The 144,179-nt window shown below is 41.0% G+C and overlaps 3 protein-coding genes across 13 annotated transcripts; all 3 read left to right on the top strand.

Moving 5' to 3' along the window:
- Positions 1 to 14,665: 14,665 nt before the first annotated feature.
- sgip1a (SH3GL interacting endocytic adaptor 1a) lies at positions 14,666 to 69,686 on the top strand. Of its 10 annotated transcripts, XM_063501177.1 has the most exons (27): positions 14,678 to 14,828; positions 15,051 to 15,094; positions 15,799 to 15,843; positions 45,717 to 45,780; positions 46,434 to 46,455; positions 46,596 to 46,616; positions 47,141 to 47,197; positions 47,518 to 47,581; positions 48,094 to 48,269; positions 51,048 to 51,059; positions 52,337 to 52,358; positions 52,460 to 52,550; positions 53,521 to 53,606; positions 54,460 to 54,540; positions 55,081 to 55,155; positions 55,341 to 56,132; positions 57,063 to 57,184; positions 57,468 to 57,621; positions 58,769 to 58,828; positions 60,962 to 61,021; positions 61,980 to 62,091; positions 62,916 to 63,071; positions 64,218 to 64,353; positions 64,510 to 64,712; positions 64,956 to 65,020; positions 65,586 to 65,750; positions 66,179 to 69,686. In XM_063501177.1, exons 3-27 carry the CDS (start codon positions 15,834 to 15,836, stop codon positions 66,199 to 66,201), a joined length of 2,829 nt encoding a protein of 942 aa, XP_063357247.1. In that variant the 5' UTR covers positions 14,678 to 14,828; positions 15,051 to 15,094; positions 15,799 to 15,833; the 3' UTR covers positions 66,202 to 69,686. The 10 variants fall into 10 exon arrangements, with proteins under 10 accessions (XP_063357246.1, XP_063357247.1, XP_063357249.1 ...); XM_063501176.1 differs by lacking the exon at positions 15,051 to 15,094 and having other exon boundaries at positions 14,666 to 14,828; XM_063501178.1 differs by lacking the exons at positions 14,678 to 14,828; positions 15,051 to 15,094 and having other exon boundaries at positions 15,365 to 15,843; positions 52,466 to 52,550.
- An 11,348-nt stretch (positions 69,687 to 81,034) lies between these two features.
- On the top strand, positions 81,035 to 84,517 carry pars2 (prolyl-tRNA synthetase 2, mitochondrial). Of its 2 annotated transcripts, none has more exons than XM_063501187.1 (4): positions 81,035 to 81,164; positions 81,863 to 82,205; positions 82,797 to 83,042; positions 83,150 to 84,517. In XM_063501187.1, exons 2-4 carry the CDS (start codon positions 81,882 to 81,884, stop codon positions 84,029 to 84,031), a joined length of 1,452 nt encoding a protein of 483 aa, XP_063357257.1. In that variant the 5' UTR covers positions 81,035 to 81,164; positions 81,863 to 81,881; the 3' UTR covers positions 84,032 to 84,517. The 2 variants fall into 2 exon arrangements, with proteins under 2 accessions (XP_063357257.1, XP_063357258.1); XM_063501188.1 differs by having other exon boundaries at positions 81,866 to 82,205.
- Positions 84,518 to 85,029: 512 nt separating this feature from the next.
- On the top strand, positions 85,030 to 88,568 carry ttc4 (tetratricopeptide repeat domain 4). Its single transcript, XM_063501186.1, has 10 exons — positions 85,030 to 85,254; positions 85,706 to 85,823; positions 85,925 to 86,086; positions 86,181 to 86,258; positions 86,411 to 86,535; positions 86,640 to 86,726; positions 87,138 to 87,379; positions 87,718 to 87,799; positions 88,015 to 88,097; positions 88,384 to 88,568. Exons 1-10 carry the CDS (start codon positions 85,147 to 85,149, stop codon positions 88,481 to 88,483), a joined length of 1,185 nt encoding a protein of 394 aa, XP_063357256.1. The 5' UTR covers positions 85,030 to 85,146; the 3' UTR covers positions 88,484 to 88,568.
- The last annotated feature ends 55,611 nt before the right edge of the window (positions 88,569 to 144,179 follow it).

Here is a 144,179-nt window from a genome sequence, read left to right on the forward strand (position 1 = left end):
AACTGAAACTTTTTTGTTTTTTTTTTAGTAACAGGAACCACATCAGGGAATTGGGAAAAAAAACTCCCAAATCTCAGGGGCAGAAACTAATCTCGTGCGTTATAGCTGTGCAAGTTCACATGAATGATGCGTGCACATTAAATCAGCATTACCATTCTTTTTTTTACCAATAAAGTGTCCTACCAGAGTATGTTTTTGCCCAAGGCCTTTAAAACTCAGCTGATTAACTGTGGTCCTTAAAGATTCTTCCTTTATTTGAATATGAATGTTTGCCGTTGACCTCTTTGACCCATCTTAGTTGTGAAACTAGAAAGATAGAAGTGTATTTGTCGGTGATTAAAACACTTGGGATCTTCTTTCCAGCAGTAAATTTCAAATGCACAGTCTTTTGTCCCTCATATTCACCAATGCTTTTATGAAAAGAGTGCCTTTGGGCATGCGAGCCTCTGTAGTCTGGACTGGCTCAGTTGCAGACATTAGTCACCAAGGGTCTTGAGTTCAGCGCTCCCCTGTCAGCATTTTGGAGCAGCACAATGAAGACAATAGCAGCTAGTTCACGTTCATTACACAATGTTCCAATCCAGCTCATGCTGTGGGAGAGCCGGAGAAGGGAAATGGTGACTTTTGATTAAATGGCTGAGTAATTGTGTTTTGCCATTAGCGTACTGCAGTCGATTCATTCATGTCGATGTTGACTGAGCTCAATGCATCGTGAGGTTTGGCTCATCGGAACAACAATCAGCATTTGTTAGGGAAATTTACAGGAAAATCTGATGGAGTATGTTTTGTAAGAACTGTGGTGTTTATGCCAAGGAAGGGGGCGGGTAGTTGAATTGAAATACAAAAGGCCAGCCTGTACGTCATAAACATGTGATGGAATCCGTGTCCGTTCAACGTGCATTTTTTCAGTTTGTCATTTAAAACTGGTGTTGCTGCATGTGATGATTCTCATACAGCTACCTGAGGCGGAGGGCTGGCTCATATTCTGTCACTTCCGTCCTGTATCAGTGGTGGCACCAGCGTAAACACGTGCGAGAAATTAGCAGTTAAGTCAGATCCTCTGAGAGAAAGTGTTGAAGCATATTTATTCAAATTAAGACTTGGCCAAAAGTCGTGCAGCCGATGCCTTGAAACAAAAATGTGGAGACCTCACAGGAGGGGACACGTGGCACTTAAAAAATCCAGAATAGAAACCTGTTACAGAATTTTGTTATAGCAAAGAAAAAAGTTGTCCCTTCCCCAAATGAGCCAGTGAAACAGTTGAACTGGCAACTGTGTTGTTGCTTTGATGCATATGAAAATAGATCATGACTGCTTCAGATGTGTAGTGGCATGCATCTCTGTAGTGTCTTGGTGAAGGTGATGGTAATGAAGTCAGTATGTTGTGTAGCCTGACACATTTGTCATAACTAGGCTGTAATTTAGATCAGGATGGGTAACAAACATGAAACTTTTGAAACGGCTTGTATGCTGATTCTTTACATGCAGTTTTTATTTCTTATTCACCGTTGACATTAAAGTTATGTTTGTGTTTTTAGTCATGAAAACACCTGCCCAGAGGCACGACCAAGGTGGCTGCCAAGTGGCGAGACCTGATAGTGAAAGGGCTTTGTTGTAGGTACAGCTCCAAGTTTGGGGGTATCATGTTGAGACAGCCAGAGCCCTGCTGCACATGTGAGTGTTGGAAGTCAAGTGAGTTCATGTAGAGGTTATTGATATGTGGGAAACACTGTGGGGGAGAGAAGGGGTTGCCAAGTTTGAGGATAATGAATGAGGTTTTGGGTGTTCTTTGCCTGGGAAATTCAGACTGGGAAACTTTCTGATCCCCATTTCCTGTGTTGTTCTGTGGAAACCTTAAATGCACAAATATTATTAGGCAGTGGAATCTGGGCTCTGACCACGAAGGCAATACTGTGTCCATGTTTCACAATATAGGGGATGGACACACGCAGCATTACAAACTGATAATCTTTATTTGATCTGTCGGAATCTAGTTTTCCAGGGGTTACTTGTCATATGCAAAATTCAGTAAATGTATTCATTTGATTTTGCCTCTCAGATATTAATTAAAAGAATCATTAAAAAAGGCGTGTGCAGATAAATTAGTAGCACCTGCATAGGACGACGACCTTTGAGTGACGTTGAACTAGTAACTAAATCTGTTTTCGTGTATTATTTCCTCTGAAACATTGCTGAGGATACATTAAAATATATCCTCAGCTTGACGCTTGCATGATTAAATGCAGAAGGTGGTGGTGGTGTTACTGCTGGAGGAGGAGTGAGTCATTCATGCTGTCTTAGCCATAGGGGGAAGCCTTATGTTCTACTGTAGAGTAGCAAAGTATTTCCTCTCTTTCACTCAGTTTGGCTGTCGGTATGTTTTCTGTATGGCTTGCCCACCATCCCCTTAGTTGCATTATTATTTATCTGTACATTTCTGTTTCTGGCTGGAGTTATTTAGGGGGTTTTCAGAATGGGATGAGGGAGCCAGTCAGTGTTTATGAGCAGTGATCCCTCATCCTGCTCGATAGTTTTTCTTTAGCCTGATGAGTTGAAATGTTCTGTGTTGCAGAGTTTTGGACTCTCCTGTCCAACTGAAAGTTGTTAGAAAAAAGCTGAAGGAAAAGGGGAGACTGTCTTGGGATTGCATATCTATTTTGGGACCTAAGCTGATACCAGAGTTTATTTATCGTCATCGATATGTACGCATGGTTTAAGTACAGACTTATTTTTCCTGTGTGAAATTGAAGGTGTTATATAGTGGTGGTTGTCCTGTGAGCACCACTGATGCTGCTCAGTTAACCATTAGATGATCCTTGAAATCCTGACTCTTTTTACCTAAGGACAAAAAATGCCACCTTCCCAACAGCTGCGGTAAAAATATTATATAGTAATTTTTTCAACTTTAAAATACTCAATGTTTTAAAACTACTTCAGCCTGAAAAATAATTTCAAATATTAAGTATAATTTTTGCGATTTCACCCTTTAAAGCCCAGTATGTTTACATAATTCCACTGTTTTCTATTGAAAAAGCAAAAACAATTTCCATAAAATACATTTCAAGGAATATTTGATTGTTGTTTTTATTAGGTCCTAAGATGAGTCAATGATTGGCAGCAACATGTTTTTATTTTTTTTGTAATGTCATATTAAAAGAAAACAAAACCTGACACCCGTGATCCTAAGGACAAAAAATGGCAGCTTCGCAAAAACTGCTGTAAAAATACTATGATGTAATATTTTTTTCCCACTTTAAATGACTCAGTCTTTTAAAACTACTTCAGAGTAAAATGCAACTATTAAATATATTTAATCATATTTTAACCATATAAAGGCCCGTATGTTTACGTAGCTCTACATGGAGCAAATGGGACAGTCTGCTGTCTTTGCAATCAAGGTTCCCATATGGTGCTGCCAGCTCGTCTCTTTCTGTCTCTGCAAAAGTCACACTGCCCTTAAGTTTGCTGATGAGAGGGGCTCGCAGCAGCACCCTGCAGATTTGAACTGATTCATTTTTTTTGCCCTGTAAACATTGTCCAAAATGAGCATGGCCTGTAGTTCCTCTGTGTCCACATAAGCCACTGAGTGTTTCCCGTGCAGGTTTGTCATGGTCACAATCGCAGCGGTGCGTAGCTGGTGGCATGGTGTTGTGTCCGTCCCAGGATCAAACCTCTGGCTGCTGGGACGTAGCAGAGCATTACAGTTTTTGTGGGAGACTAAGATATGGAGAAAGTCTGACCTGTCACTGCTTCAACCATCTCCTCTCCACTCTCACCTTCAGATGGGTCAGTTGAATTTCAGCTGGTCTGTTTCTACCTCTGATGCCTCCTCCTTGTCAGCCTCGGAGTCCTCAGAGGAGGATGATGTGCCGTCTTCACACTTACAGTGCACGATCATTTCCAGAGCCTCCTTTGTGCTGTAAAGTCTTGCACTACTGCTCAGACTTCTAACCATGGCTGCAGTCCAGCTGTGTAAACTACTTAAACGAGAACCAATTTAAGGTCCAATTTTGTTTTGGTTCTTGATGTTGAGCTATTTTTCAAGCTCTGAAAGGTTACTCATCATTTACTGTTATTAAATGAGCTTGAAACGCAGAGTGTGGCCTTCTAAGAGAAAAAGGCTTGAAGGTGGCATTTTGGTCCCCACAAGTATAGTAAACTTGCAATTTTTGGTCCCCACAGAGATATGAATACATGCTCAAACACACACCATCATCTAACATCAATAATGGCACACTTATCATTTCCCTTGCAGAAAATAGAGAAAGTGTGATATTTTGCTGCTTGCTTTGAATGGTAAAAAGTAGCGCCACCTGGTGGACAGTAAACCAAAATAAAATTTTAACATAAAGGAATGCATTAGTTGATGTCAAGATAAATGTGTGCATTTTTTGGCCTGAAATGTGGCAGTTTTGCGTAGCTTAGCCATTTTTAGATATTTTAAGGAGCTGAGACAAATAAAATATATTTTTTAAAAATCTTCTAGTAAATATGAGCTATTCATTCAGCACAGTCAAAATAGCATGAAAATTATAAAAGGAATGGCACAAAATGTCCCCAGGATCCTCTGAGGGTTTAAAGGTAGAGAATTTACTGGAAGTGAGCGTGAGGAGTTTGGGTGAGCTGTGCGTGCGTGGGTGAGCTGTGGCTTTCTGTGAGGAAAAAGAGTGTGCTTTATTTTTTGACACCCAGGAGCTTCTGTGAAACAAGTCGGAGATAAGTAACACAGTATGCGCCTTTGTATGCCAGTGTAAAGGCAGATGCAAGTATGTGATGTATATTTATATATAGATAAGTAGACTCGCCTCCCTTGTGGTGTGTCACTTTCAGTCGTGGAAAGGAGTCGAGATCTTGGGGCAACTTTCGCTGCGCTTCAACACAGGATGACACATTGCAGGCTGGCACAGCGCTGCGGTCAAACGTCACAGAAGGAATCTTGTAAAAATGCTTTTAGACAGCAAGCAGTTGTTGCTTCTGCAGCCATTGTCTTCAAAGGCAACGTGATAGCAAACGTCAAGATCACCAAGAGTGTCCCGGGCCTTTGCCCTGTCGAGCAGGCACAGCTGTACAAGACTGCTCTCGGCGTTCGTGGAGGTTCAACATTTTCAACTTGCTGCTGTGGCGAATTCTGTAGCCGTGGCGAATTCTGTAGCCATGGCAACCAAAGGGAGGCAAAGACTACAGGAGCTGATATTATTATGTCTGAGTTTCTTGAATTATGCCTCCTCAGGAGCACAGAATAGACGGATCAATAAAAAGAAAGCGTCTGTCAGCAGCATCAGGACGTTCAGAACCAACCAGCAGCATCAGGACACGAAGCTGAGGCAGCAGCTCTCGTGCAGCATGTATACCACAAGCTGCTGCAATCCACTGTCAGCGTGCATTTATTAAAACCTATAGTGGGTATTGGTATAACAGCCAGTTCAACGTGAACTGGGAATAGCCAAGCTCAATAACTGCTGTCCCATAGTTGTATTTGGTACAGACAAAGTAAACAGTAAATTCTTTTTCCTCAGCAGAGTAGAAGGAGCTAGGAAATGCTAGTGGTGGATAGAGTACTAGCTTTCTTGCCATCAGACTAGGGGTGGGTTTTGATTATTGATTAAAATCGATTCTAGCTTGGATAACGCGATATCGATTCATTAAAATCCTGAATCGATTTTTTTAATATAAATTTATTTTGCCCGAAAAGCCAGAATCTCAGGTTGAACCTCACAAAATTTCAACAACCACCAAACAGCTAAAACAGTAAATGAGAGCAGGTACACGGATTCTGCACAAGGACGTAAACACAAAGCGCGGAGCTGCCGACCGATCAGAATCAGTGAGATGTTGCTTTTCTCACCCGACGGCACGGACACGGTCGGGGCTGAAAGCCAACAGCTCGCTGATTCTGATGTTTCGGCGGGTCCGCACTTTGTGTTTACGCCCTTTTTGCGCTGATTCTGAAGCTGCAGGTTTTATCTCTCTCCAAACAATATTGACTGAACCAGCAGCAAAAGAAGATCCAAACTACGCTTCACATAAACATCGTCATGAATTTCCTGACTTTTGCTGTTTTGCTTCCACCACGATAAAATCACACTTCATGCAGAGCTCTCTCTCTCTCTCTCTCTCTCCTTCAAGAACAGCTTACTGTCTAAAAATCTGTTTTCTACCGTTGTTTACAGCCCTGTCGGCCGCTGTTTTTTTTTCCTTTTACTTCTAAAAATAAAGCCTCATTTCTGCTGTTCAATACTGAACAAATTTAAACTTTTTTAAAATTATGCAAAATTGCAAAACGCTCAGCTGTGTCTCTAATCAAACCTCTGTAACTTTGCTCTGCTTCACTTCAGCAGCATCAGGTAATGTTCATATGTTGATTAATGGTTTTCTTTCGCTTTTGATCTACTGCAGAATATTTTTATAAAATCCCAGGCCAGGAAAGTCGCCTTCATGTTTTTCTGTGTTTTATCCTCAGTTACTTTGACACAAAGACATCTGCTGTGATGCTCACACCTTTGATAAAGTCTCGCATGTGTCAGTTTTCTTTTTATAGATATAAAAATATGGAAATGTACTGATGCGTGATCTGAATTATAATATTTCTGACTGTCTGAGGCAAAATTTCCCCAAATCGAAATGAATCAAATCGTGGATCAAATCGATTCAGGACCTTGTGAATCGGAATCGAATCGATTCTAGAAATCAGTGACGATACCCAGCCCTACATCAGACTTTTTGACATGTGGAGTTGTGTTATCGTTGGTTTTTGACCAGTTGTCATGTGTTTGGAAGCTTTTATAGCAGGTACAGTAGTTATCACCAACTCTCCTTTGTTGCTCTTCTCTGTATTTATTTCCGGCCCTCCTCTCGGTCCATGACAGTAGATGAAATGGTTATTAATGACTGCAACATACAGTAAGCTGTATGTGCTTAAATGAGTGCACATACATTTTGTAAATACTGTCTTAAGTTTCTTGAGTGAGTCTTGGATTAGTGAGGTACCCTAGTATTGTTCATCTAATGAAACTACGGTAAAATGTTGCTGAGAATGACTCAATGGGGTTACCCAGCCACCCCCTCTCATTGTACACACTTACAGGCAGACTCCACCTTACAAGTATTTAGTTGATGACTCATACAGTTATATCAATCACCTTTTTTTTCCAGGGACTAGAGAACTGAAGTGACTGTGGAGACCCTGGTTTGTGCTTTGTTTCTGAGAGCAGGAATGTTACTTTGATTACTGGGTTTGTGAGTTTGTGACTTTTTTTTACGTCATGACTGCCTCATGACCCGTTGTCCTAAGTCAGAAACTAAGTTAATTCTTCTCCCTCTGAAGCGTTGTAAGATCCAGAAGTTCTTTTCTTTTTAACTACTATTTTGAGATGCTTCATAAATTATAGCTCCAGTTAAATGCCTCATTGGGAGGCCCATCCTGGTTCCTATCAGCACATCACAGATTCTACACACACACAGAAAAACACACAAAACCTGTATTAGACACATCCTTGTGGGTGTCCCACCAAAATAGAGCGAGCTAGTAAGCAAGCATCGGCAAATTCTGTCTTTTTCCCCAACTGTAAGTATGTATTAAACTATGGATTTCATTTGTGTGAGTTGTTAGCTCAAAGTCTCCTTTACGAAGGATGCGGATCTGTTACGTAGAGCCAAAGCCTCCAGATAAATGTAATGCAAGTTAAAAATGTAGTCAGTTTGAATTATCCAAAGAGTCGGACAGTATAGAAGTCACGTCTGTGCTATTTCTGCCGTTGTGTGAAATAGTCCTTTGAAACTCCCTTCAGTGAGTTCATCTGGCTCCATTCTGTCATCTCAGCCTGGCTGTCCAAGCAAAGTACGGTACTCTTGGGAGTGGCCTAATTTAAACCGCTCCACTGTTTATAGATATAAGCTGATCGTATAGCAAGTTTGCTCTGTGTTTATTTAGGTCTGGGGCCTCTGTGAAGATGATCATTGGTGTGAATAAGAAGGACACACCAGTGTTGACATCCTGGAGACCATTAGGGAGACGGCAGAGCAGACCAGTTCAGGATCAGAGACATGAGCTCATCTCTTCCATCCCCTATTCTCAGGCTGAAGAGAGAACTGGGTTTTAATGGGGGCCTCTAGCAGGGGGTTGACTCGGGAAGGGGTTTCGGGTTAGCAGGAATGCAGTGAGAAGACAACAGCGTAGATTTTCAGGCTAAACTATGAAGTGAATTTGAATTTTGGCTTGCACATAAAGTATACACACATGCCAGTCTAACAATCGACCAGATATTTATTCCACTGACCTGACACCAAAAATGATGTAGCATACAGAAGAGAAATACTGGAATACATACGTTTTATTCTAACTTGGCTTTAGATAATAGCCCCAGTGGCATCAGACTAAACAAGACAGATTCACCCATGAGCTGTTAGTGAGCCTCCTCAGTGTAATCAAGTAATCAGGAAGTGTCTGCTAATCACACAGACAATCTTTCATCATCTAATGTGTATGTGTGACTGCAACCCTGGGCAGGGACGCAAGTGGGTAATGACAAAACACAGCGTGTCTGGCTGGTGGTACTAACAGACTGAGAGCATTGTGAGTGGCTGAATGGCACGTAGGCACACAACATGGCACACTGTCCTTGCCACACCTTATCGCCCTTCCCGCCTCTCCCTGTCACAGAGTGGAATGTTGTTTTGATTCGGCTGCACTCACTGCTGGCTAATCGGTGGACGGCTGTTTGTTTACATTAAATGAGTGCAGGCTAATCACCGTCCCTCATCAGAGCACTGTGGAGTGGAGGGTGGAGGTTTGCAGGGATGTTTCTTCAGCAGTGTGCGGGAAATGGCACGAGGCCTTGGGCCGTGAAACGTGACTGTTGCAACATGAGCAAAGGGAATTCCCACTATAGATGTTTTTAACCGAGAGCCACCATATCTGTGATACTCCTGCTCTGTGTTGACATACCTCAGGTGCAGCAAATGCTGTTCCAGGATGGTAAAAGGTGACGAGGGAGTCATGTAGAATGGTGCCGATGAAATCCATAGGCGATATTGTGTTAGGCAGAAAATGAGAGATTCTCCATGAACAGCTGTTATTTTTACAAGAGTCTGGTGCGATGTTTGGAATTCAGCCTACACTTAAAAATATATATAAGATGATTTAAAAAAATGTTTCCCCAGTATGGCCACGTGCATCCTTTTTCATGGAAATAGTGTATACTACTGGATTATACTAATGTCCCACATTCCAGTGCAGTAGTGATGCATTTTAGATTTTTGAAAATAATATGTAAAGTGTCAAAAAATGCAATCAATATATCCATTACTGACTGTCTAATCAACAGAATGGTCTGGAACCTGCTGCTGCTGATGCAAAGAGAAAAGAACAACGTGTGCAGGATTGCTATTTTTGTTTACTGGGGACACTGACGATAGAACTAGAACGTATTTGATGATGATAAGCAGTTCAGCCTCACCGTCCTCTCCCAGCGGTTTCTTGCTTGACTAAAAGAACAGCAGTTTTCTACTAAATGTAGCCTCTATGCTCTATTCGTATAGTAACAGCGATGACCCATTTGCATTTTTCTTGTGGGTTTTTGCTGGTGGCGTGGACAGTTTTGGACCTGCAGGCAGATGCAGAGACATTTTTGAAAAATACACAGATTTAGAGCAATACTGCACCCAGCAGGCGAAAGGCATGAGCAAAGGTGGCGAGGAAGTAGGTCAGAGGGAGGGAAGCGGTGGGTGTTTGTTAGTGGGTAGGGGTAGATGCACATACAGAGCAGAAACGGTGCAGAGGGTGGTGGAAAGGATAGTTAGATGGGGTGAAGAGGGTTGAGGAAGAATAATTTTCTCTATCTTCTGCAGCTTGCTGCCATCTGGGACGTAAACCAAATGTGCCAGAAAGAGCTTTCTTGCCCATAATCTTGCCCATAATCTATATTTGAGTAGTTAGCACTGTTTATGAAACACTTAACAGACTGCTCTGCTGTAAGAAGAGACGTTTACAGGGCTCAGGAATTTGCCGCACTGTGCTTGAACATGTAAACGAATGTCAGTGCTGTCACCTTCATTTTAATCATAACGTTTAAAATGAAATTGTTGATGTTCGTGTGATCAGCTGTTGTTACTGGAACTATTACTGTAGGTGTGAGCCTACATGTCATCATGTCTGCATCCCTTTTGTTGATCTATTGTTTCATAATTGTGTCTTACTTTGTTACCTTGTTACTGCTCATATTTTATGACTAATCACACACCACGCAGGTGCAAGTCTATCTGGAACAGAGGAGTCGGAGAGGTATTTTATGGAGAATAAAGTACTGTGTTTAAGTGAACAGTAGGTGGCACCACTAGCATGTGCATTTTTGGAGTTTGAAGCAAGTTCAACCTGTCAGTTCACCTGAGATTGCCAGTGCCACATGCCAATTTGGATCCACTTAAACTGAAAGAGAGAAAAAATGTAGCTAATGAAGCTTGGGGGCCATGTTTTAGAATGATGGACAAATTTACTCTTCGCATCTTTTATATCTATATATATTTGTACTTTATAGTTTAACTTGAAACTGTAGTTTATTAGTTTTGGTTAGTCTGTGAATCTTTCAAAGTGTTCAGTATCTCAAATCTAAAGAGGCTAATTTAGACATTTTTGAAATGCTGAAACTTTCCCCTGTTGGAAATCACAATAATAAAATTCATTATGCAGATGAAACAGTTGCATGATAAAGATGCATATGCTGTCTTCTGCACTGCAGAACTTAGGCAGAATTCGATGAAACCATTCCCATAGGACACGTTGACCTTCAGTGCTTGACAAATCTGTACTCACAGGCTGAGGCTGCCGTGCCCCATTACTATTCTCCACAGGTTGCGTGCATTGCTTCGCGAGTACACTTGCAGTTGTCAGCATCAGTGTACATATGTGTTCTCCAAAGACCTTTGTTTATTAGTTATACGGTAGCCTTTGGTAAATATTCATCCTCATCTCCCTCTTCTCTTTCCGGTGAACCGTCGTTGTCCATGTTCGTTGTCTTCCTTCTCATCCCTCTGGCTGGCTGGAGTGAGAGCAGCGGGGTCCATGGAGAGAGCTACTGATGGCTGAGGAGCTGTGCACCGGCTGGTTTCGTATCATTGCAGGTACAGTACGTAAAACACCTTTATTTTTGCAGCAGCACATCACCTCCTCAGCAGTTTGAACATGGATCGACAATTTACCCTTAGAATAAGGCATGAAGGTCACCCACCACTTTCAGTTTCTGCATTTTTAGAATCTCAAGCGGTTTACTCACCGGTCCTGCAGTGAAGTGGACTTTATACTGCATTAGCTAATGCATGCTTGTATTGATGCATGACAATATATGAATGCTTTTGTTTATGTATCCACTGTGGCTACATGTTCACTGTGCTGTGTGGTGTGCCCTTTTTAAAAGTGTGTGTGTGTGTGTGTGTGAGAGAAAATGAGAGGGGAAAGCTAGAAAATAGAGCAGCATAAGTTCCTTCCTATCCAGACACATGGAACTCATTTCTCATAAGCAACATTCTCTTCTACTTCCTGTATGTCCATACATCATCTACCTTTTGGTTACATTTGAAACCAAATGTAATAGAGATCAGATATTACAGAATTAAAGACGGTCTCCTTAGATTACCTGCTGATAATCTGCCTTTACTGTAACATAGTCTACTGGTTTGCTAATTTGACAATACAATTAAAAAGTTAAATAACGTTATGTGATGTGTACATCATGTGCACAAAGGCAATAGCATTGGCTGTGTTTGCACTGATTTGAAGCTAGGTATAGAACAGGGCTAGGCAACTCCAGGCCTCAAGGGCTGGTGTCCTGCAGGGTTTAGATGTGTCCTTGATCCAGCACAGCTGAGTTAAATGGCCAAATGACCTCCTCAACGTGTCGTAAAGTTCTCCAGTGGCCTGGTAATGAACTCATTAATTTAGATGTGTTGAGTCAGGGTGAGATGTAAAACCTGCAGGACACCGGCCCTCGAGGCCTGGAGTTGGACACCCCTGGTATAGAAGAACTGTAGGAGACCGATGCAGTACCATGAAAAAGCGTTTTTAATATTAGACCAATATAATCTGAGTAAATAAAGAAAAAAATGCACTTTTTAAATTGTAATTTCATTTATTAAGTGGGGGACAAGCTCTCCAAACTTACCTGGCCCTACGTGAAAAAATAAGTGCCCCCTGTGCTAAATCATGAATTAACTGCAGTTTTTTTAAAAGTTCAGTTTCACTAGCCACACCCAGACCTGATCACTAAAATCTCCAATAGTGCATTGACTCATCCAAGAGGTCACAAAAGAACCCAGAATAACATCTGAAGGACTGCAGGACTCACCTGCTTCAGTTGAGGTAGTTCAGGTGTAGTTGAGGTGTAGTTCAGGTGTTCACGATTCAGCAATAAGAAAAAGACTGGGCAAAAATGGCACCTGGACACAGCTTAAGCTTTAGGAACATTTTAGTGCCGTTACGTTTGGCATAAAACTAAGACAGCATTTTGTAAAAGGAGCATCGTACCAAGAGTCAAACGTGCTGGTGATGGTGTGATGGTCCGGGGCTGCTTTGCTTCTACAGGATCTGGACGTGTTGATGTAATGGATGAAACCATGAATTATCCTCTGTAGCACAAAGTCCTGAGCATGTATGACATCAGTTGGACATACCGATTGATGTCCAGACATTCTCCTTTGTATGTAGTTGGTATGTGTGTTAGGGTATTTGTTCTTTTGTTAGTATCCCCCCCAGTCTCATTTTTTTTAAGACTTTTTCATTAACTGCTGTGGCAGCACTAATTAGCTGCATAATCATCATACATGGCTCTTTTATATTAGAAATAAGAAATATTGTTTTGATTGCCAACTTGCTCGTGGAAACAAATGAACTATATGTTAATGGTACTACACTACAGTGAGTTAATGGTGCCATATTTCTGATTCAGAAGCATCGAAGTTCCAGCACCAGCACAAAATGTTAAATATCTGTCATGATACTCTGTAGGCACTAGATGACAGTGTAGGAGAAGATGTTTGTCTTGAGGCAAACATAACCGAGCATGGCTGAAACTAGAAGAACAATGGGGAAGAAAATTAGCAAGGGATGGTGTAAGTGATAAGAAAGATGAATGGATAAAGGCAGGGAGGAGGAAAAAATTACAAAGGTCACAGATTACTTAGCAAAGCTTTAGAGCTAGTGGGACTGGGGGTAAGATGAGGGTGTCGACCCTCTCCTTGGGGGCATCAGTGGTGGTTGATACAGAAGAGCTGGCCCTGTAGCAAGAACAGGATGAAAGGAGGGAGAAGGCAGGTGACATAATGAATAACATAGAAGCAACTTGACAGAAAATAATGCAGTGAAAATAAGAAAGAAGCGTGAAATTATACATGTGAGAGGAAGATCTGGAGAGAGTAGATTTATATCACAGCAGTGTAAGAATGACCTCAGGAAGAATAGCTGCTGAAGTGCTTCAGCTAATGCTGATTCTAATGAACTGAAGTTGCCCAGCTGGCTCTGCTCAAACAAGAATAACGACATGTATTTTGTCTCTTGGGATTATTCTATAGTTCTAAACATGCACATGTATGAATAGAATAGAATGCCTTTTATTGTCACTATACACATGAACAATGAGATAAAGAGCATCTCCTACTCAGTGCAGACCTGTGGGGAAACTTTATATATTTATATATTATAAATATATAAAATGAACAAATATGCAAATAAATAGTGTTATGTGTTAACAGTGTGGTTATTGAATGAAGTATTGCACAGTGGTGATGGTAGTTGTGTAGTCTGTGTAAAGAGGGAAGTCCTTGGATTTGGGGGGGTAGAACTTTTTTGGTCAGTGCATGTGTGAGTTCAGGGTGGTCACGGATTTTGGGAAGAAACCATTCTTGAGTCTGTCAGTCTTTGGGCTGATGCACCTATAGCGCCTCCCTGAGGAAGCAGGTTGAACAGGTCAAAATCAGTAGGCCTATATATGTGTATAGCATGTAGTCATCTTTGCTAACACATGTTCATCACATGCTCTCTGTGCTTTTCAATGTGAATAATATACGTATGATTTGAGGTAATGTGTGAAAATTCATAAACAGCCTTAATGTGCTATAATTAAAGATTTTGTGTAACTTTATGAAACATCAGTAATTAAGAGGATATTAACAGATGTGCATGTGCAATTTTTTTTTCAAAACTGTGAAATGCAATTTATAAATATGTTAAAATAGATTTTAAAAATGAATATAGTTCTTTAATATGGGTTTGGTTTCTTACCATATGAGCTAGCCATGTTTTATTAATAAGTGTGTGAATGAGGTGTGTAGTGTAAAATGCTTTGAGTGCTCAAGCGAGGTAAAAAAGCACTATAATAGAACCAGTCCCGTTACCATTTACTGATACACTACTACTACTGTTACTACCTCTTCAGCTGCTCCTGACACTGCCAGCAGTAGAAATGAAACATGAGTAAACACGTCTTTTCCAGACTTAAAGACCAATGGGTACAAATTACCCAGTGTCTGCATTTGTGGCTCATTGTTATTCTTTTCTTCCTTTTTCACCCAATAAAATCTCACTTTGCTGTTTGATTTGTCACATTTGCCCCCACCCCCCTTCACTCTCCACCCTCTCATAGAAAATTAATCAGCGCGCACACACAAACACCAGCACACACTTCTCTCCGGAGGCTGGTCTGTCATCGGCTCTTCCTGTTTGTTGGCTGCAGCTGTAGCCTGCGTTGCCGTGACGTCGCACCGGTCGATTCTCATCCCAGTGCGGTGGGAAAGCACAGAGACAGAAAAAAGGCAGCTAAATGAGACAGACTGGCAGAGAGACGGTAAGGTGGGAGGGAACGGGGAGAGGAGCAGAGTGAAACTGCACCGATATTCCAAAGAGGGCGGGACACGGAGGAAGTTACTAGAGAATTAGGCGCTGTGCAGGACGGTGCGGGGCAAGGATTTTGCGCAGTAGTGACTTAATATAGAGCACGTTTTTATTTTTGTATCAACATGGGTTGTCACTTTACTCATACCCTCATTATTCTCTGTGTGACTAAAAGATAGATTCATGCCTGGGTACCTCAGCACACTGCACTGACATAAGGTAGGGTGAAGGGTAGCTGTGTATGCATGTGTGTGTATGGTTACTCTGTTTGTGTGGCTTCTATATTTAAACCGCACATATCTGTTTGCTTCCTCGGATGCTCTATTTGGACATGTAAACATGTAAATGTGTACAGTTATTTGTCAAGTAAGAGAGGTTACTAATGTAGCCTTCTCTCTTCGGGGACAGTGTCAGGAGATTCAAGCTGTAAGCCATGTGACTGCACAAAGAGCTGCAGGGATTGGCTAAGGTCATCTGTGACCTCAGCATACTGCCTCAGCCACCCCCCTCCCTCCTCCAAACACACACACACAACCGTCCCTCTAAATCTCTCCACCTCCTTCTCCCTTCCCTGCCTCTTTTATTTTTTTCCTCCAGTTTGCTTTTTCCCTACCTCTCAGCATCCTCGGCTGCGTGAAGGTTTGAGGCGCAGCAGCAATAGCAGCAGCAGCATCCATGGCTCCAGCTCTGATCGACACCTAGGCTGTCCCCCACCCCTCCTCTCTCTCGCTCTATCTATCTCTCTGTCTCTCTCCCTCCTGAGCTAGTTGACAGGCGACGTCTGGGGGTGTTGGAGGTTCACAGTTAGCCAGGGCGTTAGCCACAAGCACACAGCTGTTCTGCTGCCATCAGTTCTACTGTGTTTTAGTAGCCAGGAGCTTCTTCTCTTCCCCCTCCCCTCACGACACCACCTTTCATTTCAGGCTCTTTGGAGATTGAGGAATGCAAATCTGCAACCATGATGGAAGGTAAGATCATTTTATTCTGTCTTTTTTATGCCATCCCATTTTTCTTTTGTAATTCAGGATAATCCTTAATGTCCTTGTTCTCGTGTGCTTCATCTCGTAGCAAGTGTATGAGGTATTTGAGGTTGAGATGTCAGTAGCTGTCCTTCTGTTTCGAGCACACGCATTTTGTTGACTTGCTTGTTATTCTTGGGAAAAGGGCACAGCCACTGAATATCTACAACAGAGGCACAATGGCGAAGCTAATTGAAGCGTGTGTACCTTTGTGTGTGTGTGCGCGCACGCATATGTCTGAGAACCCCCAGCCCCCCTTTTTCCCGCTTCCCATCGTAAAGGATTATTTGGATTTATTGTGCAGGAGGGCTTATGTACCCAGCTGGCTCACTTGTATAAATTTTCTTTGTATGGTGTTCTCTGAAATGCATGCACTCGCTCACTGCGCTGTATGACTTTGCCGTGTGTTCACACTACATGGCTGTTTAACCCAGCACTTGTATGTTTGCATGGGCAAGTGCACGCGTACATTTGAGCCTGCCGATGGCTGGACTGAGCCGTCTCTGTGGGATTAAGCATAGTGATGAAAAAGAGAATTCATCATTGTTTTAATGTCATGTCCCTTTAATTGGTGACATCATTAGGGGCAAGCCAGTGATGTAGGAATGAATCTCTATAGCTCTGCAGCTGGCACGCGAAACCCACCATCCTTCTGTTTCATATGTCTTTTATTTCCTGGATTTGTTTTGGAAATACAGTATTCAGTATTCAGTTGTATGTTCTATGAACAAAAATGCAAAAGATTTGAAGTGTGTACATTTTAATTGTTTTAAGGTAGAAATTTTCAAAAAATTATGGATAAATGCACGAGAAAATCAGTTATTTTGGCTCTTTTGTTTTGATGTCAGATGACCTTACTACAAGATGGAATTACCTCAGTGGCAGTGCTGATGAGGACAAATCTTAGCATGCTGTCTGGTTTTATGTGTTTCTCTATCAGTGTTTAAAAATAAGTGACAGCTATTGAGTCCTTTACGTTTGCTTTGTAGGCAGGTAATCCACACAAGCTTACAGTAATTTGGACATTGGGATATGCTGTTCACCATGCCAGTCCCCTGATTTCTGATGGATTTGTAAGCTTGAGAGAACATTTCAGTGTTTAAAGGTATTGTGCTGAATAAGTAATGGCTATTTGACCAAATGGCTTATCGCTTGACCATAACTGTGTATTGTCATGCTACTGTATCATGAATAGGCTTACTGTCACTTACTGTCTCGTGTGTCATTATACAATGAACTGTGTAGTAGGTTATGATTTATATAATGGCCATATGGCTCCACCCTTTCTATCAGACCCTGCAATTCTCTTGTAACACTGAGGCCTCTAACAATGATATCTAATAAGCTCATGCAGACACAAATAACTAATGAAAAGTCCCGTTTGTTTTTGAAACAAAAAAGGTAACTCGGGGTAACCTTTTCCTTCCTGTAGGCTGCAGCAGTATAATATGATTCCATGTTATGTTCAGTGTTGTACTAGGATACAGAATCACAGTGACAGCACTGGGCAATTGGACACTAATGGACTAAACTAGAATATGATGAGCTAATTTTTTAGTGTATTGTCCTGTCATAGATCACATAACTGTCTTAGGCCAAGTTATTGGGTAACCAAAAACTACAGACCATCTATAAACCACTTACCTTCCATCGGCATGGCTAGCACAGGCTTACCATGGACTAGTGAGGGCAGGATTACAGTCAGGTGTTAAAATTGGATGCTAATCCTTGTTAGCTCTGCTTTTTAAGGCCTGCATGATTGGCCCTGAGTAACATACAGGGTAGAAGATGAGTAGTTACTTAAATGTAACTTAGAGCGAGAGGTGCAGGCATTTGCTAATGTGTTGCTAATAGCTGCTAAAGTTAGCTCCTCGTAGCTGTTCTGAGAGATGGCTACTGTCTCAATCTAAAATACACATACATTGGTCTCATTAAACTGCTTACTTTTGTTTCAGTTGCTAAAATAGGTAGTGACGCTGCACCTTTTAGAGAATGTTGTGTGTTTCCTTAGCATGGTGGTCTGTTCATTGTTGGCTGTCGTAGAATCAGGCCAGTTCTGAAGTGTTGTTTTGTCATCATCAGCTGCAGCAGCCGTTATTCAGGTTGGCTGGAAAAGCTCAAACATAGACCAAACCATTTCTCACTAGTGTTGTTTAAGAGACATCACAAGATGCATGCATCTCAGTTTTATTAATGAGATCCTCTGTTCGATCGTGGGAAGAGATCCTTCTGCGAACATGGAGAGTTATCTGCTGTGGTGACCCATAAGGGAGCAGCTGAAAGTAGCTTTAGTTCTGCATGTACCGTACATTACCCGGGTCAGTCTTAACTTTCAGTTTTCAACAGTCGTTTGCAGTAAATGTCATTTGCTTTGCTGCTGTATATCATGTTTTTGGATTAAGTTTCTGCTACATTAATTTTTATGTTCTATTTTGCTTCTGTGGACGTTTCGTTTTATCCAGTTTTAAACTTTGCTGTTTTATGCTTGTAGTGTTACTGTCCAATAAAAAAACTACTTTGATAAGTAGCCCTATTTTCAGATTTATGACACCACATTTCATAGCTAATCCACCAGGTGTTTATTTTAAGAACAAGGAGAATGCTCTTGACTGATACAGGAACATTCAACAGAAACATTCAGTGTCACCATATTTGGATTTAATATGGTTTTCACAGGACATTAAAGGTACATGCACACAGGAAGTGGTTTGTGGTGATTAGTGAAGTGAACCGTTCCCGAGTTAATTGGAATTATAGTAAAGAAGGACACTATATATAGAGAGAGCAAAAGGTACGTCTGTATGTCAGTATTGGTAGTTGTTTTTTGTTAATTTCAAATGGCTGCAATAATTCCTGGCTTCATAAAGGTTGTAATCTTCAGTTTTTCTTGATTATAGGTTTTGAATCGACTCTATGATTACATTCAAGGATGTAGGGAGCTCCTTCTGCCAATTACATACCAAGCTGCTTTTTGTTGATAACTGGCTTGCGAGGTCATCAGCGTTGCTCTCCTGTGGTTTCAAATATCATCTCTTCAGCAGGAAAACATGTGAAGTAATTTATTGCATTTAGTCTTCTTACTGTGATCATTTGCATTTATGCTGCTCGTCTTCTCACCCATCACAAATTAATTATTCGACAAACATGTTTTTAAAAGTTTCCCCCATTGGACAACCTTGCAAGATAGAAGCTAGCCATGCTACTTAGTTGAACAAGCTACAGTTTATTGAAATCATGTGTATCCGGTCTTTAAGTGATGACGTGTGAACCCTGCTTCCGGGCCCAAACTACTCTGCATTTATTAAGGCTGTTGTGTTTTTAACATGTTTTAATGCTTTGTATCTTGTTCTATTTAATCTGAACAAGCCCCTAAAAACAGTCAGTGATCACTGCTGGTCTGTTTTTATTACACTATTCATTTTAAAGCTGAGGTTTTAAACTGTTACGATGTAACTACAGCCCAGCCCGTGCAGCAGTATATTAATGACTAACCTGGTATTGTGGATGGATTATCTCAGTTGTTCTCCTGACTGAAGTTTGGTCCGTTTACAGCATCCTGCCATGCGATTGCATTTGTCCCTAACCATCGGGAACCCTCACGTTAACTTTATCGAGTGGAAAAAAGTTAGCGTTCATCCTCCAGCTTCACTGTGTTTATGTGTTTATGTCATGCTAACAGGAAGTGATAGCAGAGCTGTACGTTTTAGTTTTTCAGAAACCTCTCAGTCAGAACATGCTATATCATGTTTAGGTGGAAGCTAGCGAGCTAACTTCCTGCTAACTTCTAACTCCGTTGAATTTAATAAATTCTGTTTTCATGGATGCCTGGATGTTAAACTTAATTGTTACACCTGGTAAAGTATCAACGCTGATCATTTTATTAAAGATGAAAGAATTTAGACAGTTTGTAACTCTCAGTGATGTCGCAGTGTTCGTTTGACTTTGGGACCTGAATTGGAGTTTGGACCCGGAAACGGCTAATGACATCAGACTTAAAGACCGGATTATGCTTAGTGTTTTTAACCTTGCTGCTAACAACAGATCTAAAAACTGAGATATACTTCGTATGGCAAGACTTTGAGGTAAATATAGGCCCACTGGATTTCATTTGAAGTATTTTTCATATTTCTTATTTGAATTAGTAATACTCAAATATTACTAATTCAGGTGCTGTGGTAGCACGCCAACAGTGAGAGGGCAAACACCCCCCAGGGAAGAAATGGGAGAGAGAAGAGGACATGTCCAGTGAGAGCAGTGGGTTGTGAGGAATATGTAGTGGTTGATAAAGATCATCAGACGGGGAGAGCTGGAGATGAGGCTGATAACTTTATAAGCAATTAATAAAGGCAGTTCAGATTTGGATTATCTTGATGGTTATATGTATATATGTACACTTAACTTCTGTAGCCTTGGAGACGAGCTACAAATCAGACGTGTATGTGCATCCATGTCCGTGTTCGGTGCTCTGTGCGTTACAAAAGGGATCAGCTCCTATCTATTGTTCTCTATCTGATCAGTTGCATATTATGTTAAAAGCCAAAGGGCTGATTAGAAGTGTCTGACCTTTCCTCTAGCGGTACTCTGGAGTCAAAACTTCCTTTATAAGGCAAACAGCACCAACATTTGTCTTCATCTACCCTAGAGCCAAAATATTTTGTGTTTCAGGCACTTACTCTTGTTTCACCTCTGCCCTAATTGTAAACTATGTACAGACTCTTGTGATATTTTCTGATCATGACAATGTTCAGAATGGAAAAACACTTACTTTTAATGACTGCATGGTATTTCCTGTGGCACCACCATAAGGGATAAGTTCATGTTGCAGTCCTAGCACTGATAAGGATCGAAGATTAGCAAAATCATTATGTTTTTGGTATTCAGTCAGAATCTTTACTACACTTAGCTACAGTAATCATTTACTACCCGTAATACACTAAACTTGTACTGAACAATTTAGTCAGCCATAGACAGTAGGAAGCTTTAATCCTGGTTACCAGCATTTGGAATTAGACTGTCACAGGGAGGCATAGTATTTAGAGCTTGTGTGGCTGAAAGTTGGATAAACCCTTGATTTGAATGCAGTACAGCAGAGGACGGAGAGGAGCTCAAGACATATGGTGGCTTCCACTTCTTTATTGGTCTGTTTGTTATTTAAGGTTCCAAGCAGCAAAATTTAAGAAACATTATTACTATTATTATTATTATTATTATTATTATTATTATTATTATTATTATTATTATTTGCTTAATTCATCATTTATTTGCAGTGTCACTTGTGCTTTTGTCTTCTGTATTTTGTATTTTGAGGCTTTTGTGACATAAAATATATTGTATTTAAAATTTTGCCTTTAAAGTTGCATAATAAAGATCGGATTCTGCTATGCAAGCTCAGTTAAACTGATGCTGTTGAATTTAGGATTTTCTGTCGTTTTCTCGTCCGAGGTGAAATGGTGAGGGGTTTTGCTCCTGGCTTGGCTGGAACAGTCTGTGATATAAATGTCATAAATACTTTATCAGTATGTAAAAAAAAAAATATATATATATTTCATACACTATCATCTTACCGGGAGAAAGATCAAACTGTTAAAAAATGAATATTGCTGATACGAAATAAAGAACAGGTCAGTCACTCTTGCCCATCTCTGTAGTCGCTCTTTTTCTGAGGATTCCCTGCCTGAAGGTACGATCGCTAGAAGGCAACGAGCAGCTCTCAGCCTGTGGTCAGGTTTAGGAGGATCTTTAAGATTTAAAAAAACGTGACAAATTAGAGAAGAGTTCAGTACCTGAGTTTCCTGTTTCTATGGCTGCACAATGCTGCGCATTCATTTGATAGTGGAAAATGCCAGTACTGGTCGGCGCTACTAATGATTGTGTTACTAGGAAAAAAAAAAAGACATAGTGTGTCTTTTTTTATATATATAGTATATATACTGTGTGTATATATGTATATATACACATACACAGTATTCGAGCGTCTGAACTTTAAGGGCATAAGCTCTGCAGTGACTCAAAAGAGCTAACATTCATCGCATGCATGTTACTTTTTGCCAAAGAAAGAGTGAATATCAGAGTCAGAGAAACTTTATTAATCCCAGAAGGAAATTGAATTGCCATAGCAGCAGATATACAACAAACATCAAGCACTGATATAAAGTGAGTGTAGAAACAGAGATATTGATGGATAAATATTAAGATAAACAGATAAATATAGAGAGAAGTATAAATATAAAAGGACAAGTGTGTGTGTGTGTGTGTGTGTCATGGTGTACAACAGTGACAGGGTGCACTGAGGTGTGACCAATTCTGTTCCACATGTGTGGATCTGACCCAAGTGGATGAATCAAAGAGTCTGATGGCAGCAGAAGGAACGAGCTCCTGTAACGTTCCCTCAGACGGCGAGGTTGAAGGAACCTGTTGCTCAAACTGCTCTTCAGATTGTCCAGTGTGTCATGGAGGGGTGGGAGTCATTGTCCATGGTTGCCAGCAGTCTGTCACTGATCTGGGGTCTCTTATGTCATAATTGTGCAAATTATCAGGTTCTGCAGTGAATATGTGAATAACTGAGTGGTTAACTGAGCACGTCTCCAAAAGTATCCCTGTGACTCACATATTTTAATAATTAGAGATAAAACTGCATGTAACTTCAAAATGCATTTTTTAATAACTATGTGCTTGTTATTTATATTGTTACAGAACCATGAAGGACATTGGGATAAAACTAGTAGCTGTATGTTTGCTCTAGAAGACTTTTGTCCTACACTGGGTCCTATTCGAGACCCAAAGGAGTAATCTGGTGTCATTTGCCCAAACCATTAATTCATGTGGAGCGATGCATTGGAAACAATGCAGAATTGTATCTTCCTTCTTCTCCTTGCAGCCAACTGACACATAAAGCTGCATGAACAGTTGCATAAAGGTAAACAGGAGAAATTTACTGTCATCCATGTTTGGCAGGAGAGTGAAGCACAAAATCTAGTGTAGCGCTCTTGACAGGTTGTTGTGGATGTAGATTATTGTACGATCTACTGTACAATATAAAGCGCCTTGAGGCAACTGTTGTGATTTGGCGCTATATAAATAAAATTGAAGAGGAAGAAGATGCATTTTAGTAATTAAATAGCCCACAATGAGATCAAATCAGACAGAGGCGAGGATGGGTCTGTTGGTAATTTCCAACATGTTTCTCTAAAGAACGTATGAAAGTATGGAGGTGATGGACTACTTCTGATGTTGGTTTGTACACTGGAGAAGTGACGAGTCTGAGTCACTGGCTTCTCCTAATAATAACAAAAGTGTGCGTGCATGTAGCACAGCATTAGATAACGCTGATATGAAAAACAAATGTTTGCGCATGTGTGGTCAGGTCATCACAATGTTTGTTTGCGTGCGTCTTCCTCAAAGTGTGGCAGACACAGAGGAAAGCTCTTTGTTGAATGTGTCACAGTAGAATGGGTCTATTGTGGCCGTGCTTTACAAGTCTGACAGAGACCCAAATGAACTTTCCCACAACAAAGACACACAGAGGCAGAAATTCAGGAGGGAAGGAGATGAAGTGACAGCAGTTGGAATTCATTTGCTTGTTCTTCTTCACACTTTTCGTAGCACCATATTCCATCGTAGACAAGAGCCCGTCCAAATTCTGTCTTGTTTTTGTTTTTTTTTTTTGTTTGCGCACACACACCCGATCACGTGCACACAAGCATAGATGAGCTTATGTAATGATAACTGAGATTCAGAGCAAGGTAAACAGACATGTTTGTCATGGAGCGGCGGCTGGGGGAAGGCGAGGTTCTCATGTGATGTAATGAAGCAGTTTCTTTGAATGACGTGTTAAAGTCGGCTTGAAAAACGTCTTTTTCAGAAAGACTGTTGAGACTACATGACGTGTGTTTGCTAGCTAAAAATGAAAGGCACTGCGTGTAATTCAGCTGGTAATTTTTCAGTAATATTAATATTTAATGTTTTCCGGCTATAATTACATCTTATGTCCCAGTCGGCAGCGTAGTGGTTCTTTTAAATTGAGATGCTGCGCATTAAAAAACAAACGTGGAGTATCACAGACTGTTACCGACTGACTAAAGATGCTGGTTTCAGCCTGACAGGAACCACGCAGGGATTAGAGGAGCCTGCTGTCAAAGCAGTAGGTGATTTGCTGTCAAAGACGTGTGGTCTAATTTAATCAGGGACTCTAGTTTCATCAAAAAAAACCCCAGCCTGGTCTTGTGATAACGCAACTGGCGTGTTTGTGTTGTGGTTTTGAATTTGGGTGAGAGCCGGTTGAATGTAGCTCAGAGGCCTGTGGAGGGTTTTCGTGCGGCTGTGTTGTAGGGCTGGGCAATATGGCCTAAAATCCATATCACGGTATAATTTGAAGCATGTGCGGTAACGATATATATCGCGATATATTCTTCAAATGTTTTAGTGCGACTTTGGTAAGCTATGAAGTCGCACCGCTTGATGGATTGTCGGAGCATTACGGCTACCGTAGTCAGGAGCCTCGAGGAGTAATCTGGGCCCAAACTCTGCTTCAGGTCCCAAAGTCAAACGAACACTGCAGCATCACTGAGAGTTAAAAACTGTCTAAATTCTTTCATCTTTAATAAAATGATCAGCGTGGCTGCTTTACCAGGTGTAACAATTAAGTTTAACATCCAGGCATCCATGAAAACAGAATCTATTAAATTCAACGGAGTTAGAAGTTAGCAGGAAGTTAGCTCGCTAGCTTCCATCTAAACATGATATAGCATGTTCTGACTGAGAGATTTCTGAAAAAATTCAAACGTACAGCTCTGCTATCACTTCCAACATAAATGAAGACAGAAAACTAAACAGCAGTGACGTTTGTAGGGTTACTGAAGTTGGGCTAGCTGGTATATAATGATGTGCTACGTGATCGCTAGCTACACAGCTATGTTAGCTTAACATTAGCACAGTGAAGCTGGAGGATGAACGCTAACTTTTTTCCACTCGATAAAAGTTAACATGAGGGTTCCTGATGGTTAGAGACAAATGCAATCGCATAGCAGGATGCTGTAAACGGACCAAACTTCAGTCAGGAGAACAACTGAGATAATCCATCCACAATACGAGGTTAGTCATTAATATACTGCAACAACATGGGAATAGAGCAGCTGCAGAGAATTCAACATTAATGAATCGATGGTACAGAAGTGGAGGAAGCGCGGTTTTTGGCTTTTCCCATATTCCAAAATGCTTCATCTCTTTGCTATTACTGTTGCCCGACATAATTTGCAGATGATGTTGTTTGCAGCCGCTGCAATGCTTTCGACCAAAACAGGCACAGCTTGATGACACCATCAATATGCGCTATCGCGGTAGAGCGGTATAGTCAAAATCTCTACCGTTGGCCAAATTTATATCATTTCTATCGTATACCATTTATACCGCCCACCCCTACTGTGTTGTTACTGAGCAAAAGTTTGAAGGTGAATCAGAGGCTGTGCTCATTTCAAAAGTGCTTTATCTTTAGCATTCATCATTTGTAGCTAACTAAATAAATGATTCTTGATCATCGATAAAGTTACAAAATAGCTCAAATCGGATGCCTTGCTGGATATTAAATGTGAAATATTTCATGTTAAAACTTTAGCAAGTTTACAAACAGGAGTTGTGATCAGTAGCAGAAGGCTGCTTATTGTTTCATTTGATTGACATCAATTGCTGTGACACGCTAAATTAACTGAAATCTACAGACAGGATTTTTGCATCGATCCAATGGACAACTTACTTGACATTATGACTCAAAGCAACGAGGTGAACGAGCTCAGGGCAGAATAAAACGTTTTCAGTGAGACTGTATTGAACGTGCCCTGCTGCTGAGCCAAATACAAATGACAACAAGGTCTTTCATGTTTAATCCACAATAAATGGGGGAAAACTCTGCATGAAATATGCTAATGTAAACAGAGTAAAATGGATCAGCTCACAGAGCAATCCCAAGTAAGCAATTTGAGAAGACACATTAACATAGAGATGCACGGACAGAAGCTCTGCAAAAGCAAAAGGAGAATGAAGACGATGCTCTGCAGCCATTTCAAGGAGGGAGCAGGCGAGCAAAATGAGCGGTGTAGATAGAAAAGATGATGATGTGAGTTAAAAATTCCAGGTAGGATGGTGTGAGAGGTGAAAAAGGTGCGTTTAGTTGAGTCACTTTGTTTGCTTTTGTGTGCCATTTGTGGCATTTCTGGAATTTGACCAGATTATATGATAAAGATGAACAGAAGCACTTCATTTATTTATTTTCTTTAAATCTTCCGCTTTGGTTTGAAATCGCAGCTTCAGGCATATCCTCATTTCTGTCACGACGATCTGGCTGTGAACAAATCCACAGGGTTGCAGGAAACCCCTCTAGGAAGTTGGATGTATTTTGCTATATAATATTCATGTGTGTCTCTGTATAATGTATTCATCTCCCAGGTTGACTCTTACTGCTTGGCCCAATCTCCTTTTACTCTGCTTAATTAATAAATCAGCGTGACATAACAGTGCAGTTAAATGGATGCATTTGCGTATTCTTTGTTTGTGATTACCCACTTACCCTGAGCATCTGTATCTACTTCAGTTAGTCATTTTAAGGGGTTCCCAGAATACCTTTCACCAGCCCCTAGAATCTCTATGTAGCAGTGTAATAAAGGTGGAAGTATTTTAGTGTGATCTCATAGTTTCACATCCAACCACCCATGTTATTGATAAGAAAATGTGGCTGCAAAGAAGAACTGAAATATGCTGCTTTTATACTTGTGTTAATTAGAAAAAGTGTTTTTGTTTTCGTCCTTGTATCCACGACGAGTCCCCCCTTTCACCATATCTGGTATGTCTGGATGCAGCGTTTCACGTGTGTTCCTACTGTGTGGCTACAAGCCAACGCAGTGTAAACAGATGTCTTTTTCAATCAGCAGAGGCTTGCACTAACACAGTAATGCAGAGACCCAGCTACAGGAAGAGATTAGCTTGATGCTGGCTTTGTTGAGAAATGTAGTGATGAGGGAAGGGTTGAAGGGTTTGACTGTTGGAGAGCAATAGAGGGATTGAGGGCGATGGAAATGTGCAGCAGTGTCTCGCCAGCTGTGCGTGATATGTGCGACTTGTGAGCTGAGTGTGAGTCATTACATATTTGTAGTGAATTTACGGTTTATTGGGCTATAGGCCTGATTCATGACAGGCTTATACTAAAGATCTGGGGGGGGAAATCCTTGATGTCCTCACTCGACCTGTCAAAAAGTTATTTTTATTCCCATTTAAGGACTCTAAACTAAACTAACTCTAAGAACAAACTCCAAGTGTAAAAGGTAGATTACCCAAGGTAAAACACACACAAACATACTTCAGGCAGTGAAGTATGTTTGCAGCAGTGCAACTTTAATAGAGATTTTCAGCAGCAGGAGAAGTAAAGCCTGACGGTGAACAAAAGCAGTTCCTGCAGGTGACTTAAACGTACAAACCTCGTGTCTGTACGCAGGCAACATGGCAAAAAGTTGTTACTGCAGCCTGTGAAGCATTAGGACAATATTGCATGACATTTGGTACAGACTTTCCAAAAAATATTTAGTAGTGCTTGTAGAAAAACTTTGTCTTCTTTATTTCTAATGTTAATTTGTTCTGATTAAGAGTTTGTCTGTAAATTTCAGTAACTTCTGGAAAATGTAATTATTCCTTTGACCAAACTGTACATGCAAACTGTATTATGACGTAAGTAACAAGGTGGCACAGAAAGCACACAATTAAAACCAGTGGTTTTGTTTGTTTGTTTTTATAGCTGAGGTACAAAAAGTAATGTAACCTGGAATAACATGTTTGAATTATTCATCAATCCCAGTAATCCCACAGTGCAAGTGAACTTCAAGCAGAAACAAAGCGACCTTTGCATCCATCTTTGTCTTTTAACTCTCAGAGGCCTCTGTGATGTCAACACAGCTCTTTGACCTTGCTGACCCCGGCTCTTCTGTTGTTGTTTTGTTTTTTTTAAATTTTTTATTAGCCATCACCTTTTAGCCAGCACTTTTCAGTACAAATATGTTGTGGAGTTCAGGAGACGAGCATTTCCTGTCCTCTTCTTTTTCTGTGCAGCACAGGTATGTGAGACTCTCATTTGCCACCTTTTCAAATCATCATTCAAACCCCTTGTTTGTTTGTTTTTTAACTCCATCGTACATCTACTTTTATAGTTTATATTGTAAACAGGCTGACACACACAGACTGAACCAGATACTCACTTTCATACCTGCTGATTTAGTGTCATCAGTTGAGTTAACCTTGGATGGAGCACCTGGAGCAAACCTGAACAAAAAGCTAGCTGGGGGGGGGGTGTTTTTTCGTTTTTCAGAAATCCCTCAGTCAGAACATTACACATCATTAGTAGATGGAGACAAGCTAGCTAACTTCCTGCTAACCTCTAACTACACTGAACTCTGCATCTTCTTTTTCACGGAAGCTTGAATAACTTTATTGTAACACCTGGGAGAACAGTCACACTCAACATTTTATTGGCGATAAACTTTTAACTCTGTGATGCCACGGTGCTAGAAAAGCTTATATCTCGAACCAGCCAATCACGTCCCAGGTTAGAGATCGATTAAGGTTTACGTTACCTACTTTCAGCACCTCTTTTCGCCCTCCTGTCTCTTTAAGTTCCCCATCCTGAAAATCGCAGTCTGTTCTAATGGGTCAGGTGTCATGAATACAAAGGCATTAGTTATCGACTGCTAACAAAAACTGTAGCATTGACCACATTAGGAAACAATTCTGTTGATTCTACTAAAGTCACAGCACAAACACTGTCTTTACTGACTGTTAACACAAAATAATACTGAAAAATGGCAGGATTACATTCTTCTTATTAGGCTTTTTGTGTCACTGTTTAAGGTTTGGTCAGTTGTCCGAAAATGTGAATAACAACTTCTTGGTTGGGAATTTTATTTTTATTGAAATGTAGTATATTTGATTACAAGGTGGATGTAGAGAAGCCAGCAGATCTCACTGGCAGTAACTTTAGTAGAACACTGTGGTAGCACAAACCACAGAGAAATGTTCTTTTTGTTGTGAGGACCTTCCATTGAAAATAAAGGTAACCCATCAGGTCTTCAATTTCTGAGATGCTGGCACCGCACGAAGACTCGGACTTTCTACACTTAGCTGAGAGTTTTTAAACTGAGCATTAGCAGCTAACACAGAGCTCTGCCCTACACTGATTGTTTTTTCCTTGTATCTGGATATGACTGAGGCATTAGCTCATTCTGTGTTTGATGGCATGTCATACTAATCAAACAAGGCAGCTGGAGTCCTTATGTGTTACACAGTAATGTAGAGAAGTAACAGGGGGGAGGAAAATGTGGTCAGGCTAATATAAACTGGGACATCAGTTATTGTTCACTTGTGCAAATGACACACTTTAGTTTGCGTAAGCGAATGTTCCCAAGGTGTGTGTGTTTGTATTTGTGAGATAGAGATGATAAATGATGTTGATGAGATGGTCCATCTGCCAGTCATAGCCCAGGAGCTCAGATGGATGACTCATAGCAGATAGGATTTCATTAGCAGACGTCAGGCCAGTCTGCAGAATAGAGGAGTCATTGATTTTCACTGTATCAGCAGAGAGAGGGACAGAAGGGGAGAAAAGGAGACTTTGGGTTTGGAGGACTGCAGCTGAGAGAAAACTCAGTGAAAGTGAACCACACAAAGCACCTGTCATCTGCAGTGCCGCTGTAAGATGCTGCTGAACAGTACTGAAAGAAGGGTTGTTTGTGTCTATAATGAAAGATGGGCGCAATGGACTTTTTATATTGTGTTTTTCTCTGGGCCATTTTTATGCAAATATCATTGAGACTCATCAGTGGAGGAAGAAGAGGGACTGAGAACGATGTTCGTGTGGAGAATGCACTCTGTAAGTCCAGCAAATGTAGATCTTAAATGCAAATGTAGCAATAGCTTTCACCCTCGTGGCAGGTCGTCAGTTTCCTACAATCAGGGATTTTGTGTAGCACCGACGTTACATTCTTGTTTTTCGCTCTTGATTGCGAGGCATCGAGTTCAGATTTTATTTCATTCATCAGACCCTCATTTGATTTTGTTCTAAAAGTCAAATTTTATATGTGACAAACTGATAAAGGGGAAAAACAGAAAGCGATAGCGGTAAAACAATAAAAATAATAAAAAAAAAACCCAAAGCATTCTCTCTGGTTTGTGCCGGTAAAGAGGGAAGGGTGGATAAACCAAAGTCAGCTGGAAAGCTTGGAAATGATGTGCAGTCCTTTTCATTATACCAGACTAGTCTCTCCATCATTCATTTCTTTAACAACTTCATTGTTGAAAGACTCGGATTCATATATAACAAATGGTCGAGGCAGATCCACTCTGGTGAAACAAATTAAAGGGTTGGCAAAGGAAGTTACTCCTTTGCTGTTTGCCTCGTGTTAACCTCTGTCTATAATTTCTGACAGCTATGCACTGACAGGAAACGTCTTGGTCCTGTTTCCTGTGATCAAAGATCGGGCTGCCCAACTAAGGTTTTAAATTTGAGCACAATATGTCATCTTTAAACGTCATTAAATGCAAACACAGGATGTACAAAGTGCTTCCTCCCAGAATCATAAGGTTTTGTTTTGCCTTTTCTCCTCCTGCAAGCCCTGAGGCTCTGAGCAAATAGTTTGTTACTGTTTGAGAACATCAGCATCACTTTAGTGCCTTATGTCTGGGATAGAAGTGTGTTTTATAATATTATGATAATATTCATTTGATGTAAAATGTACTTTTCTGTATTTTTATAATTAAAAAAAATGTTTTTTCCTATTTGTAGTATTATTATTATTATTATTATTATTACTTGAATGTGATAAACTGTCTACTCTGACCAGACTGCAGTACTTTCAGTGTTACAGTATAGTGCAATCCCAAGTTTCTTTCTAAATGTAATCGTGCAACATGTTAATTTAGTCACTCAGCTTCTCTCAGCGCCCCCAGGCCATCTCATAATCATCTCTGAGATTGCCTTCCTCAGTAAAATATTTAGTCGTCGTGTCTTTATTTCATTTCATTGACCTAAAATTTAAACTCTTACAGAACACGTGCGTTAAAAACGGTGTATCGTGTTATTTTTAATCACAGGAGGGGGGATAATCCATCTCTGCCCAGCACTTTTTAAACTCTCTGAGAGCACATCAGTGAGCTTCTGTGTAGTGCAAACTGTTCTGCATCTGTGTATGATCCATCTGCACATTCAGCAGGTCGAATGCATTCGATGTTAACTTGGCCTCTTTCTATCTCCATTACTTAAGTGCTGCAGTTATCGCAGGATTCTCTCCTGAAATGGCCCCTTTGTTGGTTTAGAAGTAGCAGCTAGTTACATAACATGGAATCACTGCTTTTTGGAAAACCTGTTTACAGCACCATGTGTGCTCGATGTTTGCAACACATATTGACAAATAAAAACACAAAATGATTGAGGAATAACACAGAATTATTATTATTTGTGCATTTTTTTTGCTGGGTATTTACAAAGTAGGTGCAGTGTGTATGTGTAGCTTGAGTCAACTTGTGGGTTATATAAGCTTTTCCATAACTCTGGGTTGCTGGGCGTTAGTGAGACTGGGAATGATGGTCTGTTCCCTCAAAGTGTTTCCAGATCTTGTGGTTCATACTGGTTTCTCTCCTCTTGTTTGTTTCTTTCTCTCCTTATGTTACTGTTTCTTCCTCTGCCCAGCTTTTCTTTTTAGATACTCGTCTGTGTTTTCATGATTTTAATTTGAGGACCGTCACTGTGAAAACATGCTGTCAGAGGCTTTCGATCAGTGTTTTTTTTCTTTGTGAAACATAGACAGTCAGAAATTCTTTAGCCAACCAAAATCTGGCCAAACCTGTAATCTGGGTGTGAATAAGGGAGGGGTGGAAGCAGTGGTCTGCTTTAACCAGAGAGAACTGAGATTAGTGGAGGAACTACGGCAAATGTAATCCGCAGGAATTTGGGCCGGCTTTTTAGGATCATGTCACAATAAGACGCACGAGAGGTAAAAGACAACACGGTGTGGCGCATTGACTCGACTCCTCTCGCCTGCGTTCTTTCTTCTCTCAGTCCCCTCCCCCTTTTTGTCCTCATTTTCATAATTGTGAATCAACAAACAAAGTAATTTCCGGTTCTTCCCTATGGGCACGCGGGAGGAGGACGTGACCAGGTTGCATCTGGGCCGCTGATATGTATCGACATTTTTTGTTGTTGTTATCGAGCCTCATCTGGGTAAGACCGCACACATGTAGCCTGGCAGTGAGCTGTGTGTGCAGAGCTGCTTGTTGCTTGTGTGGAAAGCTTCTGATTGTGCGCAGATTTATAATCTGAGCTGGGATCAGCTGTTAGTCGCGCTACCTGATCTTTCCCGTCTTTCAGATGTTCCGACACCCTCGTGTCTTTCGCGCCACCTCCTCCTCCGTGGCTGGATTTTTGTTTTTGTCTAATCAGAATCTAAAATAGCTAAACTAACAGCAAATACTCAACATATCTAAACTGTAAACACAATATAAGAAAAAAGAGACAAACAACAAAACACAACAAAAATAAAACCTTCATAAAGTGGTAATCAGATTTATTTTTTTATTTTCCCTGAATTTTTCTTGGTCCAAGACTTGTGTTTTTCATTTTTGCATGATTTAATAACCTTCATTGAAACCCTCGGCTTCAGTTGTTACAAGCATCCAAGGCATAGATAGCATCACAGTTATTTATCTACTTGGTTATTTGATGATGTAGTAAAACACAGTACAATGGTAAGAAAAATGGGATTATGTCTCCTAACAAACACTTACTTTGTGGCACCTGAATGTGAAACTGTGCTGAGGATCATAAAGGAATAGTTCAGAGGACTTTGTGTAGCATGACATGCTTTTTCACTGTCGTTAAATATGCGCCTGATTTAATTAGTTAAAGTTTGACAGTTTTACCATCAAAGCAATTAAGGTGGGCAAATAAACTTAATGTTCCAAGATCCTTATTTTGGCTTGGATGGTTTTCTTGGACTGAAGCCGAGCTCACGGACTGTCGATGTGCCAAAAACTGCACCGCAGCGCCTCTGTCTTTCCCCTGCCTGAACACAGTTTCTTCTGCTACTCCGTTTTCTGTATAATGTGAAAAAACATGAACACTTCTGTGCCAACCGACACGATGATACATTGTAAAGGATTTACCGTGAATTAGCTTCACAAAGGAAACGATCGTAATGCAGCCATGTCAGATTGCACTACACAGTACAGGGGTAAGCCTTTACATGTGCTTATCATTGAAGTGCTTCAGTACATGGGATGCACTGCTTAAGCTTGAAAAAACCGAGAACAAAGCAGAACAAACGCAGACAGATTCTACAAATATTAGAAATAATTTACCAGCGAGCGAAAGGTTGTGTTTGAGCTAAGTGTCTCATTTGTCAGTTTCCAGTGTTGCTCCCTTAACGTCTAAACAAATACTGATTGACCTGTCATTGATGACCAGACTTGCTCCTGTTAGTTTGCTAGTATTACTTTCCCCATATAAACAGATTAACAATGCCTGTGTGTGTGTGTGTGTTTTTCAGCGTGTAATCGAATACATAAGGAAGATTTTAGCTATATCTCCACGACTAACTTCAAAGTATTTTTGTAATGAGCATGTGTGTTGATTCTCAATTACATTTTTTATTCTCAATCATTATTAAAAATCTTCTTAATGGTAAAACCGAATCATGACGGCCTCCTAGGCCTGCTTTATCTCGATAAAGGCTGTTGGTGCATCTCAAACGTTTTCTCACCACAGTCTCGATCCTTTCTCCTCCCTCGTCCTCCTGCTCTTCGTCCTCCTCCTTAATACTGCTGAGTTCAAACTCTGTGCAAACACCGACCTCGTGGTTTTGAGAAGAAAAAATAACATCCTCTCATCAGTGAATCACACTTCATTGTACACCCACACTGTCTTGTTCCTCATGGCTCAGCTGCTTTGAGTCACTGTATTTGATATTAAAATGAAGCCAAGACAAGAATCTCTGGATAGTTGGGCCCAGAGAGCACTTTATGTATTTATCACATTTTCTGCTCCACAATCTCAGAACAGATTCTGTGAATCAAGGTAGCTCACAGTGAGCAACGGCTGTCTTTGTAATAAGACGGGAGGTTGAATCATGCGCTGAGAGCTTGTTTAAATTTTAAAAAAGAAAATGCTCGAGCAGCCATAAAGTAAAGTTGTTTTTTTTGTTTGTTTTTGTTTTGCTCCTTCTTTTCTTATCTTCTTACGACAAAGATGGTGGCACTTAGTGGCACACAAGATTAGTTTCCTCTAAATGTTTCTTTCCTAAACGACTTTCAGCTTTGCTTTGAGTTACTGTCACCTTGAAGTGAGGTGCTGCACCCAACGCTTGTGTGATTTCCTAAACTGAAAGCAGATATAAACAGTTTTATCTGCCCCAGTGTTTTAGGGACCAGCCTTTCAAAGTGTTGTGTTCAATATGACTCGTAATCAGCGTGTAATCTAACTTAAATTGCACTGTTGGAAATGTACGTTTATTTTGATGCGCATGCTGGTTTTTTTTGTTTGTTTTTTTTGCAAATTGTGCAAAATAATATTTTTTTTTTTCATTTTTCCTGCAGTTTGTAAAAATGAGTACATCTCAAAAATGAAACTATGAAGACACGCGAAATAAATTTCCTGTGGTTGGAAACTATTTTATCTAACTTTTTTACATTTGCTGTTTTGAGGGATATGCATGTGAAATTTCAGTAACTACAAATAGGGCCTTTCACGGTAATACCGGTATAATGTTGGGCAACGATAAGAAAATGAAATATCGCGATAGAATATGGGTAAAACGCGCATGCGCAGTGCCTTTGTTTTCATACGCATGGCGGCGACGGAGAATGAGAAGGGCGAAAGCCGATCGTTGGATGAAACGGATGAACCAGAATTGGTTTGTAAAAATACTGCAACTTCAGTGGTGTGGAACTGGTTTAGCTTTCGTCCGTCAGACAACAAAGCACTATTTTTGGTAGAGCATGCTAGCGGGCCGCTAGCAGTGCCCCTTATGTATGAATTCTGGTTGTGTTTACTGACCTCTAAACGATGTTATGTGCTACACGGCGCTCGAAAATCTGTCAAATGTTTTAGTACGACTTTGCTAAGCTACGAAGCCGCACCGCTTGATGGATTGTCGGAGCATTACGGCTATTGTAGGCAGGAGCCTCGCGGAGTGATACGTACTGTGCTTCAACATAATATTACCGTATTGTGTGTGTATAACCTCTTTTTAAGTTTTGTGGATATTATACATGGTTATGCTGAGGATCTGTCGGCCAATTTCCACTGGAAATGCCTTTTGGTTAAACTGTCAGCAGGAATTTGCATTTGCACTGTTAAATTTTTATAACTTTAGTGCACATAAAAAAACAGCTGCTTGTTTAAGTGAAAATGCATTGATCGGGTTTTTTTTTTTTTTTTTTTTTTGCACTAATAAAGTTGTGGAGTTGTAAAGTGTTTTGTCTAGTGTCAATTATATCGTCAGTTATATCGTTATCGCAAATTTTCAAATGTATATCGTGATAAATATTTTGGGTCATATCGCCCTGCTCGAACTACAAATATGTGTGTTTTTTAAAAAAAGAAGCTATTTTCAATTTTTCTATAGTTTCTTGCAATTTATCTAGTTACTATGGACCTAATGCATGCATATTATTAAAATTTGAGATATATCAGTTGTATTGATGCATATTAACTTGAAATGCTCCAAAAATGGCACTACAGCAGGTTACAATATAAAGACTTGGTTCTGTGGTGGGGTTTAAAGGGTTATTAAAATGAATCACATTTGTTTTGTGTTGATGCTGCTGGGCTGTGTCAGAGAGATTATCCTGACCATCTTACTTATGGGATTGAAAACACTGACCACAAGTCAATAAATACATGTAGAGCAGTGCTCAGGCAGTGCTGCAGGAAATTACTTGTTTTCACTCATATTTTTCTCAATGTTCTTTGATAATGACATAGAGCTTCATGAGCCTCTAAATGTCGCGTGTGTGCATGTGTGTGTGTGTGTGTGTAAACTGTTAAACTTTGCTCAGGCTGTAGCGTATTGTCTTTTTATGTAGCAGGCCCTTTCATTTCTGTTAATTAAAAACTACAGTCAATTCAATTCAACTTTATTTATACAGCGCCAAATCACAACAGCAGTCGCCTCAAGGCGCTTTATATTGTAAGGTAGACCCTACAATAATACATACAGAGAAAACCCAACAATTAAAACAGTCTTGATCAATACGTCCAGGCACACTGGATGAACTCATCATGTCTTGAAGCCAACATAATAAGGGACTGGCCTTGCTATTTTAATCTCCATTCACAAGTGAGTGTCTGTTGTAGACAACTTATTATTATAATTCTCATCATCTTGAGCAGAAATGTGGTACCACCTAAACACCTTTAAAGCTATTTATCTGAAAGGAATTTCATAATGCAGAATCTTTTTTTTTTTATTTATTTTTTTTTTTTTAATGAAAGCCTGTATGTGATGTGTGTTATTATGAGGAAAAAGACTGAGGGGAGATGGCGTTACTTTTTCACAGCACCTATGAAATGGCTGCTTCTCTAACTGAACAAGTTCTTACAGCTCTGAAATGCCACATGCTTATACAGGGAAGGGAGATATCCTCCTTTGGGTGGAGATTCAACTATGCTGCTATATTTCAGGGTACTGTCAGACTAATGTGGCCAAAAGAAGCTCTACTGTCCCCCCCTCCCCAGTGACAGCGGCGCTGATGTGTTTTGATAGGAGGGCATGACTGAAATAGCCACGGACTTGTCTTGAGGGAGAAGTCTGAGGCCTAGCAGTGGTTAGGACAACTGTGTGCTGGCATTAGTCATATTTAGTGGTGTGTGTGTGTGTGTGTGTGTGTGTGTGTGTGTGTGTGTGTGTGTGTGTGTGTGTGTGTGTGAAAACAATTGAAAAGCTCTTGTAAGAAATCATTGCCTTTTGTCTTATTAAAGTTTCAAATATACATATGTTTATGTACCGAAATCATTACCTAACTTAGGGTTTGCTGATGCGTTGACAATTATGCTTTGAAAAACAAAAACATCTTTATCTTTGATCATTTTACCAGAAATATACATTTGGTAACTATATGAAGGAGGCCGAGGTCAGAAGGTCACGCTGTGGCACAAGCAGGATCACTTTAAGGTGGAGGTGGAAGGGTTGTCCTTGATTCTCGTGTCAGCATCTCATATCTGTAAAGATTTTTTGTCAGCAAAGTAGACATTTCCCCCATGTCCTTATACCAAAGATCTATGTTAATAGCTACTTTGTTGGCTCTGCAGCAGGGTCATTTGTAGCACAGTCCTTGGTGGATGCTATTTGGAGCCTGGGGATGAGAAGCTTGAGTGCAGGCTGTTTATAGTGAAGGGGATGAGCAATAATGGGACGCAGGAAGAGATGGACAGAGACTGGTAATAAATAGCAACTCTGGTTCTAGCTAACGTTTCATATTTTGACATTTAATATATTGTAATTCTTATTATCTCTGATGTTTAAAGAAACTTGAATAAATAAGGAAGGTTTAATTAAGAGCTTGGATGAAATGCTGTGATGGCAGCAGTGTGGAAAAATATGTCTGTACCTATGACAGCATGATAAACCTAAATGAATAAATACAACACTAAATATCGAGTAATAAAAAGAGTGCAAACCTATAAGGATGCATCACCACCACCATCACATTCTCAGTTTTTGTTCATCTCTGCACCAACCGCTCGCACGCCGCTGTATGGTTTCTGGCTCTGACCCACTTTATTTAGAGGTGTGTGACGTCACTCAGTGAAACGGCTCCCTTTCTCTCCAAAGGGTGTGTGCGTGCATCAGAACTATCCAGTTCCTAATATGTGTACGTGTAGAGTTGTGTGTTCATTGTGGATACATTGTTACTGCGAGCGTTGCACACGATGGCTGACAGCGCAGCCACCTGGCCTGTACAGTCAAGTTCTAATTTTAGCATTCACAAGCAGAAACTGGCACTGTCCCTTTGCACGCGCACACACACACACACACACACACACACACACACACACACACACACACACACACACACACACACACACACACACACACGAGATTTGCTCCTGGTGGTGAAATCTGGAGGTTTTCATATGCCGTGCCCCCACGTGGCAGTTTCCTGTTTGTTCTCCAAGGTAATGAGACTGGGGGGGGGGGACACTTCCACTGACATGATGTCGTCTCCCCTTCCCCTCTGTCTGAATCCTTCTCCATTTTGGAGGTAGTTGAGATGAAGATCAGAGAACTGGAAGATTAAATCCACAGACTAGCAGAGGAGAACGTAGGTGGAGAATATAGAATAAATGGCTTTCTTCCTTCCTCTGCAAGCAGAGATAAAATGGTTATAAACAGGGAAGGCTGAATGATTTGAGTGCTTCCTCGTTTGTGCAAATATTTGTCTTTGGAATGAGCTGATATACTTTGTCATTAAATCCTGAGACATTTGGCTTCATTTTTGAAGGTTAATTCTTAGTTTGTAACTACTGAATAGGAGCATATGGTTTTCATTAGCACGTCTTTAGTTAACAGATCTTTTCACAGTCTGCAAGGCTGCAAAAACAGTACTTGAAATAAAATAGAAGCTGCATTCAGCTGCATGTCTGCTTGAGATAATAGAGGTCTTTCTTTTTTTTTGCCTGGGTATCATTGCTGGTACACTGGGAGGTCAGAGAAGGGTTTCTTTCTCTCACATGTCTTCTCTTCCTTCTCGCTCTCAGGGCCAGTAAGATGAATGAGTCACCCCAACAAAAGAGCCCTTTAAACCGCTTGTTTGCATTGCGCCGGTCCATCTCTGTTTCTTTACTGTACGTCAGTCTGTCTGCATCCCATCTCCCCGCTCGCTGCTGTTTCTGTCTGCAGTTGTTTATTTTTCTGTGTGCTCGTTTCTGTGCCTGCCTTCGTCCTGTACCGCTAATTACTTGCCTGCCTGCCTGTCAGTGGATCCACATGCTTTTCCTCGTGCTTAGTCAACAGCATGACTCAATACCCACAACAACTCAACACACCATCTTCACGCTGCAGTTGTCCCCTGCCACTCTCCCACCTGAGCGCGCTCCGACATGCACGGCACACACCAGCTTATCATTTCCAAACATGTTGTTTTATCCACTTTTAAAGCAAAAGATGTCGAACACAGTTTAAAAATTAGTTTAAGATATTTATTTCATGTCTAAATTAAATGAGCTCCCATTTTTTTCCTTCTTTTTCATTCAACACCTCTGCTGTTAAATCTCAGTGGTGTATTATCTTCCTTTCTGATTACTATGCACAGCAGCACAGGTCTCGCATTCAGAGTCTGGAGTGGCCTGGCATGGTCTCTACTGCTGTAGCTGGCAGCATTAGCTGTGTATGTGTGTGTTTTTCTGGTTGGCGAGCAGATTGAGCCTCTTTGTCTCTTCCCCATTTGGAGCAGCTTGTTAACGGCCTCTGAGCTGCTGCTACAGAAGCAGAGCTGTTCTCCACATGTATGTTGGCCCATGGCTACATGCAGGAGTTTTATTTTTATCCATGTGCGATTTGGATTTTTGTGAATGTGTTTGTTTCCAGAGCATTGTTTAACGTTCTGGTTCCTGACTTTTTCTTATATAGCTAGGGCTAATGCAAAAGATCCCAGATGTGTAAGGCATCAGGAAATAACACAGTAGGTGCTGTACACGGACTTGGTTTGCTTTAGTTTCCTGCTGACAGTAGTCGATGAAATTGTAGTGAAATAAAAAGCAGAATGGAACAAATTTTTTAAAAACGGGTGGAATATCCAACAAACATGGATCATAAAGATGGATTGGTGCATCTTGCACCCCTCTGCATCTGTATTTTTGTATTCTTGAGGCTCCATAATTGCACAACTGCATCTTTTCCCCCCTCGTTTTCTAATTTGCCTTTTCTGCCTGACAACACATCAGGTATACAAGGCCGGTATTTTTCTCAGAGGTGTTTTTGTTTGTGTCGATGTGCTCTGTTTGTCTACCTGGAAAAATTGCACATGAGTACTGAGCAAGTAATATACAATCTTCAGGTTAATCGTCATGGCAACAGCATGTAATGAGCTCTTTTGCACATGTGCTCAGTTTAATAATTGCAGTTTTTCAAGGTGATGGTTTGTTTTTATGGAAGACTCTTAGTGACAAACACTCCATTGAGGCTACAGGGTGGATCTCACAGAGATGTGATAACACCATCTCTTGTTCTGCTTCCTCCTCCTCCAAGGTTGGCCTGAGCCACACATTTTTAACAAACAACATTATTTGAATTCCATAGAAATTAGTACAGAGGCCCACAGTCTTCTGGGGAAAAAAAAGTGGTGTGCTGTTGCTCTTCAAGTGCCTTGTAGTTTTTTAGATTTGGCAGTGTCCTGTCCTGTTTGGCTTCATGTCCTTTGGCTTTTCCTGAAATTGCATTACTGTGTCTTGAGAAGAGACCACTAATTACGTTAGCACATCCTTCTGAACGGAAGCCATCAAGTCATTAAATAGTATGCACCACAAACCCTGTTATTTCCCTCTCTGTTAATGAACTCCTGCCACACACATTCATGTATTCTTTTCCATTCATGTCATCCTGTCTGATGCAGGTCCTGCACTGCTCGTAACAAGGAATAATCATTTATTGGGTTATTTAAAAATACAAACGTTTAGTGGAGTCTTGTGTGAATACAAATATCTCTTCTGATGTATTTTTATGTGTGGGTATTTCAATGCTAAACATTATAATGACCTTGAATAAAACAACGTTTTCCTTGTTCATTATACTGTGTTATTGTCCTTTTCTTGCGCTCTTTAATTATTGGGAGTGCTGTTTTATAGCAGATAGGACATGAAATAAAAATCAATAAGAGGTAATTCCCATAAAACAAAATAGTCTTGCAGGGTTGAACTCATTTAAGGTAATGTGTGCTGAAAGAGCAAAACAACACACATACATGTGCGTTTTCTTAGTACAGCTGCGAATATGTCAGCTGCTGCTTCAGGGAAGTAGTAGAAACAAACCCAAAAATAGAAGTAAAGGGGTATTTATTTAAGCTGTCAAATCTGAAAGAAGTAAGATGTCAAGAAAGAACTGGATTTCTGATATTTTGGTTCACTTTGAAAACCATCACGGCCCAGAATCTTAGTTCCTTCTGGCCTTAACTGAGCCTCACGAGAGGAAAAATATAAAAGTAAACGACTTTTATGCTTCCTACTGGATTTTTATATTTTTAGTCAAAGCAGCTCTTTAGCTAATGCTACAGTGACACTAGGGAAAACACCGACCGGAGACTGTGCAATGACCAAAATTGTGACACGAACGATCTTGATGCCTTTGAAAAATGAGATCAGGTTCATCATTCAGATTGTGATTTAACCCTTTCATGCATTAATTTTTACAACATCACTCAGGATTTTGTTCTTAAGTATTTTTATTTATCTTTAGGCATAAAAAAAGATTTTTGAGCTTCATTTTTTTTAAAAACATGTACTTTTCAAAGAGTTTTTTACATGTCCATTTAGTCAGTCCACTGGCTGACCAGTGGGTGGCAGGTATGGAGTGACACATCAGTGTCCAATGTAGTGGTTTATGAGCAAGTATACCATCAACGCTGACACAAATACAAGAAAACAGCCTTTGAATAGCTGTCCACTGTGCGTAAAGGGGTTAAACATTTAGTCTGCTGTCGATCTGCTGTTAGTTTGGGATTGAATGGGGTCAAGTTGATAATAATAATGTATGTGATGGGACGGCGATTAACTGATAAACTGGCACAAGTCGCAAATTTGTTGCCATCTGTGTTCACAGAAAAATTCACGTTTACCTCGTAGATTTCAAACAGCAGTTTGTCTGTAAAGATTCATGTAGTTGCTGCAGGTTGGTGATTTAACTGAATGATGATAAAGGTGCTCGACAATCTTAGTTTTTTGTTTGTTTTTTTGTTTTTGTTTTTTTATAAATAGCCACAACACAACCATTTAGCAACCAGCTGTCACGTCCCCTATCAAAAACGCAAAGACGAGTTGTGCTCGTTGCTGCAGACTGACTCAGGTTAAATAAATGAGTCTGCAGTCATTTGCAAATCAGTCTGTCTGCAAGTGTTTGCAGTAGGGCTGCACGATTAATCGTTAGAAAATCGCGATCTCGATTCATACTTATGTGCGATCTCATTTCCAAATGACAACGATTTAAAAAAAAAAAAAAAAAAAAAAAAAAAAAAAAGACGACGACGATTGTACCGCATTTTGATCCGGGACGTAATCTGCATGAAAACAAGCGCTCACTCTTCCTGCTCAACAAATGACAAGGGCGGAGCCTTATACCACGTGATACAGAAGCTGTGCCGTGATGCTCAAATTGGCAGGAAAGAAACAACGGAGAACACGTCAGGGATGACGAGAAAGTGACAGGAGAAAATCCGTCCCGGTCAACCACCCAAACATCAGTAACGGGAACCTTATACAGCGCTTCCCTATACACGTCGAACTCCCGCAGGCACAAAGAAATTACGGAGGCTATCACTTATCTCCTGGCTAAAGATATATCAACACTGTGCAAAACGAGGGATTTAGGAAAATGATCAACACCCTAGACAAACGCTACACAGTGCCGTCCCGCAACTATTTTTCTGTTGTTGCACTACCTGCTCTATACACGCAGTGTCGAGCAACGGTGGAGACGGAATTTCAAGCAGTACAACATTTTGCGGCAACCACAAAATGTCAGGCATTTATTGTTTTTATGTTTATTTATGGTTTTTATGTTCAGTTTCAACTGTTACGAAGTTGATGTGCAGTTAATAAGTGCAATAAATATTTATATTGGAAAAGAAAATCGTGAGAGAATTGTGATCTCAATTCTAAGCAAAAAAATCGTGATTCTCATTTTATGCAAAATCGTGCAGCCCTAGTTTGCAGTCAGTTCAAGTCAGGCCGTGATTGTTTGGAGACAAGTTGCCTCCCACCTGCTGACCTGTGCAGTCACTGTGGGATCAGGTTGATTGTGTTGCATGATCAGTCTGTGGGAGACCAGTTGGTTGTTACAACTATTTGCAGTATTTTAAGGTTTGGCACCAAAAAACTTTCTGCATCAGTGGGGATCCACTGATTATTATTTATTTATTAATTTTATTCCCATTTATGTTTGTTTACTTGCTTACTTATTCATTGGTTTCCTAGTTGCAACCTCATTAAAACTAGGAAAAACTCCACCCCAGTGTGAGCGAGCCATAAGTCAAACACTTCAAAGATTAATCGGACACGACGGTATCAGACTAAAATAAATGTCTGTGCCTTGGTAGCCCAGCTGTTGAAGGAACAATTTAAGCTCCTTCCATCCGTTACACTAAAGGCTGAGAGAGAGCACACTGTGTCCTCATCTGGAAGCCTCCCACAGATGGTTCACTGAGATCAGAAGGAGGGGAAACTGGTCTGGGAAAGCCAGAGATTGAAAGAAGAGATTGCAGTTTGGCATCGCGAAATGAAGCCGTCTGTACTTTGAAAGGGAAAGGGGTAAAGCTCGACATCAGTTGAGGGGAGGAGCTGTCTGTGTATGTGTGAGAAGTGTGCATGTTTCATTTGTGTCTGTAAAATACAAAGAGAATGAGCAAGCAGACAGCAAACGACACATACGTATGTACTCACAGGGACATGATTCCCACACAAACAGCATGATGGCTTCCACAGTCGCCCTGCTGAAGTATATGAAAGTAATAATACTTGTATTTTGGTACTTTGTTGCTTCGCTGAAGGCCATCGATGGCTGTTTATGTTTAAGGTCTGTAACGTGTTAGACAGGTAATGCATTACCATGAGATAAAAGGATAAGAAAGCATTAAAAGAAAAACGGAAACCTTCCTGCTCTTCATCCACGATCTCAACGACCTCACTGATTAAAAGCCGATGTTTTCATATGAAAGAGTACTCATCGTGTGTCTCATATAGCCACACAAAATGGAAATAAGATTTCTGACCTTACCTAAACTCTTATTTTTGACCTTGCCTTTATAGAAACAAGCACTTCTTTCCAACACCTGATCTACTCGTGTCCGTCAGAATTCATGACGCTCTTGGCATCATGAATATTCTGCAGTGACGTGTGTGTGTGCGCGCGTGTGTGTGTGTGTGTGTGTGTGTGTGTGTGTGTGCGCGCGCGCGCGTGTGTGTGTCTGTCTGTCTGTCTGTCTACCTTTTCGTATATAAAGACAGATCATGTCCTTACGTGCAACATATGAAACTGCCTTTAGTCTTTCTGTATGTGTGCTGGTGCTGATTATTAGCAGCAGGATATTTATTTGAACTTTGACAATCACCATTAAAAGGATGCAAGGCTGAATATGTTGGCAGAATCAATGGGAGAGTATTTCTGGGCGAGACCGTCTGTGTCCTGGAGGCCTTCTCGGATTGATTTCTCGTTGTGATGCAAAATTAGTCGAGTGGAGAAATGAAATAAAAACATGGAAAAAATGTAAACAAGGTGCAGGTACTCTCCTTTTTTCCCTGTGGGTCTGTCGTAGTAATAGTCTGCTAAACTTTGGTGTGGTTTCCTGTTATCCAGCTTATGACACTTCTTAGGTGAGCAGAGGACTGTAGACATATCTACGCTCTTAATTTTTAGCAGGAGACTACAATGATGATATTTGTCTTTTATTCATGAGTAGGGTCACTGGTGTTGAATTTGAGTACCAGAACACATCAAGGACAGGAGCATGATACCGTTTTGTGTGTGTGTGTGAAGTAGCATCAAGTTTCTGGTTGGAGACTTGTGTGTAACTGCATGTGGTATGAGGGGAAAAAATAGGTTGGTCCTTAGATTATGTGATGAGATCGCAACCACACAAAGAGGAGGAAGTATGAGAGTTAGGGAAACATTGGAGAAGAAATGGAGGACAGCTGGGCCTTCATTTGGGGTAAGAAAGAGGTGCGAACATTTGAATTTGTTTAGCCTAATGTAACTAAATTAAACATGAGTCATTTAATAGACAGGAGGACTAAGCTGGGACTAGGAGAAGATTACATATTTAATTTTAAAACTTGAAGCTGGACTAATGTGCTGGTCAATTGGCAGAGTTGTCCTGTTTTTGTAGAGTAATTCCTGAACAAACAGGATACTTTGTGCTTAAACTGGTAAAACAGGAGAAAGTCCAGAAGTTTCATGTGAACAATGTCTGCATTTCTTGTTTTTCACCTTTTGTCCCGCAGCCGTACCAAGCCGGACTTTAATACAGTCCACAGAGTAAATGCATTTTGTTTTAAGGCATTAACTTGCCCGAGCTTCCTCGAGGCCTGAACACACCAGCGCTGTAATCATTTGTGTTGTTTTTCAATGAGCGGCTCCATTAGAGCTTCAGGAGATGTGAGGTGATGTGTAGGTGAGATTATAATGACTGTAGAAGGCTGGTTTGGTATGACCCATGAATTACTGAGTAATTACCAACTCCAGCAGAAACTTAATGGCTGATTTTGTTCTCACCTTGTGAGTTTGTCTGCTTGATTTGATGTTTATTTGTTTGCGAGCATTTTGAGCTAGTAATCAAATTCCTGTTCTGTGCATTAAAAGTCAGCAGTTTCTCAGCGGCTGCTTTCTTGATGTTCGCTGTGTTCACAAAACTTTGTTTTCATTATTTTTTTTTGACCTCGCATTGATGCAACTAGTCACTAAATAACACATAAAACATTTTCTTTAATTTCCTGGGTGATAGATGACTCGTTCGCTTAGCCTTTAACCCACGCAACCATCAACTTCTAGTCACGTCTTTGTTTCTGCTTAGAATAATTCACCTTTTTTTCTTTTCAGGATTGAAAAAACGTACCAGGAAGGCCTTTGGGATACGGAAGAAAGAGAAGGACAATGATTCCACGTAAGTCCTCTATTGCGTTGTTTGATCCATGCACAGAGCTTATTAGTGCTTCACTATGATGCTGTGAAGTGGAGCTAAAGGCTGACTGGGGGGGGGAATGATATGTGACAGTAGGTTATGCATATTTATGGCAAAAGAATGAAGGGATTGTGGTCAGGAAGAACAATTACAGGATTAGTATTAAGTGCGGCTCATGTCAAATACAAGAAATGCTAGACAGCAGCTTCCTTTAATCATCTACGGCTCAAGGGTCTTCCAGCCAATTACGAGTCACTGCTGAATACTGTATAGACTTTATTGTATGTCATGTGTTATTTAGGATCTCTAAAATAATACACAAGCTTACAATACTTGTTGCTTGTTTTTTGTGTAAGATAAAGGGAAGAAATGTTGTACATTTATGTAACTACGACAGTGTCATAATAAACGAAGCTGCTGCCTTTGGCGTTTGTTTAGTCAATTTTTGAATTTTTGTAGCCATGTTCTAATCCTGCACAAAACAGTCCAAGTGTTATGAACCTGCGTGTCTGTGGAAGTGTGTGACTATGATTATGTGAAAACCTTTTTTGTATCTGGATTAATCAGAAAAAGACTCACTTAAATGAAGAAGTTGTGTCTTAAGTAACATTTTCCTTTTTTTTTTGTTTGCACAGGGGGTCTCCAGACAGAGATGGTGTAAGTAACAGAAACGATCTAGTATATAAACAGTTTTATGTATTTATTAATTGGTGTTTATGCAAGCCTGTGTCATCAGAGAAATTTGTGAGGCACATTGTTTTTGTGTTTTTTCTTTTTCTGTTCTTTTCACCTGACAGGAACCTCGAGAGGTTGAATCGGTACTGAGCTCAGCTTTTTAGACTAGACCACACTCTAGAGAAGTGTAGTGTGAAGAGCTTAGACTGGTCATAGACATCGCAGTATGTTCTTTAACTCATCAGTCTGATGCAAGTGCTGCTGTTTCAGCTATCTGTTCTTTAGCGGGCTCTCTGAGGTTTGTTTGTGGGGGTGTGGGGGGCGTTAGGGGAACAACACCAAGTCATTTGGAGTTATGATGAAACCTCAGTCTTGAAATCCTGTTCAGCTCCATCGACTAACATTAAAAGAAAAAAACAAAAACAAAAAAACAGCCAATTTGATGACTTGAGGAGCCGCTAACGTAACAGAGGGACATACGGTGAACAAAGTAGCCTCAGAGTAAAAGCTTTGTGACTTAAATCTGGAGTGGAGGTTCAAGGTGTTTGGGTGAGATTAGTTGAAACGTAGTTCCACTGTGTAGGTGTGTAATGCAGTTGCAGGTATGTTGTATCGTTTTTTGTTAGGTGAGATTTTAGTTAAACTGTTTCTGTCTTCTCGCTCTCAGAAAAAGACGAACGGGGCCCCGAATGGCTTCTATGGAGATATCGACTGGGACAGATACGTAAGTAAAAACGCTGCTTTTGAGCAGTAAAGCTTTGGAGGCCCAAGCTGACTTTCAAGACTGTTTGTTGGTTTCACTTTCATGTCGTAACTCTGTGTTGATCTGTGGTTTTATAAAACCACAGCTGTTGATCTGTGGTTTTATAAAACCACAGATCAACAGCTTTACAGATATGTTAATTGTTTGTAGATGGTCCCGTCAAGTCAGCGGGTTTACGTGTGTCGCTTACACGGTGGATGTGGGTTGTCTGTGTGGAGTTTTTTACTATGCAGGAACAGCTGCTGTTTGTCACTATCATTCAGACTCATTGTGTCTTTCAGAACTCTCCTGAGGTGGATGATGAAGGCTACAGTATCAGACCTGAAGATGAATTAGAAGAGGAAGATATCCTCAGCACAGTTTTTAATACGTGGCAGTTTCTGTCAAGTTACTTGGCAGGCAAAAACTGGATTGCTTTCATTGTTTGTGTCGCATTTGCTGCACACTGTTGGGTCAATTTTTGTTGTGCATGTGATGGAAGACAAATGTGACTTGGCTCACAGAACAGATCAATATGATTAGTGTTTTACTGAGAAATGTCATACACATAATAAAATGGCTCAGGTTCTTTAAAAAGGTGTTTAGGCACCAGATTTAAGATACTTATTACCTGACTTGTGTTGTCAAATTGTCATTTTTATTATGTGGCTAATAAAAAAGTGGGTCAGAAAAGAACATTTCTAAGTGGTAATGAATGTGTCTTAAACAGGACGATGTCACAGAAAACAGACTTTTGTAAAGAAGAAAAGATTTAAGTACAGACACACAAAGTTTCACCAGGGAATGTGGTTCCTGGACTTCTCATCAACCTTAAGATAAAATGTAAATGTTTGTTTTCCTTGACATTTTTCTTTCACCTGCCACCAAAAAATCTCACTTCTTCTCTTCCGATGAGTCCGAGGAAGAAGAGGACCACAGGAAAAAATTCAAAATCAAGATCAAGCCCCTGCCGCCTGATCGTGTTGTGGAGGCACCCTCAGTCGATGAGCTCAAAGCCTCCATAGGCAACATAGCTCTGTCCCCATCTCCCATGGTGAGTAGATCTGGTTTCACTGGTCCATCTCTGCTGGCTTTAAGTTAGCCATGCATGCACGCATCATTTCTGTTGCTCTTCTTTTTTGTGGTTTTAACTGCATAAATGTAGCCGTTGCTCACGTATCGTCTTTTCTACTGTGTGTGGTGCTATATGTTGAGCTGCTACTGTGTTTCTCTCTAAAGCTGCTTTAACCAGTATTGACCAACAGGGACATAAGGACACCACGAGGAGGACTGAAATCATATTTCATTCCTCTGTTATGATTTATAAAAGACCTCTAATTTCATATAATTGATTTCAAGTGCTTGTGATACAGTCTTGGTCAGACTTGGTCATAGTCGCTGACTTCAGTGTTTGGAGTCATTTAACTCGAGGCAGATGTCCTACCACAACAGAAACCATCTGACTAAGCACTGCTGCAAAATAGCAGGGTGTGAAGCTCCTATTTGAAGCGATGCAGCTCAGTTGACGAGTCCAAATTCTAACTAGCGCCCTCTTCAGACAGCCCATAATTAGCAACGTCCCTGCCTTTCTAGCTGGGACCCATAACTTGAGTGTTTTCCAGTGAGGAGAGCTGGCTTAAATATCTATCTTGAATTATTCAGGTAGGAAAGTGGGCACCTGTGTGTCAGTCTGCTGTGGTCATTTGAGCCTCTAGGCCTTAATAATTGAGTCCAACTTCAGTGTGCTCACCCACTGACTGTTAACCTGATCACGTGTGAATGATTTTTCATGCTGGTCACGTCTGTGTGAACGTGTATGAAGAGCTAATGCATGAGGAGGCCTGTGTTTTTGTTCAAAATGATAACTGGAAGGTTGCACACCTAAATTTCTTATCCTTTCTCAGTTTTTGATCATTTTCAAAGGACTATTATTTCAGTGTGACGAGCTCTATTTATAAGGCTTTGAACACTAATGCTTGACATCTTATTGTGTGTTGTTTATCTTCTACTCCTAAATAAGATAAATGTTAAGTGCGGCCCTAACTGTATGACAGATTTGAGTGTTGGATGTTGAGGTGTTGCTCTTCATTTTGGTTCAAATCTGCATGACGTTTAACTGGCCAGCGCTTTTTCTTCATACATGCACACAGTTATTTTATGGCTATGGGTAAAATAATTTTTAAAAAAAAGGAATATAGGCCATGTGTTAACTGAAAGACTAAACACTGACTGTTGCATGTATGTGTTTGTTGTTTCTGTAACCTCATTAAGAAATATAGAGTATTGGTTGATGTATACATGGAAGGACTGAATCCAGGGAAAACCCCTAACACCATCCCGTCTTCATGTGCCCGTGTCTGTGGGTTTAGATGACTTCTTGCATTGTAAACAAAGAATCTGCTATGCCAGTGTTGATGTACCATTCCTTCTTTTTAATTTTTCCAATTCTCTCCCTGTGCTGTCTTGATTTTGCTTTCTCTCTCATCTCATTGTTATTTGCTGCCTCAAATGATGCTAAACTCTGTAGAGGAGTCCGGTAAGCCTTTGCTTTGTACCCCTCCACCCCCTTAACCTTTTCATCTCTCTTGGCATTTACTACCTGCTGAAAATAGGCTAGCTACATTTAAAGCGAAATATTTATAGGGCCGGTGGCTGTTTGGTGATTTCTCTGTGGCTGTAGCCACTCTTCATTGCCGTGCCAGGTTATTCTCAGCATTTTCACACCTCATGCACAATGATGTGGCTGCCAAAGTATTTGGACTATGTGAGCCCCCGTCTTTCAGGGTGTTTCTGCTGACTAAGATTTCTTAAATCTGGTTTTAATGAGTTTTTGAGTGTTAAGCGCCCAGTCCTCAGTCCAGACAACTAGGTTGCAAGCAGTAGAGGCCAGCAAAAGATCAAGGATGGAGTGAAAATGTTTGAGCTTTTAAATAAGAGATCTCACATGACATTTTATTCCAACTTTTGATATCTTTGACATCTTACTTTTTATATTTTGGGCAGAAACAAAGAATGTCTCCCTACCCGAGCACCAAAAGCAAAGAAGCAATGTTTTCTTTTTGATTCTTTTACATTTTCACATTTCAAATAGAAAACGACGTCGTATCTTTAAAGGCTAACAGGTCATAACATGAGAGTTGGAGAGCTTCCTGCTGTGCTTCCTGTTTACATACAGCAAAGCAGCAGCGATTGGTTATGACAAGCAATACAGTGCTTTGTCCTTCACCAGTGTATCCAATCAGAGGTCTCCTTTCTAGGAGCATTTCCCACCCACTGTTGCATCACTTTAATCACTCACGGCTCACTGCACAACTGGATCAGGCACAAGAGTGAGCGATGGAGGGAGAGATGGCTGATGTGAGGTGGACATGACACAGACAGATGGAGAGATTTCAGTTCAAATTAAAGATGCCAAGGGGGCAGATGGAGTCTACAAGGGAAAATAAAAGGAAACTCTAAAGGATTAGTTGGCAAAAGGATGGTGTTTGCAGGAAAGTGATTAGAATAAAGATGGATGAAAAGTGAGCCCATTTGAGATTCTAGAGCGACTACATTTTGTGCTTGAACACTAACCTAGAATTAGTTTAAATAAGTCATTCTCACTTTTTTTCCTATTATCTATTTGACATCACACACAGAGCTGTTTGAGCTTATTTAAAATAAAAATCGGGGACAGACGAGCTCGTTTTTAATGACTGGGTAAAAACCACATCCTCAAATTTAACCAACCAGGCCAAAGATTCTTCTTATCCTGATGCATATGATGTCTCCTTTACTGATTTGTCACTCTCTGATCAGGTATCTCTTCTCTCTTCCTTTTTGCTGGTCACAGAGACGTAGCCCGGTAAGTGGCTTCTTCTTCCTTTTCCCTGGGCTTAGACTAAATGTACCGTAGCATGTGCCTCATGTCTACTTATTCCTTTTCTCCTTGTCCTTGGGGTCAGTTGAATAAGGGAAAATATGTAAGGGTAAGCAGTTAAAACAGTTGATCAATGTGTTTCAAAATTTCATTAACATTAAAAATATTTTTAGCTTTTCAAGATCAGCGATATACTTGTGTACTTTTTTGGGTGTTTTTGAGTGGCTTCATGCTTGGTCTCTACTGGGAACAAAATTTACACTTTCGACAGCTGGATCCTTTGATGTCTTCCTTCAGTCACTCCCCATCGTGTCTTCTCATCTGCTCCCGTCTCCTCCCTGCCTTCTCCTCTCTCCTTATCTGCCCTTTGCCTTTTGTTGGCCTCTCACATCCTGCTTGTGGTGAATTCATACACATGCTCTCTTAGACTTTGGTGTTTGGGATCACAGCTGAGAAGGCAATAACGTTTGTGCTGTTGCCTCCCCATCAACACTGGTCTCTTTTTTTTGTACGCCAATCGCATCTTATCACGTACTAAGGATGGCTTCTTACAGCTTCAGAGGATGTTTGGAAAACCTTTAAAGACTTCTTGCTTTGACGCCATAAACCACTGCAAGCAGATTTAGTTTGCCAATATCCCACTTTTAGACAGATTTGATGTTAACAGTATTATTGTTGGGGAGATGTGTTGTAGCAGCTTTGCATGCCTTCATTTTTTCTGTCTCGCTTAAGGCAGTTTTCTCTCCCTGTTAAGGTTGGACGAATTTATCGACCACAGCGATAGGCTGAGTGTTTCACTGCTCATTTTTACAAGAGCGATTTATTTATTTATTTGCCCATGAGTGAGTAAGTTAGCTTCAACCAACAAAGTTAGTCATGTTTGAGTCTTTGCTGGCACAGTACGTCTGCACAAGTGGCACACCTCTGTGGTTATACCCTCAGGTTTACCTCTTTCACCCGGTTTAAAGCCAAAGAAATCCCAAATTGGTGACTTTGTATTTTACTTTGTGAAGTGTAACTGAGTGCAGTCTGATCAGATTTAGTCGCAGTTCATCCTCCGACCTTCAACAGCCGTTGTCTTTGCTGTGTTCAAACACACTGGGAATTTTCAGTTTCAGAAAGAAAAGAATAACACAGCTAAGAACGTCTTTTAGAAATCCTCATACATGGATGGAAGAATGTTGGATCCAAATATGATAACAATTTGAGGTTTCCTGTCTTTGACTTTTTACATTTCCATGTTGTTTCTTTCCATGTTACAGGGTTTGAAAAGGAACACGTCCAGTAAGTATCAGCTTCATCACACCTCAGGCCAAGCTCGCTTTTTAAAAGTGACAAATTAGGAGGATGTGATGTAAGATTAACGTAAATACATTTCATTTTGGGTGCAGGTGAAGAGATTGCCAGACCGAGACGTGTCGTCCCTCCTGCACCCACTGTGGCCCCCACACCAGCTCCAGCACCACAGCCCCCCAGGTGTGTATCTCGGTGTCGCTGCTCATCCTTTCTCCTGCCTTTGGATCACACTTCAGTCCTGAAGTTTTGTGCAGTTGGTCTCTATTTTAGCTTTTTGCTCGTTCCACAACACTGACACGTTCATTTTAATTATACACATTTTTTTTAGACAGCTGTGGCTTTTCTTGATGTTTTAGTCAGGGGTGTCAGTAACAAGAGGCACAATCGCTGTATCATCATGCATAAAATGTCTACATTTGGAAACTGCATCATAGGTTGGTGAGGTTTTTGTTATCTTCAATATTTTCTTTGCTTATTAACTGCAGGCTTAAACTGTGGCGTGCCACATGAAAAATGGTGTAGTAAGGGGAACTGTCTTTGGGTTGCACTTTTTGCTTTTGATCTTTTTGCCATCTCGTTAAATAATTCCAGACAAAAACTGTCCTCTAAAGCCAGACAGTCCTTTAGGGAAGTTGCAGACCTGCCACTGTATCTACACAAAAACTCCACGCTGTGCAAACCTGGTTTTCATATCTATTGCTCTAAAGACGAGGTCTTTTTATGTTTAAGTGTGCGTTTGTTTGTTGTCGTTTGGCTCTAGTGTTTGGTGTGTTGGTTGCAGCCTCGGTACAGTGAGTATGAGGTATTAGTATTTTCTGCAGATGCGATTGAGCCACAGTCACTTTCTCTTTCTGTAATGCCAAAAGACAAATGGTAAAAGTCAGTTATTTTTATTCTGCCCCCAAAATCATCCCAATAGCTTTTCTCGTCATTCTTCCTGTTGTTGTTTATGCTCCTAAAAGTGCCACACTTTGAAAATGACACGTTTGTAATATTGTTGGGAAGATTTGAGCGGAAAGGGGAGCTGCAGCCTGATCAGACGACATAAGATGCAACGAGACGATGCACTCTCTGACTGTTGTAGCTGTAACTGTTTGCTAAAATAACTGCTAACGGTTTCTTCTGTATTGTCCTGTTTTTTCTGTCTCAGCAATCAGCAAACACCAGTCTCTGAAGACACCACAGCCTTATTTGGGCCTCCTTTAGAAACAGCCTTTGGAGAACAGAAAACTGAAGGTAACCCCCTCCCTCTGTGTCTTTGTCTGTATTGGCTCTTTGAATATGTTTCTGTTGATGCTTTGCTGTCAAAGTATGTTAGCAGTATGATGAGAAACACACAAACACACACTTGTTGTCTGTGTAAGGCTTCCAGCTAGTTTTGGATGTACTCCGCTTGTCTTTGTTGAGGGTATGGTTGACGGCAGTCCTCTGAGGTCGTGCTCTTTTGCACAGTGAAACTTGTTCATATGCAGATTCTGCCGTCACCTGCTCACATCCAGCCCTGCAGGATTTTATGATGCAGACTGTGGATGAGCTCTTAGCTCTTACGCAACTGCCATGTCAGGCGTAAGTAACATCAGCTTGACACAAATTCCCTTCACATTAATTCAGACAAGTAGAAAAGCTCTGCGTCTGGCACTTTGAACTGGTAATGTTTCACTTTCTTTCCAGTAAATACTAGTTTCATTAAGATCCTCTTAAGGTCAGTTAGAAATTCTCCGTGTTATTTGACGCAATTCAGTAGCGCCAGATATGCTGTTAAGTTGAATCGTTGTCTTGTGTAGACGGGATTTGTTGCAGGTTTGTTACGTCACACTGCATTCATCCTTTTTTAGCTTATTAGCTGGTGTATTTTTTTCAGATGCAATTATAAAAGCGAATATTATAGAGTAGCACTGAATCGTGTGCGTGTTCTCGTGTTGACACATTGTGATTGCAGTTTGTCGCTAAGACTGGACGTCTGTTTTCCTAGTTTAAGATTTTACTGACGTTCTCATCTCACACAAACATCCCCAAAGGATCACGAGCCCTAAGTGTTTCGCTGCTAACGCCCTTCACGATGGCCTTTTCTGTCCCCTCCTGAACTTAGCGGTTCTATCTGAGTGTGACGTGTGGGGGACTCCTCTATCAGAGCCTGAATCCTCTTTGACAAGATCCTTTCCCACAGGAAGTAAGTTGCGCAATTCCCTCCATATTACGCCGCACTTCCCCGTCCCTGTGAAATTAACACACAGATGGATCAGCTCACCTCATCATCCCGAGAAATCTGCAAACTGACCTGATCAAACAGCTGTGTGCCAATAATGCTCTCCTCCCCGTTCTAAACAGCCATCGTACCCGTTTCATTTCATCAGTCATTTCACGAGCACGTGATTCAGCGTCGGTTGTAACACGAGAGACGTTCAATAAGTTTCCGTCATTGGGCGCCAACCCCTGCCTCCCTCGCTGCTGCATGCATTTGGCATGATGGGGGCTGAATGTTCTGTGTTGCATGGTGGGTAATTTGGGACGATCCCCCCTCAAACAATGGTGGTGCCTGTCGTTTATAGATCCAAATGTTCATCTTGTGTTGGCTTATTTTCTTCATTCATTTTTTTTCCTTTGTTGTTGTTTGCACCTTGAGTCAGATTGTATGCAGCCCATCATCAGTTGCAGTGATGTGAAACAGGTAATTATTACATTCATTGTTAAACTTGTGATATACTTGCAGCTCCACCTCCACTTCCACCCAAGAATGTCCCAGCTTCTCCACCAAATACTAGCCCTCCGTCTGCAGATGATGCTGGTAAGAATCTGCTCGTCTGTTTCTGCCTCCCGTTAAATCGCCTCAAACTGAAACAAGCTTTTAAATTTGACATCAGTCGTCTGTTTATCTTGTTGTTCCTGTGATGTTTTATCTCCTTGCTGAGCACATCTGCAAACAACCCCCCCTTTCTTTTTTAAATTGCTCACCCCTTATCTCTGTTACAGAAGTGTCTGCAGGAGCAGACAGCTCAGCCAGAAAGCCTTCAATAGCCGACTTGGACAACATTTTTGGACCGGAGCAGGCTGCCCCTGCCTGCGAGGATACAGGTGACTCGTGGGTCTGCTTCAGCGAAGAAGCTCCTGACCAGCCGCCTCCACCAAAGGACCCTGCACCTCCCCTCCCCTCCTACCCCCCACCTCCAGAAGAACCAGCACCTCCATTACCAGCCTCCTCTCCTCCATCTGTGCTTCATGCCCCACCCTTACCTACATCACCACCTCCTTCAGAAGACTTTGCACCACCTCTGCCTACTTCACCTCCCCCAGAAGATGACGTTGTTCCCCCTCTACCAACTTCCCCACCTCCCTCAGAGGAACAAGTCGTACCTTCTGTCCGTTCGGGTCCTCCCACTCCCAAAGACCAAAATCCTCCCACGCTCGCCACCTCTCCTGCAACAAAGGAGCTTTCATCTCCTCCTGTTTCCTCCCCTCCTCCTCTTAGTTCACCTCCAAGTGTCCCACCTGCACCCACCCCCAAAATAAGCACTCCAGCAGTGACGCCTCCTTCCGAGGAGCCTGCGGCTCGCTCCGTCCCGCCGCCTCTTGTCCTCTGTCAAGAAGAGAAGCCCAACAATACAAGTACCACCCATCCCAAAGAGGATGGAGGTGAAACTGTCACCTCGCCCAAAGATGCAATCCAAGGCAGTAGAAGTACACCTCCGCCACCACCTCCTCCAACATACCGCGCAGTGGTTTCATCACCAGGTCCCACATCTGGGGCCGGCGGCACGAATAGCGGTGAGCGCTTCAAGATTCTCACTTAAATATATTTGTTGGATTAAAAATATTCTAAAACTTAATTTAGAAGATGGTTTACAAGAAATATTCTCACTGCAATGAAAAGAAAAAACCCACACGTCACCTGATCACTTAACTGCTAATTTTAATGGTGTCATTGCAAACAGACACTGACAGTGTTGTGAGCTGAGAATAGGCATTATGTCAGCAGTGCACCCTGCTGAGATTTTCTTTCAGCTGATTGCACCACTTTTGTTGGAACTTGCATCAAAGGAACAGTTATCCTGCGTGTTCTTCCTGGAAAAGAGGTCATGTTTTGGCCCAGATTTATGTACAATAGCATTTTGCCTTAGAGCGTATTATGTTACCAAGGCCTTTCTTTTAAGTTCTATTTAAAAACTTGACTTAGAATTTCTATGCTTTTTGTTGCATTTTTAGTGCCTTTTTTTCTTTGTTTGTTTGTTTTTAGCTTTTTGCTTTTTGACCCGTCCTTGAGCTGCCCAGTTTGTGGGAAACGTGGACAAAGACAGCAGTGTGGGCTGTTTTGTTAGGTTAATTGTACTGAGCCAGCGTCCGAAAAAAGTGGATGTAACGATGTGGCGAAAAGGGAGATCTTCGAACGAGGAATAAAACTGATCAAATTTCCTCTGGAGTTTTCAAAATGAAATGTTTGAACATCTGAGCGGAATCATTTTTCCAGTTTTGTCAATGGTAAGAGAGACCCGAGAGAAAGCACGTAGAGGGATGTGTGCTCTTAATGCTCTATGGAGGATATAAGGTGTGTAGTAGATTACGACAGCGATCCTGTGAAGTGAAAAATGAAACGATACTTCTTAGTGAGTGCTTATGGTACTCTGTTTAGTTTTGTTTAGTAGTTTTCCAAACTGAATAATTAAATGAATTCCGTTTGTTTTTTGCGTGCCTCTTCAGGTTCCTCTTCACCCGTACGACCTGCCACACCGTCGTCAGTCAACCCCACCCCACCTCCCCCTCCACCTCGTCCCCCTTCACGACCCAAACTTCCTCCAGGGAAACCTAGTGTAGGCGATGCGGTAAGACCTTTTTTTGTTGTTGTCTTTGTTTGAGTTTTCATTTTGTCACTCTTATATCTTTCAATTCTTTGGTTCTGATTCTGGGATTTAGGCATTATTTACGTGGCCTTTGAGTCAAGGAAGAACTGCCAAAAGAATAATCATTAAGTCGACTATCTTAATCAGGGTTTAACCTGATAATCCCAAAGAGTTTATAGCGGCTGTGTACATAGTATTTAAAATGCCGCATGCTAAACCGCTTCTTGTTTCCTTCCCGTCTCTCCTCTCGTCTCCTTTATCTCAGAATCGCCCATTCAGCCCACCGATTCACTCGGCCAGCCCTCCTCCCATTGCTCCGTTGGCGAGGGCTGAGAGCACCTCCTCCATCTCGTCCACCAACTCGATGAGTGCCGCCACCACTCCTACCGTGGGCAAGGAACTCTCTGTGTCTGTAACAGGTGTGTGAACCATCCGCTTAACACGTCTCCTGATGGGAGGTCACAGAGGCCAGCAGGGGCATCTTCTCTCATTATATTAAAAGTTTTACATGCATTTTACAAAATTTGCATGCAGCGTTTGTGCGCATGAGTCATGCACCTGTGCATTTACTCATTTTATTTGCTTTGGTTCTTTTTTTCTGGAAATAGCAGCAGTTTCACCTTTGATGTTGTTTTACAGCATCCAATTATCACAGAGCGAAACCTACAAACATGCAAATGATCGTTTTCTGTTTACATTTCTATTTATTGATAAAGAATTAATTACACCTGAAGATAAGAGTTCTGAACTTCATATATATATATATATATATATATATATATATATATATATATATATATATATATATATATATATATATATATATATATATATATATATATATATATATATATATATGTGTATATATATATATATATGTGTATATATATATATATATATATAGTATCTGATTCAAGTTAACACGCAAACACGGGGAAATTCATTTTCATGCTCACACATGCAGGGTGTGAGTAGGAGGTGAGAATATGAAGCAGGGTGTTAATTTTAAAGTGCAAACCATCCTTTAATGAATTAGTGACACAACAACAATTTCTACTCCTTGATCTAACTTTAGAGTCGGTTTTAAAGGAGCCCGCAGTGCAGCTTTTAGTGGATAATGGCAAATCTCAGTAGACTGTAACATAGCTGAGTCATAATACTAAAAAAATAATAAATACACATTCTGGAGGTTATGTAAAAGCAGAATCTAGTCCCCGATTGGAGGGTGCTTTTTTCACTCTTTTAAACAAATTGCAGGGACAGACTGAATAAATGACATTTTTACAGAGGTCTCTGTTACAGCCGCTTAATTTAATCTGTATTCTTTGTGCATGAAAACAGTCTCGGAAACTGCTTATTATGAAATGTTCAAAATTACTCCTTTGAAGTTTCACCACTTTCTAAAATTTTGTATTTTCATCAGCATATTTATTATAATTGAATATATTTATGTTTTTCTCCCATTTGAATTTAATGTGCATCACAGTTCTGATCATTTTTCGTTATCTTTCATGGTTTGATTTCTTTTTGTTTGTTTTTTTGCTGTTTGTCTCTTTGGCTCGTCAGAGGATGATGTATATGTAGACAAACTTCCCACCTTTGAGAGACACTTTGATTCATTTGCAGGTAGGGTAAAGCACCCCCCCTCCTCCTCCAAATGGGGACGGGGGGTGGGTTAGGTAAGGGTTTGGTGAGTGCTTGTTTTGTGAGTTTTTGGATTTGGATGCTCTTTACCCAGAGCGCAGTGCACAAAGAAGGGTAAAGGCCATCAGTGAGTGTTTTGTGCCTTTTTTAGATGGAGGTCAACAGGTTTTTTAGCCTCGTGTCAGGCTTTAGAAGCACAGTGCATACCAAATCATTTTTCTTACACCTCCTTTCTTCACTCATCTGCTTTATGATTCGTGCACAGATGTAAGGACGCACCAGACACTTTGTTTCTTTTCCTTTTGAATACGGCATCATTTTTCAGTGAAACCACCAATCTTCTACATTGTTTTACTCCTCCCAGTTCATACCTTCCCACGCATTTCTCAGCCATTGAATGCATATAACAGTCTCTCTTTTTATCTGCATATCTTTGTCATTTCTTCCTTGTCTTTCTCGCTCATTCTCTTGGATGTCACAGTGAAATCTGCCAGGAAAGAAATGAAAGCTGTGGTGACACAAAAAGCTGAATCTACTGCATAGTACTCCCCCCCCAAAAAAAAGTCCCCCCCACCCCCCGGCCCATCTGCCCGCTTCTAAGACTTTTCTCTCTGTTTTATGACTGTGCACCAGTGACTGTCTCGCCATGTTCCCATGGCAACCTCCTGTCTCGTCTCTCGGCGACACATATTGTGCGTGCAGTGCGGTTGCTCCCAGATACCTTTACTCTCAGTTTGCAGCACAAGAGTGTGTTTGAGTGTTTGTGTGCTGTTAGCATGTCTGAGGAGCTCTTTATCTTGTCGGACCTGGAGATCCACATTGTCTGTCTTTTTCCTCTCACGCACACTCAAACTCACCAGCTCACTTGTACCGTCAGATCAGTGCTTCTGCTTAGAGTCATTTGAAGCCTGGCGTGAGATTTGGGCTGAATTAGACAGGCAGCAGCTGCTTGGTATTCATGCCATCCTCAGTCTACAACAGGAGTGCACGACACGGCCTCGAGTTCAACCAATCTCTCAACCAGGCTGCAAAGCATCGGTCTGCTCCCACGCTTGACCTCTGATGCTCACCTTTCACACCTGTCGCCCACGCTCTCTTCAACATAGAGACCAACATATTACCGGACCCCCGCCTTCCCCATCTGAACACCTGCCCTTTTGTTCTTTTTCTGAAGCAGTCTGCCGCTCTCATCGTTCCATCACCCGACACTCTTAGTCCTCCCAGACCTTTAGTCACAGGAGCCCACGGCCATAGCATGGAGAGGAACAAGCCTCCCCTGTTTTTGTGGAGTATTTGCAAAGTTTACAGTGTCAGCGTGACAAAAAAGTACACAATTTTTCATCCGTCAGGCCTGTTGGAGTCGCATTAGAAAAATACTAGTGCTCCAGTTTAACGTTTCTTATTCTTTTAAATGCATTTGGGGGAAAAACAGGATCCACCAGTGTTCAGGTTCATTACCATGTTATTATTATATTATTAAAAAATGAGCTGAAATATGGTTTAATTTGGTTTAAGCTGTTTATCTAGTTTTTATATCCAGGAACTGTTGTATAATGGTTACTAATTGGGACTTTCTGAGTCCGTCCTCTTTCTTTCTTGTAAAAGCATATGGCACCTGAAATGTGGGGTGCAACGTACCACAGTCTCCCTGCTATCGTCTGATTTCGGTCATGGCTTCCCTCTGCAGACCGTCCTCATGCATAGCGGCGAGCTTCAGGGTGTTTCATAATTGTGAGATCTGATCAGTTTTAACACTCGGGTATGTGTTGATGAAAGTTAGGGTCACTGAATTGGAACGTCAGCTTGTTTCTAATGTTTTGCTTTGGAGAAAACTTTGGCTCCCCCCTACACAAACAAAAAAAGACCACTGTGTATCACCCACCTTGTCACATGCTCCTCGGCCCTTTGTCCTCTTTCGCCCCCAGCCTCCACCTCCACGTTTCACCTCACTGTGACGTGTAATAGACCTGCCATGTGAGACTCACGCTACTGTCCTTCTCTCCTTGCCCCTCTCACCCCTCTTCACCCACTTCCCCGCCTTTCATCCCTGTACCTCCTCCCTCCTCCTCGTCCTCCTTTCCCGACCCCCCTCCCTCTACCCTCGAACCCTCACAGAGAATGACCAGCCATCCCTTGTATGGTTTGACAGAGGGAAGTTTTATTTAACCTTTGAAGGTAAGTTTTCTCGGCAACAGGGTAGCGCGCACACACGTTATTACGAGGCTCATTCGTGCAAGCTTTGGCCTTCTTCTTTCCTCCCCCTTTCCTCCTTCCCCTCTTGGCTCCTCCATCATCATCATCCCTTCATTACCCTAACCCTGGCCATGCTATCTTCCTGACTGAGCCCCCTCACCTAGAGCCAGATATGCGGTGCAATATCTCCCTCTAACTTCTTCTGATGATGTTCATTTTCATCATGTCTGCGCTGATTCATTCCCTAAAGACTCATCAGTCTTTGTCTACTTTACTAATCACTTTTCTCTGTACTGTCATCATTTTACCTGTTGGGTGTTTAATCTTGGGCTCTCTGATGATCTTTGATCTTGTCCAAAAAAACACAAATTGTCAGCATGTCTGGAGTACGCATGCACATCTGTCTTTCTCTATGTCTGCCTCTGTCTCTTTTTAAAAAAATCCAGCTGTGCTTATTCAGTTAAAAACAGATATCAACATATATGACCCACTGTGTAGAAATGCATTAATCTGAGGGAGACATTGGAAGCAGTTCACAGTCAAAGAGCAGAGAGAAATGGGTATCATCCGTACATATAATGTGCTGTTTTCGTGCCTCTTTACTAACACCAGTATTTGTTTCATTTCATTTCATCACTCTTAATTTGTTCATGTTTCGTTCCTTATTTTATCCACACACAGTTTGATACAGAGAGCGTAGAGTCCTAGTTTAAGATTTGGAACACATCTATTTTTCATGTAGTGATTTCTGCTGACATGTTTGTATTCAGGGCTGAAGTTTGGATATATTAATATCAAATTTAGGTTTTACAATTAGAAAATGGTTAGAATTTGAATGTACTTCTGTCTCTGACAGTAACCTCAACAAATCAAACAGCAACAGTGGAGCACAGCATTTATTTTAATTACAAATGTGTACGTGTGGGTTGGTTGCTCGCAGGCTGCTCTCGAGGGCCCAGTCCACTCACCATGGGTGCTCAGGACACACTTCCTGTGGCGGCTGCGTTCACAGAGACAGTCAACGCCTTCTTTAAAGGAGCCGATCCCAACAAGTAGGTCTTCTTTACCTGTCACAGTAGAAAACCCTGAACAGGCAGGCTATTTCAATGTATTTATTTTTTGTGTGGATGATGAGTAAAGAAGTGTATCTTTGACTACGTTTTACCACAATATTTAAGGGATAATGGTCGACAGGGTGACATTTTATTACGTTTGTCCCAGTTTACCATCTAAAGCGGCTTACACAGACTCTGAAATGTGGATTTAAGGATGTTTGTTTGATGCTTTTGTATTTGTCAGATATGACAGTTTGATTTATGAAGCATCTGATGAGCTCTGGACACACACACATGTATTTACAGTATTATAGTTTGTGTTTGTAATTAATATGGTCAAACATCCACAATCCTGTCACACAGTGTTTATAGTGAATATGTGTGAGAAAGTATACAGGTCCACTAATAAACACTTGGAAACTTGGTTGAACTATAGACTCTGTGAATAAACACATAAGAACAGTGTTGGTAGATTTTGTTACAATGAATCCAGTTTTGTATGTTTTGTAACTGAATTTCCACCTGCAGAGTCATGTAAACAGGTACAGTTTGCTTTTGTTGCACTGCTCTGAGTTGTGGATTAGGATGAACTGATGTGTTATTGATTTTGCTTCTGATCGGGGCTTTACTGTTGTAATAATGTGTGAGCTGTGATTGGCTGAGCTTTTAATGTAGTAATTCAGTCAATAGCAGAAACACATTAAGACTGTGTGTTTAGTTTTATTATCAAAAGGAAATGAGAAAGTCATGTGTGATTTGTGCATTTGTGTGTGTCTCTCTCTGCAGTCTTTCATGCAGTGTTACTCTCTTCTCATTCTCAGGTGTGTTGTGAAGATCATAGGTGAGATGGTTTTGTCGTTTCCGGCGGGAATCACGCGGCACTTTGCCAATAACCCGTCCCCCGCCGTGCTAACCTTCAGCATAAACAACTACAGTCGACTGGAGCATGTGCTGCCTAACCCCCAGCTCCTCTGCTGGTAATGACACCACCCTAAACTCAACATTTCAGTTAAAAAATTAAAAATAAAAACTCAGTTTTTGCTGGAAGATGTGAAAAGATCGCCCCAACCTTTCTGGGAATACATAACTTATTGTCCTCACACCCGTGATTCAAGTCTAAATACATTATTGTCTAACTTTAGCGTAACCCAGTAATACCTAACATGTTATATGTGGTCTCGTGTAACCAAACTTGATTAAAACCAAATCAAATGTCTGTACTTGTTGCAAATTATGCATCATTTTAATTTCACTTACAGAGCATGTGCGATACTTATTTTTAATAAGCATGCCACACTTGACATGAAATTTTAATGACTTTTGTTATGCAAGTCACCTTATTATCTATGGTGACACAGCAAGTTTGATGTCACACAGACTGTAAAACATCAGGAGAGCAACAAGTGACCAACAAAAAGGAGTAAACAGGTTTTTGAGGAGGTCGAGGTGATGGCGTGAATGTTTCCATGTTTGCAGCGCTGACATGTGCTAGTGAAGCTATTAGTGAACTGACTCATCAAACATCTACAATCCCCTGTGGTTTATTCGGGCTCTTTTAGCTATGACCACTTCAGATGAGTAAATTTTGTGAGCTTATTTCCAAAATGAGCGCTGAGTAAGTGTGGAGTCATCATGAGGTCGTCTGAGTGTTCAGGCAGATAACCGCGTTGCACTTGTTATGAAACGCCTGATAAACCGCCTGATATGATCTTTAAAATTAAATATTAAATTATGCAAAATATCATAGAATAAACATTGTTTTTAATTATGATTCATTTGTTTATTACAGCTGTCAAATGTTGATGTTTTCCATCCTCCTTTGTGTTTCTTGTTTTTAGAAAAGCAGCTTAAAAATAGTTTTTACTTTATTCTCAGCACCTGTAAAGTCTGTGTGATCTAACGACCACCAACCACATCTGGATCATTGTTGGGTCACACTGACTCTGTGAGAAAGAGTCACATTTTCCTCCCAAAAAACTTGTTTATTCTGGTTGAACAGCCGTTTCGTACCAGCACACCGCTGAAGTCTAATGGCTGTGTTTAGTCACTTCAATAGAAAATCACCACAGTCCTGTGAAACGTCTGTATTCTGATCGGGCTCTTTACTGCGATTCCTCCACCAGCGACACCACCACGCAAGCCAAGGCTGACAGCAAGGACTTCTGGGTGAATATGCCAAACCTGATATCGCATTTAAAGAAGGTGGCAGAGCAGAAACCACAAGCGACATACTACAATGTGGACATGCTCAAGTATCAGGTAACCTTGAATTTGGGATTTTGAGAGTAGCTTTAATCCCAAACACTGAACTCTTTCAGTCGAAGCATGTTCAGCTTGATTACATAACCTGCTGAACATGCTCTGTTTAGGGTGTTTCAGTGTGAACAGGCTTTTATCAAACCCCGTGTTTGCCAGGTGTCAACACAGGGCCTCCAGTCAACTCCTCTGAACCTGGCAGTGAGCTGGAGGTGTGAGCCCACCAGCACTGACTTGAGGATAGACTACAAATACAACGGGGAGGCCATGTCGACGCCGATGGCCCTCAACAACGTTCAGTTCCTCGTCCCCGTTGATGGAGGCGTTTCAAAGCTACAGGCTGTCTTACCTCCTGCTGCATGGTACCGTCTTTCTAGACTTGTTACACAGTATTAAGCTACACAGCTGAACAGATTAAGGGGGTAAAGGAGGCAGTTTGATGCATTTATTGCTTCAAATGTTATTTAGACAAGAGATAAAATCCTGTACTATATCTGGGAGTGCCGTGCATTTATTTGCTGTCAGGTTTTTTATGGAGCAAATGACCTGTTCACCCGTTTATGTTGTATCCTTTAATGGTTTTCTCTTATTCCTAATCCTGGTAGGAATGCAGACCAGCAACGAATCCTGTGGAAGATCCCCGATATCTCCCACAAATCTGAAAATGGAGGTATTTCTTTTGAATAATGATTGAACCTGTTTCTTTAAATAACATAAATGTTGGGAGGGACACGTGGCGCATGTGTGTGGTTGGTGTACAAATGCTGGAAATGGAACAACCGCAGATGAGGACGACAAGATGGAGAGAAAGTCTGGTGCATCATGCCCATAGTAAACGCTGCCCCCTGTTGGACGGCGGTGGTACAGTTACTTCACCAAAGCTGATGTTTACAATGAGCTTTTATTTTTTAATGGGATAAAGTAAACGAGTGCCCACTGTAGCAGCTGTGGAGTATTTACACAATTTCTTCTGACCAAGTTTAGTTTGATTTGTGCTCCAGATATCACAGCCTGCCATCATTAGACCCACACTGTCAATTACAGGGCAAGGACACCCATCAGTGACCTGCCGTACAGGATGAAGACACGAAACTAGATTATGAACTCTCTTTAAGATGAGATCTGCAGTTGTAGAGATGTTTCCCATTTTTCATTTTGTTACATATTTGCTTTTGGGGTTTCTAAATATTAGATATTTTGGGGCTTGGTCTCATCCTCTCACTCTCCTCCCTCAGGTGTGGGCTCGTTGTTAGCACGCTTTCAGCTAACCGAAGGTCCGAGTAAACCGGCTCCACTGGCGGTGCAGTTTACCAGTGAAGGCAGCACCCTGTCAGGCTGTGACATCGAGCTGGCTGGGCCAGGGTACCGCTTCTCGCTCATCAAGAAGAGGTTTGCTGCAGGTCAGTCAGATCGGGTTTTCAAAATAAAATATTCATTACTGCTACACGAAAGCTCAGCCAGCCAATTCCCGAGTGTTAACAAATTTATAAACTGGTTATTGAACATATAAAATCCATGTTTTATCTCTTTAAACTTTTTTAATTGTAGTTCCTGGAAATACAACTCCCACCAGTTACACTGTAAACATTTTCCTTTATGTATGTTTAGGTTAAGATAATGTGCATACAGTAGGACTTGAAAACACTTAGATGAATCCACACGGTGATAAAAGTCTGTTTTAGGGTTATTTTAGTAACTTGATAAAGCTTACCTGAGTAGAATAAGTTTGAATCCTTTCATTGCAGCTACTTAATAAAATGTAAAACTAATGAAATATCACATTTCATTTATACAGATAAGCACTTAGTTTCTAATTGACGTCTTTCAGGAAAATACCTGGCTGATAACTGACCCATCGCTGAACAAAGTGAACGCAGTGGACCGAGGTCGACACCGAGGACAGAGGACAGACGGACACCAGACAGACTCTGTGATCCTTTTCTGAACCCACACAACAGGTCTGCAGCCCGCCCAGCAGTATTGTATAACTTGCATATAACATTGTGGAACTGTTATAGGTCATGTAATTATTGTATTTGTATTCATTTCATAACATCTGTATTGCTGCACTTAGACACAAATGGGTTCTTTGCTCCTCTGTAGTCTGTGCCTCTGTCTCCGTCCTCCTCTGGTCAACGTGTGGTGGTGTTTTTAAAGTTTTTCACTGCAGCTGCCTGACCAAACAAGGAAGGAACAGATTTTAATTCTTGTTAATGTGAAAATTTTGGCCATTAAAAAAAAAATCCTCGTTGTGGTCAGACGTGCATCAAATCTGAACACATCCAGAGTTGGACTGGGATGGGATGAAGTTAGTAAGTTAAACAGCCCGGTCCTCAACGTCTGGGATAAGAATACGAGAGGTGTACTCACTGTTTTGCACTGATCCATGTAGCTGCTTCACATGACACACCATCAGCTGTCACAGGTAAAAGTGGGTCCTTCTTCTTGGTGCTTGTGTACCTGTATGAAACTAGATTTCCAAGCATCGCCTGCTGGTATTACATGACACATCCTGCTAAAGACACCAGTTAGCCAGTCAAACCACTATTCTATTTCTCTGTTATATACACACTCGCATGCAGGGAGGTTGTAAGGATGTTAGGCAGCTGCAATGACTAGTCAGTTTCACTGGTAAAATAAGGAAATATGTTTTCGTGTCAGAACAAAAGAAGTGTACAAAGTGTCATTTAAGTCGAAAATGTATATCTTAAAGGGCGTTTGGTGTTTTCCTCGTATCGTCAGATAGCCTTCCTGTTGTTCACAGGACAGCAGTGTTAGACTGCAGAGTACATGACAGCATTCTATTTTTATTTATTGATGACAATGACTTGTTGTATAAAACCTGTGATTCTGTATATGAATAGAGTTTGAATGGTATCACACGACTCGAACCCTTAAAGGTATAAATATTTAAATTCCTTCTCATTTTTTGTTATCTGTGTAGTTGGGTAACCTGTGTACAGTATAAGGTCTAATTTTTTGAATTTATTTCAGATATAATTTTTTAACTCAAGTGCAACAGAAGAATTGACCTATATATGGGTGGGGGAGGGGTAATTTAAAGACAAAAGATAAATATCTTTCTGGATTCTGTGTAATGCTTTGTGAAAGCAGTGTTAATGTAGAGTTAGCTATTACATGGCCAAGATTCACGCTTTGAGGAATAAGTTTGACGTTTTTGGATGATGTGTGCGACATCTGCCAGGAAACTGCTAGCATGCTAAAAAGACCGGGAAAGGCTTGCCAGTCTGTGTCTGTCAGCACCTAGAAAGCTGATTAATACACAGTGTCATGTTTCTTCTTTAATACAAGGGTGTAAAAACATCCTGTGTATTCGTCATTAACAAGTTTATTTAGCTTGAGAGTACTGCATGGGTCCGAAAATGCTAATGGCGTTCATCCACACTAGACGTTAATGTCTCTGTCAGGATAAAATGCAGCATTTTAGTAACACCCTGTCATTTTCTCTAGCGCCATCACCAGGTCAGACTTTTCATTAGTTCATGACTTTGGTTTATTAAATAAATGTTCCCTCAGCTGTTCCATTAGCCTTATTTATGCTTGTTATGGTGAGCTAATTTTAGCATGCTAATATGCTAAATCACCAGGAATACTGCGGTGAACGTGCACTCATCCCATTAGCATGCCAGTAAAACACATTGGTGTGCTGCAGTGCGCACTCTCAAGAGAAGCAAGCATCAAACTGTAGACGTTTTAGCCTCTTATATTTTAGCAACGCTAGCTTAGCCGTTTCCCTCCCGTTTCAGTTTTTCTGCTAAGCTAACCAATATGGCTCCTGGCCAAGGTTAGTTTTTCCCCCCAAAATGTCAAACTCATCCTTCAAGGAAGACAAAAACAATAAAAACAGCTGCAGAGATGAAGTTTAGTGACCATGGTACTAGTATTGGAACAGGAACTGTTTACTGGGACCAGCTCATTTCCTTACTTCAAACTTAGCTGTAATAAAACAATAAGGAAACCCTGATCATCTAGCGTTCTCAGTTCTTTCGTCTACCTTCAGTTTGACGGCAGATCACAAGAAAACCTTCCTTCCTGTTTCCATTTACCTCACTGGTACCTAAACTCCCTCATATCATACCCTCATATCGTGAGCAAATCCCAGTCATCCAGCCAGCGCTTGAATCCATGGCTTTATTTTACATAATTGTAACGGTCTCTGTGAGATGACATGATTTAAATGAGGTTGTGGAGCAAGGTTAAGTCGACCAAAATGCTTTCTTTTTCTTTTTTTTGTTTTACGTTTTGTTTTGTTTTTTCGTATTTTATGTGTGTGTACCCCAGACAGTCAGTCCCTTGTTAAGGAGAATAAGCTGAATATTTTTAAAATGGATAAAAATTAAAAAAAAAATGTGTTGTTTAATGTGAAAAACACTGTGCTGATGATGTTGAACTTCCTGAATGCTCTGACACTCAACGTGAAGAACAAAAAGTGTGCGTGAAGTGTAGCCGAAAAGCCTCTGTACTGTACTCTGTGTTGGCAATCAACTAAATGTAACCAATCACGGTCCTCTCAGAGCTCTCAAGCATTTCAAGCTGATTTAGGACGGTACTCTGAGATCAGTACACCTATTCAGCGATGCAGTACTTCTGATTGGATACAGTTTTTGGGCCATGCAGTTCAAATGAGTCCTGTTCATTTGTACTTTGATCTTGTGCAGACCCAGGCTGAGAGAACGGCAAAGTTGTGTTTTGTTGGCGTGAGGAACGATGGATGATTGGTGCCGTTTAGTTCTTGATAATACTTTTGTTTGGTGACGCATTTTTTCAGTCATGTCAGTCTTTCATCGAGCTAAATGGAAAACTACGTGCCCGAGACGATGCTGCTACCTTCTTGAAGCTAAACAGTGCAACAGTCACTACAGCATTATCTACAGAAACCCACCACACATGCCACCCACGGTGCATCAGTGTAGAATTACCCCTACACTTATGGTTACACGTCTCTGTTTGATCACAAACCTTTTTCACTGTATTTCTGAGAACAGCGTTTGAATTTTTCAGTGCATCAAGAGCTTCATCATCGTCGCGAATTCGTCCTGCAGTATTATTGGATGCAAAGCATGCGGTCAAACGGTGGGGCTTTTGTGACGATAGTGCTGAAATGACGTGTTGTGCTGAGTGTCAGTTACCTTGTATTAATGTTGAGACGAGAGCAAGGAGTGTGTTTATGTGTGCTATAAGCAAGAATGCTTTTTGGTTCTTTACCATTAACCTCAAACACATGTGAAAGCTGTTTGTACAGTACATAACAACGCTAAGATGATCTGAGAAATTTAGTTTGCTTCTTTCCAAAACCAATAAAAGTTATAACTGGATGTTTGTGTTTGCTGTTTTCCTTCTATGAAGTAATATTGTGGGGTTTTATTTGTTCCCATTCAGCAGGTTGCTTTAGCGATGTTAGTCCAAACTTTTGACCCTGGCTGAAATATCCCCCCAAAAATATGGGATGGATTTTATCTAATTAATTTTGCCCTTAGAACTGCCTTCATTCTTCACTGTGCAGATTCAACAGGTTGCTGAAAATATTCCTCAGATTTGGGTCCGCGTTGACGTGATAGCATCACACAGTCATATTTGTTGGCTGCACATCCATGATGTAAATCTCCTGGTCCACCAAACCAAAGTGTGCTGGCTTGAGATCTAAAGACTCTGCAGCCCATTTGAGTACAGTGAGGTTACGACATGTTCAAGAAATCAGTTTGTCATAAAGCTCAAATCATCTCATTGTGGCACTAAACAGCTGGCACCTACTGTGTTCTTCTGCTACTACATCATGGTTCACAGATGCTCTTCTGTGTACCTTCATTGTAACAAGTGGTTAAAACCAAGGTATGTAAACCTGTATCCAGTGGTAAACTGCTGGTCATGGCTAGAACTGAAGGCTATAATTTGATTATGTTTGCAATTGTACAAGTGGCTGGTTAGTGTGATTTGCACATGATGGCAGCAGGATTACAATCTTCTGAATTTTCCTATGGGGGGAATCCTGACAGCTATGGGATGGATTCCCATCCAATTTGGTCCAAACACACACAGGCCTCTGAGGATGAACCGCAGTAGCTTTGATGTTCCCTTAAACCTGTCTGCTCTGCCACCATCTCATTAAATTAGCTGAATTTTAAAGCTTTAATGATTTAAATGTGTAAAATCAGTTTCATTCTTCCCATCAGTCTAAGCTAGTTTGTGCCACCTACGCTAGGACAGCTAACACTGTAAATATCGACTCTATGGTCATTTTGAGCCCAAAGCCTAACAGGAGCTAGCCAGGCCAAAGATGCCATTGTTTCACAGAAAATAATAGAAAATTATATAGTGGAATCAACTTGAATTAATAACATTTACGTAGGGAAAATAAACCACAGGTTATTGATGCTATTGTGCTTTCCTTTATTTCATAAAATGCGAATTGACTGAAGCTGGATTTGGAATAAGAGCATAGAGGAGTTGGTCGATTTGTAGCTGGTTAAGAGTGTAGTTTATTTTCTTGTAGCATGAGTACGTGAGAGGTGAAACCTGCTCTAAGTACCGCCCCTTGTAGGCGGGGCTGGGTTGTTGCCTAAGGGTCATATGTGTAAGTGGTGTGTGGGCGTTTGTGCACACCTGCTCTGCCAGCTGGTTTAGTTACTTATTCATGTACTTGTTTACTTTTGGGTAGGGTGATCTTAGTGATCCAGTTTGATACGTTCACACGTTGTCCAGTATTTGGAGTAAAAAAAAAAAAAAAAAACCTTTGCACAATTGAATCCCGGTGTTATAATAGAATATTTATTTAACAAAAGTAGCAAAAAATTACCAAATACAGGTGAAGGTTGCAAGAAAGACAACTGAAGCAGAGCCAGAAACTCACTTTTTAACAGTCATGCACCATGAAATAAAAAGCTTCTGATTTTGTGTTATTTTAAAACATTTATTTATGGTTGCACATGTACAGCTCGGGTTCAGGAACATGTTCAGAGATGCTCATCCAGATTCACTTCCACAAAGTTTAACAGTTGCACAGTCAGACATAGTCATTTTGGTCACTTTAACAACAACAACAACAAAAAAGTGAGAGGATTGTCCTCAGCAGAAGTGGGCGAGGTCGGTCTTCCTGCAGCCCACCTGACAGCACATGTTGGCCAGGAAGATGTTATTATCCCGTTTGGTCATCTCTGAGCCCAAACTGCTGAACTTCTCCAAGCTGCTCTGCTCCCCTGTAGGCAGAACCGGATGAACGAAACATCAATGAACACTGAGTGTGGAGGTTTTAGAATTTAAGCCTTTAACTTGGTCCTCTGCAAACGCCTGTCACATTAATAGTGTAACTTTACCCTTACAATCTGAATTTAACTGTGCGGGAAACTCTGTTCACCTTACTTTAAACATGACTTCCAGTAAATACTTTCTATAGCAGTTCATTGTAGCCGACAGTGTTTCACAACAAGTGCAGCTGATGAAGCACTGCTTTCAGACGCATCCTGTGTAATACGTCCCTGCTCCCTTTAAATAAGGAAGCTCTAAATGACTGCACGGATGAGCTCGGTCTTATTTGTCTTCTTCAGTGTCACTTTACGCTTTCCGATCAGCACGGCTGACATGCTAACTGGGTTTATTTGTGTGGTGTATTAGAGAAGACGCCCGGGGAACCGCCAGCTACAGCATTTAATCATTGAGCTGCTGACTCCTCTGGCAGATTGCGCGTCGCTGTGTTGGGAAACACCTGTTTGGAGAAGCCTTGCGCGTCAGCCAGTGGATTAATAACATAACACATGAGGTGTAGCAAAAAATGGCAGTCTGGTTAGAAAGCACAAACTTTAGCTTGTGTTGAGTTTCATTTAAGCCACAGAAGCAGATACAGAAGAAGTACTGTGTGGTATGGTGGCAAACTGCACTGAGATGGTAACTCGAAAAGGACTGACAACATGCCATTTTTTTTTTTTAAAAAAGTGATATAAATGACATTTCTATTTTTTTCTAGAATGTGGTTACACCCTCACTGCAATTTAAACAATATAGATAAAAGGGAAACATAAAGGGTAAATACAGTTTGTTATTGACTTTTTCTGCATCGCTCTTTCTTGAAGAAAGTCTGAACCACAAAACTTGTAGCAAATAAAACTGTAGAAAGAACTTCAGCTACTAAAAGCACGTCCCTTCTGTTGTGCGAAATGATTAAAAGCAGAGTTTTCTCACCATCCACGTCTGGCTCGCTGAAGAACCTCCTCCAGCGGGACGCTCCACAGGTGTAGGAGATGGCATTGATTAACTGCTTACCGCACAGCTTCATTGCCGTCACTTGCGCTCTCACCTGATCCACACACACCACTGCGCACAAGAGCAGAGGCAAAACCACCAGAGCACGCATGCTGGATATCTGACTGTTGCTCTTCCAAGCCCACCACAGCTGTTCTCTGTTGTTTGATTCTGTCTGTTATCCTGCCAGCTCTCTTGGTTATTGATCCGCCGCTCGCATCCTCCTTATATTAGATTCAATCCACCTTTCACTTCATTGATGCCGAGTGTCTTTCCACCTCCATCTAACCAGCCCTTAGCCCATCCCAGTCTCTCTCTCTCACACACACACACACACACACACACACACACACACACACACACACACACACACACACACACACACACACACACACACACACACAAAACTTGTTGTGCTTCCGGTTATCTCCACCATCACCATTTTCAGCCATCTAAATAAGAGTTACGAGCATGAGCCTTTTACAACTCGGCCGGCAATCTCATTAGCAATGGTGCAGCCCCCCCCCCATTACCCATGATTGCACTGACCTTCACTACTCTGCATGGCTAATTAAGGGATGCAAAGTGATTCCCCCTCCAGTCAAACAGATGTTTCTTCTGTTTACGACGCTCTGATGGCCCGTCTGTCTTTGACTTTACAGCAGTTTGGGTCATACAAGAGGAAAAAAGTCAATGTTGACAGTCCATCATGCGGTCATTACGGCGCTGCTGATGGTGCGATGTGACATTTCAGCTCGATCATTAACAGCGGAGGATATGAAATTATGTTAGATGGGCATGATGCGTAGTTATAGCAGCAGAAAACAACAAAAAATATACAGACACACAAAAATATTTTTCAGTAGTAGAATCAAGCAGTATTTTCTAACTCTTAATCTTTCATCGAAACCAATGGTTCTGTCTGATGAGCAATTCCATAATAGCAAACTCTCCCCTTTATTCTTTTACAGGACACACGGAGATACAGTAACTATAATCGCAGGAAAAACCAAAAGTTTAAACATGAAGTCGGTGCTTTGACCTTGTTCAAGAAATAATAACCTTTCATTTTCCAACTCATTAGGCTGGTAACATCTTAGAGAGGCAGCGTTTCACCAATCTGCAAAAATGTGTGTCTACAAATTTCCGAACAATTAAAAACTGTGAAAACATTGAACACCTCATCTGTCTACAGTACAAAAGATAATAAAAAAAAGAGAGAATCTGAACCTGATTCTGTCATGGGGAGATGAAGCCACGTGTGAAGATGATGCATAAACCTCGCCACCCTTGCTGGGCGAGGCAAATAGACTGTGGTAAAGTGAAAAACTGTTCTGTGGTCAGGTCAATTGAAATTTGAAATTCTTTTTAGAAAACATGGACGACACATCCTCTGCACCAAAGAGGGGAGGGACCATCTGGCTTTTCATCAGCACTCAGTTCAAAGTCAAAGGTACGGTAAGGAGTGCGTTAATGCCCATAAAACAGTCAACCTGAACATCTGGAAAAGCAACATCAGTGCTAAAAGCTATGTACAGGTTTTAGAGCAACATGTGCTGCCATCCTTCTGGGGAGGCCTTGAATATTTCAGCAAGTCGATGCATACTTCAGATATTACAACAGCAGTAGGATTCAATTCATTTCCGTTTTATTTGTATGGCACCAACAAATTGCTGCGTCTTGATATGTTTTTAGATTTGCACATCGCTTTCATGCATTCTGTTGATTTTCACATTTTACACATTTTGTAATTATGGTTGTACAAAAATTCTGAAACTGGAGGTTTACTGTCCCTGACATGTAAATCGGGATATTAAGAAACAAATGGCGATGTCATTTGCGTGCACGCGTCGTCACACTGATTACATAAGCTGGATTCTGTCTGTCACGCAGCGCTGAGATTAACTGCAAATCGTAAAGGTCACCAGTCTATGTTGCACGTTCGGGGTCAGGCAGCTTGCTTTGCTTTCTTATTTATGAGGCTATTTATTTATCTTCTCCGTCTGACCTAGATTATCGATGTTATCATCGATAACTGCACTACTGTCTGTCTTATAAAAGGGATTTTTTTTATCTTTAGAGTCACATTTTTCTGGTTGAATAAAGGCTTAAAAGAAAAACCAACTCTACTTTACGTGCTCAAAACTTCGTGGACACAGTGTAGCTAAACTTTAAGACTGGGCTGTTTTATATCACAATATATGATAATATTTTACACATTTCTGAGTTTGTGGCAGCAGTTTTGGAGAAGTCATTTCCTGTTGAGCCTCGAGAGATACTCGTGCCTGTAACATCCAACATCAGCTGTTGATATAATTGAAACTGTGACGATTGAGATCAAATCTCTGTCATCACCATTTATTGGAGATATTAAAACATATATATGTCATAACATTTAAAAATCTACATTTTTAATTAATAGAATTAAATAACAACTATTGCTATGTGCAATATTTTTTGAAGGCTAATATATTTGCCTCTACATTTAACTCACAGCCGTAGTTGTAGGTGTGCAACTAACATTACGAGATATCACTGCACACATGTAAAGGACAGCTTGTGTTTGAACGTCCGTGCCTTTCTCTCCATCCAACCAATCAAAAGTTACATCCCCAGTAACACATGATCATCTGAAACTTTTCTGCTTTGCAACATTTTCCATCCATCCATTCGCTTCCGCGTGTCCTTTCCAGGGTCGCCGGGGGTGCTGGAGCCTATCCCAGCTGTCATAGGGCGAGAGGCGGGATACACCCTGGACAGGTCGCCAGTCTGTCGCAAGGCTAACACATAGAGACACAGACAACCATTCGCACTCACATTCACTCACAGATTCACACCTATGGGCAATTTAGATTGACCAATTAACCTATCCCCACTACATTTTATTTTATTCTATTTCAACTTTTGAACTTTTTCTGTTTTTTTGAAATTTTTGAACTTTTACTTTACTAATTGATCCCTGAATTGCTTCTAACGCAGCATTTCGTCTGACGTTTTTGGACGATTTGTGTTTTTTTACTTGGCATTTCTCAAAAACGTTGCGCAGAATCTTTGTGACAATAAAAACATGACTTCTATGTTTACTTTAATGCCCGAAAGGAAAATGTGATGTTTTCAGATTACATCTGTTTTAATGGGATTGTTCATATCTCACGGAGACATTCAGTCGCCCTTTTCTCTGGGAACTACATTTTACAAAGGGAGCCACTAGATAAGCGGATGAAGCAGACATAAACCTAATTGGCTCAGGGAGACTGCATCTTTGGTCTATATGAACCTGTCAGACAAAAAGCTGACCTCAGCAGCGTCCCCCTGAAGGTAAAGCGCCCGGAGGGTGAATTCTAGTGTATTTGCAATGTTAGCCAACCATCAGTCGCCTGTGTCACTGACTACAAAGGTTTCAAACTACTGAAAAAAAAAGTTATAAGACCAGCACAAGGGCATTAACATACACCCCGGGAGGCTGAGAGAGAGCTGTTAGTTTAAAAACTTTGTTTTCAATGCTTGTTCCTGAAAAGACATATAAAAACACATAAAGATTAATAATAAGGGCAAGCACAAACAAATACTTATTGTATTTCTGCACTCATAATGTTTTCCAGTTTTCTGTTAAATTATCACAGAACGATCCTGGACAACCTCCCTCCTCTCTGAGCTGAACCATCATCTGTCCATGTTTGAACCTGTGCCCAGAGGACTGAGTCTCACAACTTTCATTTGTTACATTTCATTTTTTAGAAACAAATTAAACATTAACTTTTAACTTCAGATTCATGTTCTCGTGTATTTTACACATTTTTTTTAAACATAAAGTGTACATTTGTACTTTTCTGGAGCAGACTGGAGCGCTTCAGCGAGTGCTGCCTTCAGTTATCACTGATATGAAAAGGCCCACGTGGTTTATTATATGTCTACATGTCATGCAAATTATCAACGTTATATACAAAAACTGCACAGTTTTACTTCTACAACCAAAAACCTGCTGCTTTGGAAGAAGAGAAGAAGAAAAGATGAAAGTCATTGTGCTTCTGTGGAGAAGAACCGTTACAGTCTTCTCTCTCATGCAGTCACCTCTTGGCTGTCCTGTACTGAAGCTTTAGACTAACTGGAAAAGTGTGTTTTGTCATAGTTTTGTTTTGTTTTTTGTAATACGTTTTTATTGGTAAAATTTTATGTAACAGGTGTGTAAATATATAGCATGACTCAGTGAGGAAGAGAAGTAATGTCAATATGAAATGGCTCATTAAAAATGTTCTTTCCGGCCATTGAACCTTCACTCGTTTCCACTCTGGTGCCTCGGCCTTTTCATTTTACAGGAAAGATTTCCTGTTTTCAGCTCAGTAAAGTCTAAACTCAGAACTTACACAACATTTTCTGATTTGAGGTAAAAATTTCTGAATGTAATGCAGAATTTAGCAGAAGAGTGTATGTAGGACTTTTGACTGTTTCAGCTGTTTCTGTTGATTTTAGTTAAAAAAAAAAAAAGGAATGGATGACTTTTAGTTTAGGGTGAGGTCTGCAATAACACCTGGATGCTCTCATGACCCAACGTGTATGCTCACCCACCGTGTCGTGTCTTTCTCAAATAGAAAAATTGGATTTGGACACAGAAAAAGCTCAAAAATGGATTTTAGATTTTATGCAAAATCACCACAAACCTGTGATTTGGTCTCAGTGGGAAAAATCAAATGTACTTTAGCTTTTGTCTACTGCGAGGTGAGAACACACTTGCTTTAAGTTGACATATTTTCTTTCAAAATTATTTTTGCTTTAAATGTATTGTAGCTACAAGCATTCTTCTTAAAAATGGCATTTGCACATGAATAAAATCTCTCATATGTACTTCTTCCTGTCTGTCTCTACATGAGGGATGTGGAGGAACCCTGCAGCCAAAGCTAGCTCATATGGGTTCATTTGTTCTTGGAGTTTCTTCTGTTTTTCCAGGTTTTATGAACAAACAGAGAACATCTACCAAACCTTCTGACTCAGTCTGAATTATTTCTGCCAGAAATCTGATAATAACAGAAATGAATACATTTTTACATAAAAAATAGTGAATTGTCCTTCCTGTAGACAGCTGCCAAAGTGAACATACGATACAAGCAAAGAACAAAAAAGTAAAAACAACAAGTTAAGTACAACAATTTTATTTATATATTAGTTTATTAGTTATTATTTATTAGTTTTTAATCACAAATAGTCACAAAATTGTACATTTTGATGATGTTGTATACGGATTAGTTAATTTTCTTTGCATTAATAATGGCTCTGTTATTTTACCCTCATTAATGTGTGGTTCATACAGAATTTTAGTTATGAGGATAAAAATTAAATATGTGTTGTATGTGTAAAAGCTGGACAAAGGTGAGCAGTTATAATCATAATACTGATTTTCAAGAACAAGGGTGACGTGCAGAGTTTTAGTAACTACAGAAAGGTAAAGCTGATGAGTCATCATGAGTTGCTGAAACTATAAAGCTAAGGAGAGATGTGATGTTCAGTGAGCAGCAGTGCAGCTTCATGCTGAGAAAGAGCACTACAGACGTGATGTTTGCTTTGAGAGGTCAGAAGGAGCTGCACTGTATGTTTGTGGATCTTGAGAAAGCAAATGATAAGGTGCCAAGAGAGGAACTGTGTCTGCGAGGGTGCTGCAGGACATGTATGAGGACTGTGAGACAGTGGTGAGGTGTGCAGTAGGAGTTGGGTTTGAGGTGGGGGTGGGATTACATCAGGGAGAAGATCTGAGTCTTTCTTGTTTGCTGTGGTGATGGACGGGCTTGGCAGATGAAATCAGGCAGGAGTGTCTGTGGACTGTGATGTTTCCGCACAACATTGTGATCTGTAGTGAGACTGGAGGCAGGTGGAAGGGCAGGAAGAAAAGAGAGAAGACCTCAGAGGAAGTTCACGACTGTAGTGAAGAATGACATGTAGAGGGTTGGTGCAGTTCTAAGGATAGATGACAGCCTCACCTCTCAGACGTTTACACCAGCAGATGTAAGGAAAGAATAACCTGCATCATGACAGACTCCACCCACCTTACACATGGACTGTTTCCCCCCTCCCCTCGGGCCGGAGGCTGTGCAGTATCTGAAGAATAGCTCTCAATACTCACAATTAGCATTATGCACTTTTAATGGACTTATTGACTAAGCCATTATTATTATTATAGTTATTATAATTGTTATTATTATTTGAATTAGGTCATTACTTATTTCTAACATTCTAACCTATGAGAACTCAGACCTGAGTAATTCTCTGTCATGTTTCTTCATTATGAGTGAATTCAATTCAATTTTATTTATATAGCGCCAAATCACAACAGCAGTCGCCTCAAGGCGACAATAAAGAACTTTGAACCGTGAAACTATATTGTTCAGTTCAGTTTTATTTTAATACTCTTCAAAGTATTCTCCTGTGTTTGTCTGCTACGTCAGATTTATTCTTGTGTCTGTGTTCCCTTTATTGAAATTCGTAAGAAGATGAAAGTGATAAGATACTGTGATGATCACAACAATTTTGTCCCCAGAGCCTCAAAGGTAGTTAGGATGGTTTTAAACTGACAGAAGGTCTAAGGAGCTTGGAAAGAAAAGCATCTGGACTTCTTTAAGTTGCTTGAAGATGTTTCACCTCTCATCCGAGAAGCTTCTAGGGTCAAATGGTGGAGAGTCCCACATTTAAACCCTGTGGGAGTGCCCCCCCCCACGAGGGACATGGACACCCTAATGATCCTCTACCTAATCACATGAGCCAAGGTGTGAAAATGGGTGTAGGTCACAGTCAGCCAAGGTTGAGCTCATTGTGAAACCTAGCCCCACCCTATCATGTGATTTCCTGAGGTCAGATGGCCCAGGATGTGAGTGGGCGTTAAGGCGTCTGGGAAGGATCTCAAAACTGGATTATAGATGGCAGACAGTTGGTGTCGTAAACCACCGCCTCTGTTCAACGATGGTCGCTCACAGTGGACATAAATGGCCTCTTTTATTCCTCTTTCAAACCATCTGTCCTCTCTGTCCAAAATGTGAACATTGGCATCCTCGAAAGAGTGACCTTTGACCTTTAGATGCAGATAGACCGCTGAGTCTTGTCCCGTGGAGGTGGCTCTTCTATGTTGTGCCATACGTTTGTGAAGTGCCTTTTTGGTCTCTCCAATGTAGAGGAAACCCTGGCTGATTGTGACCTACACCCGTTTTCACACCTTGGCTCATGTGATTAGGTAGAGGATCATTAGTGGGTCCTTTTGTCCCTCTTGGGGGTACACTCCCACAGGGTTTAAATCTGGGACTCTCCACCATTTGACTCTTAGAACTGAAGAAGCTTCTCGGATGAGAGGTGAAACGTCTTCAAGCAACTTAAAGAAGTCCAGATGCTTTTCTTTCCAAGCTCCTTAGACTACAATGACTGAGAACTTTCACAGACTGGTAGAAGGTCCTAATTTGAAAAGGTAAAGGAAAACATAAATGTTTCACTGGAGTGACTTTGAGTTTATATTATAAAACAGCCATCTTTCTGTCGTTTCAGGCTAGAGTTTAGTAAAAAGTTCACGTCACAAAGCCATATCAGACTGGTTGCACCATACAGTGACATTAACTGGTCTTCACGTTCATTTACCAAAAGACATTTTTTCTAGGAAACATCAGTGAAGCAGAGGATTAAATCAAAGCCACCAAACAGCCTTACCACTGAGTAGTCAAATAAGACCTCCCGAGCAGCCACATCACTGGAATAACCCAGTAATAATTATTATTGTCCAGAATTCACTCTCTGTTCACAGGGGTTTCTTTTTCTTCACACAGTTTTAAAGCAAAGCTTCTAACAAACACAGGTGAGAATTATACTTAGAAAAATTTGATTGAGTCCTTGTGAGTACAGCCAAAAGTCAAAAATATGTCACCATACATTAATTACTATTTTCTGTTCCTTTTTTTTCTATGCATGGATAATTTTTACACTAAAAGATAAAGAAAAATCAAAAATATTCACAGAATATGTGACATATTATGTCCACATTAAAAAATATTTACAACCTCGTCTTTTTAGAATTATTATGCAATTATTGAATAATTATTATCTACATATCCATGCTTGAAAAATATTAAACACATGTCAGTGTGCTACATACTGAACTTACATGACAGAAACAAGTATCGATACTATACTATCACTCTAGTACTGGTGTCGATACTATTGATATTTGGATAGACCCGCCCACCTCTACTCATTTAATCAAGTAACATTGTTATGTTGTTTGGATTTCATTCATGGCGATTGTTTTTAAAAGAGCCAGCTTTGTGACAAATCTCATCCATAATCTCTCTGAGTCAGAGTATAAACCCGGTACAACCAGAGCTAAAACTGCCCCTGCTGCTGCAGTACCCCTCCGGGCCTGTAGGGGGCATTTTCAGAAGACTAGCCTGTCGACATGTAGCTGAGGAAGAAAGGCAGCATGTAGTAGTGTAGCAGGACCTTCAGGGTTTTTGCGAACTTAGTAAAAAATGTCGCTCTTCTTTCATTTAGTTATATAATTTACACAGGACAGTCAGACACTCGTTATCGGTCTCAAGGTGAGTCTTTCTTGCTGCATACGTGATATCGCGTGCAAACTGAAGAAGGTCATTTTCACATTAGCTCCCAAGCTAACCTGCTAGCATCCATGTATCTGTCAGGGACATCAGCACTGTGAAACAGCTATCAGTCCTCTGTATTTGTGTAATAACCCGTGGCTGTTTCGGCTGGATAAACCCTAGAACCTGTACATAATTACTGAGGTTAAACAACTTGTTCTCGGATATGAAACAACCTAAAAAGCATCTGTGCTGATGGTTCACCCCCTTCACTGAGGTTTAATACGCAGCATAGCATGGAGGAAGCCCATTATAAGTGCGTGTAAATATGCTGAAGTGTTACCACAATAAATATCAAAGAGTAAAAACTACAGTGTTGCGTGAACATATTTTCTTTTCTGTCATAAAATTGAAAAAACTGGGGAATGTATTAAAAATATCTCTATGTAAACACAGATTTTTCCTACAGTGGCCAGTAAAGAAGAACGAGTACTCTGTGATAAGGATGTTTCTTCAGTGCTCGTTTTGTTTAACTAGCAGTCAAAAACTCCAAACTTAGCTGTCATATAAGCCATGAAAAGGGAAAAAATCTCACATTTGAGGATTTTGCACTTATTAGGTGGCACTGTGTGCTAAATAGCGAGGTGAGGTAACTTATCCAGCTTCAACTGATTGTGCTATCATTTCTCTTTGAATAGCAGCACATCTGTTTGTACCATGGAGCCTGTAATGCTTCAGGTTTGGCAGAGAGCCTTTCGCCGCCTCCACAGGACCCTGATCCTTCCAAAGAGGCTCGACTCAGGCTGTGCTGAGCAGGCAGCCGTCCCTGCTTCCGCGCCTTCCTATGGTAGCAAGCCCGTACTCCTGGTGTCTCGTCTCTACCAGCCTTCGAACTTACGTGATGTGGCGCAGGACAGCCGGCTGCCAGGGGACATGAGCTGCAAGAGCCAGAGGCTCATGCAGCAGGCTGGGCTTATTCATCCATCCAACCCAGGGTGCTACTACTACCTTCCTGCCACCGTCCGCTCCATGGAGAAGCTGGTGAGATGAGGCCTTATCTTCTTATAGGAGTGATAATAATAATAATAAAGTAATATTAATGGTTGGTTTTGTCCTGCCAACTAACAGAACTGATAATATTTTCTTTGTTTAGAATTTTTTATACCATGTATACATTTTCATTTTGTTCATTTATCCTGAGGTGTGCAAATGTGCCTTTAGATCTTAAAAATAATAACACGCTCAATAATTTGCTTTATGACAGCTTCAGAATGACAGACATCCTCTTACATGGCATCTATCAAAGCAGTAGTCTATTTGCCACAGGCTCTAAACATGTTTAGGCTGTGAACGTTGTCCAGACAGTCTCTTTTCCCTCTTAGATTATTGTGGATTATACGATTATAAAACCTAATTAATCTAATCACATAGATTATGTGATTATGTAATCGAATGTATTAGATTAGATTATATGTTTATTGGGCTAAAATGATAAAGTTAAACAGTAGCTCTTGACTAAAGGGAAAAGAGTACAGAAATGCCTTTTTTTTTCTAGTTTCCTATCAATTTTTGCATGACTGCTGATGTTTATCTTCCAACCTCCTGATTTTCACTGCTGTCTTTGATCAACAGGTGAGAGTGATCGACCAGGAGATGCAGGGGATTGGTGGGCAGAAGCTGGACATGCCCAGTTTGTGCTCAGCCGACCTCTGGAAAACTAGTGAGCGCTGGGATTTGATGGGGAAGGAGCTGTTCCGCCTGAAAGACCGGCACGGCGCTGACTACTGCCTGGGTCCCACTCACGAGGAGGCAGTGACGACTCTCGTCGCTCACCAGGCGACTCTCTCCTACAGACAGCTCCCACTGCTTCTTTACCAAGTAAGCATTCAGCCCGTTCTTACTGCCACTGTTTTTCCTGTAACAAGCTGCAGTTTGTTTGTTTTTTCTGACATTATGATTTATTTTGAAACCCCCCCAAAAAACAGATCACCCGCAAATTCAGAGACGAGCCAAAGCCGAAGTTTGGCCTTCTCCGAGGGAGGGAGTTTTACATGAAGGACATGTACTCCTTTGACGTGAGCGAAAAAGCCGCTCATCAGACGTACGAGTCTGTGTGCCAAGCGTATACTCGGCTCTTCGCCAGGTTGGGTCTGCGTTGCGTTCAGGTGCAGGCGGACACTGGAAACATCGGCGGTAAACTGTCCCATGAGTTCCAGCTGCCGGCGGACATCGGCGAGGATCGGCTTCTGGTCTGTGGGAGCTGCTCCTTCTCCGCCAATGTGGAGACCATGTCATCAGACCAGTCCAACTGTCCACAGTGTGAAACTGGGAAACTGGTAGAATCAAAGGGTATAGAAGTAGGCCACACGTTTTACTTGGGTAAGAAGTACTCTCACATATTCAAAGCCACCTTCAGCAATGCCCAGAACAAGCCGGCTGTCGCTGAGATGGGCTGCTACGGCCTCGGGGTTACGCGAATTCTGGCGGCAGCTGTCGAGGTGATGTCAACAGAAGAGGGGATCCGCTGGCCGGGGCTTATCGCTCCTTATCAGGTTTGCGTTTTACCCCCTAAGAAGGGCAGTAAGGTGGATGAAGCAACACTCCTAGCTGAGGAACTGGTCCACGCTTTGGGAGAAACTCTGCCTCACCTGAGAGGTGAAGTTGTTTTGGATGACCGCACACAGATGACAATCGGAAAGAGGCTGAAGGATGCCAGCAAACTGGGTTATCCATATGTTATTGTAGTAGGACAGGGAGCTCTGGAGGAAACACCCAGGTTTGAGGTGATCTGTCAGCAGACAGGTGAGAGTGTCTTCCTCAGTAGAGATGGACTGTTAGATCTACTGGGAAGAGTGGAAACTGTATGAGTAACAAGTATGAATGTTAGAATAAATGTTTCAGTTTGTGTGTGAGGTGGTGGGCATAGATTATTCCATGTTTTCCAAAGCCTGTAATTTACACATTGAATAAACGTTTTTTAAACAATAGCTCTGTGATGTACCTGACCTGCATTGTACACTACAATGTAATGGAGTCCACAGCTTAATTTTTTTTTACAGTAAGTCGTGTAATAATCCTAATAAAAATGTAATCTGTACCTGGACAAATCAGTGGTGGTTACAACCAAATTATGAATGTCGCAAAAAAGTGAGACAGCAAAGAAAAGCAAGTGAAAAGGTTGGTAAAAATATTCCCATTATTTAGTAGTATTTAGAGTGGTATCCAACAATGCAGATCACTTGTAAGTAGGCCATTATACAGCATGAAGTACATGAGAATTTGTCACAACATCAATGTAATACACTCAACCAGATTGGGAGTGAGATCAGTGTGTCACAGTAAACTTAACTTTGTGTAATAAAAGACCCTTTTCAGAGCTGACTTTTTCTGCGACATTCGCCGCATTCACACAGTTTCAGGTTCTCTCTTTTAATACGCATCTGATTATTTTATTTCACACAGGTCAGAGGACAAAGCAACAGTTGAAAATTATACATGCATATACATACACTGACATTAACGATGTCCATAGTCCTTGAAAAATTTAAATAAATGCAAGTTTATTTTTTAGCACAAAAATAGTTATCCCAGTGCATGTTGTAAAGCAAGGACCTCAAAATGTGGACAAAAAGCCAAGAGTTACGCTACAGTGGGGGCAGTGTTAGCGTTGCTTTCCATGGTGCACACAAGTAAGGCTGAAATAATTAACGGGATAATTAGAAAAGAAACTGCCACCTATGTTAATAATACTAAGTGTAACGGTGCTTTGAGAGTATTACTTCTGCCGTCGGAGCTTTGTCCGCGAGGAGTGGAACGCTCTGCCGGAAGTGAGTTTCCACACGGATTTTTTCACATGTGGCACCGCTGTTACACATGTGTAAACAAGGCAACTTGAGGAACGGTTAGCTGGACAGACTGCTGTCAGCGTTAATATAAGATTTAAAAACAAGAACCAGCTCTTTAAAGTACATCTTGATCCAAAATGGCGTCCTCGGTACACAGTGACAGCGACGATGGCATGGACGCGTTCATGGACAAATTTAAGACCCAGCGATATAAAAATGCCTTCAGTGAAAACGACTGGGAGGAGGTAACGTTGGCTTGTGGAGACTATGAGCACTAGATAGAAATGTGTTAGCACGTCTTTGTTCTTATGTTGGTGGTTAGCAACAAAATGCTAACATGCTCAGTATCTCGTGAAGATATCGAAAAATAGCATCAGTACCAGTGCTGGTATCGGATCGATACTAGCGCGATAGAATCGATACTTTGCTTCTGTTTTCCACGTTCAGTTTGTAGCCCAATGAATTGTGTCTGAACCTTTCTGTGTTGACTGTCACATCTATTTTATTTATAGCCCACAAAATCACAGTGATTATTAAAATGCGTTCAGAGCTTACAAATTAATGATGGTTAATCTCCCACTCTGTATGCTGCCCTTAGAGGTTGAAAGTATTAAAGTGTCCCTATCGGTACTGGCATTACCGGCCTTGGCTTTACTTGTATCAGGCAATACCAAAATGTACTGCTGTCTCACGCAGGAGTTTAATAAAATACCCATGTTCATGAAAAACGCCCCCGAAGAGATCGACCCACAGAAATACCCAGAACTAGCCTGCCTCCAGTCCATTATCCACGACGAAGACCGGCCTCCTGAAGGTGTGCAAATCACAGCTTTCTCTCCTCCAAGGCTTTGAAGCTGCTCAGTATGTCTTCACTGAAAACAGCTGAATAAATGTGAGAAACGTCTTCTTTTCCAGAACAAGCAAAAAGCCTGAAAGATGAAGGCAATGCCTATTTCAAAGAGAAGAACTACCAAAAAGCGGTGGTGGCCTACACAGCGGGTTTGAAGAAGAAATGTGCAGACCAGAACCTTAATGCTGTCCTCCTCACCAACCGTGCAGCATCACACTTTTACCTTGGTAAAAGAAAAGCATCCAAATGTCCTTTTGCTCTCACAAAAGATGACATTGTTTAAAAAAATATGTCTGGGTTTTTCTTTTTTCTGTCACTCAGGAAATATGCGCTCTGCTTTCAATGATGCTGCAGCTGCAAAGAAGCTCAAGCCAGACCACCTGAAAGCCTTGATCAGAGGTGGGTAATGTTTTTAACATGTACTGCTATGATATGATGACATTGTGTTACTAGGCATGGAAATCTAGTGCTGGTTTCAGTTTAGAAGCTCCAGATTTCTGTCTGTTATAGCTGTTAGAAAGCAAATGAATCCCATGTTTGTGCTTCTGCAGGCGCTCAGTGTTGTATAGAGCTGCGCCACTTTTCAGAGGCCATCCAGTGGTGTGACGAGGGGCTCAAGTTTCATCCTACTGACAAAAAGCTGCGGGAGCTGAGAGCAGCGGCAGAGAAGCACAAAGTAACTACACTTCAGATCATCCTTGTCTTTTTATATATTATTTTTAGAAGTGGCGAAAGCTTTAAAGCACTGAAATAAACCTTGATTTGTTTTTGGTATCGAAGAGAGCAGCAGAGAGAGATGCCAGGAAGGCCAAGGCTAAAGAAAAGAAGTTGCATGGTGAGAAAGAAGCTCTTCTGAATGCCATAAAGGTAAGCATTAGAGATGGAGCATCTAACGTCGCACACACGTCACACACATATTTGTATTTGACACTAATTGGCAGCTACCTGCCCCGGCCGCTGCTGCAGATTTATAGTTAGAAACCACAAGTCCAGATGCTGCCACAGCCCTGCTGGAGGCGCCTCGCTATCAAGTCCAAGCCCAGCCACAGGCTCGTAGTTAATGGGCCCATCACCAGATGATGCGTTATGAGCGCAGGTCTCGTCTTCACCCTTGGGCCAGGGCAACCGCCACAAACCATCTGATTCTGCAAGGGGCTTAAGTCAAGAGGCTGACCCTACATATTAGAAGATGCATCTTAAACTGCCTTCACTATCTAAGTGAAAAATGAACACAGAGAAAGAGATTATATCAGTTATGATTTTGGCGTCTATACACAGGATCGAGGCATCAAACTCGTGCAGCCTGTGAGGGCTCATCGGAGCGGTTCCGACAGTGAAGATGAGGATGAACGCTCTCCTGCGGCAATAGCGGAGCTCAGCCTGGATGGCCTCAGCTCTCAGGAGGTCACCGGGGCTCAGGTCTTTGTAGATGAGCAAGGCTCTCTGCAGTGGCCCGTTCTCTTTCTCTACCCCGAACATCAGCAGAGTGACTTCATCTCGGCTTTCTGTGAAAACAGCTGGTAACGACTCCTGCCCTCAGTGACCAAGATTATGCTAAATTTATATACAAATATCACTGATGATCGTTTTGATTATACATTCCTCCACTCTATGATCTGTGACCTGTTTCAGATATCTTTTGACCTAAGTAAGACACGAGATGTAACTTTTATTAGAGCAGCATAAACGACGATAGACAGTTTGTGTAATGTAAATACCAACTGTGACCACCGGGAGTCACTGTTGAGCAAAAGGGACACAAAATGATTTTAAAAGGTTTTTAAAGAATGACACTTTTATGTAGGACAGTAAATTAAAGCAGTAAAGTGTGGAGAATAGTCACTCTTGCATCTCTCAGCTTCACAGACCACCTGGCAGTCATGTTTGAAGAACTTCCACCCTGGGACGCGGACAGAAAATACCTCCCACAAAATCTGCAGGTCTGTATGCTGGGCTTACAGGTGGGGAGGTAGGGGTGTTATTTTATAAAAACAGAGATAAATTAAAGTAATGATCAAACTTGTATAAAGCCTTTTAGTGGCTCCAGATGGAGCCGAGTGAAGACTGGTAGGCTGTTTCAGATTGGAAATGGGGAAATGTGTTTGGCTTCAGTCATCAAAATTTTCCCACAAATAACCGATGTTGTCTTTTACAGCTTTACTTTGAGGACGAGGAGAAGGAGACACTTTACCAAGTCGACCCAGAGATGTCACTTTTGAAAATACTGCAACACAAAAGGTAGATTTAATAATTTATTCTGCTGATTAGTCGTTTCAGTCTCATTTACACGATGGTCACTAAGAGCACTCTTCAAGATAAGTTCTCTTTATAATGCTCCTTTTATTAGGTGCTGCTGTGAGTTCCTTGTTATAGATGACTTCCTTCCTTATGTCAGATTTAAATGTATACCCCAGGGGTTATTAACTGTTAGAGAATTTATTTGTACCATTGTTTTCCAGCGTTCCTTGTTGTAACTTTCCTTCATGCTGGTTTCCTGATTGAATCTTTTCTGTTTTGCCAACAGGTATTTTGTGAAGGCGGGCACGCCCAGCTTCATCGTTTTAGTAAAAGGCTCTTCGTATTGGAAGCAGTTTTTATCAGGAAGGAAAATACACGGACTGTAAGAAAAGGCAGAGCTTCAATTCACGGACATGAAATCCTCTGAAATTCTCAATAACTGACTCATCAAACGTCACTGAAAATAAAACATGAGGTTTTGTAACATGAACTGTTTACACTCTTTATTTCTTTGTGTGAAAAACGGGTGAGTGTTGAAGTGTGTGAATTATTGAGCAACAGTCATCTCATCTATATATTCTAAGGTAAGACCCTTCATAGTATTAGAGAGAAAACAATCAGAAGATTTCCAAAAGTTGATTCTGTTCATCTGGACGTAGCATTTTGTGGGAGAAACGTTTCGTCACTCATCCAAGTGACTTCTTCAGAAGATCCCCTTTGAGCAATCACTGCTGTTAGTCCAATAATCACACAACTGGCATATCACACAACTGGCATAGTAACTCCAACTTTAATGGGCGCCTTCTTTCGTACAACCACAGAAAAAAAAACTGACCCTCCAAACTCTTCTACTGCCTCTTTCCCGCCTGCGCGTAGGCAAGGGCCAAAGTCTCTCCTGCTAGTGTACTCCGTACCACCCTCCTGATCCGTTTCGACTGCCAACATATGGGCGAAAACCTTCCACCTTCTCCCATCAACATGATAAAATGTCCATCTTGTGTGCCTCCGTCTGAGAGGTTTCCCATCGAGGAAGCACTAAACACCACTAATTTGAGGGATTTGCTTTCACCCAAGAACTGAAACCTCAGCGTAACCTCCTCTGATTTAAGTTTTCTGATCAGTTTGTTTGTGCAGTGCATTGTCTGAATAGTAGCATGTTTTGTGCTTGATGCCAAGATGAAAATGTCACACATGATGTCGGGTCTGCTCTGTCTTGCTACCCACAGTATCTGTCCAATCTTGGATTTTAACATGTCCATCTCTGTATCTGTTAAAGGAGCCTCCCGCTGTGGTGCCCTGGTGGGATCAATAGGAATAGGCTATAGGTTTTTTATGTACGTATCTTGTTGTATTTCATTCTGAAGAGGGTGAACCTCCATCCCGATGTAGTTGAAGCTGTTATGTTCTTCTCCTCCAACTTGAAAAGCAGCTTTCAGTTTGGGGATGACTACTGTGGAGAACATGTCTGAACCACCCCACATAAAGTCATCTACATGACATGCAAGTACCCCTGTCACCTTACAGTGATCATCTAGCCAGTAGAAGACAGCTGGATCGTCTTTTGACACCGTGCCCCCCAGCTTCTGCATGGTTTCTTTCACCTTGTTGTACCAGAATAATGAAGCATCTGCCAGGCCATAAACACATTTATTCAACTTCCATATAGTTCCTTTGCTCTGTGTCAGGTGGTCGGATGTACACGTCTCGGGTTAAATCTTTATTTACCTTGCAGAAAAGCTGCTTTAATGTCCATAGAGTTCAGTTTCCATTGATTTTGACATATTTTCTAGACCCTCAAAGCACTTTACAATTCCACTATTCATTCACTCTCACATTCAAACACTGGTGGAAACCACAAACCACAGTTGTAGCCACAGCTGCCCTGGGGCAGACTGACAGAAGCGAGGCTGCCATATCGCGCCATCGGCCCCTCTGGCCAACATGCGGTAGGTGAAGTCTTGCCCAAGGACACAATGACCAGGACAGAGAGAGCAGGGGGATCGAGCCGGCAACCTTCCAGTTACAGATGAGCTTCCCAACCCCATGAGCCATGGTCGCCCCATATGACTGCTATGACCATCTTCAGGGACTTGGAGGAACATGTTGGTGAGTCTTTGGAAAGTTCTTGAGTGTTTATTTCTTCAAAGCCTCTTGCAACCAGTCTAGCTTTGGGTACAATGCCCCCTGGTGTTTCCTTGAGTGTGCACAAACACCTTGTTGATATACATTTCTGGCCTTTAACTTTCTCCACTTCAAACACATTGTTTCTTTTCCAGTTGTCAAGTTCAGTTTGGCTTGTGAGAAGATGTCTTCCTTTACCACTAATATTTCATCTCTGTTTTTGTCTGTGCATGACATGTAGATACCACAGTCCTGGCTCAAACTCATGCAGGTCCACTGCAACAGTTTCATTGTATGTTGAAGCCATGGGTAAACCCACTGCAGGCTTATGTTTTGGTTTACTGTATTGGATGCATGTTTCACAGTTTTTTATAATATTCTTCAGGATTGTAATGCTTTCATCATCACGATTGCCTGAGCAAGACAGCAGTTTTTGCAGTCTGTCAACTGATGCATGTCCAAATTGTTTGTGTAGTTTGTGTAGTTTAAGAAGGACTGTCTTTTTCTCCTTTGTTGTCATGTTTTCTGTCACAATGAGAATTTCATCTTCATCACTAGGTGTCTCACTTTTCTCTAGCTGGCTTTTATTAAGGTCGCTCTCATTTCTCAAGTTTACACAATAGTGTCCAGAAGATGTCAGTTCAAGTTTTACAGGTTGATCAAATATTGTTGCTTTGTCTTGAGCAATGTCCAAGACTGCACTTGCTCTCTTTAACGAAGTCTTGCTTAAAAGCATCGGTATATCTGCTGGAACAACTTCTGTTTCTATCTTGCATCTAGTTTGTCCTATTTTTGCTGGAATTGTCACTTTCCTTGTGGATTGAACAATTTTTCCATCACCAAAGCGGAACGGTCTTGTGCTCTTTTCATCTTTTATTTTTTGCAACTCTTTCTGAGGTAACTCACTTACGAGCCCGTTCTCACTCCCGAGGCGTAACATCCCGACGTTTTGTCACGTCCTGCGGCGTTCCTGAGGAACGCGAAAGGTGACCTTCCCCGTTGTTATGGTACGCGGAGGTTTCCAGCCCTGTACTGCAGCCCTAAACTTAACCTTATCACTAAGCCTAACCATAACCTTATGCCTAACCTTAACCATAACCTTATGCCTAACCATAACCTTATTCCTAACCTTAACCATAACCGTATCCCTACGCCTAAACCTAACCTTATCCCTAAACCTAACCATAACCTTATGCCTAAACCTAACCATAACCGTATACCTAAGCCTAAACCTAACCTTATCACTAAACCTAACCATAACCTTATTCCTAACCTTAACCAGCAGTTTAATGAGGTGAAATAGTGTTTTCTAAAGCGATTTTAAGGGAAAAAGCAAAGATGTGTAGATTGAGTCCAAACGGTTCTCATGTGTCCGCAGTTTTCCGATGTCGTGACGTAGGAACGCCTTGGGTGCCCGAAAACGTAATATGTTGACGATTTGTCACCTAGCGTAAAATGTTACGATTTGGGAGTGAGAACGGGTTGCACTTACATAATCTCCGAGCCATTTTTCTCCACACACAGTTCTTGTACAAGCAGTGTTAATTACGGCAGACCCCAAAGCTTCCATCATGAAGATTTATGTATCAGAGGGTGATTCGTTTGAAAACAGAGTAATATTACATTCTTCAACATCACTCTTTGATCCCTCAGCTTTTGCTAATTTCACGTTCTGTTTTGTTGGGGCAATCTTTTACCCAGTGATAAGTGCTTTGGCATGCTGCACATCTTGTTCTCCTCCCATATTTGTCAAGTGGATTAGTCCCTGCAGCTATTCTTTGGGGTTGCTCTGAGTTTGAACTACGTTCACGCTTGCCTGTGTACTTTGTGAAGTAAGCGGAGTCGCCCTCTTGTGGCGAAGAGACGTTATCGCCGAAAATCCTTTTCAAGGCTGATTTCATGTTATCAAAAAAGATGGTGGAACAAGCGGTAAGTGCTAGCTGTTTGTCTTTAGTATTTAGCCCCGCGGTGTCTAGCAGCTTAAATGCTAACACTGCATCTGACAATTCTATTTTGAACTTACGTATCTTGTTGTACCGTCGTTCAGATTCGATAATGTAATCCACCATCGACGTGCCACTTTGTCTGTTGATCCGATCAAATTCCATGTAAGCTTCGTACTGTCGATCCTTTTCTTTTTAAAAAACAACAACACTGAGTCCAGTTTGGTAAGAAGAACATCCATTCCCGTATCCGTGTTGAGGTCATGGGTTGCGATTTCCAGCGTGCTTTCCCTCGCTCTTCCCAATAGCGACAAAGTAATCGCTAGAGCCTGCTTTTTTTTGTCCAAGTCTGTAACGAGTCTCCAGATTTCAATTTCATTTTTCCAACTTTCATAAGACGTCTTCTCATCGAACGATGGTGGCACTTTGTAATTCCCAGCAGCAGCCATCCTCTGCTACCAATGTTAGTCCAATAATCACACAACTGGCATAGTAACTCCAACTTTAATGGTCGCCTTCTTTCGTACAACCACAGAAAAAAAACAGACCCTCCAAACTCTTCTACTGCCCCTTTCCCGCCTGCACGTAGCCATGCCCCGCCCCCTCCACTAGAGGCTTGCACAGTAGGACACATACATCTTAACACCTGCGATGGCGGGAAGAAAAAACAGGAAGAAAGTGAAATATGGTCTCTCTGCTCCCTGTCAGCACTCTCACTGCAGCAGTTTGCTTTTCCTGATTTTGGTTTCAAATCCTTCAGATTTCATTTTTGAGTCTGAATGTTTTCTTTCTTCTACATCAGGCCAGCATTTCTGCAGCACTCCTTCCAAAATCAGTAAGATTTTGATCAAAGAATTCAACTTCTCGGTGTCTTCAAGTTTTCATTTTTTGACATTTGTGAAAAAGGTTTAGATTAATAATAATAATAATAATAATAATAATGGATTGCATTTATATAGCGCTTTTCGAGACCCTCAAAGCGCTTTACAATTCCACTGTTCATTCACTCTCACATTCACACACTGGTGGAGGCAAGCTACAGTTGTAGCCACAGCTGCCCTGGGGCAGACTGACAGAAGCGAGGCTGCCATATCGGCATATCGCCATCTCTGGCCATCACCAGTAGATTAGTGCCTTTTGCACGGGCAAGTCTGTGTTTTGAAAAATTCCCAAACTGTTTTACGAACGGCATTAAGAGTATTGAGAGTGACGTTCCTGATGTGAGAAGTACACCACAGAAAAACTGAAACTGTGTCTATGGTCATCATCCACGTTCAAGCAGAGAGTATGAAATAAATGATTTAAACGGTAGCTGTTTTAGTTGAAGCAAATTCAACAGTAACTTCTCGGGTTACTGTTCAGAAGACGTTTTTAAGATTTAACTCATTTAAAGGAGTTTAGATTTTGCTCCCAGCTGTATAACCCTATTGTTTCAACCCTACCAGCCACAGCGCCGCCTCAGACCCTCAGGCAGACTCTTTTAGCTTTACACGTTTTACTTATGTGAAGCATTCACTTAACAGTGTTTTTCACAATGGCTAAAAAAATTAACTGGTGTTAAACAATCTTTTCCAGCTTGGAAGCCACGTCTCCTGTGACACTGCTGTGTTACAGTGGATAAGTCGGCCATGTGTGAGATCCCTGAAGCTGTTTGCATTGTTAGTGTGATTTGATAAGCTCTTTATCTGCACACAGTTTAAGCCCGTGCTTTCTGTTTTGTAGGACATCACGTTCAAACTGACAGAGATTCATTCATTCAAGAGGATCTTTGCATGCTTTGGATTTTGTGTTTGGCATAGATGAAGTTCACAAGCGGTCAAAATGATTTACCACTGAGGAAATGGTAGGTAATAGTTAAACCTTAAAACTGGTTTCTTTTATTCAATCTTTAAGCTATTAAAAGAGTCAGATAACTTAACTAAGCATAGACCTGCTGCTGGTCATTGTTTCTTTGTCATTTAAGTGATGCAAATATTCAATTCCTAATTTTATGATGTGACAACAGGCTATTGTTCCTTGTTGTTAGTTTTCAGTTTTTAGAGGATTCTAGGATTTTAGTTGGATTCGAAATCGAAACAGTGATTTAAATAAAAAAACAAAACAAACTGCAACAACACAAAAGCTTCTCAGAGGATGCAGGATAAAACTGAAAAAATGGGGCCTGAACTCTTTATCGATTCAGTTCAACATTTTTAAACTTGTTTTGTTATCAGAACAGGAATAAAACCAAAAACAACTGACTACACAGCTGAGCTAGGCCACATGCTAACTGGGTTACTCTTCTTTACTGCCCTGTACAGGCTCTTGGTAAATGCATTGAGGAAATTAATGACTGGTTGTGCCACAATTTTCTCCAGCTAAACAAAAACAAAACTGAAGTAATAGTCTTTGGTGCCAAAGAAAAACGATTACAGGTCACCAGAGAACTTCAATCTATACACCTAAAAACCACAAACCAGGCGCAAAATTTGGGTGTAGTGATGGATGCAGACCTAAACTTAGAAAAACACATTAAGACAATAACAAAATCAGCTTACTATCACCTCAAGAATATTTCAAGGATAAAAGATCTGATGTCTCAACAGGACCTGGAAAAACTAGTCCATGCATTCATCTTTAGCAGGCTTGATTACTGTAACAGCATCTTTACAGGTCTACCTAAAAAATCAGTCAGACAACTACAGCTCATTCAGAACTCTGCTGCTCGAGTCCTCACTAAGACCAAAAAAGTGGACCACATCAGTCCAGCTCTGAGGTCTTTACACTGGCTGCCTGTCCATCAGAGGATAGACTTTAAAGTTCTGATGCTGGTCTATAAAGCTCTGAATGGTTTAGGACCAAAATACATCAGTGACCTCCTGACCCAGTATGAACCTCCCAGATCCCTCAGGTCATCTGGATCCGGTTTTTTATCAGTTCCCAGAGTCAGAACCAGACACGGAGAAGCTGCATTCAGCTTTTATGCTCCTTATATCTGGAACAAACTCCCAGAAAGCCTCAGATCAGCTGAAACACTCAGTTTATTTAAATCCAGGTTGAAGACTCACCTGTTCTCAGCTGCTTTTGAATAAAGCACCAAATCCACACTTTTAAGCTTAAATTTCAAAACTTACATTTTAACTACTGATTTTATCTACTGTTCTGATTTTATCTACTGCTTTGATTTTTGATTTTAAATACTGTTTTGTTTGTTTGCTTGTCTTAATCAATTTTAAATCATGCTTTTTATTTGTTTTTGCTTTTAATGTCTCTGTAAAGCACTTTGAATCACCTTGTTGTTGAATTGTGCTATATAAATAAACTTGCCTTGCCTTGCCTTGCCTTTCCTTCATGCTGTGTAATCACTGAATCTTTTCAGATTTGTTTTTGCCAACGCAGAAACTCCTAGATTAATTTTCTAAAGTAAAAGACGTCATACTGGAAGCAGTTTTTATCAGGACAGAAAAAACCTGGTCTGTAAGAAAAAACAGATCTTCAATTCCTCGACACAAAATCCTTTTAAATCCTAAACAGCCAGCTTATTTTTGACTCTTGAGAAGCATACAGAACAAACATCACTTTAAATGAGGATAAAGCACGAGATTTAGTAACAAACGTTTATGTTCTTTAATTCTATCTGTAAAAAAAAGTCAGTGTTCAAGTAGGTGAATTATTGAGAAGTCAGAAAAAAGATGATTCATTAAACAGACAGAAAAACAAATCAACAACATGGGCGAGGATGTATGTTCATACGCAAAGATGAAAAGAACAAAAGACAGCAAACACGTTTAGCTTTTGATTATTATTTGTTAGTTTGCTTACTTGGTAGCCGGGGATTGGTCTACCAGGACCTCCGCTCCTGGCCACCGCCCGGCTCACATTGCTCCCGACCCCTACGGTGCCACCTGCGGGTTGTAGGCCTGCAGGAAGATGGGCCCATGTCCCTTTTTCGGGCTGTGCCTGGCCACCAGACGCTCGCTGAGGGAACAGTTCGTCCTCCCCGGGGCCTTGCTCCAGGGCGGGGCCCCGGTAACCCTATCCCGGGCTGGGTGAACTGTTCCCTCGATGGTCCTTTGATAGGGGTCTTCTGAATCGCTCTTTGTCTGGTCTCTCACCCACGACCAATTTGCCATGGGAGACCCTACCAGGGGGCAAAAGCCCCCAGACAACATAGCCCCTGGGATCCCTGGGACACACAAACCCCTCCACCACGATAAGGTAGCGATTCGCGGAGGAGACATGGAATGTCACCTCTCTGGTGGGGAAGGAGCCTGAGATACTGCGTGAGGTTGAGAGGTACCAGCTAGATATAGTCGGGCTTACCTCAACGTATGGCCTGGTCTCTGGAACCAGCCTCCTGGAGAGGGGCTGGGGTGGCCTTTGGGTCAGGGAACGGGTCCTGACCGTCGTCTGCACTTATGCGCCGAGCGGCAGTTCAGAGTACCCAGCCTCCTTGGAGTCCCTGGGTGGGGCACTGGAGGGTGCTCCTCCTGGGGACTCTGTTGTCCCACTGGGAGACTTCAATGCTCACGTGGGCAATGACAGTGAGACCTGGAAGGCCTCCCGGATCTGAACCCGAGCGGTGTTTTGTTATTGGACTTCTATGCAAACCACAGTTTGGCCATAACGAACACCATGTTCGAACATAAGAATGTCCATGAGTGCACGTGGCACCAGGACACTCTAGGCCATAGGTTGATGATCGATTTTGTAATCGTATCACCAGACCTGTGGCCATATGTTTTGAGCTGAGCTGTCAACTGATCACCACCTGGTGGTGAGTTGGATCAGGTGGCGAGGGAGGATGCTGGACAGACCTGGCGTGCCTACACGTACAGTGAGGGTGTGCTGGGAACGTCTAGCAGAGGTCCCGGTCTGCGAGATCTTCAACTCACATCTCCGGCAGAGCTTCAACAGCATTCCAGGGGAGACTGGGGACACTGAATCCGAATGAACCATGTTCAGCACCTCCATTGCCGAAGCCGCTGCACTGAGCTGTGGCCGTAAGGTAGTTGGTGCCTGTCATGGTGGTAGTCCCCGAACCAAATGGTGGACACCAGGGGTGAGGGGAGCCACCAAGAGAAGAAAGAGTCCTGCCGGGCTTGGTTAGCCTGTGGGACTCCGGAGGCAGCTGATAGTTTCCGACAGGCCAGGCGGAATGCGGCGCAGGTGGTGGCAGAAGCAAAAACTCAGGTGCGGGAGGAGTTCGGAGAGGCCATGGAAAAAGACTTTCGGACTGCCTCGAAGAGATTCTGGCAATCCGTCAGGTGACTCAGGAGGGAAAAGTGGTGCTCTACCTGCACTGTGTATAGTGAGGGTGGAGTGCTGCTGACGTCGACTGCGAAAATTGTCGGAAGGAATACTTTGAGGACCTCCACAATCCCACTGGCACGTCTTCCGTGGCGGAAGCAGAGTCTGGGGACGAAGGGGATGACCCGCCAATCTCTGGGGGCGAGGTCACTGAGGCAGATAAAAAACTCCTTGGTGGCAGAGCCCCTGCGGTGGACGAGGTCCGCCCCCAGTTCCTGAAGGCTCTGGATGTTGTAGGGCTGTCTTGGTTGACACGTCTCTACAATGTTGCGTGGAGATCAGGGGCAGAACCTATGGACTGGCAGACCGGGTGGTGGTCCCCATATTTAAGAAAGGGGACCGGAGGGTGTGTTCCAACTACAGGGGAATCACACTCCTCAGCCTCCCTGGGAAAGTCTATGCCAGGGTGCTGGAGAGAGAGTCCGTCTGTTAGTCGAACCTCGGATACAAGAGGAACAATGCGGTTTTCGTCCTGGTCTTGGAACACTGGATCAGCTGTTTATCCTCTCGAGGATACTTCAGGGTGCATGGGAGTTTGCCCAACCAGTCTACATGTGTTTTGTGCACTTGGACAAGGCATTCGACCGTGTCCCTCGGGGTGTCCTGTGGGGGGTGCTCCAGGAGTATGGGGTGTCTGGCCCATTGCTACGGGCCATTCAGTCCTTATACAACCGTTGCAAGAGCTTGGTCCACATAGCTGGCAATAAGTTGGACTCGTTCCCGGTGGGTGATGGGCTCCGCCAGGGCTGCCCTTTGTCACCGATTCTGTTCATATTTTTTTATGGACAGAATTTCTAGGCGTAGCAAAGTGGCAGAGGGCTTTCACTTAGGTGGTCTCAGGATCTCATCTCTGCTTTTTGCAGATGATATGGTCCTGTTGGCTTCATCAGACGATGGCCTCCAGCTCGCCTTGGAACAGTTCACAGCCGAGTGTGAAGCGGTGGGAATGAGAATCAGCACATCTGACAAGGATGCCTTCTGGGCGCCTCCTGGGTGAGGTGTTTCGGGCATGTCCCACTGGGAGGAGGCCCCGGGTCAGACCCAGGACACGCTGGAGAGATTATATCTCTCAGCTGGCCTGGTATGCCTTAGTGTTCCCCCAGACAAGCTGGAGGAGGTGGCTGGGGAGAGGGAGGTCTGGGCTTCTCTGCTTGGGCTGCTGCCCCCACGATTCGGCCCCGGATAAATGGAAGAAAATGAATGGATGGATGGATGGATAGTTTGCTTACATGTAAATTTGATATGGGTGACATGGGCGGTTGCCCAGGGCAGCATTGTAGTGGGGGCGGCATCAAGGGCAAAAAAGTTGCTCGTACTCATGCTGCCCCGAAATCATGCCAGTGCATTTTGGGGAAATAGCACTAATAAATACACTAGTATTTATTAGTGTAAACCCACTAATAAATACTAGGGGACTGATTTGTCTTTAGTTTTTAATGCACTGTATTTGGATTCTGTGTTTCTATTTATAAAAGACATTTTGTCACGGTGACCCAGTATTTGTGTTTCAGTCTTTGTAATTATGTTCTTTGATTATTCTTGTTCAGGTTGTTGGGTTTCTTTAGCTCTCACTGATCTTAGTCGCGTCACCTCAGCCTGTGTTTGAGTCTCTGTGTTGTTCACCTCCTGTCACTGTTAGTTACTGTTGTCTCTGTGCTCCATGTTCTGTGTCTGTGCCTGTCACGTGTTTCCTGTTTTATTTTGATAGTCCCTGTCCTGTGTGCAGTGTGTCTGATTTTGCTTCCTCGTCGTCTCATTATTTGTCCTGGCTGTGTTACCACCTGTTCCCCATTTCCTTGTTGTATAAATAAAAACCGAAAAAAGCCACTGCAGGACTCCTGTTTGATCTTTATGGTGTCATGAAAGCTGTGATGAGCACATCAGGTCTTCATCAATCTCACTTCTGTCATTTTGTAAACTGTAAACTGATCTGAAGCAGAGTTTGGTGAATGTAAAGTAGGATTGTAAAATGATCATAAATGTCTTTGATTTCATATTTTTATTGATGAAAAAACACTTGACATCAGTTTTAACATCAGAGCAGATCTAACACCACGTTTAGCTCTCTACATGCAAGTATGTTTTTGTCATTAGCAGAAAAATTAATAGACTAAAGTTCAATCCTCTGTATTATTACTGAAGCTATGCAGTGACTAATCTAAAAAGGCGACTCATGCATTTAAACTAAATGTAATTTTTATGATTATTAGGAAGCTGATAGAAATATTTAACTATACTCTCAATTCAAAATGGCTTTATTGTCTCGTATCACTGATAGAAACATCAACACAAACTCGGATTTCGTCACTGTGAGACCACAGTGACTGCTGGTTGAGCCATATAAGCAGCTGGAATTGGTTGTACAGGCATCATCATCATGGGTGCCTGCATGACTGGAAAAGGCTGCATGTTCACAATGTTGTTATTCTGTATGTTGACCACAGTGGGGGCTTGCTTACGATGCTTTAACTCGCGATGCATCTGACACCAGGAGCATGTGGCGCAGCAAGTGGAAATTACAATATCGTTAAGGAGAGAGCCCTGCAGAGAGATGGTACAACCATTATTTCTTTCTTTCTTCTTTTCTGCTTCATGACATTGTCTCACTGTCACTGCTTCATACCTTGATGCCATATCTGTTTCGCATGGCAGCCCTTACAGATAAAACTGCAGGAGGTGGACAAGTAGGGATCCCATAGAATGAAGGAGCAAACATTAAATCACATAAAGGGAGAAGATTGTTCTCTCCAAACCTTCCTGCGACAGTGAGGGTGAGGCAGGGGCCGCACCAGAAACCATAGCAGCCTGAAAAACAGAAATACATCACCAAAGTGGTAACATGTCTGAAGTGCCTGAGACCCCAGAAATGAGAAGAAAAAGATCTTAAACTTCTTACAAGTACTCGCATCCTCAAAGCAATCCAAGAGACCACTGTCCCAGTCTGTCAAGGGTTTTTCTGCCATTGTATGTTGAACTTCAGCCACAGACACTAAATAATTACTCTGTAAAAGTAGAATGAAGTAGAGAAAACCCAAATAAAACAATTGCAATTACAATCAACTTTATACATCTTTGTCTTCTTTTAGCTGTGACAGAAGGCTAAAGGAAGAAAAATTCTACCAATAGATCACTTTAAAACAGTAATCTGTGCCCTTTTTACAACTTGGTTGTATTACTGTAAAGCTTTATATATTGCAGTTACCATTTTGCCCTGTGTCATCTTCAGCTGCTGCAAAATGTTGGATCACAACTTTTAACTGGCTGCACAGTTAAAGTGCGTAAATGGTCTTCCCCCACCTTCCCTCTCTGAGCTGGACTTGCACTTGCCTTCCCACTCACACCAACTAACCGACTGCTCCTGGATGTGTTGAGGACACAGCGGAGGCTCAGATGGACTTTTGCCGTAGCGGGTCCCAAGTTTTGAAATTTGTTACCATTTCACATTAGAGAGGTCTGTTCACCGCCAATTCTTAAATCCAGTCTAAAGATCCACATCTTCTGCTTGGTATTTGACCCAGTTTGAGATATTTATCATTCATTTAAAAATTCTTTTACTCATGTTTATCTTGTAATGATGTTTTTAAAAATGTTTGAATTCTATTTACTTTATATTTAATTATTAATAAGAATATCTCTAGAATATCCCAAAATCTGACATGTTTGTGAACCAGGACACGGACCTCATTAAGCCAGGTGACGTCTGATCCCATTTGGCTTTAGTTACGTGTCTCTCCTTCATGCTCCATTACAGGCTTGGGTATCAATGCAGATCTACGTACATGGATTCCTTGCATTTCACTTTGTCAATGATTTTAACATTCTACTGTTAAATGTTTGGTCACGATTATAAGTACATTAATTTATCAAGATTACAGAATTGAATCTGTTTCCAGGAAATGGAGTAACATATAGGATTGAGGGAAACATGCAAACAACTTGCAAATTATATAAAAATAGAGCACATGAAAACATGAAACGTGGACAAAGAAGTTGCTGGTTTTCCATGAATACTCTTGCAAAAAATAGGAACATGTTACACATGTTGTTGTTTAGGGTACATTACTTGTGAATCAGGACGTTGTTATATATAGCTACTTTGACATAGTCCGATTGATTGCAAAGCTAATTTATGACGTTTTTATATTTCTGTTTAACCCTTTCAGGCACAGTGTCACTACAGTGGACAGCTATTGATGGTATACTTCAACATAAACCACTACATTGGACACTGATGTGTAACTCCATACCCTGCCACCCACTGGTCAACCAGTTGTCCACCTAAATGGACATGTTAAACTCTTTTCAAAAGTACGTTTAAAAAATGAAGATCAAAAATCTTTTTTTTTCATGTCTGAAAAAATACTTAATACTGAATAAAAATACTTAAGAAAAAAAATCCAGATTGACATTGCCACTATTCATGCATGAAAGGGTTAAGTTTCTATTGTATATTCACCCTCCATCCATAGTAAAGAAAACTAAACCAATGAAATATCAGAATCTCTGATAAATGAAATAACTGAACTGACAGCATCATTAACACCAAGCACTAAAGAAAAAAAGAGATGACACAACAAACTTTTCACTTACTTCTTATTCTGCACTCTGATGTCTCTCCTCTCCAGCACTCAGTCACACTCTGTTCTTCTTTATCTAAGGAGGTCATGACACACAGTTCCAGTGAAAACATTGTACATGTGAGCATGACTGGTACTGAATGTATTTGAATATTCAAACAAGTAGTTTAAATTGGCTGCACAGAGGTTAAGTGACTGAGAGTGAACTACTGAAAACAAAACCTGTGGTTTGATGTAAACAGAGCAGGGCAATGCTCTAATACATATAAATAAAGACTGAACGAATAACTGAATAAATGTGTAAATGACTGCTGGATTGTAGCCCTTTAGTAAAACTATGTAACCACTGAGAGAACTGTGGGTTCAGGATGAAGGCTACGAGATCAAGCCTGTCATCATCACTAAAAGCAGCTTGTTAAAAACACTTTTAAATTTAGAGTTTCAGCATGAAAACTATTGCAATTTGTAACTCTCCCAGTCAGCAGACAGACAGTATTGTGCTTATTTGTGGTCATAGATCAACAAAGTCGCGGTCAATAAAGTATCTTTTATTGTGTATGGAGAATGCCCACAAACACCCAAATATAACACATTTAGAGACTGTGTAGTAGTTTGTAGGGCAGTGCTTCACTTTCAAGCAGTCTTTGGGTGAATCTGATATTTAAAATGAACAGAGCCTTTGTCTACATAGCAACGATGTTTGCATGTTCAAAAAGAAGGTGTGCCAAACTATGAGTAGGTGTCTGTTGCACGGATTCTTTTTCCTTGTTTCTCCAGATATCACTTCCTTGTTGAACTAAAATGATAACACTGTAAACTAGTACATTTAAAGGATTACATTTAGATTCCCAAAGCTTCATTATTTTAGTTGAACTTATACTATATCCATTTGGAGATATGCACACAAGTATGGTTTTAAGACAAATGCAGCAGTATGAGTGTGCTGGTTTGGGACAAAAATGTCAACTACCTACCAACAAGCAGTGGGTAAATAGAAATCCTGTCCATAGGCTTGATTTCTTGCATTTGCTCAATATCTCTGTTTTAGAAATCACATGACTATCCAGCGTTGCAACCAGGAAAGAGTTGCAGTCTTACACACCTCGTACTGATTTTGTGTAGTGGACTGTACAATGTGGAATTAAAGGAGCAAGTAGTACAGAAGTGCATCTCATGTGTTTATTGTTGCATGTCATCTGTGTCCTCATGTTTAGCCTGCCGCAGCCTTTGGTTGGAGGAGCTGCAACATCCTGTCAACAGAAGACTTTGTAGGTTTTATTGGATTATTTATATATAGATGAGTTTTATTTGGCGGGAGTTTTATGGTTTGCTGTTGCTGATTTGCTTTCCAGTTATTGTGCATCAGGCAGCTGAAACCATTGGCTCAGGAGTACCGCCGGAATTTGTTTAAGATAGTTTGCCTTCCTCACAGCTCACGGTATGGTACATAAATATCCACCGCTAGTATGCACAGAAGACTAGGCTGAGTGAGTTAGTTTTAATAGGCAGATTAGTGGGGGATATTGCTCCTGTTAATTGTGTGTCCAAGGTTTATTGCCTGACCAATGCGTTTCGGCTTGTGGCCTTCATCAGGGTCACCCAGGATGACCCTGATGAAGGCCACAAGCCGAAACGCAGCTTTATTGGCTGAGCAACATTCTCTGTTTTTGCTACCAAGGCGTGACATTCAGTTTTTTGGTGGCGATTCGTTGCAATACCAAACCTTTATGACAGCTTTTGAACACATGGTGGAGAGTCAAGCTCACAGTGCTAAGGATTGTTTATATTTTCTCAAGCAATACACCAGAGGCCATCCAAGAGAAATGGTGAGAAGCTGTCAGTATATGCCTGCTGAGTATGGATATGCTAAAGCTAAATCTTTGCCCCAGGAAAACTTTGGCAGTTTGTTGAAAATTGCTGCTGCCTACATTGAAAGGGTCAGTAAATGGTCTCCTTTAAAATCTGAGGATGTGAAGGCTTTGCAGGAATATGGGTTTTTATTAAGGCAATGTTGTAACGCAGTGGGAGATGTTGAGTCCTTGCATGAGTTGGATGTCTCTGCTAACATGCAAGCAGTTATGAAAAGGTTGCCTTATAATCTCGGGGATAAATGGAGGAATGTTGTGTGCGATCTGCAGAAGAGGTTTCACTGTAAAGTGGTTTTTAGTGATGTTGTTGAGTTTGTCAAAAGGCAAGTGAAGTTTGCAAGTGACTGCGACCGGTGGGCAAAATAGTGCTCTGTCCATAATACCAGTTACAGTGAAGTCCAAGAAAGGACAATCAGTCACTGATAACCTATGCTTTTCTAGATCCTGGGAGTTCAGCTTCATTGTGTACTGAAGGGTTCATGAACTGGCTGAAACTTTCAGGAAGGAAAACTGGCATTCTTTTACGTACAATGGGTCAGGAGAAGATGGTCAGTAGTTATGTTGTTTCAGATACGGAAGCAGTGGGCTTGGATTTAAATCACTACTGTGACTTGCCTGAATTATTTACACAGAAAAGCATGAATGTTCATCAATGCAATATTGCCCGATGGCCACATTTGCACCATATTAAGATATTGGAGATGAATTCTGGGGTAGACCTGTTGATCGGAACCAATGTGCCCAAGGCTTTAGAGCCATGGGATGCTGTTAGAAGTCAGGATGGAGGTCCCCATGTAGTAAAAACTATGCTGGGTTGGTTCAGTGGTGTATCCAATCGGATACATTCAAGTTTAAGATAACACTTAAAAACAAACCTCTCACAAGGAGAGGGATATTGTCCCTTGTGAGCTCGATCTATGACCCTTTGGGGTTTTTGGCACCTGTTGTGTTGCCTGCTGAGTTAATCCCTCAGAAACTGTGCAGAAATCATTGGGGCTGGGATGATGTGTTGCCAGTTACTGTTGGACAAGAATGGACAGTTTGGCTGAATGATCTTTGCCTTCTTGCAGATTTTAAGGTTGACCATTTTTTTTAATCTAACTTTGGAGATGTTGCTTCTGCTCAGTTACATCACTTTGCAGATGCAAGCGAGGAGGGTTATGGCACAGTCACTTACTTGTTGCTGCGCAGCACCCAGTATCAAGTCCACTGTGCGTTTATAATGGGTAAAGCAAGAGTGGCTCCACTGAAACAAACTTCCATTCCTTGCATGGAGCTGACAGCTGCATTGGTTACCAGTAGAATGGATAAGATGTGGAGAAAAGAGCTGCCAATGCAGCTGCAGGAGTCAGGATTTTGGACTGATAGCACCTCGGTGTTGCAATATATTAGAAATGAAATTTCAAGGTTTAAAGTATTTGTATCAAACCAGGTGACAGAGATACTTAGTGTCCAAACCTTCTCAGTGGAGATATGTTAATACATCATGTAATCCTGCTTATTTGACTCCTAACCATCTGTTGCTGCTTAAGACCAAGTGTTGAGGTTTAAATTTATAATCTTAAATGCTTATATGCTGATCATATTGCATTATATAAGAAAGGCCTAACTCTGAGTACACTCTGTGCCAAAATAGACAGGAAACTGCATGGTTTTGCAGAGCATGCTTTTGCAGCTAGAATGAAGTGAAAGTAAAACCAACTAGGCTGTTTGATCGAAACTTAAAGTGTGTGTGACGTCTATATAAATGACTAGGCTTCCTGTTTGTGCTTCAGACCTGAGCTTGTGTGTTCAGGTCTCCATATTCCGGAATATGTAAATTAAAGATCATTTGTAAAGTAATAAGACCACTTCTAAGCTGTGTCCTTTTTTTGGCCGTAAAGAATGCAAAGAACCGAATTTAATACTAGCCATTGATGCCACCAGGAGTGTTTCAGAAGGAGGACGTATATGGACGACGTTGATGGAGACAAGTACAGTACATGTCTGACCTGTTCTGGAAGCGCTGGGTTAAGGAGTACCTGCCCCAGGTTCAAGAGCATCAGAAGTGCCAGAGAATTGGACGGAACGTCATTCCTGAACTTCTCAGGGTGAGAGGTTCGGCATCCGGGAAGGGCTCAGAGTAGAAGCGCTGCTCCTCCACATCGAAAGGAGCCAGCTGGGGTGGTTCGGGTATCTGACAAGGATGCCTCCTGGGCGCCTCCTGGGTGAGGCGTTCCGGGCATGTCCCACTGGGAGGAGGCCCCGGGGCAGACCCAGGACACGCTGGAGAGATTATATCTCTCAGCTGTCCTGGGAACACCTTGGTGTTCCCCCAGATAAGCTAGAGGAGGTGGCTGGGGAGAGCGAGGTCTGGGCTTCTCTGCTTAGGCTGCTACCCCCGCGACCCGGCCCTGGATAAAGCGGAAGAAGATGGATGGATGGATGGTCATTACTGGGGATGTGGTTATCGTTGTCGATGATTCTGCGCCTCGTAACTCTTGGGTGCCTGGAAGCGTTGTGGAAGCAATTTCTGATGGTAAAGGACTGTATGTCAGCTTCGTATTAAAACAAAGACTGGTTGTTTGGACGGGGCGATCATTAAAGTGTCTCTTTTACAGGAAGCAGATAAGTCATAAGGATTATGTGACTTTATCAAATGGCTACTTGAATTAATGTGGATTTGTTTATTTTTGAATAAAATTGTATCCTTAAATGTTTGATAAAGGATTGATTATGTCTATCAATGTCTCCTACATGGTAAGTATGATGTAATTATTGCTCTGAAATAATTAGGGGCCGGTATTTAGGAGCCATATGAGTTGTTCCTTTTTTGGATTAAGAAGGTTGGTTTAAATGCACACACTGTATTGGTGCACGGGTGTGGGGCGTGACTCATGGGTGTGTTAGGTGATAAAGGTGGTTGCACTCACCTGTTCGCCACACCTGATGTTGATGACACAAAGGTAGGGTGAGCATGAGGGGAAACCTTCTGTTGACCACAGCTTGAGTCATTTTGATGCATTTTTGTATGCAGCCTGAGTTTAGTTTAGTGCACTAATTGATGCCATAGGCCGATGTTGTAGTTTGGCATAGCAATTGGTGTAATGTTTGTGATTTGCATTCATGTTTGTGCAGTCTGTGCATTTGTATCCTGTTTGATCCCATGTACTGATTTTAGTGGACAGTACAATGTGGAATTAAAGGAGCAAATGGTACAGAAGTGGATCTCATGTGTTTATTGTTGCGCATCATCTGTGTCCCAACAAGGGATCTTGGTTCAAGCCCTGGCTGGATCCCTTCATAGTAAAGTTTGGTTGGTCTCCTTGTGGCTGCGTGGGTTTCCTCTGAATACCTCAGCTTCCTCCCACACTCAGCTGAGTAACACTCAGGGTTACTGTTCAGAAGACGTTTTTGAGATTTAACTCATTTAAAGGAGTTTAGATTTTGCTCCCAGCTGTATAACCCTATTGTTTCAACCCTACCAGCCACAGCGCCGCCTCAGACCCTCAGGCAGACTCTTTTAGCTTTACATGTTTTACTTATGTGAAGCATTCACTTAACAGTGTTTTTCACAATGGCTAAAATAATAAACTGGTGTTAAACAATCTTTTTGAGCTTGGAAGCCACGCCTCCTGTGACACTGCTGTGTTACAGTGGATAAGTCGGCCATGTGTGAGATCCCTGAAGCTGTTTGCATTGTTAGTGTGATTTGATAAGCTCTTTATCTGCACACAGTTTCCAGGTCAAATTAAGCCCGTGCTTTCTGTTTTGTAGGACATCACATTCAAACTGACAGAGATTCATTCATTCAAGAGGATCTTTACATGCTTTGGATTTTGTGTTTGGCATAGATGAAGTTCACAAGCGGTCGAATCGATTTACCACTGAGGAAATGATAGGTAATAGTTAAACCTTAAAACTGGTTTCTATTAAAAGAGTCAGATGACTTAACTAAGCATAGACCTGCTGCTGGTCATTATTTCTTTGTCATTTAAGTGATGCAAATATTCAATTCCTAATTTCATGACGTGACAACAGGCTATTGTTCCTTGTTGTTAGTTTTCAGTTTTTAGAGCTGTTGGATTCGACTTGAAACAATGATTTAAATAAAACAAAACAAACAGCAACAACACAAAAGCTTCTCAGAGGATGTAAGATTAAACTGAAAATGGGGCCTGAACTCTTTATCGATTCAGTTCAACATTTTTAAACTTGTTTTGTTATCAGAACAGGAATAAAACCAAAAACAACTGACTACAGCTGAGATAGGCCACATGCTAACTGGGTTACTCTCTATACTGAAGACGGCTCGCATCTGAATCCAGGAGCAGCACACCACTTTGCAGTGACATTAGTCACATTTAGAGTTTGTCATGTAATTGCCAACTGTGACCACAGGGAGGCACTGTGTGACAAAACTGCTTTTAAAAAATTCATTTGTAACTTGTTAACTCATTCAGTTACATAGATCAGCTGGTGGTGATGTTTAAAGATCACTGGGGGCACATGGAGAGAAAATACCTCCAACACGTATTCTGAGCAGTGCAGTTTTCTTTATCAAACTTGTCAGTTTTTTTTGTGTTTGATGTTGTTTTATGAGAAAACAGATCTGTTTCTGACTCCAGTCTTAAAATAGTCAGATCACCCAAGAAGTTTACTTTGAATTCTTTTCCTGCTTTACTTGTTAGGCAAGTCACAGCAAAGAACTCCTGATATTTTAATGTGATATCATGTTTCACCTTGTTGGCTGTTTGCCTGCTGTGAGCTGTATTCCTATATGCCCTCCTTCCTTATCCCAGATTTAATGTAAACCCAGAGAGTTATCAGCTGTTTAAGAATCTCATTGTTTGTATTTGTATCGTTGTTTCAGTATTCCTTATAGACCTTCTTTGCTGTCCTTCCTATGTGCTGTGTAATCACTGAATCTTTTCTGATTTGTTTTTGCTAAGGCAGAAGCTCCTAGATCAATTTTTTTAAGTAAAAAACGTCATACTGGAAGCTGTTTTTATCAGGACAGAAAAAGCATGGACTGTAAGGAAAAGCAGATCTTCAATTCCTCGACACAAAATCATCTTAAATCCTAAACAGCCAGCTTAGTTTTTGAGTCTTGCGCATCATACAGAACAAACATCACTGTAAATGAGAATAAAGCACAAGATTTAGTAACATAAACATTTGTTCTTTAATTCTATCTGTAAAAACAGTAAACGTTCAAGTAGATTCATTATTGAGAAGTCAGAAAAAAGGATTCATTAAACAGACAGAAAAACAAATAAACAACATGGGCGGGGATATTCGTGTTCCTACACAAAGTTTAAAAGAACAAAAGGCAGCAAAGACGTTTGGCTTTTGTGTATTATTTGTTAGTTTGCTTACATGTAAATTTGAGGTAAAACACTGATTTGTCTTCAGCACGACAACAAGCATCATTGTAAGTAGATATAAAACGTGAGTTTTTAATTTACTCTATTTGGATTCTGTGTTTCTATTTATAAAAGACATTTTGTCACGAAGACCCAGTATTTGTGTTTCAGTCTTTGTAATTATGTTCTTTGATTATTCTTGTTCATGTTTTTGGGTTTCTTTAGCTCTCACTGATCTTAGTCGCGTCACCTCAGCCTGTGTTTGAGTCTCTGTGTTGTTCACCTCCTGTCACTGTTAGTTACTGTTGTCTCTGTGCTCCATGTTCTGTTTCTGTGCCTGTCACGTGTTTCCTGTTTTATTTTGATAGTCCATGTCCTGTGTGCAGTGTCTGATTTTGCTTTCTGGTCATCTCATTATTTGTCCCGGCTGTGTCACCACCTGTTCCCCATTCTCTCGTTGTCCTGCTTGAGTATTTAAGTCCTGTGTTTCTCTCTGTTAGTTGTTGTATCGTACCCTCATCGTGTTGTGTTTTTGCCTCTGTGTTTGTGGTAACATCTTAGTTCTCTCTTCCCGGTTTTCCAATTTGTGCTTTGAGTTTAATTTTTCTGTCAGATAGTCCTGCATTTGGGTCCTTCCTCCTGCCTGCCACACAGCACACACCATGACACATTTTATGAAAGGCAAATTAATGAGTGAAATAAAAAATGAAAAAAGCCACTGCAGGACTCCTGTTTGATCTTTATGGTGTCATGAAAGCTGTGCTGTGCTGAGCACATCAGGTCTTCATCAATCTCACTTCTGTCATTTTGTAAACTGTAAACTGATCTGAAGCAGAGTTTGGTGAATGTAAAGTAGGATTGTAAAATGATCATAAATGTCTTTGATTTCATATTTCTATTGATGAAAAAACACTTTACATCAGTTTTAACATCAGAGCAGATCTAACACCACGTTTAGCTCTCTACATGCAAGTATGTTTTTCTCATTAGCAGAAAAATTAATAGACTAAAATTCAATCCTCTGTATTATTACTGAAGCTATGCAGTGACTAAACTAAAAAGGCGACTCATGCATTTAAACTAAATGTAATTTTTATGATTATTAGGAAGCTGATAGAAATATTTAACTATACTCTCAATTCAAAATGACTTCATTGTCTCGTATCACTGATAGAAACATCAACACAAACTCGGATTTCGTCACTGTGAGACCACAGTGACTGCTGGTTGAGCCATATAAGCCGCTGGAACTGGTTGTGCAGGCATCATCATCATGGGTGCCTGCATGACTGGAACAGGCTGCATGTTCACAATGTTGTTATTCTGTATGTTGACCACAGTGGGGGCTTGCTTACGATGCTTTAACTCGCGATGCATCTGACACCAGGAGCATGTGCAGCAGCAACAGGAAATTGCAATATCCTTACAGAGAGAGCCCTGCAGAGAGACAGTACAACTGTTATTTCTTTCTCCTCTTCTGCTTCATGACATTTTCTCACTGTCACTGCTTCATACCTTGATGCCATATCTGTTTCGCATGGCAGCCCTTAAAGACAAGACTGCAGGAGGTGGAAAAATAGGAACGCAAAAGTATCTTGATATAACAAAACAGCATATATCACATAAGGGAAGACAGTTGTTCTCTCCAAACCTTCCTGCAACGGTGCAGGCGAGGCAGGGGCCGCACCAGAAACCATAGCAGCCTGAAAAACAGAAATACATCACCAAAGTGGTAACATGTCTGAAGTGCCTGAGACCCCAGAAATGAGAAGAAAAAGATCTTAAACTTCTTACAAGTACTCGCATCCTCAAAACAATCCAAGAGACCACTGTCCCAGTCTGTCAAGGGTTTTTCTGCCATTGTATGTTGAACTTTAGCCACAGACACTAAATAATTACTCTGTAAAAGTAGAATGAAGTAGAGAAAACCCAAATAAAACAATTGCAATTACAATCAACTTTATACATCTTTGTCTTCTTTTAGCTGAGACAGAAGTCTAAAGGAAGAACAATTCCACCCAAAGATCACTTTAAAACAGTAATCCGTGCCCTTTTTACAACTTGGTTGTATTACTGTAAAGCTTTATATATTGGTGTTACCATTTTGCCCTGTGTCATCTTCAGCTAAATGTTGGATCACAACTTTTAACTGGCTGCACAGTAGGGCTGCCACGATTAGTCGACTAGTCACGATTACGTCGACTATCAAAATCGTCGACGACTGATTTAATAGTCGACACGCCGTTTGAAGCTTTGTAAGATCCCAAAAGACGCAGGAATAAGTAGTTGGATTTAAGAGTGTAATAACGGACTGAAACAGAAGATGGCAGCACTGCATGTACAAGGATGCCAGCTGCCGTTAAACCCCGAAGAAGAAGTAGCTCTGTCCCAGAATTCATAGCACGACCCTGCTTAGTTTCCAACAATGGCGGCAGCTAGTTAGTTTTAATATTACTCTTATTATTCTTTCTGGGTCATAAAATAAACGTTTAACATATTTTCAGGCGAGACTGTAACTGTGCAAACCTCAAATATCTGCTCGGTTTATCAAGACACCACATATTTTCAAAAGCGCTCCAACGTTTTCGGAGACGTCTGTTACCCACCAGCTCGATAGCTAGCCGGGGTTCAAGGCTCACTAGAGCCGGTGAGAACACAGGACTCCCGGCAAATCGTTTTCAAACCCACCGCCGTCTTTCGCTACTCAGCTTAAACATATATAAGTCACTTAGATAACTTAAAATGTTATTGTTTGGCTTTTTTTTTTTTTTTTTAGTATTTTATTTGTTCCTGAGTAAATCGGTTTGGCTGAGATTAAAGTTATAGTTTTTACACAGCTGAATAAACGTCAAGCAGACAACTGATTATCAGAAGTGTGAGATGCTCGAGAATATACTCCGGTGTCCCGCTACATTTTAGATAGCAAGGAGCAGACGGCTGAGTTTATTAAACTTCACCGAAACAATCTGCAAATTTCATTAAAATTTAATAAACTATCATCTTGTCTTTATTTTTAGTTAGCACATACCTTAAACACTTGTAAGCTAATGATAGTTATATAAGAGCAGATGCTGCTGGTGCAATAAGCTGTAAGTTTTACGTCCAATGGATGCATGATCTGATTAGTCGACTAATCGCAAAAATAATCGGTGACTAGTCGACTATCAAAATAATCGTTTGTGGCAGCCCTACTGCACAGTTAAAGTGCGTAAATGGTCTTCCCCGGCCTTCCCTCTCTGAGCTGGACTTGCACTTGCCTTCCCACTCACACCAACTAACCGACTGCTCCTGGATGTGTCGAGGACACAGCGGAGGCTCAGATGGACTTTTGCCGTAGCGGGTCCCAAGTTTTGAAATTTGTTACCATTTCACATTAGAGAGGTCTCTTCACCGCCAATTCTTAAATCCAGTCTAAAGATCCACGTCTTCTGCTTGGTGTTTGACCCAGTTTGAGATATTTATCATTCATTTAAAAATTATTTTACTCATGTTTATCTTGTAATGATGTTTTTAAAAATGTTTGAATTCTATTTACTTTATATTTAATTATTAATAAGAATATCTCTAGAATATCCCAAAATCTGACATGTTTGTGAACCAGGACACAGACCTCATTAAGCCAGGTGACGTCTGATCCCATTTGGCTTTAGTTACATGTCTCTTCTTCATGCTCCATTACAGGCTTGGGTATCAATGCAGATCTACGTACATGGATTCCTTGCATTTCACTTTGTTGATGTTTTTAACATTGTACTGTTAAATGTTTGGTCACGATTATAAGTACACTAATTTATCAAGATTACAGAATTGAATCTGTTTCCAGGAAATGGAGTAACATATAGGATTGAGGGAAACATGCAAACAACTTGCAAATTATATAAAAATAGAGCACATGAAAACATGAAATGTGGACAAAGAAGTTGCTGGTTTTCCATGAATACTCTTGTAAAAAATAGGAACATGTTACACATGTTGTTGTTTAGGGTACATTACTTGTGAATCAGGACGTTGTTATATATAGCTACTTTGACATAGTCCGATTGATTGCAAAGCTAATTTATGACGTTTTTATATTTCTGTTTAACCCTTTCAGGCACAGTGTCACTACAGTGGACAGCTATTGATGGTATACTTCAACATAAACCACTGCATTGGACACTGATGTGTAACTCCATACCCTGCCACCCACTGGTCAACCAGTTGTCCACCTAAGTGGACATGTTAAACTCTTTTGAAAAGTACACGTTTTAAAAAATGAAGATCAAAAATCTTTTTTTTTCATGTCTAAAGGTGAATAAAAATACTTAAGAAAAAAAAATCCAGATTGACATTGTCACTATTCATGCATGAAAGGGTTACGTTTCTATTGTATATTCACCCTCCATCCATAATAAAGAAAACTAAACCAATGAAATATCAGAATCTCTGATAAATGAAATAACTGAACTGACAGCATCATTAACACCAAGCACTAAAGAAAAAAAGAGATGACACAACAAACTTTTCACTTACTTCTTATTCTGCACTCTGATGTCTCTCCTCTCCAGCACTCAGTCACACTCTGTTCTTCTTTATCAAAGGGGGTGATGACACACAGTTCCAGTGAAAACATTGTACATGTGAGCATGACTGGTACTGAGTGTATTTGAATATTCAAACAAGTAGTTTAAATTGGCTGCACAGAGGTTAAGTGACTGAGAGTGAACTACCCTGGGTTGCTGTTGTTACTTCCTACTGATACTCCCCTTCTGATGCTTATGATATAAAATATGCAATAAAACTACACTATGGAAATAAACCACACGCAAGCAGGTCAATTATAAAGTTAACTCTACTTTAGTGAATGATTAGTTCCAAAAATAAAATAAAAAGTAAAATTAATAAAGTTTGTTAAACAATGGTAAGGTATTTAACTCAACAGAAACCAAATAATCAAACAATATTGTGTGCCCACACTCACTCTCACCGACACACACACACATGTGTGTATTTATATCCTTGTGGGGACATTTCATTGACACAATGCTTTCCCTAGCCCCTTACCCTAACCCTAACCATCAAAAATGAATGCCTAACCCTGACCCTTACCCTAAACCTAACCATAACCTAATTGTAACCCTGACACTAAAACCACATTTTGAGGCTCAAAAATGCCTTCAAACTCGCGGGGACCGGGATTTTGGTCCCCACAAGGGCTGTTTGTCCCCACAAGTATAGTAAACTACCAATTTTTGGTCCCCATGAAGATGTTAATACCCGTCCACACACACACACACACACCTTAAGTGCTACAGTCTTTCTGCTAGCAAACCCCTCGTTGCAGGCTCAGGTGCGTTGGGACCTAAAACAACATGGCCGCTTCACTTGTTGCCAAGCAGTAAAATAAAAAGCACGTGCAAACAATAGTACTCAAACCTCCATGCAGTTCAACGGGATAGCGGGGAAACTGGGTCAAGGCCACCAGCAGAGCGCGGCAGCAGCACTCACAGTCGCCGTATCCACGTGTTCCCACGTTAACACGAAAGTTCAGCACACCAGGGGAAGGGACCTCTCTGACACGCCAGCAACACGTCCGTCTCCTCCTCACGGTAGGGTACGACAGATCTCCACTCCAGTTAACTGACCGTCAACCTGACAATAAGTTTGTCGCCCTTCTGTGATCTCTGCGTTCACACGACACTGTTGTTCAGCTCTCGTCTCTCTCTCTTCCTGCAGAGTGCACCCTGCACCCCACTTACTCCCACCCCCTCTACCTGAGACTACTTCAGGGTTCACTGGAGCTGTAGTACATATCAATAACATTTCAAAAAAAATGATATACACCTCAAAATACAAATAAAAAGGCTGTGCATTTAACTGACACATGTCACATACCATACAGGCATTTGTATACATCCTTGAACACAGTGAACATTTGCAATTAACTATCAAAACAAATGAACTATTTAAATAAATGAGCTACTCATATAGGCAGGGCTGCAAATGTGTAAATGACTGCTGGATTGTAGCCTTTTAGTAAAACTATGTAACCACTGAGAGAACTCTGGGTTCAGGATGAAGGCTACGAGATCAAGCCTGTCATCATCACTAAAAGCAGCTTGTTAAAAACACTTTTACATTTAGAGTTTCAGCATGAAAACTATTGCAATTTGTAACTCTCCCAGTCAGCAGACAGACAGTATTGTGCTTATTTGTGGTCATAGATCAACAAAGTCAGAAAAGTGAAAGTGATGGAGGAAGAGAGCCAAGAGTTGTGGCTATGAAGAGTTTGCTGAGTTTTCTTGGAGAAACAGAGATGGGAAAGTTGACCTGTGGTTATGTTTGTTCCTAGTAGAGGTGTTAGGGTTTAGTTTACCTCCACGGACACACCCATCAGTGTGCTTACCATCTTTATCTCTTTTAACCACGGTCAATAAAGTATCTTTTGTTTGTGTGTGGAAAATGCCCACAAACACTCAAATATAATACATTTAGAGACTGTGTAGTAGTTTGTGGGGCAGTGCTTCACTTTCAAGCAGTCTTTGGGTGAATTGATATTTAAAATGAACAGAACCTTTCTCTACATGGCAACAATGTTTGTATGTTTGAAGAAAAGTGTGCCAAACTATGAGTAGGTGTCTGTTGCACGGATTCTTTTTCCTTGTTTCTCCAGATATCACTTCCTTGTTGAACTAAAATGATAACACTAAACTAGTACATTTAAAGGATTACATTTAGATTCCCAATGCTCCCACCTCCCTGCAGCTTCTCTCCTCCTGCTATGACCCCAAACCCCATCACCATAGAAACTGTGTCTGCTGACAGACCGCCAACGAACCAACCAAAAATGATCAAAAACGACAGAAAACAATCACAAAGAAAGAACAATATAGTTTCCTCAGCTCCATCAGCATGTCTGTTATACGCCATTCCTAAAAGAATGCTTAAAGACGTCCTACCATTAGTTAATGATTCATATAAATTATCATCATTTATCTCTATTGATGGGGTACGTACAAAGGGCCTTTAAGCTGGGATTGGTTAAAACACTACTTAAAAAACCATTACTTTGTTTTCTCTGTATTGTAGTATTTCTACCTTATAATATAAAGCACCTTGAGGTGACCACTGTTGTGATTTGGCACAATATAAATAAAATTGAACTGAATGTCTCTGCAGGTCAGTGTATGCCAACGAGGCCATGCAAAACTGTCAATGAAATGATCCGAGCCTTTATCATCCTTTAATCAAGTTGGTTGAACTTTAAGTGTGTTTATGTAGCAACTGGAAGAGAAAAAGAGTCACTCATTTTCTTTTAAAACTCTTTGTCAGAGGAGATGACCAGCAAGCAACTACAAAACTTAATGAAATCACTAGTTTTATTACATATAGTTCAATTTTACCCAATGTAAGGTCGATTTCTTACAGGTTCAGGTTTATTCATTTATATAGCACATTTACAAACAACAGGGTTGATGAAAGTGCTTAACAATCAGCAAAAAACAGCAAGTGATTAAAAGTTAACAAACAAACAACAAACATCAAAGGTGACAGACATAAAACAGGCCTGATGATAGTTTAAACTAACCCAAAGTAAAAAAAAAAACGAGTTTTAAGACGCGATTTAAAAGAATGTATAGACTCAGAAGTGCGAATAGAAGCAGGGAGACTATTCCAGAGTCTAGGTGCTACAATTGCAAAGGCCCGATCACCTCTGGACTTCAGCCGGGATCTAGGTTGTTCTAAGAGCATCTGGCAAGATGATCTTAGTGCCCTCCTGGGGTTATACAAGCGGAGGAGTTCAGTCAGGTAACTGGGTGCCAAATTGTTTAAAATATTAAAAGTAAGCAAAAGAATTTTAAAATGTATACGGTGTTTGACAGGTAGCCAGTGCAAATTAGCTAGAACTGGGGTGATATGATCATACTTTCTAGTACCTGTTAGAAAGCGTGCAGCAGCATTTTGAACTAACTGCAAGCGGTAGAGGGAGGATTGTTGGAGGCCCAGGTATAGAGAGTTACAATAGTCCAGTCTAGAGGTGATAAATGCATGAATAAGTTTTTCAAGTACTTTTAAAGGAATATAGGGCTTCGCCTTTGATATCAAACGCAACTGACAAAAGCTAGTTTTTACTACTGAGGACACTTGCTTCTCCAATTTAAGAGAGGTATCCAAGAACACTCCAAGGTTTCTTACCGTGTGAGAGAGATGCTGGCAAGAGGACCAAGGGTGTCTGTTAACTGACCCAGAGGGGGTATGACTATCAAAGACAATTACTTCAGTTTTATTTTCATTCAAAGTGAGAAAGTTTTGTGATAGCCAAACTTGAACATCATGAAGACAGTTCAAATGTTGTAGTGGGTGAGAGACATCCAAGTTCAGGGGGAAGTAAATTTGGATGTCGCCGGCATAGCAGTAGAAGGAGATGTTCTATTTGTTGAAAATAGAGCCCAAAGGCAGCATATACAGGGAGAACAAAGTAGGACCAAGAACAGACCCCTGAGGCACACCACAGTGGATTGGGGCAGAAGAAGAAAAGTACTGGCCCATAGCAACGGAGAAAGTCCTCTCTGAAAGATATGATTTAAACCAAGATAGCACTGTGCCTTTGAGACCAACAACATGTGTAATGTTGTTGGTCATTACGATAATACGATAATAAAATGTGGTGATCAACCGTATCGAATGCAGAGGTCAAATCAAGTAAAACCAAAACCACAGAGCAGCCTGAGTCGACAGTTAAAAGTAAATCATTAAAAACTCTTACTAAAGCCGTTTCTGTACTGTTTAAAACCAAACTGGAACTTTTCACCAATATTGTTAGCATCTAAGAAGGACTGAAGCTGTTTAAGAACTACTTTTTCCAAAATTTTAGACACAAAAGGGAGTTTGGAAATTGGCCTGTAACTGGAGAGAGCACTAGGGTCAAGATTTTTCTTCTTAATAATAGGTTGTACAACAGCATGTTTCAAGGCAATCGGCACACAACCTGATGACAGTGATGCATTCAGCAATAGTAGAATATAAGGCCCAGTGGTGTTCAAAGCTTCCTTGAAGATGCAGGAGGGAAGAATATCATGCGGGGAGTTAGAAAATTTAAGGTGACCAATTAAAAGACACTGGCTCAAACTGCTGAAAAACAGTCTGAACTTGAGAAGCAGGAACTTGGCCAGCCAATGTCGGCAAATATGGAGCCCTTAGGGCTGAGATTTTATCAGTGAAATACTTTAGGAAGTTATCACAGAGTGCGGGGGAAGAATCTCTATGAGTAATGACATCAGGGTTAATCATAGAGTTAAAGATTTTAAAAAGGACTCGAGGCTTGTGACTGTTTTTTGTAATTATACCTGACAGGAAGACAGACTTGGCAGCTTTCACAGTCTTTTGATATTTTGATAAACAATTTTGAAGGATGTCAAAAGAGACCTGAAGTGTGTCCTTTTTCCATTTTCTCTCAGCGCGACGGCATTCACGTCTGAGAGCGCAGGTAGTTTCGTTCAACCAGGGTTGACATAACAGTTTACTGTGCTTAGTCCTTAGAGGAGCCACGGTATCGAGAACAGAGGAGCAAGTTGAGTTAAACAGATTAGTGAGCTCATCAACCGAAAGATCCTCATTACTGTTAGCATCATAAAGGACAGAGCTGGTAAAAGCAGCGGAGAAATGAGCAGTAGTCTGGGAGTTAATCGTGCGCAGTTGGCGCAACGGACCCCGCCGCTCAACTCCACATTACACACTGAAATGTTGAACATGACCGGAAAATGATCTGAAATTCCAGAGTCCTTGATATTCGTAATGGAAATATCTAAGCCATTCGACAATACCAGATCAAGCATATGTCCTTTCTTGTTCTTACAGCTCAGAAGAGAGCTGCTAATGTAACTCAAAGTTATTAAGGGCTAGTTTTATTGCAATGGGTGAGTTTACTGACTGACGCGCAGAAGAAATAGTTCTTTATGGAGCCTAAATGTGTGAATGACGAGACCAGAGACTGCAAATTTCTGTTTAGGAAAAACCAAAAATATATTGAATAAATGGGGGAAAGGGGAAATGGAACAAAATAATAAATACAAAATAAATGTACTGCAATTCATTAATAAATTAATGTTGTGATTCTCTGTGCAAGAGTCCTTTTGGTCCCCCCCACCTGTCCCGTTTGGTTCTTTTGCCATCAGAATTATTGTCTAAAGGCAAAGAAAGATGCCCAATGGATTTACTTTACCAAATGGACCATCCCAGCCTTGCCGTATTAGTCTATTTGATTCACCTTTGCTTTTATTGTTTATTTTATTTTATTTTCACTTGCTACACACGGGACAGACATGACTGGGGGAAAGAAAAGGGAGAAAGAAAGAGGGAAAGAAAAACAACGGGGAAGAGGAGCGGCGATAAAGGGCAAAAACCAAAAACCAACAAAACAAACAGACAAAAAATACATATATCAATCACCTGGATCACCTGTTGAGAAAGAAAAAAGAAAACAAGCAAAAAAACAAACAAAAAACGAGCAATATAATAAACAACATCATTGAGATGATCTATGTGAATATAACAGTAAATACTAAATATTGAATATTATTGTGCAGCATGTAAGGTCGACAACGCACAGTGTGCTTTGAGGTAGGAGGTAGGAGCCAAAAAGGGTGGAGTTTGTGTGTGTTAGCACCCGTGTGTACACCTGTGAGCGTGAGCGCGCTTGTATTTAAAAGGTTCCTTCACGTAATGTAGATCAGGGGTCGGCAACCTTTCTGATGATGAGCGCCATCTAAAATTTCCTCAGAAGTCAGAGTGCCATATGATTGCATTAGCAATAAATTTAATAACGCTCTATATTAACAGTTACACACTATATAGAACCACTTTATAGAATTATATTTGTTTGCAGATGTTGGCAGCTATCAGCGAATAGTTAGCAGCTATTTTGAAACAAAAAAAGACTTTTTATCCATAACAGGAAATGAACTGTACAACAGAAAATGCAAATGCTATTTATGGTCTCCTCACAACAATGATAAGAAAAATAAACTGGGCCAATATGGCATGTTTGTTAATACAGAGACACACATGTTAATGTGATCTCTGGTCTCCCACTCAGACACAGGTCTCCGAGTGTCCAGCATTCAGACGGCTACCTGAGGACACTCATGTGAGAGAAAATCTGCTCACACAGATATGTAGAACCAAATACTGTCAATAAGGCCTCTGCAATGTTCTGAAGACAGTTAAACTTGTCAGGTAGTGATGTCCAGCAGGTGAACATGCAGCTCCATGAACACGCACAGCTGTGGATTCCAGCTGCTTCGATGTCGCATTAACTGGCATTAACTCAGCCAGTTAATAAGTCTCACCGATCACGAGGGGTGTCGGAACGTAACACCTGCGATGATCAGGGATGTAGGAGCCATATGAGTTGTTCCTTTTTTGGATTAAGAGGGTTGGTTTAAATGCACACACTGTATTGGTGCACGGGTGTGGGGCGTGACTCATGGGTGTGTTAGGTGATAAATGTGGTTGAACTCACCTGTTCACCGCACCTGATGTTGATGACACAAAGGTTCCCTGAAGCTGTTTGCATTGTTAGTGTGATTTGATAAGCTCTTTATCTGCACACAGTTTCCAGGTCAAATTAAGCCCGTGCTTTCTGTTTTGTAGGACATCACGTTCAAACTAACAGAGATTCATTCATTCAAGAGGATCTTTGCATGCTTTGGATTTTGTGTTTGGCATAGATGAAGTTCACAAGCGGTCAAACTGATTTACCACTGAGGAAATGATAGGTAATAGTTAAACCTTAAAACTGGTTTCTTTTATTCAATCTTTAAGCTATTAAAAGTGTCAGATGACTTAACTAACCATAGACCTGCTGCTGGTCATTGTTTCTTTGTCATTTAAGTGACGCAATTATTCAATTCCTAATTTCATGACGTGACAACAGGCTATTGTTACTTGTTGTTAGTTTTCAGTTTTTATAGCTGTTGGATTCGACTTGAAACAGTGATTTAAATAAAACAAAACAAACAGCAACAACACAAAACCTTCTCAGAGGATGCAGGATAAAACTGAAAATGGGGCCTGAACTCTTTATCGATTCAATTCAACATTTTTTTTTTTGCGCCTGTCCCGTTTGGTTCTTTTGCCATCAGAATTATTGTCTAAAGGCAAAGAAAGATGCCCAACGGATTTACTTTACCAAATGGACCATCCCAGCCTTGCCGTAATGGTCTATTTGATTCACCTTTTATTGTTTATTTTCACTTGTTAAATACGGGACAGACTTGACTGGGGAAAAGAAAGGGAAGAAAGAAAGGGAAAGAAAAACAGCGGGGAAGAGGGACTGGGATAAAGGGAAAAAATCAAAAACCAACAAAATAAGCAGACAAAAAATACATATATCGATCACCTGGATCACCTGTTGAGAAAGAAAAAAGAGAAAACAAGCAGAAGAAAAAAAAGAGCAACATAATAACCAACATCACGATGATCTATGTGAATATAACAGTAAAAACTGAATATTAAACATTATTGTGCAGCACGTAAGATCGACAGCGCACAGTGTGCTTTGAGGTAGGAGCCAAAAAGGGTGTCGTTTGTGTGTGTGATCACCTGTGTGTACACCTGTGAGCATGAACGTGCTTGTTTTTAAAAGGTTCCTTCGTGTAATGATCTGCTAGAGGGTGTGGGGGGCCACTGCCCCGTCCTCCAGGGCATGAAGCAGGTATGGAGGAGATCAAAACTCCAGACATCCAGAGGCCCTCAGAACACAAGAGACCAAGGAAGACCAACAGAGGGGCAGCCGCGCCACTATCCCGGAAAGAGCTGAGGAGAGTCCCAGATGAGGGGTCACTCAGCAGCCGCGGAGCAGAAGCCAGGGGGGGTTGCAGTGACGTGCCCGTGAGCTCCGCCGGCAGCCAGCTGTGCCTGAGTGACCGAGCCCCAGGCCGAGAGGCCGAGGGCACCCCACCCCCAAAGTGGCCCGAGCGAGCCCCAGGCCCCAACAAGCAGCCACCAAGGAGTGAGCCGGTGGGTACCTGGACACCCACCCACGGACACAAAGTTCAACATTTTTAAACTTGTTTTGTTATCAGAACAGAAATAAAACCAAAAACAACTGACTACAGCTGAGATAGGCCACATGCTAACTGGGTTACTCTCTATACTGAAGACGGCTCGCATCTGAATCCAGGAGCAGCACACCACTTTGCAGTGACATTAGTCACATTTAGCGTCATGTAATTGCCAATTGTGACCACAGGGTGGCACTGTGTGACAAAACTGCTTTGAAAAAATGACAAAGCATTCTTCTTCTCTCTTCTTGTTTTATGAGAAAGCAGATCTGTTTCTGACTCCAGTCTTAAAATAGTCAGATCACCCAAGAAGTTTACTTTTAAAACTTTTCCTGCTTTTACTTGTTAGGCAAGTCGCAGCAAAGAACTCCTGATATTTTAATGTGATATCATGTTTCACCTTGTTGGCTGTTTGCCTGCTGTGAGCTGTATTCCTATATGCCCTCCTTCCTTATCCCAGATTTAATGTAAACCCAGAGAGTTATCAGCTGTTTAAGAATCTTATTGTTTGTATTTGTATCATTATTTCAGTATTCCTTATAGACCGTTACTGTCCTTCTGTGCTGTGTGATCACTGAATCTTTTCTGATTTGTTTTTGCCAAGGCAGAAACTCCTAGATCAATTTTTTTAAGTAAAAAACGTCATACTGGAAGCTGTTTTTATCAGGACAGAAAAAGCATGGACTGTAAGGAAAAGCAGATCTTCAATTCCTCGACACTAAATCATCTTAAATCCTAAACAGCCAGCTTAGTTTTTGAGTCTTGAGCATCATACAGAACAAACATCACTGTAAATGAGAATAAAGCACAAGATTTAGTAACATAAACATTTGTTCTTTAATTCTATCTGTAAAAAAAGTAAACATTCAAGTAGATGAATTATTGAGAAGTCAGGAAAAAGATGATTCATTAAGCAGACAGAAAAACAAATGAACATGAGGGAGGATGTATGTGTTCATACACAAAGTTTAAAAGAACAAAAGGCAGCAAAGACGTTTGGCTTTTGTGTATTATTTGTTAGTTTGCTTACATGTAAATTTGAGGTAAAACACTGATTTGTCTTCAGCACGACAACAAGCATCATTGTAAGTAGATATAAAACGTGAGTTTTTAATTTACTCTATTTGGATTCTGTGTTTCTGTTTATAAAAGACATTTTGTCACGAAGACCCAGTATTTGTGTTTCAGTCTTTGTAATTATGTTCTTTGATTATTCTTGTTCAGGTTGTTGGGTTTCTTTAGCTCTCACTGATCTTAGTTGCGTCACCTCAGCCTGTGTTTGAGTCTATGTGTTTGTTCACCTCCTGTCACTGTTAGTTACTGTTGTCTCTGTGCTCCATGTTCTGTTTCTGTGCCTGCCCTGTGTTTCCTGTTTTATTTTGATAGTCCATGTCCTGTGTGCAATGTCTGATTTTGCTTCCTTGTCATCTCATTATTTGTCCCGGCTGTGTCACCACCTGTTCCCCATTCTCTCGTTGTCCTGCTTGAGTATTTAAGTCCTGTGTTTCTCTCTGTTAGTGTCTGCGTTGTACCCTCACTGTGCTGTGTTTTCGTTTCTGTGCTTGTGGTAACATCTTAGTTCCCTGTTCCCAGTTTTCCCCTTAGAGCTTCGTGCTTCGAGTTTCTAGTTTGAATTATCTTGAGTTTTTCCAGCAAATAAAGCTGTGCTTTGAGTTTAATTTTTCCTACTGATAGTCCTGCATTTGGGTCCTTCCTCCTGCCTGCCACACAGCACACACCATGACACATTTTAAGAAAGACAAATTAATAAGAAGTGAAATAAAAACCGAAAAAAGCCACTGCAGGACTCCTGTTTGATCTTTATGGTGTCATGAAAGCTGTGATGAGCACATCAGGTCTTCATCAATCTCACTTCTGTCATTTTGTAAACTGTAAACTGATCTGAAGCAGAGTTTGGTGAATGTAAAGTAGGATTGCAAAATGATCATAAATGTCTTTGATTTCATATTTCTATTGATGAAAAAACACTTGACATCAGTTTTAACATCAGAGCAGATCTAACACCACGTTTAGCTCTCTACATGCAAGTATGTTTTTCTCATTAGCAGAAAAATTAATAGACTAAAATTTACTCCTCTGTATTATTACTGAAGCTATGCAGTGACTAATCTAAAAAGGCGACTCATGCATTTAAACTAAATGTAATTTTTATGATTATTAGGAAGCTGATAGAAATATTTAACTATACTCTCAATTCAAAATGACTTCATTGTCTCGTATCACTGATAGAAACATCAACACAAACTCGGATTTCGTCACCGTGAGAACGCAGCGAATCCTGGTTGAGCCATATAAGCAGCTGGAACTGGTTGTGCAGGCATCATCATGGGTGCCTGCATGACTGGAACAGGCTGCATGTTCACAATGTGGTTATTCTGTATGTTGACCACAGTGGGGCCTCGCTTACGATGCTTTAACTCGCGATGCATCTGACACCAGGAGCATGTGGCGCAGCAAGTGGAAATTACAATATCCTGACAGAGAGAGCCCTGCAGAGAGACAGTACAACCGTTATTTCTTTCTCCTCTTCTGCTTCATGACATTTTCTCACTGTCACTGCTTCATACCTTGATGCCATATCTGTTTCGCATGGCAGCCCTTAAAGACAAGACTGCAGGAGGAACACAAATAGGTATCCCACAGGCTGTTAATCCACCAGAGCAACATGTATCACACAAAGGGAGACAGCTGTTCTCTCCAAACCTTCCTGCAACGGTGCTGGCGAGGCAGGAGCTGCACCAGAAACCATAGCAGCCTGAAAAACAGAAATACATCACCAAAGTGGTAACATGTCTGAAGTGCCTGAGACCCCAGAAATGAGAAGAAAAAGATCTTAAACTTCTTACAAGTACTCGCATCCTCAAAACAATCCAAGAGACCACTGTCCCAGTCTGTCAAGGGTTTTTCTGCCATTGTATGTTGAACTTCAGCCACAGACACTAAATAATTACTCTGTAAAAGTAGAATGAAGTAGAGAAAACCCAAATAAAACAATTGCAATGAAAGTCAGCTTCATACATCTTTGTCTTCTTTCAGCTGAGACAGAAGGCTAAAGAAACAGTAATCCGTGCCCTTTTTACAACTTGGTTGTATTACTGTAAAGCTTTATATATTGGTGTTACCATTTTGCCCTGTGTCATCTTCAGCTGCTGCAAAATGTTGGATCACAACTTTTAACTGGCTGCACAGTTAAAGTGCGTAAATGGTCTTCCCCCACCTTCCCTCTCTGAGCTGGACTTGCACTTGCCTTCCCACTCACACCAACTAACCGACTGCTCCTGGATGTGTTGAGGACACAGCGGAGGCTCAGATGGACTTTTGCCGTAGCGGGTCCCAAGTTTTGAAATTTGTTACCATTTCACATTAGAGAGGTCTGTTCACTGCCAATTCTTTAATCCAGTCTAAAGATCCACGTCTTCTGCTTGGTGTTTGACCCAGTTTGAGATATTTATCATTCATTTAAAAATTATTTTACTCATGTTTATCTTGTAATGATGTTTTAAAAAATGTTTGAATTCTATTTCATATTTAATGTAATTATTAATAAGAATATCTCTAGAATATCCCAAAATCTGACATCTTAAGCCAGGTGACGTCTGGTCCCATTTGGCTTTAGTTACGTAGTTAGGAAAATGTTACAAGTGACAAGTTTTTTTTAGGGTACATTACTTGTGAATCGGGACATTGTTATATATAGCTACTTTGACATAGTCCGATTGATTGCAAGGCTAATTTATGACGTTTTTATATTTCTGTTTAACCCTTTCAGGCACAGTGTCACTACAGTGGACAGCTATTGATGGTACACTCAAAAAAATGAAACTGGGTCGTTGTTACATGTACAAGATTCAAACTTGTAATTTGAGCTAAATAATTTCATGTTTCTATGGTGAACGCATTTAAATCATGTAGCATCTGCATGAAATTCAGCAACTTAATTTGTTCTTGTTGACATGACATGATACAATCTAGTAAGAGTGGTTAGTTGCCTGGACTTGCCTGGACTGGTTCGTTGTCTCTATGAAATCATCAACCCTCATATTGGTTCATTAAGCAAGCCTAGCAGTATTTGCCTTGATTAACAAAGTATTTGTTCAAACAACAAGATTTCATTGTGTTTTCCTAAAGTTTTTAACTTATGCAGAATGAATTAAGACAAATTTCACTTTACATACTTCAATAAATGACTTCAAGTCAATGCAAGTATACTACGTTGATCCAACATAATTTGATTACATGCATAATTTGGTTTAGAAAACTAAACCAATGAAATATCAAAATCTCTGATAAATGAAATAACTGAACTGACAGCATCATTAACACCAAACACTAAAGAAAAAAAAAAAAGATGACACAAACTTTTCACTTACTTCTTATTCTGCACTCTGATGTCTCTCCTCTCCAGCACTCAGTCACACTCTGTTCTTCTTTATCTAAGGAGGTCATGACACACAGTCCCAGCGAAAACTTTGGACATGTGAGCATGACTGGTACTGAATGTATTTGAATATTCATCAAGTATTTTAAATTGGCTGCACAGAGGTTAAATAACTGAGAGTGAACTACTAAAAGCAAAACCAGTGGTTTGATGTAAACACTGGCTACTACTAACACAAATAACACTAAAAGAGCGACGCTCTAATACATATGAGTAAAAAGAGGAAGGGACTGAACGAATAACTGAATAAATGTGTAAATGACTGCTGGATTGTAGCCTTTTAGTAAAACTATGTAACCATTGAGAGAACTGTGGGTTCAGGATGAAGGCTACGAGATCAAGCCTGTCATCATCACTAAAAGCAGCTTGTTAAAAACACTTTTAATAGTTTCTGCATGAAAACTATTGCAATTTGTAACTCTCCCAGTCAGCAGACAGACAGTATTGTGCTTATTTGTGGTCATAGATCAACAAAGTCAGAAAAGTGAAAGCGATGGAGGAAGAGAGCCAAGAGTTGTGGCTATGAAGAGTTTGCTGAGTTTTCTTGGAGAAACAGAGATGGGAAAGTTGACCTGTGGTTATGTTTGTTCCTAGTAGAGGTGTTAGGGTTTAGTTTACCTCCAGGGACACACCCATCAGTGTGCTTACTATCTTTATCTCTTTTAACCACGGTCAATAAAGTATTTTTTGTTTGTGTGTGGAAAATGCCCACAAACACTCAAATATAATACATTTAGAGACTGTGTAGTAGTTTGTGGGGCAGTGCTTCACTTTCAAGCAGTGTTTGGGTGAATTTGATATTTAAAATGAACAGAACCTTTCTCTACATAGCAACAATGTTTGTATGTTTGAAGAAAAGTGTGCCAAACTATGAGTAGGTGTCTGTTGCACGAATTCTTTTTCCTTGTTTCTCCAGATATCACTTCCTTGTTGAACTAAAATGATAACACTGTAAACTAGTACATTTAAAGGATTACATTTAGATTCCCAAAGCTTCATTGTTTTATTTGAACTTATACTATATCCATTTACAGATGCACACAAGTATGGTTTTAAGACAAAATTGGAAGTATGAGTGTGCTGGTTTGGGACAAAAATGTCAACTACCTACCAACAAGCAGTGGGTAAATAGAAATCCTGTCCATAGGCTTGATTTCTTGCATTTGTGCAATATCTCTGTTTTAGAAATCACATGACTATCCAGCGTTGCAACCAGGAAAGAGTTGCAGTCTTACACACCTCCCTGCAGCTTCTCTCCTCCTGCTATGACCCCAAACCCCATCACCACAGAAACTGCGTCTGCTCACAGACCGACAAACCAACCAAAACTGACTTAAGCAGAAAACAATCACAAAGAAAGAACAATATAGTTTCCTCAGCTCCATCAGCATGTCTGTTATACGCCATTCCTAAAAGAATGCTTAAAGACGTCCTACCATTAGTTAAATGATGGTAATTTATATGAATCATTATCTCTATTGATGGGGTACGTACAAAGGGCCTTTAAGCTTGGAGTGATTAAAACACTATTTAAAAAACCATTTCTTTGTTTCCTCTCTATTATTGTAGTATCTCTACCTTATAATATAAAGCACCTTGAGGTGACCACTGTTGTGATTTGGCACTATATAAATAAAATTGAACTGAATTGAGTGTCTCTGCAGGTCAGTGTATGCCAATGAGGCCATGCAAAACTGTCAATGAAATGATCTGAGCCTTTATCATCCTTTAATCAAGTTGGTTGAACCTTAAGTGTGTTTATGTAGCAACTGGAAGAGAAAAAGAGTCACTCATTTTCTTTTAAAACTCTTTGTCAGAGGAGATGACCAGCAAGCAACTACAAAACTTAATGAAATCACTAGTTTTATTACATATAGTTCAATTTTACCCAATGTAAGATCGATTTCTTACAGCTCAGAAGAGAGCTGCTAAACCAAGGTATTTACAAAATGTAGAGTTCCTCATGCCACATTATAAGAGTGTGGGGAGGGTTTTTATGGCTTAAAATATATAAAAATAATATAATAAACATGTCGTTTCTACTTGGTGGATTCTCACCGATCACGAGGGGTGTTGGAACGTAACCCCTGGGATAATCAGGGATCTTGGTTCAAGCCCTGACTGGAGCCTTTCAAAGTAGAGTTTGGTTGGTCTCCGTGTGTCTGCGTGGGTTTCGTCTGAATACTTCAGCTTCCTCCCACACTCATCTGACATGCATGTCAGGTTATCTGGCTAAGTGGAAAAACTTGCTGTAGGTGGCAGGTAGACAAAGTCCCCAAAGCATACAAAATAAGTCCAAGTTTATCAAAACTTAAATTTGACACCAGCCTTTAATATGCTCTAATGAAGTTAGTTGGACCGTAAAAGTGTGCTTATGTAATAAAAAGCAGAGATTCCGCAATTCTGCCTGATCTGTTGAGGCTAATGCTGAATGTTCAGTTTCATTTCTGCTTAATCGTAACTTAACATTTTTATGCCACACGGCTTTACAAAAAAAGACACATTTGCAGCAATTACAGGATGTACATTCTTGATGTCACATTTTTGGTCTGTTAGTCATTAAATGCCTGTTGGACTAAACCAGCTTTTCTTACTTTCTTACTAACTGCTAATGACAGTTCAGTTTCTGTTCTGCTTAAACCAACCTTATAGTATAAAATATAAACTTCTAATTAAACCAGTTTTTCCAGCTTGCAAGAATGCCAGGTGCAGTCTCCTCTTTGTCAGCGTGATTCATCGAACTCATTATTAGGATGCACTTGCCAGGTCATATTAAGTCTTAAACCCTGAGCATCTCTTGTCCATAGAGATTCATTTGTTCAAGAGGCTCTTTTCATGTTTGGATGTTCTCTTTGATGTTGACAAAAGTCACAGGTTTCTACAGAGGTAAAGTTAGTTCATTTCTAAAATAAATTATATGAATACATCTGGGTCCTCTTTATCTGATGATCTCGCAGCTAAACAATTAAACTAACCAAAGAAGTTAATTTTTTAAAACCCTTTCCTGCTGTTGGCTGTCAAGCAGGAGACTGTTTTTCCTTTGCCAGTCTGTCAGCTGCTCACGGTGACAACTTGGTGCTCAGTTCCTTGTGATTCTCTCGTTGTTCAGCTGTTTACTTACTTCGTTTCCTTGTGCCTACAGCTTGCATAGTTTCAACTTTCGACCTTTGAACAGTTGGCATTCTCGCGCCGGGTTCTCATCCGCCTTCACCCTGTTTCACCGCTTCACCTTCAGAAGTTAGATCTTCCCCATCTGCCGCTCACTCGGCCTCCTGCCCACCCTGAAGTTTAAAACAGCGCACACCTCATTCAGTCTCCTTCTTTCAGACGCTCAGTTCCCCTCTCTCTCACTGATCCAGCTTCTCCTGTGTTTTGCAGCCTTACACCTCAGTGAACCCCCGTCTGGAAACCCTGTGTCATTATTGCTAAGTTAACTGTGTTTTGCCTTAAGAACATGATTGTGATCACTGTTTGAGTTTGGAGTTTGTTCATCTCCTGCATCGGCCTCTGGGCCTTGTTACACTTGTATAATTTTCTGAGTCTTTCCTTGTATGTTAACAGTTTTTTCTCCCTTTGTCAAGGAGGGATACCCAGCATCATAGTTATAATAAATGGCTCTTCATATAGAAAACACCATGAGGAGACAAACATACTGCATGACACAAAGCATCAGTGTAAAGTCTGAAACAAATGCTTCATGGTGGATTTTTGCAGTTTTTACAGTTGAAACACTCATTCAATAAACTCTCAAAAAGTAGGATAAGACTACAAAAATGGGGTCCAGATTGTAGATTGAATGTTTTCATTGAGTCAGTAAAATATGATTAAATATTGTTATTACTATATTATATTATTACTTATATAATCCTTACATATCTACACTTGCAACTAAGATTAGCATGGGTGAATCATCATTTCTTTCATTTATGTTAACTCTTAACACAGATAATTTTCTTGATAACCAGGAAATCATGAAAAATTAATTTAACATAGTCTAATTTCAAAATGATTATATTACACTCTTTCACTGATAAATTTGTCAGAACACACTCTGACATTCTGCATTAACAGATTTCTCAGTTTCACTTTTAGTGAATGACCACTCCTGCTTGAGTCATGAACCCAGTTGCAACTGGTTGCGCAGGCATCATCATCCCTCCTGGCTGGACAGTTGGAATAGGCTGCATGTTGATGACAGTGTTATTGTGTAAGTTGATGACAGTTGGTGTTTTCTTGCGATGCTTTAACTCGCGATGCATCTGACACCAGGAGCACCACTCGCAGAAACAGGAAACTGCAATGTCCTTACAGAGAGAGCCCTGCAGAAAGAGAATACAAGCATTACAGATTAATTCAGGTGGAAGAGCAGGTCATCTACCACTCAGAGGTTTGGTAGATCAATCCCTGGCTTTTCTGGTCCGCATGTCACAATATCCTTGCAGCAGATACTGAGTATGTGTGTGAATGTTTGACTAAAAACATTTAATCATAGTTAAAACCAAATATGGATGTTTTTGATTCAGTGAACGAGACTTGTAATTCCCACTAAAGTCCAGCTTTGAGTTCAGTGTCATCATCTCACGGTTCATACCTTGATGCCATATCTGTTTCGCATGGCAGCTCTTACAGACAAAACTGCAGGAGGAACACAGATAGGTATCCCAAAGGCTGCTAATACACCAGAGCCACATATATCACATAAAGGGAGACAGTTGTTCTCTCCAAATCTTCCTGAAACAGTGCAGGCGAGACAGGGGCAGCACCAGAATCCATAGCAGCCTGAAAAACACAGAAACACATCAACAAAGTGGTAACAAGTCTCAAAAGATGAAGACAATACAAATGAGAAAAAACCTGTAGTCCTGAAAACACAAATGCAATTTATGAGTCAATCAAATTTAACTGGCTTCTTACAAGTATTTGTATCCTCAAAACAGTCAAGGAGCCCACTGTCCCAGTCTGTCAAGGGTTTCTCTGCCATTGTATGTTGAACTTCACCCACAGACACTGAACGATCACTCTGTGAAAGTCGAGAAGCAGAAAAAAATCAAATAAAATTAAACGTAAAAATTAAATGAAAGTTAACATTTTGGAGCACTTTCTATCAAACTACAGCAAAAAACTATATACTGTCGATCTCTTTTGTTTAAAAAGATCACTTTTATCATTATTAGAGTACTTTCCCTCAGATTAGTGAAAAATTGATTCTTTTCACGGTCGAATAAACACTACTGAAGAAACCAAATTCTGTGTTAAGGATATTGTGGTCATTTTTTAATTCTTCAGTTAAGCTTTATTAATATATGCATAATTTACAAGACATTTTATATAACAAGGTAAATATACTAGAGCGTTACAGAGAGAAACACCTAAACATCCACCATGAACAAGCATTTGGGGATGTTGGAAAAACAAGCTTTCTATAAACATCCAAGTGACTTTAAAACAAACAGCAATACATGGTTGACATATCTCAAAAAGATGGCTTGTGTAATTTGAAACACGAGTACAGTAATGCATGGGTAAACAACTCTCTCCTGCACAGAATATGTAGACTGGTTTGGAAGTGAGAGTCTATTACGCTTAAAGTTCAGAAAGTTTAATATACTTTAACTGTCTGTAACCCAGTGTAAAAATGGGAATAAAAGCATAAATATTGATACTATTTTGATTAAAATACTCATTTCACAATGGGAATAAATATTGATAAAAAGCATATATAATAAATATAATAAATCCTCATAAAAAGCATGTAAACATAAGTTTAATTAATATGTGGATAAATGGTGTGGAGGCAGGACTTTGTTATTTAGAGTATTTTTGTCAGATACACTGAGCAACCAATCGTTGACTGGTCTGACCCGCCCCTTGTGCGCTGCTCACACACCTGTGTGTGTGCCTTTGTGTACCAGTCATCTAAGGAAATACAGGCAGAGAGATCAGTTACTCGTGTTGTGAAGAAGCTAACTGGATGTAAAAGCCTTTACGGTGAAAACACTCGGTGATAGTGAATTTTGAAGGCCGTGAGCCCACGCGAGCACTGTGAAGCCCCGCATAACATTTGCTACTTCACATGGTAAGCCCCAGTCATTGCATGTGCGCTAGCGTAGCATGCTACTTGCCGCTAGCTCCGATGCTAATTTCCGCTAGCCATTTTGCAATGAAAGTGCCCTTTCCGAGGCTAAAGCAGTTAGCACTGAGTCTGTTGCATTTTCTACGAAATGTTCTTTAAAGGTTCATGTCATATTACATGGTATTGATGTAAGATGTGTGGTTTTGTGCAAAGTTGTTATGTTAGTACATGTTCACTTTTCTCATGGTCCTAATTATGGTTCTGCACACTAAGCAGTGTGAAATTAAGTGCCTTCACACGCACTTTACTTAGCTGGAACTTTATAAATCTTAAGCCAATGTGTATTTCTAATGCACTGCTGAGCTATTTTGTATTATTCTAAATGTGTGTTTCCTATGCACTTTTTTCCTTTGGAAATTAGAATAAACGTGCTGTACAACATAGAATAATTTGAAAGAAATTTAGAACAACTAAAAGCAGTTAGTAGTAATAATAAGTTATAGAACTTATAGCTTAACTGTTGAACTACTGTGTTCTGGTTTTTTTTCCCCCTTTTATTTATTTGGACTGGATTGGTTTTGAGGACCTGAGAAGAATCAAAGATCCCTTTTCCAGTACTGGATGGCGAGCCCCAGCCCAATTAGCCGGATGAACTGGTAGATTGTAACCCGACTGGTTACAAACACACAGAGTGACTCTTGAACATTGACAGATTGAAATTGACTTTAAAAAAAGGACACAAAAGACAATACAACCTTGGGTCAACTATTTGTGGGTTTATTTTATTTTTTTTCAAGAAGTGTGTTCTACTTTTGTTAAATTTGCACAACCTAATAAACTTTAATAATTGTTAATAAATGCAATTTAGTTTTCTACACCTACTGTGTAAAAGTCCTCTGTCAGACACCCTTGGCTCCTGCGAATCTAGAAACTGTCTGATGTGGCCCATATTTCCCTTCTGTCCTCGTACTGCGGTTAAAGGTAACTATACTGCCTATAATACATGCAAAGAAGGCTAGAAGTAGCACTAACAGGTCTTACATGCCAACTACTAGTGTTACACCACCAGTGCTACATGTCTCTGTGAAGGTTCTCAGTCATCCACGTCATCGTAGTCTAAGCTTGGAAAGAAAAGCGTCTGGACTTTCCTAAGCTTCTTGAAGATGTTTCACCTCTGAAACGTCAGTTCAGAAAGTTCAATCTACTTTAACTGTCGTCTAGAACAGACAGCTTAGAATTTGGAGTTCGGCATGTGGTTTTCCTTTGGGAATAATAATAATAAAAAAAACAACTCTAGAAACACAGGGTATTAAAAAGTATACCTCTCTCTTTCTAAGAACTTTGATACTGTTATACACATTTGAGTCTTTTTTGTTTCAGTTTAAATAAACCTTGATGTTTTACAGTCGCACCCTCATGATGGCCTCTGTTTCTCCAAAGAGGGCTAATATAGAAAACACACTGCGTGTACACACATGTACTCCAAGAAATTATAAAGTCAGCTTTCTCTTTGCAAACTGCCTCTAGTATCAGGTACAAACGACAAAGTACTAATCACTAAGTTGATGTGAAATGACTTGTAGAAAACTGGAAGGTCTTACCTGCTCGTGCGGGACACCTTCTGCGCACCTCTTAATGACTGAACGGATGCTCTTTGGACTGAGTTTCATTCAGTTGGGTCAACACAAATAACACTGCAAAGCTTGAAACTCTGGAAACGGAAAAATGAAACTCAAAGTCCATTCAACAGTGTCCTTCATGGCCATTGTGTTTTAACCTTTCAATACAAGCGCGGTCACCCAGACAGCAGTACAAGCAGGTACTCACAGACTCACGCTATCTCGGTTGGCTACTGCCTCTAGATGTATCTGGTATTGTTGTTCATTAACATGTATTATTTATTATTATTTACTGCTTTTTTTTTATATGTTGGTTTTGGCTTTGATTTTTCTGCTGTTTTTTTTCTTAATTTTTTTCCAGCAGGTTTTGAAGCAGATTCTCAGTGGGGGTTTTTCTTTTTTCTCTCACTCCCTTTTCTTCTCCTCTATTTTTCTTTCCCTCTCCTTCTGTTAACTTTCTCCACAATTTCTATTTATTCTTTTTCTTTTCTGCTCCCAGGTCTTGTCCAAGTGGACCAATATAGCAAATGCCATAATGGTCCACTCTGGGAAAGTAAATCTGTTGGGCAGTTTTTGGCCTTCCTACAAATATTCTGATTTCTAGATAAGATGGATAAAAAAACTTTATTGTCATTGTAGTTATACAACGAAATTTGTTTGGTAGCTCACAGAGGCCAGCAGCAATAAAACAAGAAGCAGCATAGTAACATAACTAGGGCTGCCACAAACGATTATTTTGATAGTCGACTAGTCACCGATTATTTTTGCGATCAGTCGACTAATCAGATCATGCATCCTTTGGACGTACAACGTACAGCTTATTGCACCAGCATGCATCCGCTCTTATATAACTATCATTAGCTTACAGCTTTAAGTGTTTAAGGTATGAGCTAACTAAAAATAAAGACAAGATGATAGTTTATTGAATTTAAATGAAATTTGCAGATTGTTTCGGTGGAGTTTAATAAACTCAGCCATCTGCTCCTTGCTATCTAAAATAAAACAGGATACTGGAGTATTTTATTTTTATTTAACCTGAGTAGCGAAAGACGGCGGTGGGTTTGAAAACGATTTGCCGGGAGTCCGGTGTTCTCACCGGCTCTAGTGAGCCTTGAACCCCGGCTAGCTATCGAGCTGGTGGGTAATAGACGTCTCCGAAAACGTCGGAGCGCTTTTGAAAATATGTGGTGTCTTGATAAACTGAGCAGATATTTGAGGTTTACACAGTTACATTCTCGCCTGAAAATATATTAAACGTTTATTTTGTGACCCAGAAAGAATAATAAGAGTTATATTAAAACTAACTAGCTGCCGCCATTGTTGGAAACTAAGCAGGGTCGCGCTGGGCCGCGCTATGAATTCTGGGATAGGTTGGGCCACGAAGTATACACCCGACCCATCCTTCAAATCTGGGGAAATGAAGGGCGCATTTATCGGAGTCTTCGAATTTGGACAGTCTCCGTCGTGTTGCTGTAACGTAATCGGCCTACAAATGCGGGCACAGGAGGATGCGGTTCCTGAATTTGGACACAGCTACGATACCGGACACAGCTTCTTCTTCTTTGAGGTTTAACGGCAGCTGGCATCCTTGTACATGCAGTGCTGCCATCTTCTGTTTCAGTCCGTTATTACACTCTTAAATCCTACTACTTATTCCTGCGTCTTTTGGGATCTTACAAAGCTTCAAACGATGCGTCGACTATTAAATTAGTCGTCGACGATTTTAATAGTCGACGTAATCGTGACTAGTCGACTAATCGTGGCAGCCCTAATTCCAATGATCCCCTGGGAAGTTTTGACAGTCCGGGTCAGAGCTCGACGGTTTTCTGCAGTGCAGCTGAAGTACCACACTGTGATGCAGTGACAGAGGATGCTCTCTATTGTGCTCCTGTAAACGTTTACTAAGAGCTGGATTGGCACATTTGCTTTTTTAGGTTTTCTTAGGAAGAAAAGTCTCTGCTGTGCTTTCTTCACTAAGTGGGATGTGTTAATAGTCCACTTGAGATCTTTTGTTATGTGTAGGCGTAGGAATTTAATATCATTCACCCTCTCAACTTTCTCACCATTTATGTGGAGGGGTGGTAGTGTTTTTTTTCTTGGCTCTTCTGTAGTCTACAATGATCTCCTTTGTTTTGGCAGTGTTCAGAACCAGGTCGTTGTTTCCACACCATTTGATTAAATGTTGGACGTCCTCCCTGTAGTGAGTCTCGTTGTTGTCTGATATCCTTCCCACTATTGTAGTGTCATCAGCAAACTTCACTATGGCGTTAGAAGAGGAGTGGATGGGTTTGCAGTTGTGTGTGAATCTAGTGAAAAGAGCTGGACTGAGAACGCAGCCCTGCGGTACTCCTGTGTTAATGGTGATAGCAGATGATGTTAGATTGCCCACCCCGACCTTCTGTGGCCTGTTTGTGAGGAAATCCAAAATCCATGAGCAAAGTGTGGTGGTTAGTCTCAGGCCATTCAGCTTGTTTACAAGTCTGTATGGCACAATGGTGTTAAATGCCGAGCTGAAGTCTACAAATAGCATCCTAACATTTGTATTGGGATGCTCCAGATGAGTAGGGCTGGTGTGAAGTGTGATTGAGACTGCATCCTCTGTTGATCTGTTCCTGCAGTAAGCAAACTGTAGGCTGTCCAGGTCAGCAGGGATGTTGGCTTTGATGCGTGAAAGAACGAGTCTCTCAAAACACTTAATGATAATTGGTGTCAGGGCGACCGGGCGATAGTCATTCAGACATTTTACTGACTGTCTTCTGGGCACAGGAATAATGGTAGTTGATTTAAGGCATGTTGGGACTGCAGCCTGCTGCAGAGACAGATTGAAGATGTTGGTGAACACCCCGGCCAGTTGGTCGGCACATGACCTCAGCGTGCGTCCTGGAACCCTGTCTGGCCCTGCTGCTTTGTTAACATTGATCCTCCTCAGCGTGGATCTCACCTGATGGCATTCGAAGACAGGTACCGGCTCCTCTGTGGGTAATGGTGCTGTCTGGGTTCCCATGCTGTTGGAGCGACCATCAAAGCGCACAAAAAACTGGTTCAGGGTGTCAGGAAGCGTGTCATCATTGCTGGACAACGAAGGGCTGTTCTTATAGTCCGTTAGGGCTTTGATGCCTTTCCACATGCTGCGGGGGTTGTTATCCTCAAAATGGTCCTCAATGCATCACTGGTATCTGTGTTTTGCTGCTTTGCTGCCCTCCTTGAGATCTTTCCGAGCATTTCTATAAGCCAGCCTGTCCCCTGACCTGTAGGCAGTGTTCCTCGCTTTCAGTAATGAGTGTACATTCCTATGGTTTTTGATTTGGGTACACCATTCTGGTCTTGGTCATTAGCACAGTGTCAGTGCAGAAGACTATATATGCTAGAACGGATGAACTATATTCTTCCAGATCTGTGCTCGCAAACAAATCCCAGTCTGTATTTTCAAAGCAGTCCTGGAGGCGTGAAGTAGATTCCTCATTCCAGACTTGGACCGTTTTAACAGTTGGTCTTGTTCTGCAGGTCAGAGGTCTGTAGGATGGTGTCAGGTCTATCGAGATGTGGTGTGATAAGCCTAAGTGTGGAGATGGAGCTGCTTTGTAAGCTCTTGGGATATTGGTGTAAACTTGATCCAATATATTATTGTCTCTGGTCGGAAAGTGTATGCTGGTGTGTAGTAGAGCAGGGCGATATGACCAAAAATATTTATCACAATATACATTTGAAAATTTGCGATAACGATATAACTGACGATATAATTGACACTAGACAAATTACTTTACCACAACTTTCTTAGTGCAAAAAAAACCCCATCAATGTATTTTCACTTAAACAAGCAGCTGTTTTTTATGTGCATTAAAGTTAGATAAAAATTTATCAGTGCAAATGCAAATTCCTCACTGACAGTTTAACCAAAAGGCATTTCCAGTGGAAATTGGCCGACATATCCTCAGCATAACCATGTATAATATCCACAAAACTTAAAAAGAGGTTATACACACACAATACGGTAATATTATGTTGAAGCACAGTACGTATCACTCCGCGAGGCTCCTGACTACGATAGCCGTAATGCTCCGACAATCCATCAAGCGGTGCGGGTTCGTAGCTTAGCGAAGTCGTACTAAAACATTTGACAGATCTTCGAGCGCCGTGTACCACATAAAATCGTTTCGAGGTCAGTAAACACAACCAGAATTCATACATAAGGCACACGGGATTATAAGGGGCACTGTTGATTTTCAGAAAAATCAAAGGATTGATTTTAAGTGTGCCGTATTTTCCAAAAAACACGGTAATAACGACGGCCCGCTAGCATGCTCTACCAAAAATAGTGCTTTGTTGTCTATCTGACGGATGAAAGCTAAACCAGTTCCACACCACTGAAGTTGCAGCATTTTTACAAACCAATTCGGGTTCATCCGTTTCATCCAACGATCGGCTTTCGCCCTTCTCATTCTCCGTCGCCGCCATGCTTTTTCAGCCATGTGCGTATGAAAACAAAGGCACTGCGCATGCGCGTTTTACCCATATTCTATCGCGATATTTCATTTTGTTATCGTTGCCCAACATTATACCGGTATTACCGTGAACGGTATGATATGGCCCAGCCCTACTGGTGTGTAGTATGGGCATCACCATTTTTAGATCCACATGATTACCATAACACAGTGATTAAGGCAGTGTGAAGTAACCCTGAGTCTTATTTCATCCATCTTGTTCACAAGTGGCCAGGAGTTTGTAAGAAAGAGACTCGCAGGTCTGTGTGGGTTAGCTTGTAGCCTAGCCCGTACGCCAGCTCTCTTTCCCTGCTTTTGCTTCCAGTCTCTTCGCCGTCTTCGGCATCTCATGGGCATTATAATGAGCATTCAGCTGAGCCTCCCAGAGCGCAGGATCTCCAGTGGGATGGAATTTAGGTTTCCAGGTGAATAATCCTGATGCTGATTTCAGATTTCAAGCTGTTTGGCTTGTATTTGTTGAGTTAGTGCATGATATGGTAAACGAAATACACTTAAAAAAACAAAAACACTGCTGTACATCTGGGAGCTCCGAGCCGCTGTGCCTGCACGCGCCGCCAACGAACAGGGCGAAAAGAAACAACAAAAAACTCCCAACTAAACCTCAACAAGTGCGGAAATGATCAAATAATCGGGCAACTATGGGTTAAGAAAAGTCCAACCAGGAGAAGCACAGAAGAAGAGCCAAAGGAATTTGTTATCTGGAATGTTTACGCTGACGATGATCTGAGCTCACTCCTGCCAGAAATGGAGGCTCTCAGTCCCTTAAAGAAAATACAGAAGATATTAGCTAAGTCAAATTTACAGCTACACAGAACTGCCTCGAATTGGAAGCAAGGTGATGGCTGGATTCCAGCTGATGACCTGGGAAAGGACTTAGACATAGAGACAGACTCTTACCTCTTCAGCATTGCATTGGACTAAGCTAGATCTTTGAATATGATGCCTTCATCTTCCAGGTTTCTAAGCAAGCAGGATCCTTCACTTAGTGAGGCATACCCAGACCTTATGTCTCATTGCCTCTGTTCTCAATGCAGCACCAAAAGCATTGTTTCTTCTCAGATGAGTCGTTGACTGAAACTACAGCTGTCATTAACACTGTCCTTACTCTTTAATGAAGGTGAAAGCCAAGCTAGTGCCATGATGAGGGTTGAGTTGAATGCTCTACAGCAGTGGTTCCTAAACTTTTTTTGCTGCCCCCCCCCCCCCCCCCCCCCCCCCCCTCCGGGCACAAACACAACCTTCAACCACACACACCCATATTTTGTTTTCAAACTCCATTCCTGTTTATTTAGCACCTCAAAACCTTTTGTAAACAATTGAGGAAATGAACGTAAACAGCAATAAATTACAGGTTGAAATAAAATAAACTACTACCTCTTTGAAATAACAGAAAAACAAACCATCTTTACCGTATAATTATTTTTGTGTAGTTTTTTTTTCCAGTGCAAGAATATTCAAAACTGCCTCATTTTTTTTTAAATGCCTATCTGTGCAAAATGGGTTTACAAATATGAACAACGCCCTAAGAGGAAAAATAAAAAATTAAAGGTTTGTTGCAAAAAAATAACACATTTAATCCTCACATCTTTTCAGTGACTGGTGTGAGCCTGCCTGTTGCTGCAGATCTTCTCAAACCTGGGTTGCAGTTTTGAGACAGACACTCTGAGTTCATTTTCAATGTCCAGCTTTGATCTGTACTTTGTCTTGATTGAAGCCACAGCAGAAAAGCCTACCTCACATAAGTAGGATGTGGCAAAAGGAAGAAGTATGGCCAGGGCTCTCTTACCCAGCAGTGGGTAATCTTTGTCCACTCCAGTCCAAAACGCAGCCAGGGTCTTTGATTTAAACTGCAGCCTCTTAGTTGAATCAGAGGTAAGATCAATGAACTGTTCCTCCTCGGATGTGCTGAAGTCAGCAGGGGGTGTTGCACTGAAGGGGTCACGGATCCAGTCATATTCTTTGGAATCTTGCACCAGGAAATATCTCTGGAAATGTTTCTGAAGGGCAGACGTTTTCTCTCATGAATGGGATCACTGTGTTCTGCAGCTTGTTGTCTTCAGTGAATGATTTCAAATTCTCAAATGAGTCCACGTTTCCATCTTTCACTCGCTGCTTCCACATTTCAAGTTTTCTGACAAAGATGTGACGTTATCTGTCAGATGTGGGAGGTGAGTGTTTGTGGCCTGCGTCTGCAAATTTAGTTCATTGAGTTTCAGGAACATGTCACTGAGGTATGCCAGTTTCATGAGAAAGTTGTTACAGTTAAATTTGTTGGTAAGATCACTGCCCTCTTCCTTCAAAAAGATGCGGATCTCATCTCGCAGTTCAGAGACCCTGGATAGCACCTTCCCACGTGACAGCCATCGGGACTCGCTGTGATACAAAACGGCTGTGTGGTCGGAGCCCATTTCTTCACACAGTGCCGAAAAAATCCGGGCTTTCACAGGTCGTGTGTTGATGTAGGTGACTGTGGCGATGACATCAGTCATTACGTTACTCAGCTCAGGACTCAGCTGTTTAGACGCCAGTGCTTCGCGGTGTATCATACAGTGCGTCCACTGCACATTGGGGGAGACGCGCTTGATGAGTGCTTGCAGCCCTCCTCGTTTTCTAGCCATAGCCTGCGCCCCGTCTGTGCAAATCCCCACACAGTCCTCCCATTTCAGCTCGACCTCTTTCAAGTAAGAGTCTATGACTTTACACAGTTCTTCTGCAGTGGCTCTGGCAGGAACTTGTTTGCAGAAAAGTAATTCCTCCCTCATCTCATCTCCATCAAGGAATCTGACATACGTTATCAGTAAGCAGTCTTTGTTAATATCAGTGGCTTCATCCATCTGCAGAGAAGCAGCTGTCACGCACCTTATCATTAAGCTGCTCTTCTATGTCCTTTGACATAAAGCACACACTTCTGGGGCTGAAATTGGTTCTCACTGCTGAAAAGACAAAGCTAATGTTGTTTTCAAACATGAAGAGATTTCCTCAAACTGTCCCTTTGGTGTCCACTCTTGAGGGAAACCTCATAGAAGTGGTGCATACGTATAAATATCTTGGCTTTCTAATTGATGATTCTCTGACCTTTAAACCTCACATAGACAATCTTGTGAAAAAACTCAAATTAAAATTGGGATTTTTCTTTCGAAACAAATTTTGCTTTTCTTTTGAGACAAAAAAGCGTCTTGTAAATGCTACATTTTTATCTGTTTTAGATTATGGTGATCTGCTGTACATAAATGCTTCTGCCCAGTGTCTTCATAAGATTGACTCAGTATATCATGCCTCCTTACGGTTTATTACAAACTGTAGGGCCTTGACCCATTGTTGTGATCTGTACGCTCGAGTGGGATGGCCTTCGTTGTCCTCCAGGAGGTTTGCTCACTGGCGCATCTTTATTTATAAGGCCCTGCTTGGACAAATGCCCACCTACTTTTGCGATCTGCTCACACGGAGAAGTACTGTTTCTTACAGTCTGCGTTCAAGCGATCTTTTTTTGCTCAATGTTCCATTTGCCAGAACTGAACTGGGAAAGAGGGCTTTTACTTATGCTGCCCCTTTCACATGGAACACGATGCAAAAAGATTGGAAGATAGCAGATCTTATTTCATTAAATGCTTTTAAGTCTAGATTGAGAGAGCCAGAGAAAATTGTTTTTAAAATGTAATTGTTATTTATAATATGTATGTAACTTTGTAATTTCAACGTGTTGTCGCCTCTTGGCCAGGACTCCCTTGAAAAAGAGGTTTTTAATCTCAATGGGACTTTTCCTGGTTAAATAAAGGTTAAAAAAAAAAAATGCGCCTGCCGATGGTATTATTGGACGAGGAATACCCCGTAGTTTGCTGGCTGCTGCGTCCTCAGTCATAGTTGAAACCATATCCATAGCACAGGGAAGTATTAATTCCTCTGCAATTGTGTGCGGCTTTTTACACTGAGCCACTCGTTAGGCAACTTTATAGGAGCTGAGGAGAGCGTTTGCCGAAACAGATGCAGCTTTAGTAAAGAGACGCTGTTGACCATGACAATTTAGATGTTTTTGTCTGAAAAAGTCCACTGATTTGTCTTTGTGCTCTGGATGTTTTGTCTCTAAGTGGCGTCTTAGCTTGTTAGGCTTTAAACTGTCACAAGCTAGCACTTTAAGACAGACAACACACTGCGGCCTCTCCTCATTACCCACCGTTGTGCAGGTGAAGCCAAGCGCAAGATAAGCTTCATCATATTTTCTGCTTTTTGGTTTGGAAGGAAGTGGGTTTGTATGCATATTTGGTGATGCTTCATCTTCTGCTTTTCATTTGTGTGCGAGCCCCGTCAAAAACCTGTCCATTATGCTGGCAGAGTCCGGGTGCTGAAAGCTGACATCTCACAGATTGCAAAGCTGCAGGCTTTGTCACTCTGACCAAAACTCACTGATCCAGCAGCAAAAGAAGATCAAAACTACACTTGAAAAACATTGTCATGAATTCCCTCTTACTTTGGCTGTCTTGCTTCTACCACGAGAAAAGTGTTTCCCATTAAAAATCTCTATTTTTCTGCATGATTCTCTTTATTACCCACCAGTCTACCGTTGTGTAGAGCACTGTCGGACGCTGTTTTTGTTTTGGTTTTTTGTTTATTTTTCTCCCCAAATTACCTCTGACAAGAAAGCCTAATTTCTGCTTTTCAATAACTAAGACATGTCAACTTTTACAACTTATGGTAAATTGCAAAACACTTAACTGTCTCTAATAAACAGCAGCATCAGATAATCTTCATGTTGATTCATGGTTTCCTTCAGTTTTTGATCTCCTGCAGAATATTTTCAAGGGGGTCATAATGCTATAAAAGACCAGGCCAAGAAAAATCTTGATATTTTTCAGTTTTATCCTCAGTTACTTTGACACAAAGGCATCTGCTGTGATCCTTGAACCTCTGATTAAGCCCCACAAGTGTCAGCTTTATTATTTACTGCTGTTCATGCAGAGAAATTGTCGCGGTCCTGGATCGGTGACCCAGTGTTTTATACCTGTTTAATTTGTGTTTCCTGGTTATTTATTATTCATGGTTATCACTGTTAGTGTTTTGGTTTCTGTTCAAGTATTTCTAGCTCTATTCCTGAGTTCTAGTTTCTGAGGTTGTGTTATATGGCTTCCATGTGTTCCGTCTTGTCTGCTCTGTGCCTTCCTGTCCCATGTTTCAGGCCTCTGTTTCCCCGGTGTCTACTATGTTTTGCTTCCTCCCAGTCTCGTCTCATCTGATTAGTGTCAGTTGTG

This window comes from Pelmatolapia mariae, linkage group LG17 (assembly GCF_036321145.2).
Source record: "Pelmatolapia mariae isolate MD_Pm_ZW linkage group LG17, Pm_UMD_F_2, whole genome shotgun sequence".
Classification (NCBI taxonomy): domain Eukaryota; kingdom Metazoa; phylum Chordata; class Actinopteri; order Cichliformes; family Cichlidae; genus Pelmatolapia; species Pelmatolapia mariae.

Coding starts and splice junctions, on each gene's coding strand:
- ttc4 (XM_063501186.1), top strand. CDS start 85,147: ATGGCGTCCTCGGTACACAGTGACAGCGACGATGGCATGGACGCGTTC. Junction 86,087..86,180: donor AGCATCACACTTTTACCTTG/GTAAAAGAAAAG, acceptor TCTGTCACTCAG/GAAATATGCGCTCTGCTTTC. Junction 86,259..86,410: donor CCTGAAAGCCTTGATCAGAG/GTGGGTAATGTT, acceptor GTGCTTCTGCAG/GCGCTCAGTGTTGTATAGAG.
- pars2 (XM_063501187.1), top strand. CDS start 81,882: ATGGAGCCTGTAATGCTTCAGGTTTGGCAGAGAGCCTTTCGCCGCCTC. Junction 82,206..82,796: donor TCCGCTCCATGGAGAAGCTG/GTGAGATGAGGC, acceptor TTTGATCAACAG/GTGAGAGTGATCGACCAGGA. Junction 83,043..83,149: donor TCCCACTGCTTCTTTACCAA/GTAAGCATTCAG, acceptor CCCAAAAAACAG/ATCACCCGCAAATTCAGAGA.
- sgip1a (XM_063501176.1), top strand. Junction 53,607..54,459: donor TGGAGAACAGAAAACTGAAG/GTAACCCCCTCC, acceptor TCCTGAACTTAG/CGGTTCTATCTGAGTGTGAC. Junction 65,751..66,178: donor CAAGAAGAGGTTTGCTGCAG/GTCAGTCAGATC, acceptor GACGTCTTTCAG/GAAAATACCTGGCTGATAAC.